At 41.3% G+C, this 126211-nt stretch overlaps 1 protein-coding gene across 9 annotated transcripts; it reads left to right on the top strand.

Annotated features, from left to right (window-relative positions):
* The first annotated feature begins 11268 nt into the window (after positions 1–11268).
* Positions 11269–118112, top strand: BIN1 (bridging integrator 1). Of its 9 annotated transcripts, none has more exons than XM_075829067.1 (19): positions 11270–11448; positions 67091–67171; positions 74368–74422; positions 78249–78343; positions 81452–81547; positions 82669–82776; positions 84152–84244; positions 88465–88550; positions 90205–90280; positions 94202–94293; positions 98087–98255; positions 102430–102558; positions 105818–105925; positions 107163–107186; positions 111347–111445; positions 113583–113660; positions 114377–114487; positions 114693–114794; positions 116664–118112. In XM_075829067.1, exons 1-19 carry the CDS (start codon positions 11368–11370, stop codon positions 116769–116771), a joined length of 1791 nt encoding a protein of 596 aa, XP_075685182.1. In that variant the 5' UTR covers positions 11270–11367; the 3' UTR covers positions 116772–118112. The 9 variants fall into 9 exon arrangements, with proteins under 9 accessions (XP_075685183.1, XP_075685182.1, XP_075685181.1 ...); XM_075829066.1 differs by having other exon boundaries at positions 114693–114803; XM_075829068.1 differs by lacking the exon at positions 84152–84244 and having other exon boundaries at positions 11269–11448; positions 114693–114803.
* Positions 118113–126211: the final 8099 nt, after the last annotated feature.

Here is a 126211-nt window from a genome sequence, read left to right as displayed (position 1 = left end):
AGCTGTCCCTAGTGCCAGTGCCCACATATATAGTGCCAGTGCCCACGTAGATAGTGCCACAGTGCCCATGTAGATAGTGCCCACAGTGTCCCCTGTAGATACTGCCCCTATAGTACCACAGTGCCCTTATAGATAGTGCCACACCCCCCTTGAAGATAGGGCCACCCCCATGTAGATAGTGCTACCCCGGAATCCCCAGCCAGAGCATAGGCAGGGGATTGCGCTCCTAGAGGGAACTCCTGATGTCACTGTCCATATATAGACAGTGACGGCATGGGCTACTCCTGGTGCGGAATGCCCTGCCAGAGCATTGCCGACTCTCTGGTTGGGGATTCCGCTCTAGGAGGAGCCCCTGACATCACTGTCCTAATATATGGACAGTGACGTCAAGGGCTCCCCTAGGAACAGCGCTTAAAGTAGTGCTGTACCCGGGAAGTCCTCAGCGAGCGGAGGAGCTCCCTCTGCTCCTCCACTCTGAACTAATGCTGAAGCAGGGGGCTGAGGTTAACCTGCTTCAGCACTGGATTCAGCTGTATCTGCGTCCTGAGGACGCAGATACAGTTGACAGCGGGACATGCCACCAGCCGCCTGGGAAAGCAGGACACCACCCGAAATCCGGGATTGTCCCACCGAATCCGGGACGGTTGAGAGGTATCTAGGGCTGCAATGTGACTTTTGCCGCGACACATGATGCGAGACCAAAGATTGCTGTGTCCCTCAGCCTGCATCGCAGGTAACAGAAGGCAACTTACCGCGACTTCACGGTCGCAAGAATTCCTAACTCAATGGATTTTTTGCAATTGTGGTGTCACGGTCGCGGCAATTGTAGGTCGTAAAGTGACCACATTAACTTCTACCTGCGATGTAGGCAGGATGACACAACGATTTTAGGCCGCACGACTGTGTAAATTTGCTTTAACAAACACGTGTAAGAACCGGGGTGCAGTCTTCTACAAAAGTAGTTACTGGAACATTTCCCAAAACTCAATCGAGGCCACTGACTGTGGAAAAAAAGGATTTAAAATATTTATATGTGAAAAACCTTTTATTTAACCTTTAAAAGGGTTCTCTGCTTTTGTCCCCCAAAAAGAAGTGATGACATGACATCCTGCTGTAATCTGTGAACCTGACAAGTGACAATTCCACTGCAGCGCCACCACAGGAGAAATGAAGTATTACACATTTCCCATTAAAATCAATGGGATGTTTGATTTGTAGCAGTTTTCATAAACTAGTAACCCCCCCCTCAGTTTTAACTTATAATACCCTAAAGCTGGGATTACACAAGGTGTTTCGATCGTGTTCTTACCGCAGTTTTTTTTGCTTCTTAATTTCTATGAAACATGCCTTGTAAAACCCACATGTTCCATTTTGTGATACAGTTTTCCCCCGCGCGGCTATTATAGGTGAAGCATATGTTTTCAATGTGCCTCATATGTCATACCCGCACAGCCAAACACCCTATCGCTAAACCGCAGTAAAAACAAGATCACAATGCCATGCGGAATCGTAGCCTTATAGGATCTTTGAAAATGGATTTATTGATTCACTGCCCGGTGTCAGAACGCAGTACACAGTGGCGCACGCAATGTCTTGATGCTATCATTGTAAACACTTTGCAAGTGCAAATATCTTCGTCTGTATAATGGGAGTCCAGGCATCTAATAAAAGAAAATATTTAAAAATGTGTCCCTTTTAATGACCTAGTTGTGTTTGATCCTCGATGGGTGCTTATCCCTGTACCCCTACACCCCCAGTACATCATTGAGTACCACATGACACACTTTAGAATGACTACAGTGATGTCACAGTGCAGGGATAATAAACACAGTAATATCACATTATACACAGTGATGTCACAGTACAGAGATAATTTACACAGTGATGTCACAATGCAGGGATTATATACACAGTGATGTCACAATCCAGAGATTATAAACACAGTGATGTCACAGTACAGGGATAATGAACAGGGTATATTACAGTACAGAGATAATAAACCCAGTGATGTCACAATACAGAGATAAGAAACCCAGTGATGTCACAGTATAGAAATGATGATCACAGTGATGTCACAGTACAGGGATAATAAGTACATTGATGTCACGGTATAGGGATAGTAAAACACAGTGATATCACAGTGCAGAGATAATAAAAAACACAATGATGTCACAGAACAGAGATAATGAACACAGTGGTGTCACCGAACAGAGATAATAAACACAGTAATGTCACAGTACAGGGATAATAAACACAGTGATGTCACAGTACAGAGTTAATAAGTACATTGATGTCATGGTATAGGGGTAGAAAAATACAGTGATATCAAAGTGAAGATAATGAACACAGTGATGTCATAGTAAATGGATAATAAACACAGTGATGTCACAGTACAGGGATAATATACATAGTGATGTCACAGCACAAAGAGAATAAACATAGTGATGTAACAATACAGAGATAATAAATACTGTAATGTCACAAAACAGGCATAAGATACTCAAGGATGTCACAGTGCAGGGGTAATAAACACAGTGAGGTCACAGTACAGAGATAATAAACAGTGATGTCACAGTACAGAAATAATAAACACAGTGATGTCACAGTACAGAGATAATACACATAGTGATGTCACAGTACAGGAATAATACATACAGTAATGTCACGGTACAGGGAAAATAAACACAGTGATGTCACAGTACAGAGATAATGAACACAGTGATGTCACAGTACAGGGAAAATAAACAAAGCTATTACAGTACAGAGATAATGAACACAGTGATGTCACAGTACAGGGATAATATACATAGTGATGTCACAGCACAGAGAATAAACATAGTGATGTAACAATACAGAGATAATAAATGCTGTGATGTCACAAAACAGGCATAAGATACTCAAGGATGTCACAGTGCAGGGGTAATAAACACAGTGAGGTCACAGTACAGAAATAATAAACATAGTGATGTCACAGTACAGAGGTTATAAATACAGTCACGGTACAGGGATAATAAAACACAGTGCTATTACAGTACAGAGATAATGAACACAGTGATGTCACAGTACAGTGATAATATTATATACAGCGATATCACGGTGCAGACATAATAAACAGTGATATTACAGTACAGAGATAATATACATAGTGATGTCACAGTACAGAGATAATATACATAGTGATGTCACAGTACAGAGATAATATACATAGTGATGTCACAGTACATAGATAATATACACAGTGATGTCAGAATGCAGGGCTAATAAACACAGTGATGTCACAGTACAGAGATAATACACACAGTGATGTCACAGTACAGAGATAATATACACAGTATGGGCACCAAAGGAAAATATTGCAAAATACAGCGGTGTACTGTTCTATGTTGGTTTCCTGTAAATCATGAATGTCATCAGAATCTCTGAGGTTAAAAATGAGAATCCAAACTAAACTTTTAAGACTTCAAATGTTTGTGCAGTCGTGTAATAGAAAATGACTTGTGAATCTTTGTTGTGTATTGCACAATTGTGAGTTCCACATTTCTTTTTCTCTATGCTGATATATATATAAAAAAAATTTTTATCTAAAAAAAACATTAAAAGCACTTCTAGGAAGACATAAAATTATTACAACATTTCAGTTACAAGTTCATGTCCTTAGTATTATAGTAGTTATATTCTTGTATATAGGAGCAGTATTATAGTAGTTATATTCTTGTATATAGGAGCAGTATTATAGTAGTTATATTCTTGTATATAGGAACAGTATTATAGTAGATATATTCTTGTATATAGGAGTCAGTATTAGAGTAGTTATATTCTTGTATATAGGGAGCAGTATTATAGTAGTTATATTCTTGTATATAGGGGCAGTATTATAGTAGTTATATTCTTGTATATAGGAGCAGTATTATAGTAGTTATATTCTTGTATATAGGAGCAGTATTATAGTAGCTATATTCTTGTATATAGGGGGCAGTATTATAGTAGCTATATTCTTGTATATAGGGGGCAGTATTATAGTAGTTATATTCTTGTATATAGGAGCAGTATTATAGTAGTTATATTCTTGTATATAGGGGCAGTATTATAGTAGTTATATTCTTGTATATAGGAGCAGTATTATAGTAGTTATATTCTTGTATATAGGAGCAGTATTATAGTAGTTATATTCTTGTATATAGCGAGCAGTATTATAGTAGTTATATTCTTGTATATAGGGGGCAGTATTATAGTAGTTATATTCTTGTATATAGGGGCAGTATTATAGTAGTTATATTCTTGTATATAGGAGCAGTATTATAGTAGTTATATTCTTGTACATAGGAGCAGTATTATAGTAGTTATATTCTTGTATATAGGAGCAGTATTATAGTAGTTATATTCTTGTATATAGGGGGCAGTATTATAGTAGTTATATTCTTGTATATAGGGGCAGTATTATAGTAATTATATTCTTGTATATAGGGGGCAGTATTATAGTAGTTATATTCTTGTATATAGGGGCAGTATTATAGTAGTTATATTCTTGTATATAGGGGGCAGTATTATAGTAGTTATATTCTTGTATATAGGGGCAGTATTATAGTAGTTATATTCTTGTATATAGGAGCAGTATTATAGTAGCTATATTCTTGTATATAGGGGGCAGTATTATAGTAGCTATATTCTTGTATATAGGGGCAGTATTATAGTAGTTATATTCTTGTATATAGGAGCAGTATTATAGTAGTTATATTCTTGTATATAGGAGCAGTATTATAGTAGTTATATTCTTGTATATAGCGAGCAGTATTATAGTAGTTATATTCTTGTATATAGGGGGCAGTATTATAGTAGTTATATTCTTGTATATAGGGGCAGTATTATAGTAGTTATATTCTTGTATATAGGAGCCAGTATTATAGTAGTTATATTCTTGTATATAGGGGGCAGTATTATAGTAGTTATATTCTTGTATATAGGAGCAGTATTATAGTAGTTATATTCTTGTATATAGGGGGCAGTATTATAGTAGTTATATTCTTGTATATAGGGGCAGTATTATAGTAATTATATTCTTGTATATAGGGGGCAGTATTATAGTAGTTATATTCTTGTATATAGGGGCAGTATTATAGTAGTTATATTCTTGTATATAGGGGGCAGTATTATAGTAGTTATATTCTTGTATATAGGGGCAGTATTATAGTAGTTATATTCTTGTATATAGGAGCAGTATTATAGTAGCTATATTCTTGTATATAGGGGGCAGTATTATAGTAGTTATATTCTTGTATATAGGAGCAGTATTATAGTAGTTATATTCTTGTATATAGGGGCAGTATTATAGTAGTTATATTCTTGTATATAGGAGCAGTATTATAGTAGTTATATTCTTGTATATAGGAGCAGTATTATAGTAGTTATATTCTTGTATATAGCGAGCAGTATTATAGTAGTTATATTCTTGTATATAGGGGGCAGTATTATAGTAGTTATATTCTTGTATATAGGGGCAGTATTATAGTAGTTATATTCTTGTATATAGGAGCCAGTATTATAGTAGTTATATTCTTGTATATAGGGGGCAGTATTATAGTAGTTATATTCTTGTATATAGGAGCAGTATTATAGTAGTTATATTCTTGTATATAGGGGGCAGTATTATAGTAGTTATATTCTTGTATATAGGGGCAGTATTATAGTAATTATATTCTTGTATATAGGGGGCAGTATTATAGTAGTTATATTCTTGTATATAGGGGCAGTATTATAGTAGTTATATTCTTGTATATAGGGGGCAGTATTATAGTAGTTATATTCTTGTATATAGGGGCAGTATTATAGTAGTTATATTCTTGTATATAGGGGGCAGTATTATAGTAGTTATATTCTTGTATATAGGGGGCGGTATTATAGTAGTTATATTCTTGTATATAGGAGGCCGTATTATAGTAGTTATATTCTTGTATATAGGAGGCAGTATTATAGTAGTTATATTCTTGTATATAGGAGGCAGTATTATAGTAGTTATATTCTTGTATATAAGAGCAGTATTATTGTAGTTATAGTCTTGTATATAGGAGGCCGTATTATAGTAGTTATATTCTTGTATATAGGGGGCGGTATTATAGTAGTTATATTCTTGTATATAGGAGCAGTTTTATAGTAGTTATATTCTTGTATATAGGGGGCAGTATTATAGTAGTTATATTCTTGTATATAGGAGGCCGTATTATAGTAGTTATATTCTTGTATATAGGAAGCAGTATTATAGTAGTTATATTCTTGTATATAAGAGCAGTATTATTGTAGTTATAGTCTTGTATATAGGAGCAGTATTATAGTAGTTATATTCTTGTATATAGGAGGCCGTATTATAGTAGTTATATTCTTGTATATAGGGGGCAGTATTATAGTAGTTATATTCTTGTATATAGGAGGCCGTATTATAGTAGTTATATTCTTGTATATAGGAGGCCGTATTATAGTAGTTATATTCTTGTATATAGGGGCAGTATTATAGTAGTTATATTGTTGTATATAGGAGGCAGTATTATAGTAGTTATATTCTTATATATAGGGGTAGTATTATAGTAGTTATATTCTTGTATATAGGAGCAGTATTATAGTAGTTATATTCTTGTATATAGGAGCAGTATTATAGTAGTTATATTCTTATATATAGGGGGCAGTATTATAGTAGTTATATTCTTGTATATAGGGGGCGGTATTATAGTAGTTATATTCTTGTATATAGGAGCAGTATTATAGTAGTTATATTCTTGTATATAGTGGCAGTATTATAGTAGTTATATTCTTGTATATAGGAGCAGTATTATAGTAGTTATATTCTTGTATATAGGAGCAGTATTATAGTAGTTATATTCTTGTATATAGAGGCAGTATTATAGTAGTTAGATTCTTGTTTATAAGAGCAGTATTATAGTAGTTCTATTCTTGTATATAGGAGCAGTATTATAGTAGTTCTATTCTTGTATATAGGAGCAGTATTATAGTAGTTATATTCTTGTATATAGTGGCAGTAATATAGTAGTTCTATTCTTGTATATAGGAGCAGTATTATAGTAGTTATATTCTTGTATATAGGAGCAGTATTATAGTTGTTATATTCTTGTATATAGTGGCAGTATTATAGTAGTTATATTCTTGTATATAGAGGGCAGTATTATAGTAGTTATATTCTTGTATAAAGGGAGCAGTATTATAGTAGTTTTATTATTGTATATAGGAGCAGTATTATAGTAGTTGTATTCTTGTATATAGGGGCAGTATTATAGTAGTTATATTCTTGTATATAGGGGCAGTATTATAGCAGTTATATTCTTGTATAAAGGGAGCAGTATTATAGTAGTTATATTATTGTATATAGGGGCAGTATTATAGTAGTTGTATTCTTGTATATAGGGGCAGTATTATAGTAGTTATATTCTTGTATAAAGGGAGCAGTATTATAGTAGTTATATTCTTGTATATAGGGGCAGTATTATAGTAGTTATACTCTTGCATATAGGGGGCAGTATTATAGTAGTTATATTCTTGTATATAGGAGGCAGTATTATAGTAGTTATATTCTTGTATATAGGGGCAGTATTTTAGTAGTTATATTCTTGTATATAGGAGGCAGTATTATAGTAGTTATATTCTTGTATATAGGGGCAGTATTATAGTAGTTATATTCTTGTATATAGGAGGCAGTATTATAGTAGTTATATTCTTGTATATAGGGAGCAGTATTATAGTAGTTATATTCTTGTATATAGGGGGCAGTATTATAGTAGTTCTATTCTTGTATATAAGAGGCAGTATTATAGTAGTTATATTCTTGTATATAGGGGCAGTATTATAGTAGTTATATTCTTGTATATAGGGGGCAGTATTATAGTAGTTATATTCTTGCATATAGGAGCAGTATTATAGTAGTTATATTCTTGTATATAGAGGGAAGTATTATAGTAGTTATATTCTTGTATATAGAGGGAAGTATTATAGTAGTTATATTCTTGTATATAGGGGGCGGTATTATAGTAGTTATATTCTTGTATATAGGAGCAGTATTATAGTAGTTATATTCTTGTATATAGTGGCAGTATTATAGTAGTTATATTCTTGTATATAGGAGCAGTATTATAGTAGTTATATTCTTGTATATAGGAGCAGTATTATAGTAGTTATATTCTTGTATATAGAGGCAGTATTATAGTAGTTAGATTCTTGTTTATAAGAGCAGTATTATAGTAGTTCTATTCTTGTATATAGGAGCAGTATTATAGTAGTTCTATTCTTGTATATAGGAGCAGTATTATAGTAGTTATATTCTTGTATATAGTGGCAGTAATATAGTAGTTCTATTCTTGTATATAGGAGCAGTATTATAGTAGTTATATTCTTGTATATAGGAGCAGTATTATAGTTGTTATATTCTTGTATATAGTGGCAGTATTATAGTAGTTATATTCTTGTATATAGAGGGCAGTATTATAGTAGTTATATTCTTGTATAAAGGGAGCAGTATTATAGTAGTTTTATTATTGTATATAGGAGCAGTATTATAGTAGTTGTATTCTTGTATATAGGGGCAGTATTATAGTAGTTATATTCTTGTATATAGGGGCAGTATTATAGCAGTTATATTCTTGTATAAAGGGAGCAGTATTATAGTAGTTCTATTCTTGTATATAGGAGCAGTATTATAGTAGTTATATTCTTGTATATAGTGGCAGTAATATAGTAGTTCTATTCTTGTATATAGGAGCAGTATTATAGTAGTTATATTCTTGTATATAGGAGCAGTATTATAGTTGTTATATTCTTGTATATAGTGGCAGTATTATAGTAGTTATATTCTTGTATATAGAGGGCAGTATTATAGTAGTTATATTCTTGTATAAAGGGAGCAGTATTATAGTAGTTTTATTATTGTATATAGGAGCAGTATTATAGTAGTTGTATTCTTGTATATAGGGGCAGTATTATAGTAGTTATATTCTTGTATATAGGGGCAGTATTATAGCAGTTATATTCTTGTATAAAGGGAGCAGTATTATAGTAGTTATATTATTGTATATAGGGGCAGTATTATAGTAGTTGTATTCTTGTATATAGGGGCAGTATTATAGTAGTTATATTCTTGTATAAAGGGAGCAGTATTATAGTAGTTATATTCTTGTATATAGGGGCAGTATTATAGTAGTTATACTCTTGTATATAGGGGGCAGTATTATAGTAGTTATATTCTTGTATATAGGAGGCAGTATTATAGTAGTTATATTCTTGTATATAGGGGCAGTATTATAGTAGTTATATTCTTGTATATAGGAGCAGTATTATAGTAGTTATATTCTTGTATATAGAGGCAGTATTATAGTAGTTATATTCTTGTTTATAAGAGCAGTATTATAGTAGTTCTATTCTTGTATATAGGAGCAGTATTATAGTAGTTCTATTCTTGTATATAGGAGCAGTATTATAGTAGTTATATTCTTGTATATAGTGGCAGTAATATAGTAGTTCTATTCTTGTATATAGGAGCAGTATTATAGTAGTTATATTCTTGTATATAGGAGCAGTATTATAGTTGTTATATTCTTGTATATAGTGGCAGTATTATAGTAGTTATATTCTTGTATATAGAGGGCAGTATTATAGTAGTTATATTCTTGTATAAAGGGAGCAGTATTATAGTAGTTTTATTATTGTATATAGGAGCAGTATTATAGTAGTTATATTCTTGTATATAGGGGCAGTATTATAGCAGTTATATTCTTGTATAAAGGGAGCAGTATTATAGTAGTTATATTCTTGTATATAGGGGCAGTATTATAGTAGTTATACTCTTGTATATAGGGGGCAGTATTATAGTAGTTATATTCTTGTATAAAGGGAGCAGTATTATAGTAGTTATATTCTTGTATATAGGGGCAGTATTATAGTAGTTATACTCTTGTATATAGGGGGCAGTATTATAGTAGTTATATTCTTGTATATAGGAGGCAGTATTATAGTAGTTATATTCTTGTATATAGGGGCAGTATTATAGTAGTTATATTCTTGTATATAGGGGCAGTATTATAGTAGTTATATTCTTGTATATAGGAGCAGTATTATAGTAGTTATATTCTTGTATATAGAGGGAAGTATTATAGTAGTTATATTCTTGTATATAGAGGGAAGTATTATAGTAGTTATATTCTTGTATATAGGGGGCAGTATAAGGGCAGGTTTAGACGTGGCGGAATTGGTGTTGAATTCCACTGCGGACAGTTTGCAATGGAAATCTGCAGCAGCCGTTTTTTCCATTGTTTTCGATACCTTTTTAGGTAACTTAGTTCAGATGATGCGGTAAATAACAGTCTGGCATTTAGGCTATGGTGTAGAATTTTCATTCCGCAGCATGCATGGCCACCAGCGGTGAAGCAGCAGATTTTCACTGCAGGCTGAAATTTGCCCTTATAGTAGTTATATTCTTGTCTACAGAGGACAGTGTTATAATAGTTTTCATTTTCCCATTTGTATTGTCCTGTCTGATTTTACCCTAATGTAATCATTTAGGAAGAAATTCACAGGAATGCCAGGAATATAGCACGCAGCATCATGTCCTACAAACCGCAAGGCGCTTTGATGCAAAGTGTGAATATTTTTTTTTTACATTCGTTAACTACCCCACTTTGGTAAAAAAACAAAACAACACATGCGATCAAATTATCGTCCATTACTACGTGTTTTTCATTGTTATTCGAATTTCGGGGGAAATTGTGAACAATTTTAAATAATATAATAATAACAATGATAATAATAATAATAATAATAATAATAATAATAATAATAATAATAATAATAATGCAATATTAGCTGTCTTGCCACTTTTGAACTACAGGTACCAGCATGTCCAAAAAATTGACTGGTAGGCAGTTTTTTCTCTGTTCTGCAATTTAAACATATAATTGTCCATGTCTTTTTAGGTTATTGGTGAAGAATAATTGAAGAATTGCTCAGGTTAGGACATTGACAGAACTGCAATGAGTTATTATCAATCCTCCTAGATCTGCTGTATTATAAATCTGTAAGGACATCACCCTCTGCCTTCTAGTTACAGGATAAAGATTGTTTATATAGGCCCCTCCACCCCTCCTGATCCCTGGCACAGCAGATGGCCGGATGTGTCACTGTGACACTGCAGAGCCTGCATACACCTCTACCTTCCTCCAGCACGGCCCCTTTAAGGAGTTGCTGGCTGCTGTGTGCGCTGTCTCTTTAAAAGGCTGTTCCAGCAGCCAGGAGGGGGGGTTATATCCATTGTTTCTGCCAAAGGTTTTTTTTTCCTCTCTCTGATCTGATTATTTTAACTCCAGTTAAAGGAAAGGCAAGATGGCTGAGATGGGGAAGGGAGTCTCTGCAGGGAAAATAGCCAGCAATGTGCAGAAGAAGCTCACCAGGGCACAGGAGAAGGTAAGGCTGCCATGGGGTAGTGGGTATGGAGACCAGGCTGCTGTGACAGTGGCAGGGGACAGACTGGAGCTTCATTGACAGCTTTTAGAGTGTCAGCTCATGCGTTATAATCTACTGGACTATAATCTGCAGCTCTGCACTGCTAGAAGAATTATTATAATCCACAGTCAGAGCGATCATTGCTGATCAGGCTGCTGTGATAGGGGCAGGGTAGAGCCTGCATGTATGTGCTGGAGCAGGAGCCACTGACAGCTTCTCCTTGTGAGCTCTGCATAGCAATATAATGACATGTAACCTGCAGATCTGAATGGCACCATCATGGAGCCAGCAGCAGTATGGTCACTGGAGTGCACTGAGAGCAAGCTCCTGGGGGCAGGGTACAGGCTGCATGTGTGCTGGGGGCAGTGCCTGGAGCCTCTTCATACAATGTCAGCTGTGCATTGCAATATCATGTAGTACAATGTCCAGCTCTGCATTGAAGCCATTCACTATGATGTTATGTAAGGAAGCAGCTCACTGCCTCTGATCTCCAGGTATTAGCTGTAATCCCCCTTCCTTTCTGCAGCAGCCTTGGAAGACAATTGTAGGGAAGGATGTTGCTGTGACACTATGTAACATTTACTGACACTGAATGGCTGGGAATGATTGTGACAGCAGAAGGTTTCCTGCAGAGGAGCAGCAGCCTCCATAGATCTCGTGTGTTCTGGATCCAATGTAACATTGTTTCAATGAAGCTTCCTTGTTGTGTAAATATAGATACAATAATCTCATTTCCTGCAGGGGGTGTGGATTTAGTAGATTCTATTGATGCCATTTGTTACATCAGTGTTACATTAGAGTAATTATCAGTAATGATATGGTGGGGTCTGGTGGTAATAATATGGTGCTCAGATCCTGCAGATCTAGTCTGTGTATCTACCTGTGGATAGTATATAGTATATAGGGTGATATAATTACATGTGCCCATCGTATCAGGGGCGTCACATAATATGGTTATTATTATTTGGATTGTATTTTATTGTAGTTCTTATAATATAGGTCATGATAATATTTCTTCTATAATTTCTTCTCTACCTTCCTATATGTAACTTGCTCCCCATCTAACCTTCTCTATAGGCCTCTTCTATGGCACCCTGTATACAGCCCCTGCAGAATATGTTGCCGCTATAGTATGTAACCTCAGGCCCCTGTGTGCTAGAAGCAGATTAGAGGTCACAATGTTTTTCTTTTTTAAATTAATTATATTGAATTTTATTTTCCTGATGATAATATATCTGTAATGATAAAAGTCTTGGCAGTAGGAAACGATCATTCCAGAAAAACCTGTAGCCCTTCTCTTTTGCTCTCCTATACGCTACGTATGCTTGTTTGGCCGACAGCTTTTCCTCCTGACTCCCCCATAGATATGCACACTTGGCCCATTCCTTCTTTTTTCCAGCATCTGCCTTTGATGAAGGGTCGAGGACACCCCCATGCAGATTAGCTAGTCGGCCGGTCCTACTAAAATCGTTGGGTTCGGCCAACTTTCATTGAATGTATATGGGCACCATTAGGGTCCATACACACGGCGTTGTCTCGTACAGAGATGGTTCTGTATTATGGACCTGCAGGCACTCCATGTACCTCCTTGAAGTGCCATCTTTTCCCCTAGAAGAGAATGCATTGCCACAGTTTATTTTCCCCATATAAATTCATGAGAAGAAATCTTCTGTATTAGGGCATGTTCACACATGGCAGAATTTTTCCGCTGCAAATGTTGGTGCAGATTTGGAGCAATTACGTAACAAATCTGCAGCAACATTTGCATATTTGACAGGTAATTCAGACGTTGCAGATATCACAGCGGACTTGCCACAGATTTCAGTTTTTGCATTGCAAAGGCTGAAATCCGCAGTGAAATTCCGCTTCTTCTCCGCAACGTCATGAGCTGCTGCGGAGGGAAAATTCTGCGCCACCGCCTAAATTCCGCACAGTTAGGGCATGCCCACACGTGGCGGATTTCCTCCGCAGCTGTCCGCATCAATGCCGCACAGAATCTGCGTTGCAGATTCTGTGGCGGATCTGCCCAAAATGTGAAGTAAATTGATGCGGACTAGCTGCTGCGGACTGCGGTAAAAGTGCTTCCCTTCTCTCTATCAGTGCAGGATAGAGAGAAGGGCCAGCACTTTCCCTAGTGAAAGTAAACGAATTTCATACTTACCGGCCGTTGTCTTGGTGACGCGTCCCTCTTTCGGCATCCAGCCCGACCTCCCTGGATGACGCGGCAGTCCATGTGACCGCTGCAGCCTGTGATTGGCCTGTGATTGGCTGCAGCCTGTGATTGGCCTGTGATTGGCTGCAGCCGTCACTTAGACTGAAACGTCATCCTGGGAAGCCGGACTGGAGACAGAAGCAGGGAGTTCTCGGTAAGTATGAACTTCTATTTTTTTTACAGGTTGCTGTATATTGGGATCGGTAGTCACTGTCCAGGGTGCAGAAACAGTTACTGCCGATCGCTTAACTCTTTCAGCACCCTGGACAGTGACTATTTACTGACGTCTCCTAGCAACGCTCCCGTAATTACGGGAGCCCCATTGACTTCCTCAGTCTGGCTGTAGACCTAGAAATACATAGGTCCAGCCAGAATGAAGAAATGTCATGTCAAAAAAGCAAGACGCATCCGCAGCACACATAACATGTGCATGACAGCTGCGGACTTCATTGCGGAAATTAGAATCTCCATTGAAGTCAATGGAGAACTTCCGCCATGAGTCCGCCACTGCTCCGCAACAGACAGAGCATGCTGCGGACACCAAATTCCGCACCGCAGCCTATGCTCCGCAGCGGAATTTTCAGCCTCGTCTAAACGAAGCCTTCTAAAAAGAAATGGAAGTCAATGGAGAAACGGCTCCGCTGCGGATTAACGCTGCGGAGTGTCCGCAGCGGAATTCAAGAGCAATTCTGCCACGTGTGGCTTTGCCCTTATTTTCTGCAACGTCTGAGCTAAGTTTCCTAAAAATGTATAGAAACAAATGTAAAAAAACAGTTGCTGCAGAAAACCACTGTGGACTGTCCACAGCGCAATTCAACAACAATTCCGCCACGTGTGAACGTGGCCTAATAACAGAGACACACAGAGCTACAATATGGGCCAATAGCAATCTATGGGTGCCCTATTATGAACATGTGCCCTAACACTGTCACTTACTCCATATCTATCTAATATCACATAGCCCCCCTTATAATATTCCTGTCTTTATGCAGAATACGTTCAGATATTAAATATACTCGTACATACTTGACTGTTATATGGAAGTCTCAGACATGTACTGGAGGTCAGAGGTTACTGCCGGTACTTGGAGAAGTCCATTCAGATTATTCTACTGTTATTAATGACACTGCCGGTTATTATAGTCATGATAATATATCTGCTGTGATAATATAGCAGGAAGCAGGTGTGACATTATAAAGAAGGTGTAACCCTTACCCCTCTGGTCATCACATAGGCCCCCTTTATAGCACCCCTGTCTGTATACAGCCCCTATAGTGTGAGGCTATAGTATGGGATCTCAGTCCCCTGATTGATATATGGCAGGAGGAGACGTGTGCTGCAAGTAGATCAGGGGTCACAACCCGTTTTGGAGATGTAGATCATTCTGGACACTTGATACACGATCTATATTTAACCCATGAGTTGCGATATTACATTGGTTTTTATGTTGGGGGTGCAGAGGAAAGCAGGTCTGAAGGAGACAAATGTTTCCTGTTCTAAGCTCTAAATTTGAAGCTTCACACAAAGGCATGGAGCTTCCCTGTTACATTGTACCAACACTGGAGACAAGTGAAGATAAGGCCTGAATATGGTACAATGGAAAAATAATAATACTTTGTCTTTTTATATAATCTTCCATTATGCATAATTTTCAACGGCTATTTCCTAAATCTGTCCCTCTCTGGGCATAGTTTACTTGTCGCATGACTGAGTGCACCTGACAATTGATAGGCCAAGGGAAAATAAGGAGGTGGAGTCTGACAACTATTTGCTTGCATGGGAAAAAAGTTGTCGTGGAGATTAAAGCCACAAGTTTCTACACTGTAGAGACCATACTGTTACACTCATCACAAGCAACACAAAACCTTTACTATGTGCAGTTAAAGAGCTGTTCTTCTTATTGGCATTGGGAACTATATCCCCCCAGGAGGCATAGGTCTTCACCCCCTATAGGTGCCCCACTTATGCACGCTTATCTATTGCCGCTTGTCTGCAGTGGGGACAGTGGCACTTTAATGAAATATTGCAGTTGATTTTATTTTTCTTGACCCCTGCAGTCGTCTTCTTGCAGTTTTCCAGCTATTTGATCTTTAAACTTGTTACTTTCCCAAGATTCCCAGAGGAAACGAGTTATTGGCAAGTCGCATTCGCAATAAAATTCACAGAGCTCTACAAATACTGATATCAAAGAGTGCGTCTAGTGCGGAGCCCTTCATAGGCCACATACGTCACCGCTATATTGGATGTCGCTCACTTGTGGCCGCCCTCGCTGCTTTTCCTACTGATGAGAAAATAACAGTTTGGGTAGAATGGAAAAATGAAGTATGATCTGTGAGACGTCGCATTGAGATCTGTAGCCCGGGTAGTGTGGGAACAGGTCACGAGACCAGGAACCGAGGGGCCGGTTTCCGAAAAAAACAACCTCACTCTTATCATATGTACAGGCTATTAATCAGCGCATGATGTCACTGCGAGCCCCCTCCTGCCTGTCGTCCGATGCCAGGTTCCCAGAATTACTGATAAGTCTACCTCTGTGCCAGGTGCTGCTACCTGGGCAGAATGCCATCCTCATGGAACTTACGTTTTTAGCCAAGTCATTAAATCGTCCTCTTGCCAAATTGTTAAAAATTCTTGTACCTCATACAGGTTTATTTGGTTCTGGAAAAGTTGGGTGACAACTAATATGGCCACCAATAGAATATTAATGGGGTTGTCACCCAGTTCTTGAATGGAAAATCTGCAACAATACACCTGCGGCCGCCGTATTGCTGCATAATAAGGCAGATTTGCCAATAGGAGTGGAAACGCTGGGTATGAACAACTGTGGAGTCCAGTCTAGAGTCCAGTCTAGAGTCCAGTCTAGAGTCCAGTCTAGAGTCCAGTCTAGAGTCCAGTCTAGAGTCCAGTCTAGAGTCCAGTCTAGAGTCCAGTCTAGAGTCCAGTCTAGAGTCCAGTCTAGAGTCCAGTCTAGAGTCCCGAAAAGTAAATCTGCAGAGGTTTACAGTAATACAGGAATGGGATATAAATAAGCAGACTTGCTATGCAGGAGTCTGGGGAAGACGGGCGACGTCACATGGGGGCTGTAATGGCGGCCATTTTTGGTTGTTACTCAGCTGCCTCAGATTAAGATGTAAGAGGATGACTCGGGGACTTGTCCTTAGTGCAGTTCCCCCATACTGCGTCGCTGCTGCACCCGTATCTGTTGCCGTGGTGCCCGTGGCACGCTAATAATAATGCAGGTATTGATTTTAGGCGGACATTCTCGAATGATAAGGATTTCAGATCTAACACACGTGACCTCTGACATGTTACATACGCCAGGAGGTGCCGCGTAGGATTCATACCATTCACATCCAGGAAAGTTTACGACAAATGACACGTTCCTGGCTCAGTCCGGAAGAATCGCTTCTTGTAAATGAATTAAACCATTTATCCTCCGCGGACCAGATGGACACGTATACTGACTGTATATACCCCTGTCTTACATTATATGATTATATCATACTCAACATTTATGTACAAAACACATTCAGGAGACTGGAAAAGTTGGGTGACAACCAGTGTCGGACTGCGGCTACTTGAAGCTACGGAAGGAGACGATTCTGAGGTCCACCCTCCATCTTTACAGGATATGTGCATGGCCGCTATTAGTTACATTGTAATCTTTGTTGTTATCATTGTACACCGGACACATCGTCAATAAGATCTAATAGATTATTTGTGATCATCCCATAAGAAAAACACCCTAAAGTGATTGGCTCCAAAGTCACCTCCACATTAGGTTTTCTGCTGGATCTTTGGGATCCAATATTGTGTCAGAGCATGGACTTGATCCCCTGGTACACTGGTGGGCCAGTCTGACCCTGGTAATATCTTCACATTACTTGGCATATTTACCATGCAGGAGTGTGGGAAAGCTGGGTGCCAAACCCCTGATAGCTGTAATGTAATATTGTTAATCACCCAGCTGTCCCTGAAACAGATATCAATAAGAAAAAATTGTATAGAATTTAAAAGGGAAACACACTAAATAAAGGTGACTTTCCCTTTAAGTAATTGTCGGCGTCTGATGATATTATGTTATGCGATCACTTTTCATTTTTAGCAATTTGTATCTTTTTATAATTTACACCAGGAAAAAAATGTGATGACGTTCTGAGCGGCGCTGGCAGCTGCGGGGATGTGACCGGGCCAGTTTTATTTAGAGGGATGATCACAACTGCTTTAGCGGATCAAACAGGCGTCTGAATACGTGACGCGGCCTTCTGGGGCCTCTTCTCGCTCTCTTGTGACTTCTTCTCAGTGCTGGGAGGCTAGACGTCTCAGGGTTTGCACCTGTTCGCAGGTATGGCATCCGCGTGAACAGCTGAACACCCTCAATAGAGGCAAAAACTAAGCAGAATCACAAGTCTCTGTCAGGCCCCGTTCACACACGGTTTTGCCACAATTGCATTATTTTTTGCTGTGTTTTGCGGCACCAATGTCGCCCAGTGTGAGCCTGACCTCAACGTTGTGATGAATTAATGGGAATCCACTAAAGTAGAACGGGGGCCACTTTTGAAAAAAGTGATTCAATGATGGTGCAGCATAGAGGATAAAGTAGGCTCCTGCCCGGGCTAGGAGAGCTCCATAACCCTCCAGTTATGTGCAGGGCAGTTTTATGAACGATGGGGCCCCTGGACAACCAGCAAAATAAGGCCAACTGCTTACATCTTTAGATAGTTTCTCATTATTTTCAGCCCACATAATACCAAAACACTGACATATCGTGCCAAGATAATACTGCCATATACAGCCCACATAATACCGCCATATAGAGCTAAGATAATACTGCCATGTACAGCCCACATAATACCGCCATATAGAGCTAAGATAATACTGCCATGTACAGCCCACATAATACCGCCATATAGAGCTAAGATAATACTGCCAAATACAGCCCACATAATACCGCCATATAGAGCTAAGATAATACTGCCATATACAGCCCACATAATACCGCCATATAGAGCTAAGATAATACTGCCATATACAGCCCACATAATACCGCCATATAGAGCTAAGATAATACTGCCATATACAGCCCACATAATACCGCCATATAGAGCTAAGATAATACTGCCATGTACAGCCCACATAATACCGCCATATAGAGCTAAGATAATACTGCCATATACAGCCCACATAATACCGCCATATAGAGCTAAGATAATACTGCCATATACAGCCCACATAATACCGCCATATAGAGCTAAGATAATACTGCCATATACAGCCCACATAATACCGCCATATAGAGCTAAGATAATACTGCCATGTACAGCCCACATAATACCGCCATATAGAGCTAAGATAATACTGCCAAATACAGCCCACATAATACCGCCATATAGAGCTAAGATAATACTGCCATATACAGCCCACATAATACCGCCATATAGAGCTAAGATAATACTGCCATGTACAGCCCACATAATACCGTCATATAGAGCTAAGATAATACTGCCATATACAGCCCACATAATACCGCCATAAAGAGCTAAGATAATACTGCCATATACAGCCCACATAATACCGCCATATAGAGCTAAGATACTGCCATATACAGCCCACATAATACCGCCATATAGAGCTAAGATAATACTGCCAAATACAGCCCACATAATACCGCCATATAGAGCTAAGATAATACTGCCAAATACAGCCCACATAATACCGCCATATAGAGCTAAGATAATACTGCCAAATACAGCCCACATAATACCGCCATATAGAGCTAAGATAATACTGCCATATACAGCCCACATAATACCGCCATATAGAGCTAAGATAATACTGCCATATACAGCCCACATAATACCGCCATATAGAGCTAAGATAATACTGCCATATACAGCCCACATAATACCGCCATATAGAGCTAAGATAATGCTGCCCACATAATACTGCCACATAGTGCCAAAATAATACTGACATATAGTGCCAAGACAATACTGCCATATAATGCCAAGATAATACAGCCATGTACAGCCAACATAATACTGCCATATAATGCCAAGATAATACTGCCCACATAATACTGCCATGTAGTGCCAAAATAATACTGACATATAGGGCCAAGATAATCCTGCCATGTACAGCCCACATATTACCACCATATAGTGTCAAGATCATATTGGCATTTACAACTCATATAATACCACCAAATAGAGCTAAGATAATACTGCCATATACAGCCCACATAATACTGCCATATAGTGCCAAGATAATACTGCCATGTACAGTTCACATAATACCACCATATGGTGCCAAGATAATACTGCCATGTACAACTCATATAATACCGCCATATAGAGCTAAGATAATACTGCCAAATACAGCCCACATAATACCGCCATATAGTGCCAAGATAATACTGTCCACATAATACTGCCACATAGTGCCGAAATAATACTGCCATATAATGCCAAGATAATACTGCCATGTACAGCCCACATAATACCACCATATTGTGCCAAGATAATATTGGCATATACAATCCATATAATACCCCAATCTAGTGCGAAGATAATACTGCCATGTATGGCCCACATAATACCACCATATGGTGCCAAGATACAACTGCCATATACAGCCCACATAATACCACCAAATAATGCCCAAATAGTAGGCCGTATCTAAAAATACTCCCTTAAAGGGTCCACATAATATTGCCATATAGTTCCTACATAATACTACAATGTGATTCACAAATAATACCACCATACACTACAAAATAATACTGTGCAATCGCCCAGTTTACCACCCCTAAAACCAGCTCTTGCTATGTGTGTGGGGGGTGGGGGGCACCACCCCTGATGCTGCACTTGTCAGATTCCTGTCTTGCTCCCCAAGTGGATGGACCTGCGCTGTTCACAAGGGGCTTGTAAACACTTCCATAAATAAGGCTAAATCATTGTCTATGGAAAAGTCCTGAAACTTTCTAATATACATTATGTTTAGATATCTCACCATCTTTAAAATGTCTGCTTGCTGTCATTGAATAGGAATATTATTGTTGACATCCATAGGCTAAAAAGCCTTCTTGTTACAATGTAGATAAGAGCTATCAGTCTGGAATCGAGTACAAGAAAGATATTTGTGCTGCTGCTCGGTTTAGCTCAGATAGTTCTCTGCTTGCTGTCAGAGAATGGGAACATTCTTTGTTTACATGTAGAGGATAAAGACACATCTGGACCTACTCTGGTTTACACAGCTAATACGTTTGTTACTGTGTATTAGTGTAAGTTGGAGCTACAGATATATAATACTCCAGGTCAGCTGCGAGGAATTGAAATGAGCTATTCTGGTTATTAGAATGTTTGGGGAATTATTATTTAGGCAATTCCAATGTTGGTGCAATTGCTGGAGTTGCTCTAGGCTAGAAACCCCTATTCCTGGACGTACTGTAAATTGGCAGGGGAGGGGGCTTCCTAATACTTGGAGGAGCAGGAATGCTGACTGTCACTTCTCAGTGTGAATCTTGATGAGACGGGTCGCCATATGATGTCACACCAATGATACATAATGTCAGATGGTGACTGGGGGTGGGAAGCACCTGCTCTCTGCTGTAGTCACCCAAGCTTACAGGGGGTCACCTTTGAACCCAGCGAACAATCCCTGCTATTTATGGACATGGAATCCCTTGGACTCCTGGATCCAGTTGCTCCACCATCAGTTGACAATTTTAAAGCCCAGAGGCCCCTTTAAATATGGAGACATAATGAATGGCGATCACTTAGTGGTTCTGTGTAATCCTCCATCACGTGTATTTCCTGCATCAGGGCTCATTGCTCCAGATCCCAAAGGTGCAAGTCCAATGGTCGTGGCAATATGCAGAAAAACGCAATAAATGAGACCCAATAATGCAAAATGAATTGGCTGCTGCTAGAAATCTAATGACCCCTGAAAAAATGTGATCAGTTAAGGTCATTTTACCCCGGCCAATGTGAGCCGTGAACATGAGCGTCGATCAACAAGACACGGAGCGATGATCAGTGATGTGCGGGGACATATAGTTACTACAATCGCTCGTCCCCGCACATTTCCGTCATGTCGGCAGCGCGTCCCCCTCTTTACACAGGGCAATGATCGGGGACGAGTGTTTATATGAAGGCTCATTACCCCATCATTGGCCCGTGGAAAAGGGATTTTATATTCCCAACGAATGTTTCCTGCAGTGGATTCTGTGGCCGTTACATATTGAGCAAATTTATATTAAAAATTACCAAAAAATATTGCTCCTTGATTCGTCTTCCGGTAAATTGTTAAATTATCTATTCAGCTTAGTTATATTTGTTTCAGGAAAAGCTGGGTTATAACCAATACGCCAAAATCTCACTCAACCTCTCTTACTCTTTCTCTTTCTCACTCTCTCTGTCTCTGTCTCACTGTCTCTCTCTTTCTCTCTCTCTCTCTGTCTCACTCTTTCTCTTTCTCACGCTCTCTCTCTCTCTGTCTCACTTTCTCTCTCTTTCTCTCTCTGTCTCTCTATCTCTCTCTCTTTCTCTCTCTCTCTGTCTCACTCTTTTTCTGTCTCTGTCTCTGTCTCTCTCTCTTTCTTTCTCTCTCTCTGTCTCTCTCTCTTTCTCTCTCTCTTACTCTTTCTCTCACTATTTCTCTCTCTCTCTCTGTCTCTCTCTCTTTCTCTCTCTCTCTGTCTCACTCTTTTTCTCTCTCTCTGTCTCTCTCTCTCTCTCTTTCTCTCTCTCTGTCTCTCTCTGTCTCTCTCTTTCTCTCTCACTCTCTCTCTCTCACTCTTTTTCTCTCTCTCTGTCTCAATCTCTCTCTCTCTCTCTCTCTCTCTATTACGCCTACAAACATCTGCCCATTGCTTTCAATGGGTTTTACAATGTTCTGTTCCCACAAGGTGTTATTTTACGCATCGCTGTAAAAATACGGCGCGTATAAAGAAGTGTAGATCACTTCTTGGGACGTTTTTGGAGGCGTTTTTCATTGACTCCATTGAAAAACAGCTCCAATAACGTCCGTAAAATACGCCGCGAAAAACGCGAGTTGTTAAAAAACGTCTGAAAATCAGGAGCTGTTTTCACCTGAAAACAGCTCTGTATTTTCAGACGTGTTTGCTCACTGCGTGTGAACATACCCTTACTGTGTAGCATCTTACTTCATTCTATTATGTTTAAGTTTGAATAGGGATAATGATCCTGAATTACACTACCGTTCAAAAGTTTGGGGTCATCCAGACAATTTTGTGTTTTCCATGAAAACTCACACTTATATTTATCAAATGAGTTGCAAAATGACTAGAAAATATAGTCAAGACATTGACAAGGTTAGAAATAATGATTTTTATTTGAAATAATAATTTTCTCCTTCAGACTTTGCTTTGGTCTTGGAATGCTCCATTTGCAGCAATTCCAGCATTGCAGACCTTTGGCATTCTAGCGGTTAATTTGCTGAGGTAATCGGGAGAAATTTCCCCCCATGCTTCCAGAAGCCCCTCCCACAAGTTGGATTGGCTTGATGGGCACTTCTTGCGTACCATACGGTCAAGCTGCTCCCACAACAGCTCTATGGGGTTGAGATCTGGTGACTGCGCTGGCCACTCCATTACAGATAGAATACCGGCTGCCGGCTTCTTCCCTAAATAGTTCTTGCATCATTTGGAGGTGCTTTGGGTCATTGTCCTGTTGTAGGATGAAATTGGCTCCAATCAAGCGCTGTCCACAGGGTATGGTATGGCGTTGCGGAGTGATCGCCTTCCTTATTCAAAATCCCTTTTACCTTGTACAAATCTCCCACTTTACCCCAGACCATCACATGACCTCCACCATGCTTGACAGATGGCGTCAGGCACTCTTCCAGCATCTTTTCAGTTGTTCTGCGTCTCACAAATGTTCTTCTGTGTGATCCAAACACCTCAAACTTGGATTCGTCTGTCCATAACACTTTTTTCCAATCTTCCCCTGTCCAATGTCTGTGTGCTTTTGCCCATATTAATCTTTTCCCTTTATTAGCCAGCCTCAGATATGGCTTTTTCTTTGCCACTCTGCCCTGAAGGCCAGCATCCCGGAGTCGCCTCTTCACTGTAGATGTTGACACTGTCGTTTTGCGGGTACTATTTAATGAAGCTGCCAGTTGAGGACCCGTGAGGCGTCTATTTCTCAAACTAGAGACTCTAATGTACTTGTCTTGTTGCTCAGTTGTGCAGCGGGGCCTCCCACTTCTCTTTCTACTCTGGTTAGAGCCTGTTTGTGCTGTCCTCTGAAGGGAGTAGTACACACCGTTGTAGGAAATCTTAAGTTTCTTGGCAATTTCTCGCATGGAATAGCCTTCATTTCTAAGAACAAGAATAGACTGTCGAGTTTCACATGAAAGCTCTCTTTTTCTAGCCATTTTGAGAGTTTAATCGAACCCACAAATGTAATGCTCCAGATTCTCAACTAGCTCAAAGGAAGGTCAGTTTTATAGCTCCTCTAAACAGCAAAACTGTTTACAGCGGTGCTAACATAATTGCACAAGTGTTTTCTAATCATCCATTAGCCTTCTAACACAGTTAGCAAACACAATGTACCATTAGGACACTGGAGTGATGGTTGCTGGAAATGGGCCTCTATACACCTATGTAGATATTGCATTAAAAACCAGACGTTTGCAGCTAGAATAGTCCTTTAGCACATTAACAATGTATAGAGTGTATTTCTGATTCATTTAATGTTATCTTCATTGAAAAAACTGTGCTTTTCTTGCAAAAATAAGGACATTTCTAAGTGACCCTAAACTTCTGAACGATAGTGTATATAATAGAAAGATAGATATATACAGTAGATAGACAGACATAGATAATGCCTGGGTTCTGCGGTTCCCATAGTTCAGTCTTTATGGTTCTAGTTGGAGAATGATAGAACAATTACATCCGATGGAGTCATCATGGTGTATATAGATCGTGTGTTTATGGTGCAGTTATAGGCAGTAGGTTGGGGCTCAGGTTTAGCTTTTGCATTGGGCCCCAGGATTTTCAGGCTGCACCACTGACATGTAGATATGGGGTACAGAGGGTCCGGATGCTGGTTCAGCGCTGAGGTCTACGGATTTTCCAGAACAGCAGATTTCACACCAGACATAACATTTCTAATGCTACAAATATCCCTCAGTGACCTGAACCCGGGAAACCACAGAATATTGCCTGGGCTGGAGCGCCGCACGTGAGGCTCAGATTCCACTCACATACACGGCGCTCTCATTACTCAGCGTTTCGTGCACCTCAGACTGTTTGCTTTAGTGTGACGGAAGGACGTTATCGACCCTCCATGAGACAGAAGTAAATCCATATTTAGAAATGTTCATCTGCGGCTTTGTATTTTCTTTTCGTAATTTACTTGGAAAAATATGCTATCTGTCGCTGATCTATGGTAAACCGCAGTGTTCAGCATTAAAAGGGCAATGGCTGGGGCATTAAAATATTACTTATCAACTGATCAGTCAAGGCGAAAGAAATTAGGGCCAAATGAGGGGTTAACCCGACGGAAACCTCAGACGGAACCCCTCAACGGAAGGGCAACGGTGATGTGAACAGGCCCTTACACGAGCAAATATTCATATTAGGGATCTTCGATAGGACTGCTGTATATGATCGAAGAGCGATTACAGCAACAATGACAGATACAGAGGGGGGGGTCATCTACTGGATCCTATAGAAAGCCAGGCACATAAGTAGGGCCTGTGGGTACCCCCCGTTGCCAGGCCCTTGGGCACTACTAAGCCCTGTTATATTTGCCTAACTAAGAAATGGGGCTTGCAACCTCTTGAATATAGAACCTAGCTGTACAGACTATAGCACTGTACATGAGAAAAGCTATAAGTATAAAAATTCTGTTAATCTGGCATCAACAGGTCCCAATGGATGCCGAATTATCAAACATACTGGTTGATGAGATGAACATAAAATGTTGTATCACATTGGGTGAACCTTCACTTATATATTAGGGTATTACTGCCTTTACCATTTCGGGGTTTTCAGGAAATGAAATGATCCCCTCTTGTCTATCAGCAGAGTATCGACTGCCACTATTGATGCTTTGTCCTCCTGGCACAGTTATTTGTGCTACTTTGAGCAGATCATTGCCAGAATATGAGGTAAAACGGGTCAGGATTAGAAATAATCACCTAGTGACATAATGAGATGATAAGAGCGTAGACAGGATACAATCACTCCACAATGATACTTTGTTGCAAATCAAGATTCCAATCTACTCGACAATAGAAAGCAACAGATGACAATATTAGATCTCCAGCAAAGCCCCTGTATGCAGACGTCCTACTTTCTGTCTCATTCTCCAACCTGCTGGAATACTACGTCTATTGTTGTGTAGATCATTACTTAAGGGTCACGGTCTGTTATTGGGGCAGAAGAAAGATTACATATGTATGATATACTTACATACAATGCACACATATGTACACAGACATATAAACTGAAACGTGCATACACACTCGCACAGGGCTACACACACATGGTCCGTCACATATATATGTAAGGGGGTACAGCACTGAAAGAGCTCTGTCCAGGACTAAAAGTATGTTCAAGTGTTTGTTTCTTGTGTGGGCAACTTAAAAGAAGTGTCATACCGTACAGGAAAGTGGTGAAAGTAAGGACAAAAGTTGTAGGTTGCCGAAATCCAGTGGGCATGGATGGTTGCGTTGTTAATTCCGGGGGCTCGTCCGGGATGACAGTGACAGCTGTGCTCAGAGGGACAATTCTAGGCATAAGATTTGGGTAATCTCTCCAAGATGCATTCTCTATGTCTCGCAGCTCACAAGCCAAACGCTAAATAAGGGTGTTACGATTTGAATGAAGTAATTTATTGTTGTATAAAAGCAAGAAGAAGGTCGGAAAGGCCGGGGACACCAGCTAAAATGATATGAATGTATATCTATACACACACAACACACAAATATCTGAGGATGCATCAACTTCTTATAGCTTTTTCTGGGAGACTTACAAAAGGATGATGTTTAGAGAATCCCACAAAATCACCTCATTCCTAAACATTTGCTGGTCAATCTTTATTTTGGGTTTGGGGTTCACTTGCTGGCTGAATTAATTGGGTCATGGTACATCTGTTAGACGTCTGTGGCAAGACAAGGCGTTCTGTTCACTTCTTATATGGGATGATACTGTTGACCTTTGCTGTTGATGTGGATAGTGAGTTCTTGTAATAAAACTGTGACACCTAATATGTTGTTAATGTGAAGCGGCCAGCACAATGACGAAGCCAAAGAGTCTAAAACTGATGGAAAGCACCTACGATTTTCCCATAATGCCCTGCTTAAATTAAGTCTCTCGCACATTGTTTTCCTGGATGTCTCTGAGGTGAAAGCCACAAAAATGACATTATTTAGCTGCGATCCGCAATAGATTACGCCTGTGATATTTATAGATTTCAGCGACGCAATTCGTGACAATAGGGGGACTGGGCTCAAATTCAATGATGTACCTATTGTGCGATTCTATAAAATATCTATCAAGACTAGAAATCATTACAAAAAAATGACATCCCTTCCTAGGCAGATGTACGTATATATTAAATATAGTGCAACCAGAAATAATGTGTCTTACCTACATTTTTATTTTTTCTGTTCTATTAATGACTTAGGCCCCATGCACACGAATGTAAAAATGCCCGTATTACGGGCCCATAGACTTCTATTGGCCACGGGTACCTTCCCGTTTGCTTACGGGAAGGTGCCCGGGCCGTTAAAAAATATAGAACATGTCCTATTTCAGGCTGTAATTACGGCACGGGCAGGCCCATAGAAGTCTATGGGGCTCCCGTAATTACGGGTGGCTACGTGTGTGCACCCGCAATTACGGGAGCGTTGCTACGCATGGTACTCACCGTCCAGCGCTAGTCACTGTCCAGGGTGCTGAAAGAGTTAAACGATCAGTGCTGGATAGAGCATAGGGGCTGCACTGATCGGCAGTAACTCTTTCAGCACCCTGGACAATGACTACCGCTGGACAGTGGGTACCATGCGCGGCGCTCACAATATAGATTTGCAATGTTTCCTCCTAAAACCCGCAACAACTAAAAAGTTCATACTTACCCAGAACTCCCTGCTTCTTCCTCCAGTCCGGCCTCCCGGGATAACGTTTCATCCCATGTGACCGCTGCAGCCAATCACAGGCCAATCACAGGCTGCAGCGGTCACATGGACTGCCGCGTCATCCAGGGAGGTCTGTCTGGATGTCAAAAGAGGGACGTGCCACCAAGACAACGGCCGGGGTACGTATGAACTTCTTTTTCTTTCTATCCCTGCGTTCCGCTGCGGAAACTCTGCCCGAAAGGGCTGCCCCTTCTCCCTATCCAGCACCGATAGAGATAAGGGGCTGCCGATTAGTGCAATGCAATATCTCTCTCTACGTGTAAAGAGAAGCAGAGAAAATGGGTCCGTAAATACGGGTGACAAAGGACCCGTATTTACGCCAGTATTTACGGCTGGGAAAAAATACGGTTGTGTGCATGGGGCCTCACAGGCACTACCTAGTTGGTGGGTTTGCCCTCACTTTAGTTTACTTTTCCGCTTCTCTACATCCCATGTGCAGCTCTGAGACAATCAGATGTTCCCAAATTCTGCTCCCCCTCCCCTCTCAGAGAAGGCAATTTCACACATAAAAAGAGAGAGAACCTGCAGCTGCATCCCCCTCCTATCCTCTTCTCACTGTCTACTATTTATTGTATTACTGCAGATGGATATTTTTGGTGACTGAGAAGGTTTCTGACTATTCACAGAAAGGGAAACTACAAGTCGCTGGATGTTTCATATATTCACATGTACTATTGAACTGTAGTCCTAGGAAGGCTTTAAGCCATAAGGGTATGTTCACACGACTTATTTTTGGCTGTTTTTTGTGACGTAAACGGCCGAGAAACACCTGAAGAATCGGAAGCAGAACGCCTCCAAACATCTGCCCATTGATTTCAATGGGAAAGACGTTGATCCGTTCCCACAGGACGTTTTTTTACGTGGCCGTTTTTCATTGACTATAGAAAAACAGCTCCAAAAACGGCCGTAAAATACGCCGCAAAAAAGCAGAGTGGCTTAAAAAACGACTGAAAATCCGGAGCTGTTCTACCTTGAAAACAGCTCCGGATTTTCAGACGTGTTTTGTTAAGCGTGTGAACATGCCCTAAGGGCAGATGTTTGGAGGTGTTCTGCTTCCGTTTTTTCGGACGTTTTTCGGCCGAAAATAAGCCGTGTAAACATAGCCTTAGAGTTAACCAACACAATTTTGTAAGCAGAATATTAAAAGCTTAATGCATCTCAGTGGCCAACAAGCAAAAACTCATTTAACGATTTCTCCTCATGTGGCATTATTTTGTTTTTCTGCCATAACTAATCAGCTGACCAGCAGCGTTGTCCGTGTGCCGCTCGTCACGCCAAGAGCACGGGCTGCCTGCAGCATTACTCAGCGCTGCTTCTCTTAGAGGCCAATTGCAGCTGCACCGTATAACCAGGGACTACATTTGTTTCTATTAGTGTTCCTGCCTTGTTCCTGCACGGCTGATGTCTCCTGCAGACGGGAAAAACGCTTGTCGCTCCTCACTTTAGGAAGTCACAGATCAGCTGTGATGGTTTTTGTTCATTCTTTGGATAATTTGACAAACAGATTTAGGTCTCCTCGCTCTGCTTTTCTCACTCTAAGGGCTCATTCAGACGAGCGTGTATCTCGTCCGTGTGACGGCCGTTAAAACAACAGCCGTCACACGGAGTCATGTATATCAACAGGGTCGTTCACACTGCCGTTGTTTCAACGGAGCGCGTGAAGGGTCCGTGATAAAATAGGACGTCCTATTTTACCGCATGTCACATCCCTCCATAGACTCTGGTCTATGGAGGATCCATGACAACGCGTCCCTCACCGGTGCACCTCGGACGGGAAAAACGTCTGTTTTTCATGTCCGATGTTGCTGACGCTCATCTGAATATCGCCTTAGAAAGAGGCATGACTGTAAGATTGTTCTAGATATTTTCGCCTTCCTCTTTGCAGGGTTGGTTGTGGTTAGTGGAGCAGCAGTAGGGGGCAATAGACCAAGTCAACCATAGGACCAGCTAATCTTCTGGTCAGTCTAAGTTGTGGGACTATAACAGGACCCCGCCCATGAGGTCCAGATAAGAGTGATGTATAATTGGTGGCGTTCAACATCATTTCCACTGGTGTCCCCAAGGTTTGACACCAACAGTAGAAGCTGAATCCCTATACCAGTGGTGGTGGCGTGGTATTCACTGGCTATTCCACCACTTAAAAGAGCATCGACTCTTATCATGGCTGGTGCAGAGGCATGGGAACTTTCCATGCACAATGATGGGTAAAGCTAGCCCACTAAAATAATGTTTTTTTTCTTCTGGGCATGTAGTTCCTATATGGCATGGCATCATTCGAGATCATGGCACACGCCATCTCCAAGCTTCACACCACATCTGGGTGTATTACTAGGAGTATAGTGAGGGCCCCGCAGCAAAACAAAAAATGTCTCATGCCTTTCCGGACCCCCCATCCCTATATGCATCCTCAGCTATTGGGGAGTGAGGCAAGAGGGGAAGTCAGAAGTCAAGACGCCCATCTCTAAGCACCAGTCTGGTGAAATAGACCTCTACTCTACCCAACTTGTTCCGTAACAGGGGCATGGCCGGTCTCTATGGCTGGTGAGCTATTTCTGGGTAGAATGGTTTCTCTTCTCACTGCTAGAATTGGTGATCATTTTGGGGAACCAGCGTTTAGATATTTCGATCTTTTTTGCCGCTATTTCACCAGCCAGTTCCATGTTTGGTTCCTCATTTTATTCCTCATTTTAATCACATAACATAAATTCAGTCCAACAACATCTACTGAATCCACTTCACATGCGGCTCTCCAAGATTTAGTCAGCAGATTTCATAAAGGGGAACGTCCATTAAAGGGTATGTAGACTTTTGCAATCCGATTTCTTGTAACGTACTTTCTATAGGTTAGCAAGAAGAAGGGGTCAAATGGAAGGGAGGTTGACTGCAGGATTAGACTACGCAGGGTCAGTTTGTAGCCTGTAACCATGAAAACACATAGGTCTGCATAGGAGCTGTATACACAAAACGATAGGAGATTTTACATCAAGATTTTTTGCAAAATGACATTATTTTCTATGCACTGGAGCTATAATAACAAATACAGATTATTTTTTGAGTGTCCTTCTAAGACCAGAATACCTTTTTGCCCGGGATTACACAGAATGGTTACTACAAGTGACTATTTATAGGCAAAACTGAAACTGGATAAACTATAGAGGAGAGATTTAAAGCTTTCCTTCATATTTTCTCTCTCTTTTTGCTTCAATCCTGGATTAGTCTAAAAAGAAGCTGCCACATTGTGTGAAGCCGGACCCACGAGTGAGAAAGCCGTGCGTACGAAGGAGAACTATCTGCCACAAATATCTATTTGATGCGTAAAATACAAAAAAAATTCTACATCAGTGACTTAAACTTGAGGCATATGAAGTCCACGTTCCCTGGCGGCTGTGCTCACATACCTACCCACGCCTGTCGCCCTGACCGCTTCTTACCGTATGGTGCCAGCCGTCTTCACACTTTTGTCACAAATGCTGCAAAGGGAGCTCCACCCAATACATAATGGCTCAATTACTTATGTTATTTGTATTTTCTTTTTTACATACAGCCAGGCTTTACTGATATCCACACATCGAAAAAAAATAAAGATCATGGTCCCCTTAAAGGGATTTTACATCAACTTAAAGAACTGCTCAATCATTTCGGCACATGAAGTCCTCACCCTGTTCATCTCTATGACACGCCAGAAGATAACAAAGGGTGACCACCAATAAACAAAAGTGATATTACATAGTACTGTTCAGTAATGTTTGCAACAGGGGCGGGGCTGTGACACCCTGGAAATATTTATCATTAAAGGGGTTTTACAGAAATTGAAAGAACTGTTCCATGGTGTGAACACATTGGGGGAGATTTACATAGCTAAATGCGCCAAAAAACTTGCAAACATGTCTTACTCCAGAATTATTATTTGGTTTACAAACATTTTGCGCCTCACAGGATCGTTTTGGAAAGTGTTTCAAAAGGGGCGTGGCCTGTCAAAAGGAGGGAGTGGCTTAAAAGGTGCCAGACTGCAAAAATGTTGCTGCATACTGTTGGTCTAAATTAAGCCAAAGGAAGAGATAATTCTACCCATTAAAAAATCATTATTATTTGACTTTTAATTATTATTATTTTGAGTTCCCCCACACATACACATCCTTAGCTAGCTCCCATATTGTATATCCTCCACCAGCTGCACATTGGGGTGATCTTCTGGAAGTGATCACCCCCCCCTCCAATCGGATTTCAGACCCAATTCAATGCCTAATCCTTCAAAGCCAGAAATGGCCGCCATATTGAAATTGATGTCTTATTTTACATTTACGCCGCATGACCTCATCTCAGCCTCCACTGTACAGAAAAATGTTGAGTCCTTTGTGCGGAGACTGAGGACATGAGGATCCCATTCACATCTCTGGATAATCTCTCGTCTACTTTTTCTGTCCTTTGCCATCACATGAGAATGTAGAGCAGCTGCTGGTAATTAAGCCCAACGTCACCGTGTCACCCACCCGTGCAGCTGTCACATGGCAGCCCTCCTCTGAGAGTCATCTCTCCAAGGCAGGAGATATTACTGTACCGTGCTACATGGCAGCCGCCAGGCCCATGGCTTATAATGGGGATTGGCTGCACCCTGTTTTTGGGAATCTGCAGATACTGGTTCCTATGAGTCATTTGTTGCTGTGATTGTCCAATTCCTATTCAGTGCTATTTAGGTTAGAAGTGGTCAGAATCACCCCCAACCCAACATAGACCCCGATATACAGCTGTTATCTACTCATAATATTCATCGAAATAGTGACAGGGTCCGAGCAGGTGCGGAGCTTAACCTTTTAATGTAACATGGTCTCATTCCACAAATCCTAACGAGCTAAAGAACAGCTGAGTATAATGAGTTCTGTGCAACTCCACTGAGCTTTATTGTCGCACTGAGAATGGGGGTATTATTCACTAACAAGGAGGGGCTGTAAGTGATAAAGGACATTTCCAGCCAATCTCTATATTAACACCAATGATGTAAGAAATAAGTTTTGCTAGATTCCTTGTTTTCATTTCATAACACCTCGATATACAAGATAGCTACTAGAATACTGCCCCCTATGTACAATAATATAACTACTAGAATACTGCCCCCTATATATAAGAATGTAACTACTAGAATACTGCCCCCTATATACAAGAATATAACTACTAGAATACTGCTCCTATATACAAGGATATAACTACTATAATACTGCCCCTATATACAAGAATATAACTACTATAATACTGCCCCTATGTACAGGAATATAACTACTATAATACTGCTCCTAGATACAAGAATATAACTACTATAATACTGCTCCTATATACAAGAATCTAACTGCTATAATACTGCCCCCTATATACAAGAATATAACTACTATAATACTGCCTCCTATATACAAGAATATAACTACTATAATACTGCTCCTATATACAAGAATATAACTAATATAATACTGCCCCTATATACAAGAATATAACTACTATAATACTGCCCCCTATATACAAGAATATAACTACTATAATACTGCCTCCTATATACAAGAATATAACTACTATAATACTGCTCCCTATATACAAGAATATAACTACTATAATACTGCTCCCTATATACAAGAATATAACTACTGTAATACTGCCCCTATATACAAGAATATAACTACTATAATACTCCCCCTATATACAAGAATATAACTACTATAATACTGCTCCTATATACAAGAATATAACTACTATAATACTGCTCCCTATATACAAGAATATAACTACTACAATACTGCCACTATATACAAGAATATAACTACTATAATACTGCCCCTATATACAAGAATGTAACTACTATAATACTGATCCTATATACAAGAATGTAACTACTAGAATACTGCCCCCTATATACAAGAATGTAACTACTAGAATACTGCCCCCTATACCAAAAAATGAATATAACCACTATAATACTGCCCCTATATACAAGAATATAACTACTATAATACTGGTCCTATATACAAGAATATAACTACTATAATACTGGTCCTATATACAAGAATGTAACTACTATAATACTGCCCCTATATACAAGAATATAACTACTATAATACTGGTCCTATATACAAGAATATAACTACTATAATACTGGTCCTATATACAAGAATATAACTACTATAATACTGGTCCTATATACAAGAATGTAACTACTAGAATACTGCCCCCTATATACAAGAATGTAACTACTATAATACTGCCTCCTATATACAAGAATATAACCACTATAATACTGTCCTTTATATACAAGAATATAATAACCATAATACTGCCCCTATATACAGGAATATAACTACTATAATACTGCCCCTATATACAAGAATATAACTACTATAATACTGCTCCTATATACAAGAATGTAACTACTAGAATACTGCCCCCTATATACAAGAATGTAACTACTAGAATACTGCCCCCTATACAAAAAAAAGAATATAACCACTATAATACTGCCCCTATATACAAGAATATAACTACTATAATACTGCCCCCTATATACAAGAATATAACTACTATAATTCTGCCCCTATATACAAGAATATAACTACTATAATACTGCTCCTTATATACAAGAATATAACTACTATAATACTGCTCCTATATACAAGAATATAACTACTATAATACTGCTCCTATATACAAGAATATAACTACTATAATACTGCCCCCTATATACAAGAATACAACGACTATAATACTGCCCCCATATACAAGAATATAACTACTATAATACTGCCCCCTATATACAAGAATATAACTACTATAATACTGTCCCTATATACAAGAATATAACTACTATAATACTGCCCCTATATACAAGAATATAACTATTCTAATACTGCCCCCTATATACAAGAATATAACTACTATAATACTGCCCCTATATACTAGAATATAACTACTATAATACTGCCCCCTATATACAAGAATATAACTACTATAATACTGCCCCTATATACAAGAATATAACTACTATAATACTGCCCCCTATATACAAGAATATAACTACTATAATACTGCCCCTATATACAAGAATATAACTACTATAATACTGCCCCTATATACAAGAATATAACTACTATAATACTGCCCCTATATACAAGAATATAACTACTATAATACTGCCCCTATATACAAGAATATAACTACTATAATACTGCCTCCTATATACAAGAATATAACTACTATAATACTGCCCCCTATATACAAGAATATAACTACTATAATACTGCCCCCTATATACAAGATTATAACTACTATAATACTGCCCCTATATACAAGAATATAACTACTATAATACTGCTCCTTATATACAAGAATATAACTACTATAATACTGCTCCTATATACAAGAATATAACTACTATAATACTGCCCCTATATACAAGAATATAACTACTATAATACTGACCCTATATACAAGAATATAACTACTATAATACTGCCCCCTATATACAAGAATATAACTACTATAATACTGCCCCCTATATACAAGAATATAACTACTATAAGGGCGGGTTCACACATGGCGGATTTTCACTTAAATTCCGCTGCGGACACTCCGCAGCGTTAATCCGCAGCGGAGCCGTTTCTCCATTGACTTTCACTTTAATTTAGCAGTGTTCGTTTACACGATGCGTACAATTCCGCTGCGGAGCATAGGCTGCGGAGCGGAATGTGGTGTCCGCAGCATGCTCTGTCTGTTGCGGAGCAGTGGCGGACTGGTTGCGGACTCATGGCGGAATTTCTCCATTGACTTCAATGGAGATTCTAAGTTCCGCAATGAAGTCCGCAGCTGTCATGCACATGTTATGTGTGGTGCGGAGCGTATTGGTTTTTTAACATGACATTTCTTCATTCTGGCTGGACCTATGTATTTCTAGGTCTACAGCCAGACTGAGGAAGTCAATGGGGCTCCCGTAATGACGGGAGCGTTGCTAGGAGACGTCAGTAAATAGTCACTGTCCAGGGTGCTGAAAGAGTTAAGCGATCGGCAGTAACTGTTTCTGCACCCGGGACAGTGACTACCGATCCCAATATACATGTATCTGTAAAAAAACATGTAAGTTCATACTTACCGAGAACTCCCTGCGTCTGTCTACAGTCCGGCCTCCCAGGATGACGTTTCAGTGTAAGTGACGGCTGCAGCCAATCACAGGCCAAGCACAGGCTGCAGCGGTCACATGGACTGGCGCGTCATCCAGGGAGGTCGGGCTGGATGCCGAAGGAGGGACGCGTCATCAAGACAACGGGCGGTAAGTATGAATTTCTTTTACTTTCACTAGGGAAAGTGCTGTCCCTTCTCTCTATCCTGCACTGATAGGGAGAAGGGAAGTACTTTTACCGCAGTCCGCAGCAGCTAGTCCGCATCAATTTTCTGCACATTTTGTGCAGATCCGCAGCCGTAATCCGCAACCCGGATTAGGTGCGGCATTGATGCGGACAGTTGCGGAGGAATTCCGCCATGTGTGGTCATGCCCTAATACTGCCCCTATATACAAGAATATAACTACTATAATACTGCTCCTTATATACAAGAATATAACTACTATAATACTGCTCCTATATACAAGAATATAACTACTATAATACTGCTCCTTATATACAAGAATATAACTACTATAATACTGCTCCTATATACAAGAATATAACTACTATAATACTGCTCCTATATACAAGAATATAACTACTATAATACTGCCCCCTATATACAAGAATACAACGACTATAATACTGCCCCCATATACAAGAATATAACTACTATAATACTGCCCCCTATATACAAGAATATAACTACTATAATACTGTCCCTATATACAAGAATATAACTACTATAATACTGCCCCTATATACAAGAATATAACTATTATAATACTGCCCCCTATATACAAGAATATAACTACTATAATACTGCCCCTATATACTAGAATATAACTACTATAATACTGCCCCCTATATACAAGAATATAACTACTATAATACTGCCCCTATATACAAGAATATAACTACTATAATACTGCCCCCTATATACAAGAATATAACTACTATAATACTGCCCCTATATACAAGAATATAACTACTATAATACTGCCCCTATATACAAGAATATAACTACTATAATACTGCCTCCTATATACAAGAATATAACTACCCTAATACTGCCCCCTATATACAAGAATATAACTACTATAATACTGCCCCCTATATACAAGAATATAACTACTATAATACTGCCCCTATATACAAGAATATAACAACTATAATACTGCTCCTTATATACAAGAATATAACTACTATAATACTGCTCCTTATATACAAGAATATAACTACTATAATACTGCTCCTATATACAAGAATATAACTACTATAATACTGCCCCTATATACAAGAATATAACTACTATAATACTGACCCTATATACAAGAATATAACTACTATAATACTGCCCCCTATATACAAGAATATAACTACTATAATACTGCCCCCTATATACAAGAATATAACTACTATAAGGGCGGGTTCACACATGGCGGATTTTCACTTAAATTCCGCTGCGGACACTCCGCAGCGTTAATCCGCAGCGGAGCCGTTTCTCCATTGACTTTCACTTTAATTTAGCAGTGTTCGTTTACACGATGCGTACAATTCCGCTGCGGAGCATAGGCTGCGGAGCGGAATGTGGTGTCCGCAGCATGCTCTGTCTGTTGCGGAGCAGTGGCGGACTGGTTGCGGACTCATGGCGGAATTTCTCCATTGACTTCAATGGAGATTCTAAGTTCCGCAATGAAGTCCGCAGCTGTCATGCACATGTTATGTGTGGTGCGGAGCGTATTGGTTTTTTAACATGACATTTCTTCATTCTGGCTGGACCTATGTATTTCTAGGTCTACAGCCAGACTGAGGAAGTCAATGGGGCTCCCGTAATGACGGGAGCGTTGCTAGGAGACGTCAGTAAATAGTCACTGTCCAGGGTGCTGAAAGAGTTAAGCGATCGGCAGTAACTGTTTCTGCACCCGGGACAGTGACTACCGATCCCAATATACATGTATCTGTAAAAAAACATATAAGTTCATACTTACCGAGAACTCCCTGTTTCTGTCTCCAGTCCGGCCTCCCAGGATGACGTTTCAGTGTAAGTGACGGCTGCAGCCAAGCACAGGCTGCAGCGGTCACATGGACTGGCGCGTCATCCAGGGAGGTCGGGCTGGATGCCGAAGGAGGGACGCGTCATCAAGACAACGGGCGGTAAGTATGAATTTCTTTTACTTTCACTAGGGAAAGTGCTGTCCCTTCTCTCTATCCTGCACTGATAGGGAGAAGGGAAGCACTTTTCCCGCAGTCCGCAGCAGCTAGTCCGCATCAATTTTCTGCACATTTTGTGCAGATCCGCAGCCGTAATCCGCAACCCGGATTAGGTGCGGCATTGATGCGGACAGTTGCGGAGGAATTCCGCCATGTGTGGTCATGCCCTAATACTGCCCCTATATACAAGAATATAACTACTATAATACTGCTCCTTATATACAAGAATATAACTACTATAATACTGCTCCTATATACAAGAATATAACTACTATAATACTGCTCCTTATATACAAGAATATAACTACTATAATACTGCTCCTATATACAAGAATATAACTACTATAATACTGCTCCTATATACAAGAATATAACTACTATAATACTGCCCCCTATATACAAGAATACAACGACTATAATACTGCCCCCATATACAAGAATATAACTACTATAATACTGCCCCCTATATACAAGAATATAACTACTATAATACTGTCCCTATATACAAGAATATAACTACTATAATACTGCCCCTATATACAAGAATATAACTATTATAATACTGCCCCCTATATACAAGAATATAACTACTATAATACTGCCCCTATATACTAGAATATAACTACTATAATACTGCCCCCTATATACAAGAATATAACTACTATAATACTGCCCCTATATACAAGAATATAACTACTATAATACTGCCCCCTATATACAAGAATATAACTACTATAATACTGCCCCTATATACAAGAATATAACTACTATAATACTGCCCCTATATACAAGAATATAACTACTATAATACTGCCTCCTATATACAAGAATATAACTACCCTAATACTGCCCCCTATATACAAGAATATAACTACTATAATACTGCCCCCTATATACAAGAATATAACTACTATAATACTGCCCCTATATACAAGAATATAACTACTATAATACTGCTCCTTATATACAAGAATATAACTACTATAATACTGCTCCTATATACAAGAATATAACTACTATAATACTGCCCCCTATATACAAGAATATAACTACTATAATACTGCCCCCTATATACAAGAATATAACTACTATAATACTGCCCCTATATACAAGAATATAACTACTATAATACTGCTCCTTATATACAAGAATATAACTACTATAATACTGCTCCTATATACAAGAATATAACTACTATAATACTGCCCCTATATACAAGAATATAACTACTGTAATACTGCCCCTATATACAAGAATATAACTACTATAATACTGCCTCCTATATACAAGAATATAACTACTATAATACTGCCCCCTATATACAAGTATATAACTACTATAATACTGCCCCCTATATACAAGAATATAACTACTATAATACTGCCCCTATATACAAGAATATAACTACTATAATACTGCTCCTTATATACAAGAATATAACTACTATAATACTGCTCCTATATACAAGAATATAACTACTATAATACTGCTCCTTATATACAAGAATATAACTACTATAATACTGCTCCTATATACAAGAATATAACTACTATAATACTGCTCCTATATACAAGAATATAACTACTATAATACTGCCCCTATATACAAGAATATAACTACTATAATACTGTTCCTATATACAAGAATATAACTACTATAATATTGCCCCCTATATACAAGAATATAACTACTATAATACTGCTCCCTATATACAAGAATATAACTACTATAGTACTGCCTCCTATATACAAGAATATAACTACTATTATACTGCCCTCTATATACAAGAATATAACTACTATAATACTGCCCCTATATACAAGAATATAACTACTATAATACTGCCTCCTATATACAAGAATATAACTACTATAATACTGCCCCCTATATACAAGAATATAACTACTATAATACTGCCCCCTATATACAAGAATATAACTACTATAATACTGCCCCTATATACAAGAATATAACTACTATAATACTGCTCCTTATATACAAGAATATAACTACTATAATACTGCTCCTATATACAAGAATATAACTACTATAATACTGCCCCTATATACAAGAATATAACTACTATAATACTGCTCCTTATATACAAGAATATAACTACTATAATACTGCTCCTATATACAAGAATATAACTACTATAATACTGCTCCTATATACAAGAATATAACTACTATAATACTGCCACTATATACAAGAATATAACTACTATAATACTGTTCCTATATACAAGAATATAACTACTATAATATTGCCCCCTATATACAAGAATATAACTACTATAATACTGCTCCCTATATACAAGAATATAACTACTATAGTACTGCCTCCTATATACAAGAATATAACTACTATTATGCTGCCCTTTATATACAAGAATATAACTACTATAATACTGCCCCTATATACAAGAATATAACTACTATAATACTGCCGCTATATACAAGAATATAACTACTATAATACTGACCCTATATACAAGAATATAACTACTATAATACTGCCCCTATGGACAGGAATATAACTACTATAATACTGCCCCTATATACAAGAATATAACTACTATTATACTACTCCTATATACAAGAATATAACTACTATAATACTGCTCCTATATACAAGAATATAACTACTATAATACTGCCCTCTATATACAAGAATATAACTACTATAATACTGCCCCTATGTACAAGAATATAACTACTATAATACTGCCCCTATATACAAGAATATAACTACTATAATACTGCTCCTATATACAAGAATATAACTACTATAATACTGCCCTCTATATACAAGAATATAACTACTATAATACTGCCCCCTATATACAAGAATATAACTACTATAATACTGCCCCTATATACAAGAATATAACTACTATAATACTGCCCCCTATATACAAGAATATAACTACTATAATACTGCCCCTATATACAAGAATATAACTACTATAATACTGCCCCTATATAGAAGAATATAACTACTATAATACTGCCCCCTATATACAAGAATATAACTACTATAATACTGCCCCTATATACAAGAATATAACTACTATAATACTGCCCCTATATACAAGAATATAACTACTATAATACTGCCCCTATATACAAGAATATAACTACTATAATACTGCTCCTATATACAAGAATATAACTACTATAATACTGCCACCTATATACAAGAATATAACTACTATAATACTGCCCCTATATACAAGAATATAACTACTATAATACTGCCCCTATATAGAAGAATATCAGTGAATTCTTGGTATCACATACTTAGAATCTTTATTCAGGCAACCAAGTACTAATAATGTTTGGCTGCAGCGCTGTACTGAGAAATATATTGCACACTATTGTATTTGATGTCATCGTCCGTACATTGCCGGGTTTGCTGTTCTGCAGAGTGACATCGACCATGGAACTGATGACTATAGAGCGCCAGGTCTGAGAATAACTTGCACATTTGCTGGATGAGACAGCTGGAAATGCCGGGTGATACAGTAATATGTCTTGGGCCTGACATTTCCCTGGCAGGGGCACCACCGTCCGCCCACACTCAGACTCCATTTTGGGGATTTAGTCTTGGTGACATTTTGAGAATGGCTGCTCTAGGGCTGTCTAATTATAGACTGCCATAGTTCTCAATGGAAAAGAGAGAGACTGTTAATCTGTCGTTTTCGCACTGAAGCCGCGGCTATAATGACTTATTCCCTTTGAGCCGCTCAGCAGTATTTATCAGGTAATTGTATAGACACAATAAATGCAAAAACAGCAACATTGTATCTAAGTGTCGGGTAATGGAGAAGAGCGTCAGCGTCTGGGCGCGGGGTGACTAGGGAGATGCTAAAGGCCAATTCCTTCTCTGCGGCTTTAAGATACAGTCAGAATATAAAGAAATAGGTTTTATTGATTTCCCTTACTCTAAAGATACAAATACAGGCAGGGCCCAATTATAGCACGGGCAAAAGGGGCAATGACCCTGGGGCCTCCACCACTAGACTTGGCTTGCTTTAAACTTTATTCCAGGCATTTGTCACAAACTTTCATCTTCGCGCTGGCTGTGGTATTATTGTGCCACTTTATAGCGGCAGAGAATTATCTCAGTCATTTATATATATATATTGCAGCATTTTGTATGTGCTGTTTCAGGACATCGATGTAGCAAAACGGAAAGCTGCTTTGTAAGAGCATCTCCGGGTTTGGCTGATCTGATGCATCTTTGCATTACAATGACACATCTAATGCTACACTGCAGAAATGTGTGGCCGGCCGCAGCTTCCCCCGGCGATCAGCCGATCACTCTCCGACTTTTTTAAAAATAAATAAAGAGCCTGTCTTCATGAGAAAACCCCCTTAATTAGGCAATGTGTGGTGATATTATGCAGGTAGTGTAGGGCGTATCACGTTGGCACTGTATGGTACTATTATTTAGGCACTGTGTTGATATTATGCAGGTAGTGTAGGGTGTATTATGTTGGCACTGTGTGGTACTATTATTTAGGCACTGTATGGTGATATTATGCAGGTAGTGTAGGGCGTATCACGTTGGCACTGTATGGTACTATTATTTAGACACTATATGGTGATATGCAGGTAGTGTAGGGCGTATTATGTTGCCACTGTATGGTACTATTATTTAGGCACTGTGTGTTGATATTATGCAGGTAGTGTAGGGCGTATTATGTTGCCACTGTATGGTACTATTATTTAGGCACTGTGTGTTGATATTATGCAGGTAGTGTAGGGCGTATTATGTTGGCACTGTATGGTGATATTATGCAGGTAGTGTAAGGTGTATTATGTTGACACTGTATAGTGATATCATGTAGGCACCATATGGTGTTATTTTGTAGCCACTGTATTGTGTTGTTATGTAGGCACTGTGTGGTGATATTATGCAGGTAGTGTATGGTGTTATTATGTAGGCACTGTATGGTGGTATAATACAGCCACTGTTTGCTGGAATTGTGTAGGTACTGTATGGTGGTATTGTACAGGTACTGCATAGTATTATTATGTACGTACTGTATGGTGGTATTATATTGGCACTGTATGGTCTGAATTATATTGGCGCTGTATGTTGGAATTATGTAGGCACTCTATGGTGGTATTATATTGGCACTGTATGGTGGAATTATGTAGGCACTATATGGTGGTATTATATTGGCGCTGTATGATGGAATTATGTAGGCACTATATGGTGGTATTGTACAGGTACTGTATAGTATTATTATTATGTAGGAACTGTATGGTAATGTTATGTAGACACTGTATGGTTTTATGTAGGCACTATATTGCAGTATTATATAAGCACCGTATGGTGTTATGTTGGCATTGTATGGTGGTATTATTCAGGCAGTGTATGGCACTATTATTTAGGAACCTATGGGCCCACTCAAGTTGTTTTTGTTTTCTTTGTAAGGGCATGTTCACACGTGGCGGATTTCCTCCGCAACTGTCCGCATCAATGCCGCACAGAATCTGCGTTGCAGATTCTGCTGCGGATCTGCACAAAATGTGCAGTAAATTGATGCGGACTAGCTGCTGCGGACTGCGGTAAAAGTACTTCCCTTCTCCCTATCAGTGCAGGATAGAGAGAAGGGACAGCACTTTCCCTTGTGAAAGTCAAAGAAGTTCATACTTACCGGCCGTTGTCTTGGTGACGCGTCCCTCCTTCGGCATCCAGCCCGACCTCCCTGGATGACGCGGCAGTCCATGTGACCGCTGCAGCCTGTTATTGGCCTGTGATTGGCTGCAGCCGTCACTTAGACTGAAACGTCATCCTGGGAGGCCGGACTGGAGACAGAAGCAGGGAGTTCTCGGTAAGTATGAACTTATATTTTTTTACAGGTTGCTGTATATTGGGATCGGTAGTCACTGTCCAGGGGGCAGAAACAGTTACTGCCGATCGCTTAACTCTTTCAGCACCCTGGACAGTGACTATTTACAGACGTCTCCTAGCAACGCTCCCGTCATTACGGGAGCCCCATTGACTTCCTCAGTCTGGCTGTAGACCTAGAAATACATAGTTCCAGCCAGAATGAAGAAATGTCATGTCAAAAAAGCAAGACGCATCCGCAGCACACATAACATGTGCATGACAGCTGCGGACTTCATTGCGGAATTTAGAATCTCCATTGAAGTCAATGGAGAAATTCCGCCATGAGTCCGCAACTGCTCCGCAACAGACAGAGCATGCTGCGGACTCCAAATTCCGCACCGCAGCCTATGCTCCGCAGCGGAATGTTACTCAACGTCTAAACGAACACTTCTGAATTAAAGTGGAAGTCAATGGAGAAACGGCTCCGCTGCGGATTAACGCTGCGGAGTGTCCGCAGCGGAATTCAAGTGCAATTCCACCACGTGTGAACCCAGCCTAATGCTTCCAAATAATATTCTTATACAGTGCCTAGGTATTACTGTCATATATTTAGTTGGCCCTGCCGACCAATGGAATAATTACAACAGTTGAACATTGTTTTATGTTTTACTTCTTATCTCGGCAAATGGTTGTTATTTATTGCTAATTGGAATGGAGTAAAATATGTTAATCTGTAGCCCGTTGTAGGGAGCGTTCACACGTTCTTACCCATTGAGGAATCCGTGGTAGGAAATGCTTCTAGATCTGCTCTCAAGGAAAGTCTCTGACACCGGCTACACGGGAAATATCAATGTTTCCCCCACTGGAAGTACAGATTGTGCAGCCTCAGAGAGTCCGTCCTGTGCGCGCTGCATGTAACCTGTGCAGCGTTCTCATCCAGGAATTGCTCAATGAATGGAACATTCTTACAGGATTTATTGAGCTTTGCAGCCAGCGAACGTTTCAATGGAAAAAAGTCTGAGCCAATAAAACGTGTTCTGCTTCTCTGACCCCAAGAACAATCCTGTGGATAACAAAACAAGTATATTCTTCTTCTTATTAACACGGAGCTTTACATTGAGCGCAGCCCTTGTGTCGTATATGCAGAACATTATGGGATGTGGTCTGCACTAGGACAGTTTTTCCCTAATTAGTAGATAGAAATCTATTATAAAGGAGCAGCCAAGACTGAAGAAATGCCCCATAATAATATCTCCCATTGTCGGAGCACATTCTACATATATGCCTATAGTTTGTATCGTGTACACCAGGGTACAGCTCTGTTTTTAAGGTTCCCCTTTTAACCCTGAATGCACCACTTTGGTGAAGTGTATTTCCTTCTGAAAAGTGCTTGGAAGTAGAAATCCCTGAACTGTTTTGGCTTTTTAATATTTTTTTGGGGCCATTTCTGAGTTATCTTGGTATCATAGGATGAATCCGCTTTCCATAGATCCTGAATGGCATATATTGTGAATCTACATTGATATGCAGAGTTATATATTACAATCCTGCTCACTGTCTTCTAGTGTTTTGCCTGTGTGTCAGTCTTTACTGTGGTCCTGGCATTCTATTTAGGAACCAGTAAGCTCAGTATGAACTTTTATATGATCACTTCCATTCTCACATTTAGGGCAGTGCTGTGGCACATTTTTTTTCTTCTCCACTTTTGTCCTTTAAATATAGGTGTGGGGCACATTCTGAGTTTTGCTCTGGAGCTCTAGGATTCCTGTGTATTCTCCTGCCCCTACCAAAGTACAATAATAGGGATTTCAGGCATTCCCTATCAGCTCTGCTGTGTTCTGAATGAACTGCACTCTGCGAAATGTCGTTCTTGCCTGTCTCGGACTAGTGCATTACCAACAATTCACTGGAAATGGACTAGAACAGACTCTGAACCAGCAGAGGGAATGGTTAGCAGTGGGGTCTGGCAGCCTGGGGCTCTGTCCACATTGCCAAAGGGTCTCTATCGTGGGTCCCACCACTTCTGACAGCAAGATAGCGTAGCAACCTGATGTTACTGGAGTCCATTGGATCAGTCATCTGCTATAAACGAATCAATGTACATGTGAACATAGCCTGACAGAGAATAGGAAACAAACAAAATATGGATTACAGCTTTGGTTATGACTAGAGTAAAAGATATGATGTGACTTGGGATCAGTACACCTGGATGTGAACTAATAAATGGTGTTATAGGATAGATAATAACCAGAGATTCAAACAATAAACTTGTGAGGAGTTTCATTCATTCATTGACCCTTCCTGACTACAAACTCCATGTAACTTCTTCACTTTACTCAACTTCAGATCCACAGACCTTGTAACCAAATCCAGATGTTAAAAATAAAACTGCTGAGGCTCAACCTGATCCTGTTATCTGAGAGCTAGGAATCTATAAGCGCCAAGATGAAGACGGACATTTGGCAGGGAAAGTGAGGGTGGAATTTAATGCTGCGCCTTATATCAAGAGAAAGGATGAAGGAAATGAAAATAAAATATGAGTTGTGAGTGTTATAAGGAATGAGATAGGAACTGGCATCAGTCCAGCACCAACTCGTCATATCACACGTCATTGATCATTGTGGGAGCAAAGTAAAGCTCAGGTTCACCCAACAACTCTATTTTGCAGTAGATATATATTCAAATCTAAATGACATCCTGTATTATACGCCAGAGCTGCACTCACTATTCTGCTGGTGGAGTCACTGTGTACATACATTACATTACTAATCTGTACTGATCCTGAGTTACATCCTGTATTATACTCCAGAGCTGCACTCACTATTCTGCTGGTGGAGTCACTGTGTACATACATTACATTACTTATCCTGTACTGATACTGAGTTACATCCTGTATTATACTCCAGAGCTGCACTCACGATTCTGCTGGTGGAGTCACTGTGTACATTACATTACTTGTCCTGCACTGATCCTGAGTTACACCTGTATTATACTCCAGAGCTGCACTCACTATTCTGCTGGTGGAGTCACTGTGTACATACATTACATTACTTATCCTGTACTGATACTGAGTTACATCCTGTATTATACTCCAGAGCTGCACTCACTATTCTGCTGGTGGAGTCACTGTGTACATACATTACATTACTTATCCTGTACTGATCCTGATTTACATCCTGTATTATACTCCAGAGCTGCACTCACTATTCTGCTGGTGGAGTCACTGTGTACATACATTACATTACTTATCATGTACTGATCCTGAGTTACATCCTGTATTATACTCCAGAGCTGCACTCACTATTCTGCTGGTGGAGTCACTGTGTACATACATTACATTACTTATCTTGTACTAATCCTGAGTTATATCCTGTATTATACTCCAGAGCTGCACTCACTATTCTGCTGGTGGAGTCACTGTGTACATACATGACATTACTTATCCTGTACTGATACTGAGTTACGTCCTGTATTATACTCCAGAGCTGCGCTCACTATTCTGCTGGTGGAGTCACTGTGTACATATATTACTTATCCTGTACTGATCCTGAGTTTCATCTTGTATTATACTCCAGAGCTGCGCTCACTATTCTGCTTGTGGTGTCACTGTGTACATACATTACTTATCCTGTACTGATCCTGAGTTACATCTTGTATTATACTCCAGAGCTGCGCTCACTATTCTGCTGGTGGAGTCACTGTGTACATACATTACTTATCCTGTAGTGATCTGAGTTACATCCTGTATTATACTCCAGAGCTGCGCTCACTATTCTGCTGGTGGAGTCACTGTGTACATACATTACTTATCCTGTACTGATCCTGAGTTACATCTTGTATTATACTCCAGAGCTGCGCTCATTATTCTGCTGGTGGAGTCTCTGTGTACATACATTACTTATCCTGTAGTGATCTGAGTTACATCCTGTATTATACTCCAGAGCTGCGCTCACTATTCTGCTGGTGGAGTCACTGTGTACATACATTACATGACTTATCCTGTACTGATCCTGAGTTACATCCTGTATTATACTCCAGAGCTGCACTCACTATTCTGCTGGTGGAGTCACTGTGTACATACATTACATTACTTATCCTGTACTGATACTGAGTTACATCCTGTATTATACTCCAGAGCTGCACTCACGATTCTGCTGGTGGAGTCACTGTGTACATACATTACATGACTTATCCTGTACTGATGCTGAATATAACACAGGATGTAACGTAGGATCCGTACAGGAGAAGTAGTGTCATGTTTTTATAATGTGACTCCAGTTTTTATGTAGATTAGTTATATATGTGAACTATATGAAATGTTAAATACTTTTGTGTCAAAAAAGACAAAAGTATAATAGGTATGATACCTTTATTGGCTAACCATAAAAGTTCTATATGCAAGCTTTCAGAGCACAGAGGCCCCTTCTTCAGGCAGTTTACAAATGAATGACGAGGTAGACTCGCACTTTAAAGTGTTTCCATGTTATTCCAGGCAGTGCGGCTCTCCTGTGCAGGGGACCTGGTAATACTGCTGAGCAGTGGAGGTTTTTTTTCTAGCTACTGTGAGAATATACACAGAGGACCTATATGCGCCGGCTTTGCGCTTAACGTTGGTGAATTTAGGACAGGGCTCAACCTCTCCCACTAGGTATTTGTTCGACCTTCATCTTTACTATCCATACTGCAGTGTTTCTTGTTAACAGCTTTGTAAATCACCTTTAAAAGATTTTATGTGGGTGAGAAAATAGCAACAGGTGGTTGGGACAGATGTCTGCTGTTAAGATTGTGAGGCTGGGATCAGCCCTACTGCACCCAAAAATATCATTACACCCACAGTAGATAGAACAGGCAGTTTTTGCAGTCAGGACATTATTTAAAGGAACAGTGGTAGCAAATATTCCTCAAACAGGTCCATTAAGCGCACCGCCAGCCAAAAATTAGAACATTCCTGTGCTCCTGATTCCTTATGTGCAGTCTCTTTAAATTGCTTCTGCTCCAGACTTGTCTAGACGTAATTTTTTGGGGACAGGAAGTAGCTGTCTGATACACAGTCATATTAGGTATCATGGGTTTGCTTTTTCTGTCACCTGGTCAACCAGAATTTCCTCCCCTACCTCTCTAAGTTCTCCCTGGCAGCCAAGTACAGTGACAGAACCTCCCCATTCCTCTGTGTCTGATTGAATCTCTGCCGGTAGAGTGTGGAACATGATCTGATATCAGTGACCAAATGACCATCTGTACATTACGACCGTTAGATAGACCAAAGCATTCACCCAAACCTAAAACCTATATAGTTGGCAGTCAATGCTTTTAGTCATCACGTCTAAACAAGGAATGCTGGGAAGTGTAGTTTATTGTGAGCCAGGAAGTAGCTAGCTTCTTCTCTTTCTATTTAGTTGTCAATAAAATATAAAGCTGGTGACTGGGACAAACCATGAAGAGATGTAGCAGTGTTATTGTTCACCCTGAGGACAGTTTTGGGGAAAAAAATCTAGATGTAAGAAATATCGGACATTTGTCTGCCCAGGAGAATGGGGACCCGTTTTTTTTTTTTACTTATAGCGCTGGTGGCCAGTCTTCATTGTGGCTTGGAGAAGACTTCAAATATGTAATTTCATCTTCACGAGCCTCAAGTGGATTTGCTTTTTATACGGCTGCATAGAATTGTTGATGTTGGGGCTGAATGAAGTTGATGTCTCTAATAATAGAAGGTTTTAATTTGACGCTTTGTGTGAGGCGGAAGATGTTGCCGGATGTGACACTTTTCTCTTGACGTGACGTCTCTTGTAGACAGTGTTTATATCAACGCATCTTATCTGCTGTCTAATGTCTCTGTTATTCATGAATTCACTGCTCAGAATCTTGAACTTGTTACACGATGATGGAGTTTACTGAGGGACCGTTTTCTGACACATACAGGGTTGTATTATAGGGTGGTATAAAGAGGCAAATTCCCTGGGGCTTTCACCATCTAAAGGCATTTACCCCCCCTCTTCTGCAGGGTCTAACTAAATCTGATGCTCGGCTTGAAGACCCAGGACCTGATCACTGTTTTGGGCATTGCCTAGGACTGTGTCGGCAGAGGTTACCCGTTTTCCTACTGCACTATATGGCAATATTGTTTTGGCCTTATATATGTTTTTTAATATGGCCATTGTGAGAGCAAAATTTGTGCATTGTATGTTAGTTTTTGGACACTGTATTGTGGTATTACTTAGGCACTGTATGGTTGCAGTATTATATGAGTGCTGTATGGTAGTGTTATCTGTGCGCTGTTGAACAATGAATGGGGGTTTTGTTTGTTTACTACCTTGTGGTTTTATTTAGGCACTGTACTGTGATACTATTTGGCTACTGTATGGTGGTATTACTTTGCCACTTTATTGTGGTATTATTTGGGCTCTGTTTTGGGATACTATTTGGCTACCTATATGGCGCTATTATTTGGCCACTGTATTGTAGTATTATTTGTGCACTGTATTGTGGTATTATTTGTGCACTGTATTGTGGTATTATTTGGTCACTGTATTGTGGTATTATTTGTGCACTGTATTGTGGTATTAGTTGGTCACTGTATTGTGGTATTATTTGGTCACTGTATTGTGGTATTATTTGGTCACTGTATTGTGGTATTATTTGTGCACTGTATTGTGGTATTATTTGTGCACTGTATTGTGGTATTATTTGGTCACTGTATTGTGGTATTATTTGTGCACTGTATTGTAGTATTATTTGTGCACTGTATTGTGGTATTATTTGTGCACTGTATTGTGGTATTATTTGGTCACTGTATTGTGGTATTATTTGTGCACTGTATTGTAGTATTATTTGTGCACTGTATTGTGGTATTATTTGTGCACTGTATTATGATACTATTTGGCTACTATATGGCGCTATTATTTGGCCACTGTATGGTAGTATTATTTGGCCACTGTATTGTGGTATTACTTTGTCACTGTATTGTGGTACTATTTGGGCACATTATTGTGGTATTATTACATGGCATTGGTACAAAGTTACCCTAGGAAATATATATTTGTTTATATATATGGTGGGGGGGGGCACAAAGGATATAATGTATTCCTTTTATTAAACTTATTTCCCCCCCTATCGATATGCAACCAATGTTCTTATATAATATACGAAGATCCCCCCTTGAATCATCTTTTTTTCCTTTCGCCATGGAAACAATCTATTTATAGGTAAAAGAATGGCGTCTAATACTGAGCGGGATGAGGGTAGGTGGAGAAGGACAGGGGTGCTCACCGCAGATGGGATGTAACTCAGCAGCTGCAATCACAGACCGTTCACTTGTCCCAACAGACGGATTAAAGAACGGCCATTATCCAAGAACGGAGGACGAGATTATTTATCCTGGTTGAATAAAACCAGTAACACTTGTATCAATGTGTGAGCTAGAGGCCATTTAAAGGGGACAAGCTGATTATAAACAATGGAGGCTGAACCCCTCGGCCGCAACATTTTTTTATTCATGAAATTCTGGGTTAAAATAACACGAGGCTTTGGGTAAAGACATCGCATTCAAATTCCTCCTATCTAAAAGTGCACCTATCATTAAAAAGCAGCATGAAGGAGGATGAGGTTCCAATGCTTTGTTGTCCCCTGGCCCCCTATTTACTTGTAAAAATTTCAGTTGCCAATCGCCAATCCTAGGGGGCGATCTGTTTCCAGCGTTATATGATTTCTATAGACCTGAATAGGAGCCGTATACAGATTGCCCCCTAGTGGTGGCAAGAACCAGGTGAGGATTTAATGTTTTCGGTATGGGGGACGGACGGACAGGGTAATGGTGCTCTGTACAGAAGGAATGGACCACTGGACTCCTATCAAGTATATTAGAAAAATGCTACAAATCATTTATGCTCCTGGTTGGGGGGGAAACAAAAATTTAAACTGTAGTTTCTCTTTAAATCTGTCTATTATTGTGTAATTTTCCACTATTCTTCGAATTCTTCCCATATTTGCTTTATCTTCTCTCTCATCACCCAATGCCATACATAGGGATGTGGCCAGTGTGACATCTTCATGATTGAGTCAGTGATCGCCCAGGGACTTCAAATTGTTCTTGTTCATGTCAAGGCCCCTTTAAATCCAACATGTGCCTTTAAAACTTGTTAGTTCACTATACTGATCCTCCCTGAAAAGCTGGTACATTTTGGAAAAGATGACTCATCGGCAGCTACACAGGAGAGGTTAATAGCAGAACGCTGCGGACGTTCTGAGGGTCTGCGGTTAAACATCTGTTTTTAAAATTTTTGGGGAATCCGGGCTTTCAGGGACAGCTCAGAATCAGTAAATGCTCGTGTTTGGCTTGTAATTCGTGCCCATCATGTGAGAAAATCACATGCGGAAAATCGCCTGCGGATAATCACCTTATTATCATACTAAGGGCTTATTCAGACGAACGGGATATACGTCCGTGCATTTTCACGCACGTCGCACGGACCTATATTAGTCTATGGGGCAGTGCACACAGTTGCGTGATTTTTAAGTCCGCTGCGAAAAAGTCATGACATGTCCGTTCTTTGGGCGTATTTCGCGCATCACTCACCCATTGAAATCAATGGGTGCGTGAAAATCACGCATGTCACACGGAAGCACTTCCGGGGGACAAGCGTGATTCGCGCAACAGCTGTGAAAAGGATGAATGAAAACATCCAAACGGAGTGTCATAATGATGGCGGCTGCGCGAAAAGCACGCAGCCGCGCATCATATGCTGATGCCACACGGAGCTGTTAAGTGCCTTTTGCGCACGCAAAACGCACGCGCTCGTGTGAATGCGGCCTAAGGAAATGTATTATGAGCAATGCCTAGAGAGTAAACAACAAATTCAGCTCTGCTACATATGTATATGAAATCAATAAAGGGTTATTCAAATTTCCCCCTTTTTTAAAGTAAGCCGACCCTGTGATCATCTCATCACTATATATCAAGTGAAACCCCCTGAGATCAGCGTGTCCAGCGGGCATGTAGCGTTACTTGATGCTCATTCCAATGTACGTACGCCCATATAACACACGCTCGCTCAGTCCTATAGAGCAGGATCTGTACTTTGCAGCAGCTCTCCATCTGGTTATTAGGCCCACAGGAGTGAGATGCGACTAATTCTGGTTGGGCCGCATTGATAACACCTCAGCAGTGCCACAGGCTGATCGCCTCCATGCCACGCCACATTAACAACACATCAGCAGTGCCACAGGCTGATCGCCTCAATGCCACGCCGCATTGATAACACCTCAGCAGTGCCACAGGCTGATCGCCTCCATGCCACGCCGCATTGATAACACCTCAGCAGTGCCACAGGCTGATCGCCCCATGCCACGCCGCATTGATAACACCTCAGCAGTGCCACAGGCTGATCGCCTCCATGCCACGCCGCATTGATAACACCTCAGCAGTGCCACAGGCTGATCACCTCTGTGCCATGCCACATTAATAACACCTCAGCAGTGCCACAGGCTGATCGCCTCCATGCCACGCCACATTAACAACACATCAGCAGTGCCACAGGCTGATCACCTCTGTGCCACGCCGCATTGATAACACCTCAGCAGTGCCACAGGCTGATCACCTCTGTGCCATGCCACATTAATAACACCTCAGCAGTGCCACAGGCTGATCGCCTCCATGCCATGCCACATTAATAACACCTCAGCAGTGCCACAGGCTGATCGCCTCAATGCCACGCCGCATTGATAACACCTCAGCAGTGCCACAGGCTGATCGCCTCCATGCCACGCCGCATTGATAACACCTCAGCAGTGCCACAGGCTGATCGCCCCATGCCACGCCGCATTGATAACACCTCAGCAGTGCCACAGGCTGATCGCCTCCATGCCACGCCGCATTGATAACACCTCAGCAGTGCCACAGGCTGATCACCTCTGTGCCATGCCACATTAATAACACCTCAGCAGTGCCACAGGCTGATCGCCTCCATGCCACGCCACATTAACAACACATCAGCAGTGCCACAGGCTGATCACCTCTGTGCCACGCCGCATTGATAACACCTCAGCAGTGCCACAGGCTGATCACCTCTGTGCCATGCCACATTAATAACACCTCAGCAGTGCCACAGGCTGATCGCCTCCATGCCATGCCACATTAATAACACCTCAGCAGTGCCACAGGCTGATCACCTCTGTGCCATGCCACATTAATAACACCTCAGCAGTGCCACAGGCTGATCGCCTCCATGCCACGCCACATTGATAACACCTCAGCAGTGCCATAGGCTGATCGCCCCCATGCCACGCCACATTAACAACACATCAGCAGTGCCATAGGCTGATCAACTCCATGCCACGCCGCATTGATAACACCTCAGCAGTGCCATAGGCTGATCGCCCCCATGCCACGCCGCATTGATAACACCTCAGCAGTGCCACAGGCTGATCGCCTCCATGCCACGCCACATTGATGCAGTAATTCATGCAGAGTCAGAGCCCCTGCCAAGTATTGAGGGCAGATACTGGATAGACTTCTCAGTAGGACGACATTTCGGTATTAAAAATCATTTTTGAAATTGGGCTTATATAATAATCTGATTTTCTGAGACACTAAATTTTGGGTTTTCAGTAACTGTTCCCATAATCATCAACATTAAAAGAAAAAAATGCTGGAAATAGACCACTCTGTGTGTGACGAATCTATAGAATATACGAGACACTTTTTGAATTGAATTACTGAAATAAATTGACATTTTGGTGATCTTCTAATTCACTGAGAAGGACCTGTGTGTGTATATATATATATATCTTGTATAACCCTTCACACTGAATTCTATTTTCCATTGAGCAGATCTTGTGTTTGCTGATAGGAACCAGCAGGTTGTGTTATTCTTGTGGGTTGGTTGGAGATAAGTAAAACTTCAAGTAAATCTTATCTCGGAAGAAGAAAGTCCGCCCAGTCCTATCGCTCCTCGTCTATACGATTCACGTGGAGCGTTGTTCAATGAACGGCCGGACCGCTTCGCATTGAAGACTTTTATTACAATAGAATTCCTAGATATCCTATAGATACATTGTCCTATACAATAATCCAGCTTTCTCAGGCCGCGCCGGTAATAATGTAACCATGGTAACTAAGACGTAATGCCTTGGTGACGTTGATGGTGGTTAATTCTTAAGTAATAATGTTGCAGAACTACAACTTCCAGCATGCCATAAGTAAGGCCCCATGCACAGGACCGTAAAATCGCCCGTAATTATGGACCCATTCATTTCTATGGCCGACGTACACCTTCCCGTATGTCTACTGGAGGCTGTCCATGCCGTAGAAACCTGTAGTTGTAGTTTTGCAAAAGACTGCAGTATAATCTGATGTTCTGAATCCTAATTTGACAGCGGGTGACTCATTCATACAAGTGGGAGCAGATATCACTGCGGAGAATTCTCTCCTTGAGGTGTGTCCAGTATGATATCATCTCCCGTCACCCGGGCGTTCCAGATCTGCTACAACATTACTACACAGCTTTCCATCGAATGTTCCCGGGAACTTCTAATACTCATTCTATCCCCAGGTATCACTTGCGTTGCGGCATGTTACGTTTTCCCACCTCAATTCATTCACCTTACAACAGTATTGATAAATCTCCCCCAATATGTCACATCTGGTAGCGGATACAATGCAATGTTACTATCATAGGGGGGACTGAGACATGCAACATTGTGGACGACATGCAGCTTTAAGTGAATCTCCGCCTTTTAACATCATGTTGCTTTTAGGATCAAAATTCTGTGCTAATTAATATCATAATCTTATCTTTATAGGAATCTGAGCTTCGTTGTTCTGACACAGAGCTCCAAATCCCCTGCATAGACAGAGTTACATGATAGTATTCTGTCTGCCTGCAGCCACCACTAGGGGGAGCACTTGAGCTTTCTGTAGACTGTGTTGATATTGAGTGCAATCTACAATATAACCTGTATACAGTGATTTCCCTATGGCTTTAAAGATTGTTTTTGTGTAGAAAAACTGGATTGCAAGGGTGTATTAAGACGTTGCGGTCGAGGTGCAGTTAAAACTGCATTAAAAAATGCATCCGAATATCGCATTAGTTTTTACCGCCATTGGATGCGTTTTTTCTTCGGGTTGTATTTTGTACCACAGGCAGCAAGAAAAATGCATCAAATTGCTGTAAAAACACATGCGGTTTTCTGATGCATTTTTAATGTGGTTTTAACTGCAACGTCTGAACACACCCTAAGCGTCATTGGTGACTTTATACTTCTCTGTTAGGGTATGTGCACACACACTAATTACGTCCGTAATTGACGGACGTATTTCGGCCGCAAGTACCGGACCGAACACACTGCAGGGAGCCGGGCTCCTAGCATCATACTTATGTACGATGCTAGGAGTCCCTGCCTCGCTGCAGGACAACTGTCCCGTACTGTAATCATGTTTTCAGTACGAGACAGTTGTCCTGCAGAGAGGCAGGGACTCCTAGCATTGTACATAAGTATGATGCTAGGAACCCGGCTCCCTGCACTGTGTTCGGTCCGGTACTTGCGGCCGAAATACGTCCGTCAATTACGGACGTAATTAGTGTGTGTGCACATACCCCAAGGCCTCATGCCCACTTCAGTTATTTTCTTCAGGGTGCTCTGTTTATCAACGGATAGCGCACTGACACATTAATTTCTATGGGGCCATGCACACTTCTGTTGTTTTAACGGAACCGTGTGGCCGTTCCGTCAAAAATAGGACAGGTCCTACTCCTGTCCATTCCATTCATTTGGTCCATTGAAACAACGGACTGCACACGGAAGCCACTCGTGTGCAGTCCATGTTTCACGGATTCATCATTAGCGGCCGTACGACTGGCATGAAGCCTTAGGATATGTTCACACAGAGTAATTTGCATTCAGAAAAATCTGCCTCAAAATTCCTTCAGGACACTTGCCGTGTTTTTCGCCATTGAGCGCCGCGGGTAAAAACCGCTGCGACAAAACGCAATCTCTGCTTCCAATTGATGTCAATAGAAGGTCAGAGATGGAAACGCTCGAAGAAAGGGCATGTCGCTTATTTTTTCCCACTAGCGTTTTTTTACTGCTCGCTGGAAAAACGGCTCCACCCCCATTGAAATCAAAGGGAGGCGATTTCTGAATTTTTTGGTGCGGTTTACGACGCGGTTTCCACGTCAAATTCAGCGCCAAAACACTCTGTGTGAACTAGCCCTTATATAGTTATAAAGTGGCAGACATGCCAAGGGCTGTAACGCTGAACAGTTCTGCCCTTCTCAGGGGCAAATTTTTGATTCCAGGACTTTTTATGATTAGTACCTGACCCTCAGTCTGAAGATCATCAACATTGCGGGCGCTGTCATACTGCACAACCCCTGCAGTGCTACGGCCTCATTTTGTTTTGTGCCCCTCCCACATTACTTTAGAGGAGGGGCTTGGATGACCCCTTTTAACATTGCAAGTTTCCCTCTACCCCCTTATCGTTCCCTAGTAGGGAAGTTGATGGAGGTTGTCTATAGTAGAGGACAAGGTCATTTTTCTGGCAGGGTTCTGTTTGAATGAAGATGCGGTGGTGTTTGATCATGCGTGGCTCTTTAAATAATTTAACGATATCAGTAAAATTTAGGAGCACTGAAGGATTCTGGGAACGTCGACAGATGTTCCTGTCAAGCGAGGTCAAGAGCTGCAAAGCTGAACCATGTAAAACACAAAACCAGAACTAAACCTCGACTCTTAGATATTCAGCGACAATTCCTGCTCATAAGCATTGAATAATAATTTACGTATTCCCATTGTATTCCATTTGAAGCAAATACAGAACAATATTCAGATCCCAATAAATAGAAAGTGAAGAAATGTTACATTGTCCTCTGGATCACACTAAGAACACGGGACATATATTGTTCTATTTATGTATGTAACCCCCATCATCCCACCCTAATAAATGCATCACATAGAACATTAAGAGACCGTATTATAGTAGTTATATTATATATAGGAGCAGTATTATAGTTGTTATATTCTTGTATATAGGAGCAGTATTATAGTGGTTATATTCTTGTATATAGGGAGCAGTATTATAGTAGTTATATTCTTGTATATAGGGGGCAGTATTATAGTAGTTATATTCTTGTATATAGGGGGGCAGTATTATAGTAGTTATATTCTTGTATATAGGGGCAGTATTATAGTAGTTATATTCTTGTATATAGGGGGCAGTATTATAGTAGTAATATTCTTGTATATAGGGGCAGTATTATAGTAGTTATATTCTTGTATATAGGGGGCAGTATTATAGTAGTTATATTCTTGTATATAAGGGGCAGTATTATAGTAGTTATATTCTTGTATATAGGAGCAGTATTATAGTAGTTATATTCTTGTATATAGGGGGCAGTATTATAGTAGTTATAGTCTTGTATATAGGGGGCGGTATTATAGTAGTTATATTCTTGTATATAGGGGGCAGTATTATAGTAGTTATATTCTTGTATATAGGGGCAGTATTATAGTAGTTATATTCTTGTATATAGGGGGCAGTATTATAGTAGTAATATTCTTGTATATAGGGGCAGTATTATAGTAGTTATATTCTTGTATATAGGGGGCAGTATTATAGTAGTTATATTCTTGTATATAGGGGGCAGTATTATAGTAGTTATATTCTTGTATATAGGAGCAGTATTATAGTAGTTATATTCTTGTATATAGGGGGCAGTATTATAGTAGTTATATTGTATATAGGGGCAGTATTATAGTAGTTATATTCTTGTATATAGGAGCAGTATTATAGTAGTTATATTCTTGTACATAGGGGCAGTATTATAGTAGTTATATTCTTGTATATAGGGGCAGTATTATAGTAGTTACATTCTTGTATATAGGGGGCAGTATTATAATAGTTATATTCTTGTATATAGGAGCAGTATTATAGTAGTAATATTCTTGTATATAAGAGGCAGTATTATAGTAGTTATAGTCTTGTATATAGGAGCAGTATTATAGTAGTTATATTCTTGTATATAGGGGCAGTATTATAGTAGTTATATTCTTGTATATAGGAGCAGTATTATAGTAGTTATATTCTTGTATATAGGAGCAGTATTATAGTAGTTATATTCTTGTATATAGGAGCAGTATTATAGTAGTTATATTCTTGTATATAGTGGCAGTATTATAGTAGTTATATTCTTGTATATAGGAGCAGTATTATAGTATTTATATTCTTGTATATAGGGGGCAGTATTATAGTAGTTATATTCTTGTATATAGGGGCAGTATTATAGTAGTTATATTCTTGTATATAGGGGCAGTATTATAGTAGTAATATTCTTGTATATAGGGGCAGTATTATAGTAGTTATATTCTTGTATATAAGAGGCAGTATTATAGTAGTTATAGTCTTGTATATAGGGGGCAGTATTATAGTAGTTATATTCTTGTATATAGGAGCAGTATTATAGTAGTTATATTCTTGTATATAGGGAGCAGTATTATAGTAGTTCTATTCTTGTATATAGGAGGCAGTATTATAGTAGTTATATTCTTGTATATAGGGGCAGTATTATAGTAGTTGTATTCTTGTATATAGGGTGCAGTAGTATAGCAGTTATATTCTTGTATATAGGGGCAGTATTATAGTAGTTGTATTCTTGTATATAGGGGGCAGTATTATAGTAGTTATATTCTTGTATATAGGGGCAGTATTATAGTAGTTATATTCTTGTATATAGGGGCAGTATTATAGTAGTTGTATTCTTGTATATAGGGTGCAGTAGTATAGCAGTTATATTCTTGTATATAGGGGCAGTATTAGGGCGGGTTCACACGTGGCGGAATTTCACTTAAATTCCGCTGCGGACACTCCGCAGCGTTAATCCGCAGCGGTGCCGTTTGTCCATTGACTTACACTTTAATTTAGCAGTGTTCGTTTAGACGAGGCGTAAAATTCCGCTGCGGAGCATAGGCTGCGGAGCGGAATTTGGTGTCCGCAGCATGCTCTGTCTGTTGCGGAGCAGTGGCGGACTCATGGCGGAATTTCTCCATTGACTTCAATGGAGAGTCAAAATTCCGCAATGAAGTCCGCAGATCTTATGTGTGCTGCGGAGCGTATTGGTTTTACTACCATGACATTTCTTCATTCTGGCTGGACCTATGTATTTCTAGGTCTACAGCCAGACTGAGGAAGTCAATGGGGCTCCCGTAATGACGGGAGCGTTGCTAGGAGACGTCTGTAAATAGTCACTGTCCAGGGTGCTGAAAGAGTTAAGCGATCGTCAGTAACTGTTTCTGCACCCGGGACAGTGACTACCGATCTCAATATACATGTATCTGTAAAAAACATATAAGTTCATACTTACCGAGAACTCCCTGCGTCTGTCTCCAGTCCGGCCTCCCAGGATGACGTTTCAGTCTAAGTGACGGCTGCAGCCAATCACAGGCCAAGCACAGGCTGCAGCGGTCACATGGACTGGTGCGTCATCCAGGGAGGTCGGGCTGGATGCCGAAAGAGGGACGCGTCACCAAGACAACGGCCGGTAAGTATGAAATTCTTTTACTTTCCCTAGGGAAAGTGCTGTCCCTTCTCTCTATCCTGCACTGATAGGGAGAAGGGAAGCACTTTTCCCGCAGTCCGCAGCAGCTAGTCCGCATCAATTTTCTGCACATTTTGTGCAGATCCGCAGCAGAATCTGCAACGCAGATTCTGTGCGGCATTGATGCGGACAGTTGCGGAGGAAATCCGCCACGTGTGGTCATGCCCTTATAGTAGTTATATTCTTGTATACAGGGGGCAGTATTATAGTAGTTATAGTCTTGTATATAGGGGGCAGTAGTATAGCAGTTATATTCTTGTATATAGGGGCAGTATTATAGTAGTTGTATTCTTGTATATAGGGTGCAGTATTATAGTAGTTATATTCTTGTATATAGGAGCAGTATTATAGTAGTTATATTCTTGTATATAGGAGCAGTATTATAGTAGTTATATTCTTGTATATAGGAGCAGTATTATAGCAGTTATATTCTTGTATATAGGGGCAGTATTATAATAGTTATATTCTTGTATATAGGCGGCAGTATTATAGTAGTTATATTCTTGTACATAGGGGCAGTATTATAGTAGTTATATTCTTGTATATAGGGGCAGTATTATAGTAGATATATTCTTGGATATAGGAGCAATATTATAGTAGTAATATTCTTGTATATAGGGGGCAGTATTATAGTAGTTATATTCTTGTATATAGGAGCAGTATTATAGTAGTTATATTCCTGTATATAGGAGCAGTATTATAGTAGTTATATTCTTGTATATAGGGGCAGTATTATAGTAGTTATATTCTTGTATATAGGGAGCAGTATTATAGTAGTTATATTCTTGTATATAGGAGCAGTATTATAGTAGTTATATTCTTGTATATAGGGGGCAGTATTATAGTAGTTATATTCTTGTATATAGGGGCAGTATTATAGTAGTTATATTCTTGTATATAGGGGGCAGTATTATAGTAGTTATATTCTTGTATATAGGGGCAGTATTATAGTAGTTATATTCTTGTATATAGGAGCAGTATTATAGTAGTTATATTCCTGTATATAGGAGCAGTATTATAGTAGTTATATTCTTGTATATAGGGGCAGTATTAGGGCGGGTTCACACATAGCGGAATTTCACTTAAATTCCGCTGCGGACACTCCGCAGCGTTAATCCGCAGCGGAGCCGTTTCTCCATTGACTTTCACTTTAATTTAGCAGTGTTCGTTTACACGATGCGTACAATTCCGCTGCGGAGCATAGGCTGCGGAGCGGAATTTGGTGTCCGCAGCATGCAAGGGATGTTGCGGAGCAGTGGCGGACTGGTTGCGGACTCATGGCGGAATTTCTCCATTGACTTCAATGGAGATTCTAAGTTCCGCAATGAAGTCCGCAGCTGTCATGCACATGTTATGTGTGGTGCGGAGCGTATTGGTTTTTTAACATGACATTTCTTCATTCTGGCTGGACCTATGTATTTCTAGGTCTACAGCCAGACTGAGGAAGTCAATGGGGCTCCCGTAATGACGGGAGCGTTGCTAGGAGACGTCAGTAAATAGTCACTGTCCAGGGTGCTGAAAGAGTTAAGCGATCGGCAGTAACTGTTTCTGCACCCGGGACAGTGACTACCGATCTCAATATACATGTATCTGTAAAAAAACATATAAGTTCATACTTACCGAGAACTCCCTGTTTCTGTCTCCAGTCCGGCCTCCCAGGATGACGTTTCAGTGTAAGTGACGGCTGCAGCCAATCACAGGCCAAGCACAGGCTGCAGCGGTCACATGGACTGGCGCGTCATCCAGGGAGGTCGGGCTGGATGCCGAAGGAGGGACGCGTCATCAAGACAACGGGCGGTAAGTATGAATTTCTTTTACTTTCACTAGGGAAAGTGCTGTCCCTTCTCTCTATCCTGCACTGAATAGGGAGAAGGGAAGCACTTTTCCCGCAGTCCGCAGCAGCTAGTCCGCATCAATTTTCTGCACATTTTGTGCAGATCCGCTGCAGAATCTGCAACGCAGATTCTGTGCGGCATTGATGCGGACAGTTGCGGAGGAATTCCGCCATGTGTGGTCATGCCCTTATAGTAGTTATATTCTTGTATATAGGGAGCAGTATTATAGTAGTTATATTCTTGTATATAGGAGCAGTATTATAGTAGTTATATTCTTGTATATAGGGGGCAGTATTATAGTAGTTATATTCTTGTATATAGGGGCAGTATTATAGTAGTTATATTCTTGTATATAGGGGCAGTATTATAGTAGTTATATTCTTGTATATAGGGGCAGTATTATAGTAGTTATATGCTTGTATATAGGGGGCAGTATTATAGTAGTTATATGCTTGTATATAGGGGCAGTATTATAGTAGTTATATGCTTGTATATAGGAGGCAGTATTATAGTAGTTATATTCTTGTATATAGAGGCAGTATTATAGCAGTTATATTCTTGTATATAGGAGCAGTATTATAGTAGTTATATTCTTGTATATAGGAGCAGTATTATAGTAGTTATATTCTTGTATATAGAGGCAGTATTATAGTAGTTATATTCTTGTATATAGGAGGCAGTATTATAGTAGTTATATTCTTGTATATAGGGGCAGTATTATAGTAGTTATATTCTTGTATATAGGGGCAGTATTATAGTAGTTATATTCTTGTATATAGAAGCAGTATTATAGTAGTTATATGCTTGTATATAGGGGCAGTATTATAGTAGTTATATTCTTGTATATAGGAGCAGTATTATAGTAGTTATATTCTTGTATATAGGAGCAGTATTATAGTAGTTATATTCTTGTATATAGAGGCAGTATTATAGTAGTTATATTCTTGTATATAGGAGCAGTATTATAGTAGTTATATTCTTGTATATAGGAGCAGTATTATAGTAGTTATATTCTTGTATATAGAGGCAGTATTATAGTCGTTATATTCTTGTATATAGGAGCAGTATTATAGTAGTTATATTCTTGTATATAGAGGCAGTATTATAGTAGTTATATTCTTGTATATAGGAGCAGTATTATAGTAGTTATATTCTTGTATATAGGAGCAGTATTATAGTAGTTATATTCTTGTATATAGGGGGCAGTATTATAGTAGTTATATTCTTGTATATAGGTGCAGTATTATAGTAGTTATATTCTTGTATATAGGAGGCAGTATTATAGTAGTTATATTCTTGTATATAGGGGCAGTATTATAGTAGTTATATTCTTGTATACAAACCTATGTTATAAAATATCTGCATCATTATAATAATATGACTGTTATTGTGTTAACAAATAATAATGCACTATGGTTTATGTATATGGGATATGTTTGCACAGTTTGTAGGTTATTGTAGATATGTCCCGTAGTGAAGAGATTATAAGACAACTGAAGTCTAGAATTGAACAGATAAGTGACAAGTAGCTATAAGGGGGCCACTTTGTCACTGTCATCGCTGAGACCTGACTGGCAGCGTTCATGTTTCTTTTCAGACTGTGGAGGATAATTTGCTGCAATGTTTCTATCTGTGTATGAATATGTAACTGGTGTATAGTAATGGTGGGTATATATTTTTATGTAAATTGGGGTAAAATTACTAACCAGCTTTAGGATTTCCTATCAGTAAAGGATAAGTTTACCTTCATTTTACCTACGCACATGAGTTGAGGAATTCCATAAATACTCCCTATTATATTCTTACTATTAGATTTGCTGCCTTCACAAAGTAGCAGATGTGGAGTTAATATTGTCACATACATGCACGTTATCTATATCCATACAGTATCTGGCCGCCATGTTTACATGATATGTATGCCAATGTATAGAACTCATGCCAAATTCATGTAAATTGGCGCACTATTTTTTTATTTAAAGTGGGGCGATTTTCACAGCAGGTCGCAAAATCATGGGTATAGCTATACGGGTGCAGAAGTAGCAGGTGCACCCAGGCCCTGTTACCTGAGGGTCCTACAGGTCCCCCTGCGATGACACTGGTACTATACATGGCACATGGTAGATGGGGGTCCAGTTACAGATTTTGTTTTTGGGTCCAGGAGGTTTCAGTTATGCCGGTGTAAAATGATACGTAATGTAAAGCCAATAAAAAGAGTAGATTAGGGAATTGCTGTTGATGCAATTTTCTAAAATATTAGAACAATTGAATTGATGCGCATCGGTGTGCTGTCCGTGGTTTTCACGCACCTATTGACTTCAATGGGCGATAGGTGAGTAAAAACGCACCAATATAGGACATGCAGTAAGTTTTATGCAACAGACACGCGCTGAGTGAAAACTCCTACATGTGTGAATGGCCCCATTGAAATCAATGGATCCGCGTGCTGCGCGTGATTTTCACGCACAGCACGCGGACGAGTTTTACGCTCGTCTGAATGAGCCTTTAGACCCCTAAAAATGTTCTCTTTCTCCAGAAGTGTAAGACCCCCGATGGCACACCCTGTATCTCTTGAGGAAAAAGTAACATTGACCAGATGACAACGGAATTACGAAAGAATGAAGTTAATGTCGCTGTCGTGACTTTTATCATTATGGTTGCCAGGGCCGGCGTCCGCACCTGGCAAATCTCCGTAGCTGCTGGGGCCCACTGCTCCGGGGCGGGGGCGGAGGACAATGCTCTCCGGGGGCTCCACAATCTCACTTATGTAGTTGCCAACATTTCAGAAACATTTCCGTGGACATTGCAGACACAGAAGCACAGACTACAAATATTCATTTGACTCTAGCCACACCCCATAGCAGGCCACGCCCATGATAGACCACACCTCTTCATCCACACCTGTTCATATTTTAGTAAAATACAGTTAATAAAATCCATAGGGGCAGATTTACTTAGATTGGAAATTCATACGGCAGTCTTAATCCTAATCTTGCTGTAGTGAAATGCCCCAAATTTATTAGGAGGTGCACGCTTTTTAATAAATGTGGTGCATCTTAGGCTGTCTAATCTGACGTAAATGATAGTAAATCTGTCCGTGCTTTGATGCCCCCGCCCCTCCAGGCTAAGTCCGCCTACTTTTTGTGCCACTTTTGAATAGTGGAGAGAGGAGTAAATAGTCAAAAATAGCTTGCAAAAATTTGTGGGGTTTTTTTTACGCCAGAAAACTGGTAAAAGCCGTTCGTAAATTCCCCCTTAAGGTATGTTCACACGCAAGACGGCTGTGAAATATGGAGCTGTTTTCAAGGGAAAATAGAAATAGCCTCTGATTTTCAGCCGTTTTTTTAAGCATCAAACGGTTTTTAATGCGTTTTTGCGGCCATTTTTTTTCAAGCGGCCGTGTAAAAAAATGCCCTGTCAGAACCAAACTCTGTTTTTCTTATTGAAATCAATGGGCAGATGTTTGGAAGCGTTCAGCTTCCGGTTTTTTTCAGCCGCTTTTTGAGGCGTTTACGGCCCGAAAAACATCTGAAAATAAGCCGTGTGGACATGCCCTTAGTGTCCAAATAAGTTCAGCCAAAGTGAAGAAGTAAAAGTCATGGACAATAAAGCAAGCCAGAGATTCTAGCGGTAAAGACTGAAGCAATTTAGTACTTTAACACCACAATCGGTACACCTGGAGGGTCTGCAAGGGGTCCTCAACCTACTTGGTGCCCAAGGCGAGGGTTTTAGAACGTGTACCCTAATGGCTCTCTAAAGTTTAGCATCAAGTAACGCGCACACGGCTCTGCTGAGCAGGCATGTAGTATCTGCACATGTATAGTTGTGTAGCGCGCACATGGCTCTGCTGAGCATGCATGTAGTATCTGCACATGTATAGTTGTGTAGCGTGCACATGGCTCTGCTGAGCCTGCATGTAGTATCTGCACATGTATAGTTGTGTAGCGCGCACATGGCTCTGCTGAGCATGCATGTAGTATCTGCACATGTATAGTTGTGTAGCGCGCACATGGCTCTGCTGAGCAGGCATGTAGTATCTGCACATGTATAGTTGTGTAGCGCGCACATGACGCTGCTGAGCATGCATGTAGTATCTGCACATGTATAGTTGTGTAGCGCGCACATGGCTCTGCTGAGCAGGCATGTAGTATCTGCACATGTATAGTTGTGTAGCGCGCACATGGCTCTGCTGAGCAGGCATGTAGTATCTGCACATGTAGTTGTCATACAGGATTATCGGACCCTCAGACACAGTTGTGGTATATTCTCCAGTGACATTGCATAGAGCTCTATAGGTATTGCTGTGGTGGCACTGGCAGTGAATGGCACCTCCCAAGGGTATATGAACCGGATAAGCCCGCCAGGCAGCAGCAATGGGATCTATTGAAACGGGTAGGGGCAGCTCAGAGAGGCCCAGTTTGAATATAACCTTGTGGTCCCCTTACTGGTATTTATGCCCCAGGGTCTCTTCTCCCCCCACAAATTATTGCACACAGAGCCGCAGGGTGTGTGGGGGGGGGGGGGGGGGGGGGGGGTGAATCGTGCGCTATAGATAAGTGACGGCCACTTGGAGATTTATCTCATTTTTTTGTCTTGTTTGTTTTTCTTCAGGTGCTGCAGAAACTCGGGAAAGCAGATGAGACGAAAGACGAGCAGTTCGAGCAATGCGTGCAAAACTTCAGCAAACAGCTGGTAAGTCTTCAGAAATCTCAGCGCCATTGTTTACTGGACCGAAAGGGGCGACGCGGAGGAGACGATGGCGGCAGCTTTTACCGGTGTGGCATCTGTCGCTCTGCACAGTCCGTAATAATGAAGGGAAATAGAACAGGATTTAATACTTTACCGTTTTTATTTGAAAAGAAGTTCATGTTTAATGGCAATTTTGAATATTTACATATAGAATATATATTTTTTATTGCTTATATAGCAATTCCCCAACATGATGTTATAGAGCAGGACAGCCAGGGGTATCCCACAACCCCACTGGTCCCCCCTGAGTTTCTATTAGCAAAGTATCAAGCAGCCTATATAATATAGACAGGAGGGATTCCATTATTAATGCCATTTCATGTATTTTGCCTAATATATTTCTTAAGGTGCCTAAGTCATATAATAGTAGAAGTTTATACAGAGCAATTGCCAATAAGCATTAACTGAGTAACAATACCGCTCCATTATATCTGATCAGCGAGGGAGTGACTCACGGATCTCAAAAAATGGACATACCCCCAATACCAGCAGAGAGGGGCACACACGCACGGTCACTCTGCTTCTTGGCATCAGTAGGGTCCCAATGGTTGAACCCCTTGGTATAACATATCTAATGGACGCACCATAAACGTCTAGTGGGAATACCTCTAGGCGATGTACACCAATGAAATCATTATTATTATTACACATGAGTGTGTTTTGTGCAACTTTCGAAATAGTTTTTAATAAATATTATTTTAACTTTTTGAGATACAGCTGCTTTGTATCCTGTATATAGAGCAGCTGTAACTTGCACTCAGACCTGAATTTGTCAGATCAGCGGGACTGACGGGTTCAGTGACAGCGGGTCCTGCGTGTCTCTGACAGTTCATAACTTAGATGTGATCGATTACAGGTGGATCACGCAGGATCCACTGTCACTGAACCCGTCAGTCCCAGTGATCTGACGGATTCAGGTCTCAGTGCAAGATACAGCTGCTCTATATACAGGATACAAAGCAGCTGTATCACAAAAAGTAAAAATAATTTTTAATCAAAACTATTTAGAAAGTTGCACCAAACACACTAATACAATGTTTTATATATATATATATATATATATATATATAAAATATTTCAAGCCTGTCTGCAATTTTCAACATTCAGTGCAGTTTCATTGTTTGCCCTCTCTTACCAATTATCCCTATTGATATTTCCTAATCTTGTGAGAATATAATAGGCGGTGGGTCTGATCTAGTCTCAAGGAGTATGTGTGACTCTAATAGTATGGAAACAGGGAGGAAACCTCCAGCTCACCGCTCTGCGTCTCCAGCAGCGTCACTCGGATCCCCGCGACGGCCCGCGGTGTGAAATAGCAAGATAGAGGAAAAAATGATCCAGCGCTGATGGTGATTAAAAGGGAAAAGCAAGTCCCATATTTATTGAAGAAATCCTTCAAATCGAAAGGGAGACGCAGTCCCAAGGCAGGAGTAGTCAGGGTATATACCCGAGCCTACGCGTTTCGAACGCAGTCTGCGTTCTTAATCATGGCAGACTGCGTTCGAAACGCGTAGGCTCGGGTATATACCCTGACTACTCCTGCCTTGGGACTGCGTCTCCCTTTCGATTTGAAGGATTTCTTCAATAAATATGGGACTTGCTTTTCCCTTTTAATCACCATCAGCGCTGGATCATTTTTTCCTCTATCTTGCTATGTGTGACTCTATCAGGGTGCGACTTACGTCATTTAGACAAAAAATGAGATCTGAGAGGAGGCCAAAGTATGACAAAGCAATAAGCAAAGGCTCAACGATAAATCAGCACAATTTAGGTTAGTATCCCTTTAAGTATGATCAGCGCACTTTTTTCGGCATGCCAGAGCTGAGGTGACGGTCGGGGGCTGAGGATTTCTTCATACAGGAAGCCGGTTTGTGTCCTGGAGGATGTTTTCATCCTAGAAGATGCCAGAATCGGAATGACTCAACCTCTGAAAATCAGACGAGATGCTGAGCAAGGACTTCTGGGTCACAACATCTGGAAGCTTTATTCCCATCAAGGGACGCGCCGAGCAAAAACGGAAAATGAAATTTAACTCCGGATGTCAGGAAAACCTAAAGAAACAAGATGGAGATGAGAGTCCAACAGTTAATGCAGCGGATCATGGGCTGTTTTGGGGTATTGCGCGGGCTAGGTGGCGACTAAGATAGACGCGGGCTAGATGGCGACTAAGATAGACACGGGCTAGATGGCGAGTAAGATAGACACGGGCTAGATGGCGAGTAAGATAGACACGGGCTAGATGGCGACTAAGATAGACACGGGCTAGATGGCGAGTAAGATAGACGCAGGCTAGATGGCGACTAAGATAGACACGGGCTAGATGGCGAGTAAGATAGACGCAGGCTAGATGGCGAGTAAGATAGACGCGGGCTAGATGGCGACTAAGATAGACACGGGCTAGATGGCGAGTAAGATAGACGCAGGCTAGATGGCGACTAAGATAGACGCGGGCTAGATGGCGAGTAAGATAGACGCAGGCTAGATGGCGACTAAGATAGACGCGGGCTAGATGGCGAGTAAGATAGACGCAGGCTAGATAGCGACTAAGATAGACGCGGGCTAGATGGCGAGTAAGATAGACGCGGGCTAGATGGCGAGTAAGATAGATGCGGGCTAGATGGCGAGTAAGATAGACGCGGGCTAGATGGCGAGTAAGATAGACGCGGGCCAGATGGCGAGTAAGATAGACGTGGGCTAGATGGCGAGTAAGATAGACGCGGGCTAGATGGCGAGTAAGATAGACGCGGGCCAGATGGCGAGTAAGATAGACGCGGGCCAGATGGCGAGTAAGATAGACGCGGGCTAGATGGCGACTAAGATAGACGCGGGCTAGATGGCGAGAAAGATAGACGCGGGCCAGATGGCGACTAAGATAGACGCGGGCTAGATGGCGACTAAGATAGACGCCGTTGTGCTATTTTTACAACAGTTGCCCCATATTCGTGTTCCAGGGGAAGTAAATGGAGACAATCACGCAGCTGTGATGTGACTTTTCTCATTGACTTCTATTTAAGGCCGGAAAGTTGCATCAAACTATCTGGAAGTTGCACGAGTTTCGGGTCATACGACTGTCCCAAAATAATCCGTAGTAGAGAAGAACTTATTCTGCATGAAGACCGAGCATCAAACACCCCCTACTGCTGGTTCTCCCCCTCTCCCAGTCCTGATAGTAGATAAGAAATCATGGTCTATTGGCCCCCGCTCTCTAGGGCCCCCATTGCATCTCATGTAATATATATATCCTCATAGATGTTGGGTAATTTGGGTCCACCAGACCCAGTGTAGACGCTGCACATACAGAAAAAATCTCCAATAAGGGCTGTTACCCCTTTACTGTAAATCTGTCGATGACCAGGGACTCTTTACAGTTGATACAAATTTAAGGCAGAAAGGCAGAGGTGCTGGTATTGTTACATGGTCATGTGATGGACGCACAGGTGCTGGTATCGTTACAGGGTCATGTGATGGACACACAGGTGCTGGTATCGTTACAGGGTCATGTGATGGACAGACAGGTGCTGGTGTCGTTACAGGGTCATGTGATGGACGCACAGGTGCTGGTATCGTTACAGGGTCATGTCATGGACGCACAGGTGCTGGTATCGTTACAGGGTCATGTGATGGACACACAGGTGCTGGTGTCGTTACAGGGTCATGTGATGGACACACAGGTGCTGGTGTCGTTACAGGGTCATGTGATGGACGCACAGGTGCTGGTATCGTTACAGGGTCATGTGATGGACACACAGGTGCTGGTGTCGTTACAGGGTCATGTGATGGACACACAGGTGCTGGTGTCGTTACAGGGTCATGTGATGGACACACAGGTGCTGGTGTCGTTACAGGGTCATGTGATGGACACACAGGTGCTGGTGTCATTACAGGGTCATGTGATGGATGCACAGGTGCTGGTATCGTTACAGGGTCATGTGATGGACACACAGATGCTGGGATCGTTACAGAGTCATGTGATGGACATACAGGTGCTGGTATTGTTACAGGGTCATGTGATGGACGTACAGGTGCTGGTATCGTTACAGGGTCATGTGATGGACACACAGGTGCTGGGATCGTTACAGAGTCATGTGATGGACACACAGGTGCTGGTATTGTTACAGGGTCATGTGATGGACGTACAGGTGCTGGGATCGTTACAGGGGCACGTGATGGGCACACGGGTGTTGGGATCGTTAGAGGACACAGCTCTGATACACATTCTGTAACGATACCAACACCTGTGTGTCCATCACATGACCCGAATGTTCCCACTGAATAATAACAAGCAGAGATCTTGAAAACCATGAGGAATTCCTACAGGAAGTATATTGGAGAATTGTATAACTTTTATGATACAAAAAATAACAATAACTCGCTGAAGCCGGGCGACCCCTTTAACACATCACATTCTGTTCATTTCAGTGGCATGTGATGCGTTAAATGTCAAGTTATGATTTGCTACATCTGTTTTATACTGATGTCTTATTATATAATAGAGGGACCTCCCGGCCGCCTTCAGACACCAGGAACCTGCAGCTCCCCCTATAACTACACCCCGGGCCGGGACAGCCTGTGCCAACAGTCCAATAAACCAATTATCATTGTATTCAGCAGATGTACGTAGCAAAGGGGGGTATAGACGTTACTATAGGAAATCAACCAAAGGAAACTAGGACGTCCACCGTTTATGATTTTTTTTGTTTACACCCATCCCCCACCTTATTCTATCTCTGAATCCTAATCCTGTTTTCTATGAGGCGTGAGTCATTGTGATTGAAGATGGAGAAAAGATGCTTCTCTGCCCCCTCATAGTGCAATGTCTTCTCTGCCCCCTCATAGTGCAATGTCTTCTCTGCCCCCTCATAGTGCAATGTCTTCTCTGCCCCCTCATAGTGCAATGTCTTCTCTGCCCCCTCATAGTGCGATGTCTTCTCTGCCCCCTCATAGTGCAATGTCTTCTCTGCCCCCTCATAGTGCAATGTCTTCTCTGCCCCCTCATAGTGCAATGTCTTCTCTGCCCCCTCATAGTGCGATGTCTTCTCTGCCCCCTCATAGTGCGATGTCTTCTCTGCCCCCTCATAGTGCGATGTCTTCTCTGCCCCCTCATAGTGCGATGTCTTCTCTGCCCCCTCATAGTGCAATGTCTTCTCTGCCCCCTCATAGTGCGATGTCTTCTCTGCCCCCTCATAGTGCAATGTCTTCTCTGCCCCCGCATAGTGCAATGTCTTCTCTGCCCCCGTATAGTGCAATGTCTTCTCTGCCCCCTCATAGTTCAATGTCTTCTCTGCCCCCTCATAGTTCAATGTCTTCTCTGCCCCCTCATAGTGCAATGTCTTCTCTGCCCCCTCATAGTTCAATGTCTTCTCTGCCCCCTCATAGTTCAATGTCTTCTCTGCCCCCTCATAGTGCAATGTCTTCTCTGCCCCCTCATAGTGCGATGTCTTCTCTGCCCCCTCATAGTGCAATGTCTTCTCTGCCCCCGCATAGTGCAATGTCTTCTCTGCCCCCGTATAGTGCAATGTCTTCTCTGCCCCCTCATAGTTCAATGTCTTCTCTGCCCCCTCATAGTTCAATGTCTTCTCTGCCCCCTCATAGTGCAATGTCTTCTCTGCCCCCTCATAGTTCAATGTCTTCTCTGCCCCCTCATAGTTCAATGTCTTCTCTGCCCCCTCATAGTGCAATGTCTTCTCTGCCCCCTCATAGGGTCCCACCAATGCTGTTAAGACAAAAGAAAAAAACTGTTTCACAACTTTTCCAAGGATGAAACGCAGAAAACATGGGACGTATGACTCCCGGGCGGTGGTGGGACCCTTCCCCCACTCTGTATGCTGCCTAAGGATGACTTAATATTGGAATAGGATGGCCCCTTAAGAGCTGAGCTACAGATAGAAAACACATGCGTCTCCCCCACAGCTGGATCCCATACAGAATTTTCTCCTATATAATCATTATTAACCACTGACTTGCCAAAGTGACGCTTCCTGTTTCCACAGATTCCAAATTACATTGATTGCAAAAGTCAAAACTGCTGAGTATCTGTTCCCAACAATTCACTGCCGCCCGAGGACATATCAAACAACAAATGACATAGAACAATTCAGTCTATGAAGATCATTACCCTCTAAATTTAAGTCCATGCCAACCCTTGAACACCAAAATTCTGTACTGATTAATTTCATAATATATCTTTATAGTGGTCTTAGCTCCGTTTTTGTGATCCAAAGTTCCAACCCCCCTGAAAAGAGTTACAGTATAATCATATAATTCTAGCTACCTGCAGTCACCACTAGAGGGAGCACACTGCATACTGTGTTATTATTTCCATCTGAGCAGTAGGTAGGGAGCTCCCTCTAGTGGCAGCTGCAGGGAGACAGAATCATGTAACTGTAAGTGATCAATATGGCCACCATTACAGCTCATTTAGGGGTTTTCACCCAGAAATTTAGCAATATAGTCTCTGATCCTTTAAGTTATATATTTACATTTTTTTTTTTTGCTGTTCTGGTAGATTTGCAATTTAGCAAGACTTGGCAATACGCCTGGGTGACAAAAACTTTTTCTAAGGCCCCATGCATACGACCATAATTTTGGAAGGTGTCCGGTCCATAGAAAGCATCTGTAAAAATATAGGACATGTCCTATCTTTTGATTTTACAGACCGTGCTCCCATACTTTATAATGGGAGCACGGCCCCCAAATGCAGATGACCACGGCTGTCCGTGCCCGTAACCACGGACTGTAATTACAGGCACGGTCGTGTGCATGGGGCCCAAGTAAGACTTTTGGTACATGGCAATATGTGGTGAAAAACGGGTGTGATTCCATAGTGTGGGGCATGTTCTCATCTGTAACCGATCTGTAAATAGGCGCAATATCACGTGCCCGCCGCACAGGTCGTAGAACTGGCTTTATATCATGGACAGGACAGCATAAAAGATTGGTAGGGTTGTCTCACGTCTGCCATAGAGAACTGAGACAATTTAGAGAACATTGATTGATACATTGTAACAATTTTCATCTGGATTTATTTCTATTTTGAAACATGATTTTGATTAAAGTGATTTTCTATTATAATAATAATAATAATAATAATAATAATAATAATAATAATAACAACCCCCTCCCCCGATCTTATTCCACAGACAGAAGGCAGCAAACTTCAAAAGGACCTCAGGACATATCTGGCTACAGTAAAAGGTGAGTAATTCCTGACAGATGGGCTGGGAATTGGTGAATCCACATTTAGAAGGAAAATAAGAAATAGTTCTGTACAATCTCCAGTCGTGCTCTCAATGGCTGCAAATCCACAGCGCTCAGAACTCCTGCGGGGCTTTCCCAGACTCCTGATGGGTATTTTTGCCTAATTATCCAGGAATAAGGGCATGGGGAATAGGTCCTGGGGAAATGATTCTGGGGCGGCCACCTCTAAGTTGTATAGAACTACTGTAGTGTACACGCATATATAAGACATATCAATAATGGACTGTTGCGTTATTTGTGGAATTACCCCAAATAGGGACAGATCAAGGTCTATGGAGGTCCCTAAACATAACATTGGGTGAGGACTTCCATCACTTTTTTGTTTTTAAGGAAGACTTGCTCTGTATAAACAATTATACAGCTACAATATATGAAACAGTTGCAAACCGTAGGACGACAGTAATCAAACCTACCATTAAATGCTCAAATAACCGTGCCATACAGTGCCCAGATAATGTCACCACTATGCCCAAAAAACAGAGCGAAATTGCACTAAGTAATAATGCCATACAGAGCTCTAATAATACCGCCATGCACTGCCCACATGACAGTGCCATACAGTGCCCAGATAACAGTGCTCACCGGAGACTTGTGCTTAGATCCTGCTGTGAATCATCCAGAGGAGAGTGGTGGTGACCCCTAGATGGTGAAGTCCTTGGGCATTTGCCTTATTTGCCTTTAATTCAACCCAGATCCCCAAAAAAGTAAAAACCCTAGGGGCTTATTTACACGAACGTGATATACGTCCGTGCAACGCGTGTGATTTCCCCGCGCGTCGCACGGACCTATGTTACTCTATGGGGCCGTTCAGACAGTCCGTAAGTTTCACGCAGCGTGTGTCCGTGTGTCCGCTGCGTAAAACTCACGACATGTCCTATATTTGTGCGTTTTTCGCGCATCACGCACCCATTGAAGTCAATGGGTGCGTGAAAATCACGCGCAGCACACGGAAGCACTTCCGTGGGACGTTCGTGATTCGCGCAACAGCAGTAAAAAGTATGAATCAAAACAGAAAAGCACCACGTGCTACAAACATCCAAACGGAGTGTCATAATGATGGCGGCTGCGCGAAAATCACACAGCCACGCATCATACGCTGCTGACACACGGAGCTGTTATGTACCTTTTGTGCGCGCAAAACGCTGCGTTTTTTGCACGCGCAAAATGCACACGCTCATGTAAATCCGCCCTGAGGGCTGATTCAGACGAACGTGACGTTTTTGCGTGCGTAAAAAATGCTGCGTTTTGCGCGCGCAAAACGCACTTGACAGCTCCGTGTGCCCTGTTCATATGGGTGCGCGGCTGCGTGTTTTTCGCGCAGCCGCCATCATTATGACACTCCGTTTGGATGTTTGTAGCACGTGGTGCTTTTCTGAACACATTCATTCTTTTACTGCTGTTGCGCGAATAACGCTTGTCCCACGGAAGTGCTTCCGTGGGACATGCGTGATTTTCACGCACCCATTGACTTCAATGGGTGCGTGATGCGCGAAAAACGCACAAATATAGATCATGTCGCGAGTTTTACGCAGCGGACACACGCTGTGCAAAAATCACTGACAGTCTGCACTGCCCCATAGACTTGCATAGGTCCGTGCGACCCGCGTGAAAACCAAGGGGGCTGCACGGACGCAAATCACGTTCGTGTGAATCCCCCCTAATAGTCAATGATCCACACTTTTGTGGACATGTTTTAGGGTTGTCCTTGCAGGGGCCGTGTATTGTGTAATGTCATTTTCAGGTCCACCGCTGAGTGATGAACGTCATGTGGGACGGGCTGAGTGGTGTATAGTGGAGGGGTATCTTGTATCACAAAGTTTTATTTACTCCTGTGGTTTTGAGGTGAAGATATGAGACGGGATTTATCAGATAATTACCGCTGATCTTATTAATTTAGTATGTGATAATTCAGGCTGCTGAAAAATAGCTCCAGTTCCAAAGCCTCAAGGACCAAACAGTCTGATTACTAAAATAAAGCCGGCGCAGAGAACGGAGGGACTGACTCAGTGTAATGTGATAGATACGTAAGTCTATCATCTGCTCTGAGGCGAGGGGTCACCAATAGGAATGAGGTCAGCGAGATAGCGGCCAGCAAAAAAAGATGCAGGCAGTGTAAACCCAGTGATAAATAATAATAGATCCGTCAACAGCAACATGTTGATGGTTTCCAAGTATCAAAAAGTGAAAGAAGCAAAAGTGTTTAAAAATAAAAACTAAATTCTACTCATTCTGAATGTCGTTCCCATGATGCCTCAGGCTGGAGTCCAGATTCCATACTCTCTTTACAACAGGTGGAGCTTTCTGAGCTCATTGTCGCCCCCTGCTGAGTAAGGCAGTTTAGTATGAACTGCCAAGTGGAGCGGGGGAGGGGAAGTGACTACCGTTCTGTGCCTATTTCTGGATTACAACTTTCACTTTTCAAGCTCATTCTGCCGTTGTCCTGACAAACTATCACTATGTCCTGACCATCGGCCGCGCGGCGTAGACGTTATTTTCTCTCGTTGCTCTGTAACCGGATCCATTCTATTTTCTAACTTACGTAGGTGGCGAAACTGGATATAGGTCTTGTCTCCCAGCACTGGGCTTACAAACCACCGCAGTCATAGACATAAGTTGTCTTTCCTTGTCTAGGGCAAAAGGCTAATTTTGAGGTTCCCAGGACTAGTCACCCCTAAAAATTAGGGATAAAAACATTCATTCACTCACTCACTCACTCACTCACTCACTCACTCACTCACTCACTCACTCACTCACTCACTCACACTCACTCACACTCACTCACTCACACAGTGGAAACCCTTCGATATGTAGCAGTTTATGGGCATCTGAAAGGGGTTGCAAAGCTACAAACGATCCATTTTTGGAGTGGTTTTGGCAGAGATCACCACTGACACTATTGGGGGGGATCCCAGTAATCCGCTACATTGCCGGGGACTTTGCTTCAGGGCCGGTATGATGAGTAGTTTCCCACTTATGGTTCCACTACGAGAGTGCGCGGAGCAAAATGTATGAATTAAATAAAAAAAACAGTGCTCCGCCTTAAATTTCTTTGTCCATCCAATTGGACGCTGTGTCGGAGCTACTGTTGGAGTACCCTTTAGTGCATTGGTGAGTCAGCGCAGCACTAAGAACTGCACATGTGTGGAGCGGATGGAGGTGGGTGGGGGATTTCAATGATCTATGATAAATATGAATGATAGGAATTAGTAAGGGGGGGGGGGTCTAACATAATATCAATGACTGCACATCTGTCAACTTTAGGGACAAGTTTGGGAGATGCATTTTTTAAACACTGACGGAGTTCGTCCCTGCTGCTTTTACAAAGTGAACAATTCCTTTAAGAGGTGCATGTATAGCAGTGGCATGCACAGGATTATTTTGAGGAAGGGGGGGATGGATAGTATTTAGGGCCTGTTTTGTATGTTTTTGGGGCTGGTTATACATACGGAGACCCCAGTAAAGAGAATACCGTGCTGAACTGTGCGGTCCCAGTGACCTGACATGAACTTCAAAGCAAAGTACATGGCACCATAGCAGTCAGGGGAGGGGGGGGGGGGTAGTGACCCCATAATCCGCCCTTGTCATTGGTGTCTGTCCGGATGGCACATGACAGTGATTGCTGCTGCCGGCATCTGGGGCTCATTCTTCTGCGGTTGGTTTTAGACTTTTTATTTCATAATGTTTTCATTTTTGCATTTGAGAACAAACCCGACGGACGAGTCTCAGCAAAACCTTATATTTAATTTTTCTCTCTCTTTTCCAGCAATGCACGAGGCCTCCAAGAAACTGACGGAATGTCTGCAGGAGATCTATGAGCCCGACTGGCCGGGGAGAGAGGAGACGAATAAGATCGCAGAGGTCAGGGGCTCGCACTTATTTTGCTTTTTTTATTTGTTTCTTTTTATTTCTTTTCTCTACATTTTTGGACTTTGCTATAAATATTTGTGCAGAGTTTCACCGGAGTTTGCTCTTCCTCTATGAAAGTTTCTACATTCAGTGACCAAAACCAGTGACATTTATCTCACAATCTTCTCTTTGATGTGCGGCCCCCTCGTCAGCCCCAGGCATTTATTTATTATACACAGAACTAGAAATGATGAAGTCTGTGTATTGCAGTGGTAATAAAATATGAAAGGTAAACCTACAGTAATAGATCATTTCCCGGCACCCAGCATGTGTGATACTGTGTGCTGAACACATGTATCTAAGCCATTTAATGTGTAAGCCGCTGTATCTAAGCCTATCACATGTGATACTGTCTGCTGAGCTGCTGTATCTAATTCTATCATGTGTGATACTGTCTGCTGAGCTGTGTATCTAATCCTATGATGTGTGATACTGTCTGCTGAGCCGCTGTATCTAATCCTATCATGTCTGATACTGTCTGCTGAGCCGCTGTATCTAATCCTATCATGTGTGATACTGTCTGCTGAGCCACTGTATCTAATCCTATCATGTGTGATACTGTCTGCTCAGCTGTGTATCTAATCATATCATGTCTGATACTGTCTGCTGAGCTGTGTATCTAAGCCTATCATGTGTGGTACTGTCTGCAGAGCCCATGTATCTAAGCCTATCATGTGTGATACTGTCTGCTGAGCTGTGTATCTAATCCTATCATGTGTGATACTGTCTGCTGAGCTGCTATATCTAATCCTATCATGTCTGATACTGTCTGCTGAGCTGTGTATCTCATCATGTCTGATACTGTCTGCTGAGCTGTGTATCTAAGCCTATCATGTGTGGTACTGTCTGCTGAGCCCATGTATCTAAGCCTATCATGTGTGATACTGTCTGCTGTGCTGCTGTATCTAATCCTATCATGTGTGATACGGTCTGCTGAGCTGATGTATCTAATCCTATCATGTGTGGTACTGTCTGCTGAGCCGCTGTATCTAATCCTATCATGTGTGGTACTGTCTGCTGAGCTCATGTATCTAAGCCTATCATGTGTGATACTGTCTGCTGAGCCGCTGTATCTAATCCTATCATGTGTGATACTGTCTGCTGAGCTGCTGTATCTAATCCTATCATGTGTGATACGGTCTGCTGAGCTGATGTATCTAAGCCTATCATGTGTGGTACTGTCTGCTGAGCCCATGTATCTAATCCTATCATGTGTGATACTGTTTGCTGAGCTGTGTATCTAATCCTATGATGTGTGATACTGTCTGCTGAGCCGCTGTATCTAATCCTATCATGTCTGATACTGTCTGCTGAGCCGCTGTATCTAATCCTATCATGTGTGATACTGTCTGCTGAGCCACTGTATCTAATCCTATCATGTGTGATACTGTCTGCTCAGCTGTGTATCTAATCATATCATGTCTGATACTGTCTGCTGAGCTGTGTATCTAAGCCTATCATGTGTGGTACTGTCTGCAGAGCCCATGTATCTAAGCCTATCATGTGTGATACTGTCTGCTGAGCTGTGTATCTAATCCTATCATGTGTGATACTGTCTGCTGAGCTGCTATATCTAATCCTATCATGTCTGATACTGTCTGCTGAGCTGTGTATCTCATCATGTCTGATACTGTCTGCTGAGCTGTGTATCTAAGCCTATCATGTGTGGTACTGTCTGCTGAGCCCATGTATCTAAGCCTATCATGTGTGATACTGTCTGCTGTGCTGCTGTATCTAATCCTATCATGTGTGATACGGTCTGCTGAGCTGATGTATCTAATCCTATCATGTGTGGTACTGTCTGCTGAGCCGCTGTATCTAATCCTATCATGTGTGGTACTGTCTGCTGAGCTCATGTATCTAAGCCTATCATGTGTGATACTGTCTGCTGAGCCGCTGTATCTAATCCTATCATGTGTGATACTGTCTGCTGAGCTGCTGTATCTAATCCTATCATGTGTGATACGGTCTGCTGAGCTGATGTATCTAAGCCTATCATGTGTGGTACTGTCTGCTGAGCCCATGTATCTAATCCTATCATGTGTGATACTGTTTGCTGAGCTGCTGTATCTAAGCCTATCATGTGTGATACTGTCTGCTGAGCTGTGTATCTAAGCCTATCATGTGTGGTACTGTCTGCTGAGCCCATGTATCTAATCCTATCATGTGTGATACTGTTTGCTGAGCTGCTGTATCTAAGCCTATCATGTGTGATACTGTCTGCTGAGCTGTGTATCTAAGCCTATCATGTGTGGTACTGTCTGCTGAGCCCATGTATCTAAGCCTATCATGTGTGATACTGTCTGCTGAGCTGATGTATCTAAGCCTCTCATGTAGGATACTGTCTGCTGAGCTGATGTATCTAAGCCTCTCATGTGGGATACTGACTCGGAGAATCACACAGCTCTACATTCCACGCCATGAAAGAATTTCTAGTACAAGTTCATGCCTTTGGTTTCCTCCAGTGATTTTATACAGTTTATATAAGGAAGCTTATGGGCAGCCATAAAAAGTTATTTTTGACGTGTTTATTGCCGCCGCCGCTTCTCTATGTTGTAATCAGGATCGTCCATGTTTTGGTGCAGAATGACAAACGATGTGACTCCCTAATCACCAGATGAAACCAAACACGCGGTCTGGGAAGAATCCAAACATGAGAGAAATCCAAACGTTCCGGCTTCAAGGAATGTGGAGTTAGTAGAACAAATATTCTGTTTTCTCATTAGAGTTTTATTAAATCCAATGTTTGGAGGAGGAATCTTGTGGCGACTGTAAGACGAGGACCCACACGGTAAACACGTCTGCTTGAAGGGCCAGTAGACACAAAGTCATCAGCCCTATGGAAGTGAAGAGACGAGCAACTCCGTTTTGGAGATATGACACATAAAGTAGAGGGGGCCGCACTCATCCCACTAAAGAATGCTAAAGTCAGTCTATCCACAGCCGGAAATGGCTGATAACAGGGAGTAGTAGACTGACTTTAACCTCAACACAAGAAAGTGGAGACACAATGTTTTGGTCAAGGAGATGTAAGACATAAATGTATTTTTTCTTTGCTAGAACAATGACCTGTTATGGACGGATTATCACCAGAAGCTTGTGGACCAGGCGCTCCTAACGATGGACACTTATCTGGGCCAGTTCCCTGATATCAAGGTAAGCGGCCAATGTGCGTGTACGGACAGGACGCACAGACACGCCGTTACTGGAAGACGCAGACATGTATTTCTAATTCCTTTCATGTATTAATTTTTACTTTTTTGGTCTTTTCCAGATAAGATATCAAATTTCAGTTTTGTTTCTACCCTTGAGAATTATTAAAAAATAACATTTAAAATACATTGCTATTTTATTATATCCTACTACAATAATACAAATCAATAAAGATAATTGTTTCCAATCCTTCTTCCTTCTTCCTTTCCATCTATTCTTGTTTCAGCCCTTTCTTCCTAATTCCCTTCCTTTCTTTTCCCCGCCCTCCCTCTCTATCTTACTACAACAATAATACAAATTAATTCATATGCCTTTCTTTCCTTCTTTCTCTCTCTCATTTAATTTTCCTTCCTTCCTTCTATCCTACTGCAATAAAACATCAATAAATATAATTCTTCCTTTCTATTTCCTTCCTCCCTTCCTTCCTTCCTCCCTCCCTCTCTCTCTCTCTTTATCTCCCTCCTTCCTTCCTTGTTTCATTAATTTCTTCTTTCCTTTGGTCTGTTCTTGTTCCCTTCCTTCATTTTTCCCCCTTCTTTCCTTCCATCCTTTCTTTCCTTCTTACAGTGTTTCCTTCCTTCCTTCCATCCCTTCCTTCCTTGCTAACTTCTGTCCTTCATTGCTCCCGTCATTCCTTTCTTCTTTCCTTTTTATCTGTTTTTGTCCCCTTTTTTCCTTCATTACTCCCTTCAATCCATTCATCTGTTTTTGTTCCCTTCTTTCCTTCCTTCCTTCCTTCCTTCCCTCTTCTCTTCATTCCGTTCTTCTTCTTTATTTGTTTTTGTTCCCTTCCTTCCTTCCTCCCTCCCTTCCCTTTCCTCTTCTCTTCATTCCTTTCTTCTTTCCTTTCATGTGTTTTTGTTCCCTTCCTCCCCCTCTTACACTGTTTCCTTCCTTCCTTCCTTCCTTCCTTCCTTCCTTCCTTCCTTCCTTCCTTCCTTCCCTCTTCTCTTCATTCCTTTCATGTGTTTTTGTTCCCTTCCCCTCTTACACTGTTTCCTTCCTTCCTTTCTTCCTCTTTAAATATGTTATTTCTCATCAGAATACTTTTTCTCTTATTTCAGTCCCGCATTGCAAAACGAGGAAGAAAACTGGTAGATTACGACAGTGCGAGACATCACTTTGAATCCCTGCAAAATGCGAAAAAGAAGGATGATACAAAAATTGCCAAGGTACCGCCCTGATCGTGAATAGTTTATAATTTCTATAATATTCTCATATGTGAGTTCAGTATAAACCCAGTCCTTACATGATGCAGCTATTACTAATGTGCTGGAACCCGCAGCAACCAATCAGATCTTCTACTTGTGCGGATCAATCAGCTGATTGGCTAATTTGTGTCATAAACTTCTCCGCTCATTGCACCAGATTATATTGTAGCAAAATATAGACTATAATGTGATGTGATTCTGATGAATATGATCTGCTGCTGCTTCCCACAATACGTTAGTCACTCTATAGGCGGAGTAATGCTACAAATATAGGTTCCTTCTTAAACACCATGTTCCAGTTTCATGAGTATAATATTGGGAAAATTTGTCAAACAAAGAAAAAAATGCTTTATCTTTTATTGATCCTCAATTTTATTATGTCTTATACTCTAGTCACCTCCAGAGCTGCATTCACAATTCTGCTCCTTTTCTTCAGCTCGCTGTGTTTTCTCTGCTGCTTCAGTATCTGCGCAGAGCATGCTCTGTTGTGTTGCATTATTGAATATGTAGTGGGCACTGTACAGTGCGTAGATATAGAAAATACTTAATTTATGATTGGGTTATGTTTGTCAGAGTAGCTCTAACAGAATCAAAATAGCATCCAGCAGAATTGTGAATGCAGCTTTAGTTGTAACTGGAGTATGAGTAAGGCTACGATTACATGTGGAATTTTTCTGCTGCAAATGTTGGTGCAGATTTGGGGCAATTACGTAACGAATCTGCAGCAACATTTGCATATTTGACAGGTAATTCAGACGTTGCAGATATCACAGCGGACTTGCCACAGATTTCAGTTTTTGCATTGCAAAGGCTGAAATCCGCAGTGAAATTCCGCTTCTTCTCCGCAACGTCATGAGCTGCTGCGGAGGGAAAAATCCGCACCGCAGCCTGATTTCTGCAGTTCTTTTCTGCAACGTCTGAACGAAGTTTCCTAGAAATGTATAGAAAGAAATGCAAAAAGCGTCCACAGCGCAATTCAACAGCAATTCCGCCACGTGTGAACGTGCCCAATTATGGAGCTTATGTTGTTCCAGCCTCTGAGTCTTGTGCATGGTAATTAACACTGATTTGGCGTTAAAAATATATAAACTGAAAATGTCCAAATGTTGTGAAGTTTTGATTTGTGACTAATCGTCCTTGTTGTTCTCCGCAGTTATGATTTTGCCTGCGCCAATGGCTCTTTCTGTGTGGAAATCTAATTCCTTCTCTCTTGGCATGCCGCACAGGATGGCATAACCCTTCTCTTTCCTCCTGGTTGCATCACTGAATGTCAAATATTGAAGTCTCTTCTTCTGTCCCTTTTCTCTGTCTTTCCCTCCATGTGACACGCTTGCAGCCTGTGTCGTTGCTTGAAAAGGCCGCCCCTCAGTGGTGCCAGGGGAAAATACAGGCACATCTTGTTGCCCAGACTAACCTTCTCCGAAACCAGGTGATTCCCTGGATTAGTCCTAACCCTGCATGTGCGGAGGTCACTGTGGGGCAGATTTACTGATCCTGTCGACAATTCAGACATCTTAGAATTAGAATAAATGGCCCAATTTATCACAGAGGCTCCTGATGGATGATACATGTGACGCACCTTTAGACACTTCTGTCTAACTTTATATATCATCTCTTGGTTGGTTTAAAGTGCAGCTAAACGTTTAAAAAACTTCTGACATATCATAGTGACATGTCAGAAGTTTTGGTTGGTGGGGGTCCGAGCACTGAGACCCCCACTAATCGCTATAATGAAGGAGCAGAAGCGCTCTTGTGAGCGCTCAGCCGCTTCGTGTCTGTTCGGCTTTTTTCGGAACTCAATGTATCGGAGTATGGACTCAATAGAAAGTCTATGAGCTCGTACTCCGCTACATCGGATTTCCGGAAAAAGTCGATCAGAAACTAAGTGGCTGAGCGATCACATGAGTACTTCAGCTGCTTCGTTTTAGCGATTGGTGGGGGTCTCAGTGCTCGGACCCCCACCAATCCAAACTTCTGACATGTCAGAAGTTTGTGAAACGTTTAGCTACACTTTAATTTGGTCCACTTTTTTGTGCCAAAATTTAGTGCAATTTGGCGCATTGCAAGCCACACCCCTTCTCTGCTAAGCTACACCCCTTGTCGGGCAAGTTGCAAACATTTGTTCTTTATGGCCCATTTTATTGATGAATTTGTCTTAAATGTGTATGAAAAAGAATTCAAGACAAAATTCTGATGCGACACCAATAGTAAATCTGCCCCTGTGTGTCTGCGGAGTGGCGCTCAGTCTCAGTAGCCTTCAACAGTACAGCCGCTAACATTGTAAAATCATCTCCAGGGACAGTGACCTGCTGATCAGATGTATCTAAGCCCATCATGTGTGATACTGTGCTGCGGAGTGTCTGTATCTAATCCTATCATGTGTGAGACTATCTGCAGAGCTAGTGTATCTAAGCCTATCATGTGTGAGACTATCTGCAGAGCTAGTGTATCTAAGCCTATCATGTGTGATACTGTCTGCAGAGCTAGTGTATCTAAGCCTATCATGTGTGATACGGTCTTCTGAGCTGCTTTATCTAATCCTATCAAGTGATGCTGTCTGATGAGCCGCTGTATCTAATCCTTCATGTGTGATATTGTCTGATGAGCCGCTGTATCTAAGCTTATCATGGCTGATACTCTGCTGCGGAGTGGCTGTATCTAATCCTATCATGTGTGATACGGTCTTCTGAGCTGCTTTATTTAATCCTACCAAGTGATGCTGTCTGATCTAAGCTTATCATGGGTGATACTGTGCTGCGGAGTGGCTGTATCTAATCCTATCATGTCATACTGTCTGCTAAACCGGGATATCTAAGCCTATTATCTTTGAAACGGTTCTACGAGCTGCTGTATCTAATCCTTCATGTGTGATACTGTCTGATGAGCCGCTGTATCTAAGCTTATCATGGGTGATACTGTGCTGCGGAGTGGCTGTATCTAAGCCTATTATGAGTGATACTATCTGCAGAGCCGGTGTATCTAAACCTATCAGAGAACTGGACAGCACTATATTCTCCATGATATCTACTTTATAATCTGGGTCTCCGTTCTTAGATCTTATTTTCTTCTCTTTGCTCCCTCTGTGATTATATCCTGCGGACACTTGTTGTCAGTCTTGTCGTGCACAGATGTCCCGGGGGGATCTTGTCTTTTCCTCCCAGGCTATTCTGCAGCCCAGGGGAAGACACTGCAAATAAAACAAATTCTTTTGCATCCCAAAAAATTTCAAGAAAAACAAAACGTTAACATTTTGATTGTTTAGAATGGTCGCGGCTGCTGTTGACTGAGCTCAGATCTCTGCCGCCCTCTTTACGTTGTACTGTTACAGGAATGTCCCATGATCTCCGTTTACATGTCCCTGACAGGAGTTGTAGTCGTTCCCACAATAGTCTGGCAGGATCAGGATGACCCATCATCACCTTAGCTTGTCCCACTTATGGGGGTCCCTTTGGGGTGCAGCAGATTTCATCCCCCCTCAAAATGCCCCGTAGTGATAAAATCATTACAACATTGAAGGTATCCGTGCAGCAATGTCACCTCTTAATGCGCTTTGTAAACCCACGCAACCCTAAATATGGAATAAATCCTTTACCTCTCCCCAAGGGTCTCAGGACTCTGTCTCTCCATTACAGTTATAATATATAAAGCTTAATTCTTATATAATAAAAGGTTCTCCAATTCTCTAATATACTTTGTGTATAAATTTGTCAATATTGTCAAGATCCCTGCTTGCTGTCATTGAACAGGAGCCTTCATTAAGGCTGAAAATCTGTCCTGGTCATGTGATGAACGCACAGGTGCCTGGCTCGTCACAAGACACAGCTCTGATAAACTGTACGGTAACTGTAACGAGCCAGGCACCTGTGTGTCCATCACATGACCAGGACAGATCCTCATCCCCTGGAAGTACACAATAAAGGCTCCCGGTCAATGACAGCAAGCAGAAATCTTGACAACAGTGACTAATTGATACATTTAAGTATATTGAAGAATAGCAGAACTTTATTTGCTGAAATCTGATAACCAAAGTAATAGCGTTTTCGCTCTTCAGAGTGTCGTCCCAGCAGAGAAGTTCCTGCAGCCGCGGCGATCCTCCTGTCTGGGAATACTGTGATCCTGTGACATTCCTAGTAGTTGTGTGTCCGTGTGTTCTATAGTGTCGTCTAGATTGTGTCTTGTGTATACAATATGAGCATTACATTGTAGAAGTGACGTGGGGGGTAGGGCGCTGCTATCCTCGGCCCACTGGGTCAGGTGGGCCGCTTGACCGGTTGAGTATCAGACGCTGTCTGTGAAGTCGATACTATTCCGACAGCTTCAGGTGGGCACAGCCATGTGCATAGGGTGAAATTAGGACAAGCCTCCGGGCACTGCCCAGGGTCATGTGCAATATCCATTAGCAATAGTTCCCTGTTAGATTCTGTGATAAGAATAATGAATACGTATAATTTATATTTCCATTATTAATTCCCTGTTATTTCTTAGCAGTTTTCTTATTAGTAAAATGGTAAATTCGACAGAAAGCATCTCCGTTGAATAGAAACTAAAGGCTGTGGACATTAGAATAAAATTCCAATAATCCGTCACCTGCAGGAACGCTGCAATACTAGTCCCATATCTCTCCTACGTGAGCCTGTTCTCCGCTGCTTGTGTTCCTGCCATAAAGATCTGTAAGCAGCAGCTGCCCCTCCTCCTCCTCTATGTTATGCATGCCCCCCCCATAGTATGCACATTTATTAATTGGTTCTTCTAATAATTATAATCATCCTTATACATAATACAATTCTAAGAGCATAACTGTCAATTTATTTGTCACATAAGAATAAAGTTCACTTTGTAAGATATCTTATAGGTTGACAGTGGCATCTTCCTCATCCTCCAGTAACCTGTAGTTCCCCTTTCCCTCTGTAAATGGTAAGAATCCTCAGTCACCAAAAAGCTTGTCTTCAGTTACACAGTAACATAAGAGGAGAGGGAGGGGAGAGGAGGGGGAGGCTGCTGCAAACTCTCTGCCTCAGTCTGTTGCATTCTGTGAGAGGGGAGGGGGAAGCTGCTGTCGACTCTCTGCCTCAGTCTGTTGCATACTGTGAGAGGGGAGGGGGAGGCTGCTGCTGACACTCTGCCTCAAGCTGTTGCTTGCTGTGAGAGGGGAGTGGGGGGAGCTGCTTGGTCACAGATTAGCTCTGAAGAGCCCACCCACTCAGCAAGCATTGAGAGATAAAAAGAATATTTACAGAAATGATGGAAATAGAAGGAAAAGACACAAAATCTGCGGGTGTATTTAGAAGTGAATTCTATGTATCGTGTCCATCAGGGCCGGATTAAGGTTGGTAGGTATAATATTTAGTGGGGGCCCCAATCCCACATCTGGAACAGAGACCAACTGACCCCTTAAAGCAGCCACAAAAAGGAGGAAAGTTGGGGGTCTGACAAGGTGAACGGTATACACTACCCCTTTAAATGGTAGATAGATAGAACTGGCCCTTGGTGGAGGCCCCAAGGTGGTGGAGGGCCCCCGGGGGGGAAATGCCTCTTGTGCCCTCCCTATTATCCGGCTCTGGGGTCCATAATCCCTTGTCACTTTTGATGTAAGAAATAAAATCCTCATGTTACTGCTTAGTCTCATGTTATTCCATTTGTGTTGAGTAGGCCGAAGACGAGCTGCTAAAATCCCAGAAAGTGTTTGAGGAGATGAATCTCGACTTACAGGAGGAGCTGCCGTCATTATGGAACAGGTATGTATGATACCCGGGAGAAGCAACGCTCAAACCCAAACATTCAGGAATGACCGCAGTTACAAGGGTTTCCGGTTTTATGTAAATGAAGTTTAATCACTGAATAAATTAAAAATTCTACAACTTCCTAATATCCTTTTTGGTACAATTTCTTGCAATTTTCAAGATCCCTACTTGCTGTCAGTGAAGTAGATATCTTGAACATTCAGAGACAGCTAACCCGTACATAGCTAGTCCTGCGTTCAACTAAGAAGTGGATACAATTGTATCCAGTCTAGACAATGCTCTGTGAGCTAAACCACCTGGACGCCAGACTGATACACTGTAACAAACTACCGGAACGATTGGTGCAGCTGCTGCTGATGTGTTTAGCTCACAGAGCATTGTCTAGACTGGAGACAACTGTAACCACTGCTCAGCTGAGATCAGGACGAGGTATCTACAGGTTTGCTGCTTTTGAATGTAAGAAAGAAAGTTAATTTACTGACAGTGAAAAAGATTCTTAAAAATGGTGAGGAATTAAAAAAAAAAAAGTATATTAGAAAGTTGTAGATTTTACATTTATACAGTTTTTTTTTAGCTTTATTTACATAAATATCCCTTTAACCCCAATACCCTGCCCCTCCCCCATGCAACTTTGTAATTTACTTTGTGTATCAATTTCTCACCATTTACATTTGCAAAACTTCTGCTTGCTGTCAGTAAAAGGAAACCGTCCTTCCTGACCTACTGTAGTCACAACTGATGTTCTCGTTACAATGTATCAGTGTAGCGTAGACAATCCTCTGTGAACTCCGCAGCAGCAGCACAAATCTCTTTCCTATCCTGACTTCAGGCTGATCGCTCTTATCTACACTGATACATTGTAAGAAGCTCATCAGCTGTGTGAGCAGGATTAGGTCAGGAAGGGGTTTCTGCCTTTGAAAGTAAACACTAATGTCCCCATTCAGACAGGAAGCAGAGATCTTAAAAATTGTGAGGAACAGAAACACAAAATACACGGCAAAATGACTTCATTCCTTATATAGTTATTATGTATCAATTCTGTAATTTTTGGAAAACCTCCTATACAATTTTTTTTTTAACCTGCAGATATGAATATGTGGAGGTGGCCTTTAGGGGAGGTTCACACGCAGAGTTAAAAACGTCTCAAAATACGGAGTTGTTTTCAAGAGAAAACAGCTCCTAATTTTCAGACGTATTTTGTGCCACTCGCGATTTTCGCAGGGTTTTTGGCTGCATTTTTTTACGGACGTTTTTAGAGCTTTTTTCAATAGAGTCTATGGAAAACGGCTCCAAAAACGTCCCAACAAGTGTCCTGCAGTTCTTTTACGCGGCCATTTTTTTACGCGGAAAAAAACGCAGTGAAAAACGCTCCGTTGGAAATTCTGCTTTCGATTTTTCTGCCGTTTACGGCCCGAAAAACGGCTGAAAATAGGCCGTGTGAACGTACCCTTGAACTGTGGAAAATAACATTATAAATAGAACCCAGATTAAAAGGATTATTAGTCATTTTTTGTATATCAGGAACTATAGAAGAATAACGGCGGGTGGTCTGGATGTGATATCAGACGTGGAGCCTTCATAGTCATAAAATCTCAAATTCTGCCATTTGAGGAGAAATTACAATTAATGTTTTTGTTTCATTTGGCAGCCGTGTTGGTTTCTATGTCAACACATTCCAGAGTATTGCTGGGCTGGAGGAAAACTTCCATAAAGAGATGAGTAAGGTGAGACCCAGACCCCAGAGGTGAAGCCGACCCCACAAATTCCAAATCAAAAGATCACTAAACACTAAATAATAAAGCGCCTTATAAACCGAGATAAAATACATTTCCAGATCTAAAATTTAGAGCAGGAATTAGGGCACGTTCAGAGTTTTTCCGCTGCAAATGTTGGTGCAGATTTGGGGCAATTACGCAACGAATCTGCACCAACATTTGCATATTTGACAGGTAATTCAGACGTTGCAGATATCACAGCCGACTTGCCACAGATATCAGTTTTTGCATTGCAAAGGCTGAAATCCGCAGTGAAATTCCGCTTCTTCTCCGCAACAGCCAGTGCATGCTGGGAGGGAAAATTCTGCACCGCAGCCTATGGTCCGCAGCGGAGTTTTCCGCCACATCTGAACTAACTTGCCGAGAAATGGATTGAAACAAATGTAAAAAATGAACGCTGGAGAATTCCACAGCAATTCTGCCATGTCTGGCCGTGCCCTAAGGGCGGATTTGCACGAACGTGATTTTCACGCACCTCGCACGGACCTATATTAGTCTATGGGGCCGTGCAGACAGTCCGTGATTTTTACGCAGCGGGTGTCCGCTGCTAAACACTCACGACATGTCCTATATTTTTGCGTTTTTCGCACATCACGCACCCATCGAAGTCAATGGGTGCGTGAAAATCACGTGCACCACATGGAAGCACCTCCGTGAGACGCGCATGATTCGCGCAACAGCAGTCAAAAGTATGATTAAAAACAGAAAAGCACCACGTGCTTTTCTGTTTACAAACATACAAACAGAGTGTCATAATGATGCCGGCTGCGCGAAAATCACGCATCCGCGCATCTTATGGTGATGACACACGGAGCTGTTAAGTGCCTTTTGCGCGCGCAAAATGCGCACGCTTGTGTAAATCCTCCCTAATACTGCTCCCTATATACAAGAATATAACTACTATAATACTGCTCCCCATATACAAGAATATAAATACTATAATACTGCCCCCTATATACAAGAATATAACTACTATAATACTGCTCCTATATACAAGAATATAGCTACTATAATACTGCCCCCTATATACAAGAATATAACTACTATAATACTGCCTCCTATATATAAGAATATAACTACTATAATACTGCCTCCTATATATAAGAATATAACTACTATAATACTGCCCCCTATATACAAGAATATAACTACTATAATACTGCCCCCTATATACAAGAATATAACTACTATAATACTGCCCCTATATACAAGAATATAACTACTATAATACTGCCCCTATATACAAGAATATAACTACTATAATACTGCCCCTATATACAAGAATATAACTACTATAATACTGCTCCTATATACAAGAATATAACTACTATAATACTGCTCCTATATACAAGAATATAACTACTATAATACTGCTCCTATATACAAGAATATAGCTACTATAATACTGCTCCTATATACAAGAATATAACTACTATAATACTGCTCCCTATATACAAGAATATAACTACTATAATACTGCCCCTATATACAAGAATATAACTACTATAATACTGCTCCTATATACAAGAATATAACTACTATAATACTGCTCCTATATACAAGAATATAACTACTATAATACTGCTCCCTATATACAAGAATATAACTACTATAATACTGCCCCTATATACAAGAATATAACTACTATAATACTGCTCCTATATACAAGAATATAACTACTATAATACTGCTCCTATATACAAGAATATAACTACTATAATACTGCTCCCTATATACAAGAATATAACTACTATAGTACTGCCCCTATATACAAGAATATAACTACTATAATACTGCTCCTATATACAAGAATATAACTACTATAATACTGCTCCTATATACAAGAATATAACTACTATAATACTGCTCCTATATACAAGAATATAGCTACTATAATACTGCCCCCTATATACAAGAATATAACTGCTATAATACTGCTCCTATATACAAGAATATAACTACTATAATACGACCCCCTATATATTAGAATATAACTACTATAATACTGCCCCCTATATACAAGAATATAACTACTATAATACTGCCCCCTATATACAAGAATATAACTACTATAAGGGCGGGTTCACACATAGCGGAATTTCACTTAAATTCCGCTGCGGACACTCCGCAGCGTTAATCCGCAGCGGAGCCGTTTCTCCATTGACTTTCACTTTAATTTAGCAGTGTTCGTTTACACGATGCGTACAATTCCGCTGCGGAGCATAGGCTGCGGAGCGGAATTTGGTGTCCGCAGCATGCTCTGTCTGTTGCGGAGCAATGGCGGACTGGTTGCGGACTCATGGCGGAATTTCTCCATTGACTTCAATGGAGAGTCAAAATTCCGCAATGAAGTCCGCAGATCTTATGTGTGCTGCGGAGCGTATTGTTTTTACTACCATGACATTTCTTCATTCTGGCTGGACCTATGTATTTCTAGGTCTACAGCCAGACTGAGGAAGTCAATGGGGCTCCCGTAATGACGGGAGCGTTGCTAGGAGACGTCTGTAAATAGTCACTGTCCAGGGTGCTGAAAGAGTTACGCGATCGGCAGTAACTGTTTCTGCACCCGGGACAGTGACTACCGATCTCAATATACATGTATCTGTAAAAAAAAATATAAGTTCATACTTACCGAGAACTCCCTGCGTCTGTCTACAGTCCGGCCTCCCAGGATGACGTTTCAGTGTAAGTGACGGCTGCAGCCAATCACAGGCCAAGCACAGGCTGCAGCGGTCACATGGACTAGAGCGTCATCCAGGGAGGTCGGGCCGGATGCCGAAAGAGGGACGCGTCACCAAGACAACGGGCGGTAAGTATGAATTTCTTTGACTTTCACTAGGGAAAGTGCTGTCCCTTCTCTCTATCCTGCACTGAATAGGGAGAAGAGAAGCACTTTTCCTGCAGTCCGCAGCGGCCAGTCCGCATCAATTTACTGCACATTTTGTGCAGATCCGCTGCAGAATCTGCAACGCAGATTCTGTGCGGCATTGATGCGGACAGTTGCGGAGGAATTCCGCCATGTGTGGTCATGCCCTAATACTGCCCCCTATATACAAGAATATAACGTCTATATTACTGCTCCTATATACAAGAATATAACTTCTATAATACTGCTCCTATATACAAGAATATAACTACTATAATACTGCTCCTATATACAAGAATACAACTACTATAATACTGCTCCTATATACAAGAATATAACTACTATAATACTGCCCCCTATATACAAGAATATAACTACTATAATACTGCTCCCCATGTACAAGAATATAACTACTATAATACTGCCCCTATATACAAGAATATAACTGCTATAATACTGCTCCTATATACAAGAATATAACTACTATAATACTGCCCCTATATACAAGAATATAACTACTATAATACTGCCTCTATATACAAGAATATAACTACTATAATACTTCCCTCTATGTACAAGAATATAACTACTATAATACTGCCCCTATATACAAGAATATAACTACTATAATACTGTCCCCTATATACAAGAATATAACTACTATAATACTGCTCCTATATACAAGAATATAACTACTATAATACTGCCCCCTATATACAAGAATATAACTACTATAATACTGCCCCCTATATATAAGAATAGAACTACTATAATACTGCCCCCTATATATAATAATATAACTACTATAATACTGCTCCTATATACAAGAATATAACTACTATAATACGGCCCCCTATATATTAGAATATAACTAGTATAATACTGCCTCCTATGGACATAAATATATGGTCTTTAACAGGAAGGAGATTCTCCACCGGCCTTTGGCTATGGTATATATATATATATATACACACCCAGTGATATGTTTCCTTGTTATTTTGCAGCTACATCAAAACCTCAATGATGTGATGAAGACCCTGGAGACTCAGGAGGGAAAACCTTCCACTAATGCATTAACTGTGAAAGCTCAGCCTAGGTTAGTGTTGGCTCTGTTTTGAATTTACAATACAAGTTTCCTGTAGGGCTTCTCTACCTGTGTCCCTACGACAACACTTCCCGCCACTCCTCTCTGACAGTCCGGTGTTATTATGTGGACATCGGGCTTCAATCTGAATGAAGTCTTATTTTTCTAGCACTAATAAGAAAATGACAGAAGAATCCGGCTTTGTTTCTAAGTTTCCCTATGATCACAATGAGCTACCTGAGAAAAGAGGCAGGATGTGTTGTCAGAGGGTAAAAACCAGAAAATCTCTTCTGGCAGATCATAACTTGGTACAAAAAAATATATATTTATATATATATATATGTAAAGGCTATGTGCACATTATACTTCTTCAGATGGGTCTAGGGGAGGAGGGGATTCCGTGATTTGACCACCCTACCGATTTCTAGCACAAGACAGCCCCATCAGTAATAGACTCTATTTTAGATATTGATGGGGGGGTTTGGGTAATGACCCCTCAGTAATGATGTCTTCTACATCAGAAGACTTCATTACGATTCTTAAAGGTGTACACGCCCTTTAAATCCATCAGCTCTACTCAGTTATTAGGGTTGTCATGATGAAGAATGGTTGCGGACATATAATCTGCCGCTTTGTATCAGGTCTTATCTGCCCGGCTCTGCATTTTCTAAATAATTCCACAAGTTTATATTTTGCTTTTCACTTTCTTACATAGTACAGATATGGGGGCGGCATTGGTGACTGTCATATAATCTATGAATCGGACCTCATGACATTTAAATCTCGTATTAATGTATGTCACCCCGGGGAGCAGAGAGCAAGAAGCAGCACCGAATCCAGTATATAGGGGGCAGTAATACAAGAAACGTTCCAGAGAAGTCTCTCCTTTCACGTTGATAAAATTCTATTTGGTCGTCACCCAGCTTTCCCTGAAATGGATAAAACCAATATGGCCACCATTATAGCTCCCACTTGCTTTGTCACCCAGCTTTCCCAGTTTTTTGAATGACAAGCCCGACCTCTGTATTTCTATAAAATTCGGAATATTGGATGGTGGCTTTATCTCCGCTATAATGGTGGCCATATTGCTTGTCATGCAGCTTTCTCTTAAAGGGGTATTGCAGCCGTCCACATTTACCACCTATCTACAAGATCAGTGATATATGTAAGATTGACAGGGGACCCCCAACGATTGCAAAAATAGGCAACCCCATTCCCTGTTCCTGCCTTCAACTATATATGTATTAGGGAGGAGTTGTATAGAGTGGTGGGCAGACAGGCACGCTGCTGCTCCATACAACTGCATAGGAGGTACGGGAAAATACGTGCACGCTGTTTCCATACCTCCTGAACAATTATATGGAGCGGCAGCGGGCATGCTGAACAGCGCTCAATGCGACTTCTCCTCGCTGTGGCCTGCCTGGTGGAGAGGGGCCAGGACCCCTGTTGTAGTTATCAGTGGGGGTTTTTATGGTCAGACCCCCACCAATCCAACAGTTATCACCTATCTTGTGAAAGGTACTGATGTCAATTGATTGCAGTGGGTGCCATGTAATGCTTTACTGTGGTGCTGCAGGCTGGGCATTTAGTGAGCAGTTCCCCTGCTTATGTTAAGAGGTCCTAGTGGCAGGAGACCCCAGAATCAACTTGTCGCTGTGGGATATGCAACATGGACAAGAAAGTCGCCAAGACAGACAACCCCTTTAAGTTAGGGAGTCACTAGTAGGTGCTGTGGAACTTGTCAGGTGATCTCTCGTGACCAGTCAGATTGTCGTGGACTTGCCCATGGCCCCTGATTGGGCTGTGGGGGGCAGATTTGTCGGTGCACCCACAGTCATTGGACTCTAATTTACAGAGGTCTCTCATTGGTTGCTCTCGTGATCCGTGCAGTCATTTCAAGATGATTTCTTCATTTCCGTACAATAATTTGTTGATTTATTTTAAGCATTTACCAATAATTTCATTTTTAAAGTAATTGCCCCCCTGACCCTTCCAACAGAAAGAAAGCAAACCTTTTCTCCCGACTGAAACTAAAGAGGAACAGGTAGTGGTAGCCGCGGCATGACGCATTAACGAGGAGTGCGTATAACGTGTGTGATACGGGACCGGCTGCGTATGAATTAATACCCACTAATAATAACTTGTTTCCCCTCCCCCCCTGGTGCATGACTGTGTGGTAGCGTCGTACCCGCACGGAGCGCTGCTATGACAATGCAGCTGCTCTGTTCACTTGTTTGATGTGCGAGGTACAGAATGCCTCAGGGACAGGACCTTGTGACCTGGGATACCGGGTCCACATGATGGTGACATTGGCTTTGTGCTGGGAACTGACAGGTTTCAGAGCGGCTGGTCTCCCAGTGGCATATAGGGTGAAAAGAAGGACCCACAGCTAAATAAAAATGGGGTCTTCTCCCCAGGTGCAAACATTCAATGACCCCGAAAATATACCCTCAAAATTCTGCTTCCCCAAAATTGGCCTCTGGGCTGAGTTGAATCTTCTAGTGCGGTGACCACCTCAGTCCAGGGGGAAGGGCAATGGTGGAACGTTCTTCATGGGGTTCAGCTCATTTAAATATTCTTCATTCTCTGAGGGCGGAGCTTAAAGTGCCCGGTCTCCAATCACAGACTGCTCAGTGGAGGAAAGCTGAGAGATTGGTCTGTTCCGAGATCTAAGAAAAAGAGGAAAACCAAAATAGATGTCCCCTGGTAGATGACTTTTTTTTTTTTTTTTAGTTTTTACCCTTTGAAATCCTATAAAAAAAAAAAGGATCAATGAAGAGAAGGAGATCACGATTAGTGATACAAGTGTCCCTTTAAATCTACCTTTAGAGCATTTATAACCAAAGCCATAGCTTAAAGAGGTTGTAAAAAATTTAGAAAAACACGGCTGCTTTCTTCCAAAAACAGCGCCACACCTATTCACAGGTTGTATATGGTATTGCAGCTCAGCTCCATTGAAGAGAAGGGAGCTGAGCTGCAATATCACATACCATCTGTGGACAGGTGTGGCGCTGTTTTTGGAAATAACTTAAATATTTTGATTCCTATATAACTCCTTTAAGCCTCCTGGACCCCTATGCAACATTTATACCAGGGGCCCAAATCCTCATATCATTTGTAAAACTGTTGTTCAAACTTTTGCTCATCATATGTGTATATATGTATGTATATATATATATATATATATATATATATATATATATATATATGCGCCGTGTTTTCAATTGTATACCTATTAGTTGTGTGTCTTTTTCTGGGAATGCGCTCGGAGATCATGTTTGGACTAAAAGTCATAACCCTGTTTTATGTCTGATTTGAGTGTTTTCTTATATTTCTGCATGTGTCTATAATCATATAAGGTTACCTGATGCAAATGATGACAAAAGAGGGTGTGGTTAATGCAAATTATGGTAAAATGGGCGTGGCTTTCCGATTTGCAAATATTTTCCGGCACTTTGGTGTGAGCAACCCCTGGGTACAACTTGGCTTTGTTCTTTGGTGTGCGCCATATTACCCAACAGGAGTGTAGCTTGCTGGGGGTATGACGTGCACTATATGGCCGGTACATCAGGTTTATAATGCTCCCCCACTGTAACTCTGGTCTTTAAAGGGATCACAGTATTAATAATCAGCTCGTGGCTGAGACGTTCCTTACCAGAACATTTATACTTGATGATATTTTAAAGACCTAAGAACAGAGAGTTGAAAAAGAAAGTGGATCCTGGAACAGCGCGGCCCCTGCAGCCCGGGCAGCGGTCCATAGACGTGTAAGCTTGTGGTTTACTTAGCTATGTTCTTTCCTTAGTGACTCCAGTCCTGCAAAAGTGAACAAGACTCCATCCTCCCCTCCTGATGGACCTCCTGCCGAAAGTACAGAGCAGAAGACCACCAACCATGACTCTGAGGAACCAGCTGCTGCTGCCACGTTCTTCGTGGACACCCCATCTGTGGTTGTGTCCAAATCACCTTCTCAGGTATCCCAAGACCAAAAGGGTCCATTATTAGAGTCAGTAGAAACCTTCTAAACCTTCATTGTCTTGAAGACCTATTTGGTTATAGAGCCGGCCATGGACGCCAAAGATTTTTGGCTGGAGAACCAATCGAAATTTGTTCCATTGGTTGGACAGGGGTCCTGGTTACTAATGGGGCAATGCAAACAATTATGACGATAAAACTGATTTTCCATGGGAAGTCGCTCGGGTCGCGGATATTGATGCAGGACTGACCTTCCTAAAATAGACATCTTGGAAAATTTGTTTTATAGGGGCTACATTTTGATGTCCATGGCCAGCTTACAAGGTGTTCCCCCGAAATGTATCCTCTGATTAGACAGATCAGGTGATAACATTGGAGGAGTCTATGAGTTTGGTTCCCACTGATTCGCACAATAGAGTAGCCATGATGTTCTGTAGAGGGTCCATTGACTCGTAAGAATCATTGGTGCTCCACTGTGATTGTAGAGGTGGTCTACAAAGCACCGGGGCCTCTTCATGGTGGGAATCATTGGAGTCCAATCTCATGGACCACCTACCACCAAGACAGAAGGAGATGTAGCTGTTCCCATTCCATCCTTATGATGGCACCTTCTTCTGTCCTCCTAGTAATTGTCCACCATGAACTTGTACGTGGATCATTCCTGGTGCCATCATGTTGTGTTGTGAAGTCTTCATTATCTCAAGTGTCAGCGTTACATGTCGTCTTATGTTCCTGGTTGTAGACCTTCAGGATTTCACTTGATTACCGCCAGTGATCAAGTCATGACTCTGACTTCACCTTCTCTTGACTTCTCTTGTGTTGGTTACTGACGGGTGTCTCTTCTTTTCCTCCTAATCTCCCGCTGCATCTGAAATCGTTTTTTCCCTGCAGAGATTGCTGGTTTTGTAGACAAGGCTGTTTGAGGACGCCTGTAGTGGATTAGTGATCTCCTTCACAGGCTGTGATCTGCTGATAGATCTACACGGCACCTCTGGCTTTTACTATTGGATCGCCGCTGAGGCTACATATTATATACAGTATATTTTTTCATCTAGCCCCAAGATGTACGCAAAAGTGTATAAATTGACGGCCAAGAAGCTAGACTAGATACATTGTTACCAAACTAGTAGTTATCTATCTATCTATCTATCTATCTATCTATCTATCTATCTATCTATCTATCTATCTATCTATCTATCTATCTATCTATCTATCTATCTATCTATCTATCTATCTATCCTCATATCTATCTATCTATCCTCATATCTATCTATCTATCCTCATATCTATCTATCTATCCTCCTATCTATCTATCTATCTATCTATCTATCTATCTATCTATCTATCTATCTATCTATCTATCTATCTATCTATCTATCTATCTATCTATCTATCTATCTATCTATCTATCTATCTATCTATCCTCATATCTATCTATCTATCTATCTATCTATCTATCTATCTATCTATCTATCTATCTATCTATCTATCTATCTATCTATCTCATATCTATCTATCTATCTATCTATCTATCTATCTATCTATCTATCTATCTATCTATCTATCTATCTATCTATCTATCTATCTATCTATCTATCCTCATATCTATCTATCTATCTATCTATCTATCTATCTATCTATCTATCTATCTATCTATCTATCTCATATCTATCTATCTATCTATCTATCTATCTATCTATCTATCTATCTATCTATCTATCTATCTATCTATCTATCTATCTATCTATCTATCTATCTATCTATCTATCTATCTATCTATCTATCTCATATCTATCTATCTATCTATCTATCTATCTCATATCTATCTATCTATCTCATATCTATCTATCTATCTATCTATCTATCTATCTATCTATCTATCTATCTATCTATCTATCTATCTATCTATCTATCTATCTATCTATCTATCTATCTATCTATCTATCTCATATCTATCTATCTATCTATCTATCTATCTATCTATCTATCTATCTATCTATCTATCTATCTATCTATCTATCTATCTATCTATCTATCTCATATCTATCTATCTATCTATCTCATATCTATCTATCTCATATCTATCTATCTATCTATCTATCTATCTATCTATCTATCTATCTATCTATCTATCTATCTATCTATCTATCTATCTATCTATCTATCTATCTATCTATCTATCTATCTATCTATCTATCTATGATCTCCGTTTTTGCCTATAGATGGGGTTCCGAGCGGCGGACTCCTCTTTATTGCATGTATAGAGCATATAGACAGGAGTTCTCTTCATGAAACATCTTATATGAGGATGACTCAGGAATATATAATTACAGGCATTAATTACTAACATTATTCTCTGTGCAGCTTTCTCGTCTGTGAGCACTAACATTAAGCCTGGCATGCGTCCTGGCAGGATAGTGAGGGGGCCGCCTGCCATGACTTGTATGAGAGGGCACGGAGCTTGTGGCATTGACTAACCTGCTGATCACATTATATGCTGCTGAATTCTCTTCTGCATCCTAATATCTCCAGAAATCCTACTATTTACAACATTGCGCAGCAGTAATAAGTCACTTCCCAGGTCATCCTGATAGTTGTACGATGTAATACTGCACAGCAGCCAAGAGTTACCCAATAAGGAAGCCTGATACAAGCAAGCGAAATAAGGAATCACTTACTGTCAGGTCCCACGAGTGATCATACAGGGTATAAGGCTCTGTTCACACTGGCGTCATGCTTTGTGTTTTTACAGCATCCACGACAGATATGATGGATCCTTTATGATTCCTCATTATTAGTTATGATCCTTTTTACTCCCATTGACTTGTCAGTTTTCCGGCAGCTATCCGTTTTTTTTGAGGCTCTGTTCATACTTGCATTTTTATTATTGCATTATTATTTGCACAACACCGATGCCTGATGGACCCCATTGACTTGCAACGAAGCCCGTCAGGTTCTGCTGGGGTGTCCATCATTTTGACTGGAAAAATAGGGCCTGTCAAATATGTCAGAATCTGAAAACTAATCCTCTGACGTAAATGTGAACATAGCCTTACTAAAAAGAATATTGCTGCGTGCTACACTATTACAAACTGCAAAATCCAATGGAAACCTGACGTAAAAGAACTAACGCAAGTGTGAACAGAGGCTTCCATAGATAAACGTGAATCTTTCTGGAACAGCAGCAGCGCCACCTGCTGGTAAATTGTGGAATGACCTATAATTGTGTATATAGGAACACAAAATATATACTGTTTCTCATTAATCAATGAATATTATACCTGTCATCCAAGCTAAGATATCCTAGCTCTGATAAAAGGCCACATGAAGCACCTACTTTGTAGTCAATGGCATTTAAAGGGCACTTCTGTTCACAATTAATAATAATATTTCCCGATACAGTATTCATTCCTACACGGTAATAATTATTTTTTTTTTAAATAAAATTAGTTATTGTACATTTCCCTCCCATAATGCCTCAGGATGGAGCACAAGTTTTATATTCAGTGGTAGGAGCTTTCTCCTGCAATTATTGTCAGCCCCCTACTTTGTATGTCCCCCCCAAGAGGAGTGGGGGAAGGGAAGTGACAACTCACCGAGCACATTTCTGCCTCACAAAAGTAAGGTAGTCACTTGTTAAGTCATTACCTGCAGTGTTGATTCTGCCTGCACTGCTATAATACTGCCCCCTATGCACAAGAAAACAAGTTGAAACATTTTATATTTGTATAAACTAATTTGTAAACAATTGCAACATAATATATTATAGTTACAGATCTTATAATAGTGCGATTATAATACAGTTCAGTCCGTAGTGATAAATCCACATATTACTCAGTATAATATTGTACGTGACATGAACCGTCCAGCACATAGACACCGTTACGAGTCCCCGGTCCGTGGCTTTTTATTGAGCTGAAGTTTCCATTTGCTTTGACTTCTTGTAACTTTTTGTGTCTTTATTGTGTAATAATATTTGATATTTTTTGTGAAAGGTTCATCCATTGCTGCGGTGAATGTCACCTGACATGTGATGGACCAGGAGGTTCTTTGTCTGTGTTTGTTTGTTTTTTTGCTAATTATTTTTTTGTATGTTTGTGTTTTTTCCCCCCTTTTTTCTTTTTGGGTGGGGGTCGTGTGGATTGTCTTTGCTGTTATTTTACTTGCATGTAGCTGAGGAAAGGCCCTCCGGTTCCACCGCCACCAAAACATACGCCCTCCAAGGACATCAAGCAGGAGAATATCATCGGTCTGTTTGATGACAATTTTGTGCCCGAGATAAGTGTGACCACTCCCTCACAGGTTAGCGGCTGCCGCTCATCTCCCCTTCACTTACTAACACTTGCATGAGAACCGCAGGAGGTGTCACTTGTGGAAAAGACCAGAGGGGATAGAGAACCATTCCCATCCAATGTCCTTAAATGTTTTATTAGTCCATGTGTCCCTGCTGAACGTCGTTTTACAGGTTAAATCTACGCATATTGTTGAGCAACTTTTTAAATCCTATGATATTATATGTTATACTCCAGTCGCATTCAGAGCAGCATTCACTATTCCACTGTTACATTGTGTTATACTCCAGTGACATCCAGAGCTGCATGCACAATTCCACTATGTGATATTCTTCAGTTACATCCAGAGCTGCATTCACTATTCCACTGTTACATTGTGTTATACTCCAGTGACATCCAGAGCTGCATGCACAATTCCACTATGTGATATTCTTCAGTTACATCCAGAGCTGCATTCACTATTCCACTGTTACATTGTGTTATACTCCAGTCACATCCAGAGCTGCATTCACTATTTCACTCTTTCATTATGTGTTATAGTCCAGTGACATCCAGACCGACATTCACTATTCCACAGATATATTGTCTCATACTCTAGTCACATCCAGAGCTGCATCCACTGTTCCACGGTTATATTATGTTTTATACTCTAGTCACATCTAGAGCTGCATTTACAATTTTTCTGGCTTCTGCTAGGAATCCATCCACACTCTGCTCAGCGGAGCTACTGTAAGTGATCTATAATAATGCGCTGCACTCTAATGTGTTGCATTGAGGGAGATTTGTTCCCCCACATCAAATCGTGTTAAACTAACATTTAAACAGAACAGAGCAGGCCCTGGACCAGCAGGAGGCAAATGTGAAGTTTTGTAACCCGAGACTATGCTGAACGCAGCTCTGGATGTGACTGGAGTATTGGATGTGACTCAAGATCAGGATTTGTAAAGTTACTCAACATTAGATTTAAACTGAATTTACGGTGGTGTCCAGTTTTGCTTTTTGGAGTTACATTGCATATCACTGATCAAAGTGCAAAAACATTTCTTGCAAATGACGAACAGCCATTTCTGTACCGAGCCGGGGGATGGGTCCAAATATCTCCGTCATTGATTAGTGTAAGGACGCTGGTCTCTGCATTCTATAAGGAGTGACACCTCTGTTGAATTGATTAAAACTTTTTTTTTTTACCCTCTGAAACAATGGTCTACAACCTGTACTACAACTTCCAGCATGCCCTGCCAGCCTCCTAGCGAGCCTCAGGTTGCAGACCACTGCTGTAAACTTTCTCTTACCAGCGGACACTGGCCAGAATTGGAAACACGACGACCCCTGACCATGAATGTACATGAGGCCGGGTTCATATGTTACGTTGTATTGTTTCTCTTCTAGTTGTGTTGGACTCTATTCACATCTACGTCTTGGATCCATTTACGTGGTAAACCAGGACGCAGTGCTAGATCCATCGTATGTGGTGACCGTCGTTCTGATGGGATCTGCGTAAATCTCTGAGATCGTTCCTTTTTTCTAGAAAAATAAAAATGCAAGAGAAAACAAACGTTCTAGCGAGACAGGGGACCGCGGCCTCGCACGTATGTTGTTAGTAGTCATTTAGCAGGTAATCAATTGGCTGGAAACTATTGATGTCTCTGAGGTCCGAGGCGTTTCCTCCTGGGGGACCGTAAATTTAATGGCTGCGTGGTCACGAATAGCATTTTTGACTGTGTACAGAAGGAGACAGAATATCTATGGAGTTCATAGAGTTGGGTTCCTACATGCCGGACCCCACTTTTTTACCACTCAAATCTCTTTAAAGGGGTTTTCCACTTTGAACAATTCCTACTTGTTAGAAGGGTCCCTTGATAATAAGCAGATCACTGGGACCCTAGCGATCAGCTGTGATCTGTGGGAAACCTGGCAATAAGTGTTCAGTTTCCCTGCAGCGACACCACAGGAGAAATGAAGCATTACACAGTGTCTATTCATATCAATGTGTAGTCTGTGTAATACAGGACAGGACAGGTCCTCCAGAGACGTTCTATGTAACCACTCTCCACTCTGACCGAGAGATGAGGATCCTGAACAGAGGACCCCCCATTATTACCCAGAATTCCCTAATAGGGTGTAGGAAATGGGTTTTCTAAACTGGACAATTCCTTTAATATCACAGAATTTAGTTAAATGGAAACAAAGTAACGCTATGGACCCTTAATTTTAATCATAATATGACAAGATAGTCAAAATTGGACGTGGTTCATATAGATTCCTGTCCGAAGACACTACATAAAGTATTTATATAACGCTCCAATATCCTAAGTGACTTGTCCTGATATATTCATCGTCCGGCTCCTCGTCATGTCAGACAATCAGATTTTCAGGAGTATCAGCAGCTCCCCCAATGTTGATCTGGGAAGATAAAGGGGAACCTCGGGTGAAGATGCAGTATTTCCATAGTCCAGTACCCTATAGTCCGTCCCTGCTGGATTTCTGGACTATAATGTACTGGATAAATGGATTTATGGGGGGCCACTGTCCGCTGGAGCCCGCTATCTGTGCATGTCTGCTGTTTGCTGTTTGCATGCTCGCGCTGTAGTGATTTGCTTGTTGTATATTTCGCATGTGTTTCTTTTATGCGGTTTACAGAGGCTTCCGTAGAATTGTTATGAATGCGCTCCGGTTCACGTTGGTTAAGTGTCATGAATGACGTCACATGGGATTCTTCACTTACAGGTAGAGCAGACCTTGTAGTGCAGTATATTAACCTCACATCTGCTGTATCTATGCACTGAGGCACCGCATATCACAAGGTAAAGACGCTCTAGTGCGCGACTCCATTGGTCTTTAGGGCTGTCTTGAAAAATCCCAAGACTTTTTTTCTCTGTCCATGCGCTGACACCGTTACATGCGGCCTATGCCAAAAACCAGGAACATGGACGATCCAGAAGACTTAATGAGACACCTTGTAACCGATGGATGATGGTCTACATACATTGCTCAATCTCTTCACTGACTGTTGTGTATGAAATCCGAAGGCTCAACATATTATGTAGAGACGTTGTATCGGTGTCACAATGTCTCGGGTAATCTCTTTGCATGCTCTTAGTTAATGGTCTTCTGTTGTAGCATGGCGAGGGGTGGACTGGTTGGATTTTGTCATAGACGGGTCTATAGTTCCGGAGACCTGAGCACCCCAGGGTCTTTATCTTCTTTCTGGGTTTCCCTATTAACTTCTGTCTAACTTTCCTACTAACCTTTGTATTTGTGCTGCAAAGTTTGAGGCGGTGTGGCCCCAAGCAGAAGAACCCAGTTTGTTGGATCTGGATTTTGATCCCCTCAAACCTGACTCCAGTTCAAGTACAGTCCCTGCAGGTTCTTCCCAGGTTTGTGGTGTCTTTGCTAACCAGGACATATAGGAAGCCTGGATGACTGGCTTGATGAATGGATGGGTAGAGGAATGGATAGATGATGAATGGATAGGTGGGAGGATGTGTGGATGGATGGAAGAATGCATGTGTGGATGGGTAGATAGAAGGATGGTGGGTAGACGGAAAGGTATATAGGTGGATGGATTTGTGGGTGAATGGATGGACATGTGGACAGAAGGGTGGATTTTAAATAGATGGATTTATGGATGGATAGGTGGGTGGATGGATGGATAAGTGAGTGAGTCAATGGATAGGTGGGTAGATGGGTTGTTGGGTGTAAGCATAGGTGGCTGACTGAATGGATAGGTGGGTAGATGGGTCGTTGGGTGTAAGGATAGGTGGATGAATGAATGGATAGGAGGGTAGATGGGTCGTTGTGTGTATGTATAGGTGGCTGAATGAATGGATAGGTGGGTAGATGGGTCGTTGGGTGTATGGATAGGTGGATGAATGGATGGGTGGGGGGACGGATAGATGGATGGTGAGTGGATGGATAGGTGGATGGGTGAATTTATAGATGGTATGAGACACATAAGGTGGGTGATATAGATAAATGAATATATTACATATAGATATATATTGGATAGATGGTAATGAATATGTATAAGACACTGCATATAGAGTTGGACATTGAGGTAGAGATGTGGTGAATGGACGATCGGATATTGGGTGTTTGGATTGAATGTAGGGATGATGATGGTGAGTGTGAGATAAGAGAAGAATAAATTAGGGATAGACGTTGTGTAGATGGATTAGTTATTGGCGGGTTGTACATGAGATACATATGTGACGGGTATTGGGTGAATGGAAGGATTGATGACTGAATATCAGATACACATGTAGGGATCCACGCAAGACTGATGGTAGAAATTACACGGGAAGAAGACGTTGGATGGATGGATATAGTCAGGTGGACAGACTAATATAAGACAATAAGGTCATAGTCTATGAGATGAGATGTTGTACAAGGGATACCGGCCGGTGGTCATTGGATAGGTGGATGGATATTAGACTGATGGACACAAGACGTGTCCTATGGGAATGATGAATGAATGGATATTGAGTAGATGGATGGACAATGGCCAGGATGATAGAAGACACGTCGTATGAGATGGGCCGGTAACTATCATGGATATGAGATTTGGTAGAGGTATAAATATGTGTTTGTTCTTTCCATTTTGCTGCATCTCAGCCTCTGCCGTGGGATCTGTGGGAGGTAAGAGACAAAACTAACCAACTAACCCGCCCATTACATGTCCTCACATCTTCAACCTCTTCCATTCCCACTACAGGCAGTGAGATCTCATCAGAATGGTCTACAGCAGTGCTCAGCATATAGACTCCATGCAACAGTGTGACCAGCCCTGTTATTATAAAAAATGGATGAAAAAAAGGGAAAAATGTGGCGCAGATCTATGCCTGCTCGTAACAAACTTTCCTGTCAAAATGCGCCAAATTTATTAGTTGGCGTTCGTCTTGAAACAGGAACTGAGAATTGAAGGGGTTAAATAGATAAATCTTGTTTTTTTTTATTAACTGTCCACTGCTTTTAGGTTTTCTTTAGAATTTCTCCCAAAGATGGTGGGGAAAAGTTTGAAGAATTCACTCCTTGGCTGCACAAAACGTTGTGTCCCCTCTCAATACCATGGCGGGTGTCAATCCTGTGTCTGAACAGCGGCTAGTTGGGAGCGGACTGACTCTGACCTTACCTCCGTGATCTCAGTCTATTCACATGATGCGCTCAAATCGCTGTTTAGTATTGAAAAATCATGGCAAAATGTTGCGGTTTTGTTGTGATATTTTGCTGCGATTTGGTGGTAATTTTGGCAATAAACTGCAATATGAATGCGCCGTGTGAATATACCTTTAATCCAATACTCCGTATCTGCTAGACTTCAGCCACACATCGCGGTCGCTGCGTGGTTTCTAGTTGCGGTTTTGTGTTTTCCAGACCACGGCAAGTAATGTGTTAGTAAAAGTGAATGGTGAAATTGAAACGCAGCGCAGACGGCGCCTTTTTCATGATCGTATTTGGCCGTCCCCACAATTGCGGCCCGTGATTACGGGCACGACCGAGGCCTTAGGGTATGTTTACACCTACAAAAAGAAGTGGCTGGAAATGACAGATCTGAGATTTCAAGGTGTTTTTTAAAGCTGAAAGTGAAGCTTTTTTTTTTTAGGGCTTTTTCATTGTGTCAATGGAAAATCCGCTCCAAAAACGCTTCAAGTACGGACACGCTCCTTCTTTTTACTGGGCGTTTTTTTTTATTCAGCAGCGTAAAAATACACCTCATGTGAACAGCGCCGTGTATTTCCCATTGAATTAAACGGGAAGCCGTTTGTAGGCGTTTTGCTAGTGTTTTTTTTAGACGTATTTTCTAAGCGTTTACGCTCAAAAATACGCCTGAAAAAAATTACGTGAACATACCCTTAGGCCGGGTTTCCACGAAGCGTAAGCGCTGTGGAATTTCCAGAACGGAATTGTGTGCGGAAATTCCACAGCATTTACAGTAGCAGCAAAGTGGATGAGATTCAGAAAATGCGATGCCCGCGCTGCGGAAAAAAAAAACGCAGCGTAAACGGTAATAAATTTACCTGCGGTGCGGAATTTAATTCTGCAGCGTGTAAATTTATGCTGCGTTTTAGTTGATTTTCCGGTGCGGTTTTTCCACATTGAATTCAGTGGGGATGCAAAAACCTGCAACAGAAAGTCAAGTGTTGCGACTTTTGCGGCGTATTCACAGCGATTACGGCACAAAAACCGCAACTGTAGAAAAAAAACAAAAAACATACCTACCCAGAAAGCCCTCCTCCTTCCTGCAGTGCGGCATCCTGGGATGACGTTGCATCCCATGAGACGCTGCAGCCAATCACCGACCAAATCGTCACATTGCCTGCAACATCATCCAGGGAGACCCGGACCGGACTGCGATGGAGGGGCCCGTCGCCATAACGACGTCTTACCTAGATTTGAGTGTTTTGTACTGCTGCCTTCCGCAGCGGAAATTCCATCCGAAAAAACCCGGTTTTCGGACAGAATGTACTGCGGGTTCCAGTTTGGATACGCTGCATGGTATTTACGTCAACCCGGAAACTGCGGCAAAAAACGGCTGAAATGAACTCCCATTGATTTCAGTGGGAGGTGGAGGCGTTTTTTTATCGTGAGCAAAAAAAAAACGCTTGCGGGAAAAAGAAGCGACATGCCCGATCTGGAGGCGTTTTCCGCCTCAAAAACCCCATTTAAATCAATGGGAGACGGAAATAAACGCGTTTTTTGATGCGTTTTTTTGACGCGTTTTTCTGCGAATTTCACTGTCTCAAAGAAATAGGAAAAAAAAAACGTGATAAAATCGCGGCAAAAAAGGCGTGTGGTGCAAAACCACTTAAAAAAATCCGGAGCTGATTTTTCCAGGAAGAATTTTCTGCCTGCAAAAAAACTCTGTGTGAACAGGCCCTTATAGTTCTACTGTGGCTTATGTGGCAGAGGGATTTTTGGCCCCCCCAGACACCAGAACCTCTGCACCCCCTATAGCGGCACCGCTGTCAGCAGAATTCACTTCTGCACCTTCGTCACATTGAATTATGTCTCTTGCATCTGTTTTTCTAAGAGATTTGCCTGGAATGACAGGAATGGGACTTGATGAATTCCTCCGGATACATTTGATACTCACCGGCCCGTGTTCAGGTCTCATGTACAGCCGGGATCGTCTAGAAAATTCCCAGAATCAACAAGAATAATAAATGATATTTCTTTGCAGAAAATAAATCTGTGGACACAAATTCAATGTGTAATTACCCCGTATCTGTCCATTAATCGCAGCTCCCAGGAATCAGGGGTGAGAGTTGCGAACCTTTGCTCGCCGCTCCCTGTATAATTATCTTTTCACACGACTAAATAAAGAGATTTGCTCGGCCAAATGGATATAAGTTGAGGTTTGGCTGGTGTCCCAGGCAGAGGAACCGCGGATGGTGGAGTCGGGGGACCTTAGATGGTGTCTAATTAGACATGATTGAACGAGTCTCGTCAGCCGCGCACCTGTACGGCTGAGATCGAGACGAGATTTACACCAAAAACAATATAATAATAATAATATATAATAAAGAGAATTTCCCCTCCCCCTAAAATATAGAAATCTCGAGTAAATATCTGCCTTCGAATCCTTCTCTATTCTATTCCGCTTAGTTATATCTGTACCTGGGTGACAGCTGTACAATTCAGCGTTACGATTCCCATGACGTTCATATCCAGATTTCCGAGGACCCTGAATGGTAACTTTGCCTAGATATGGGACAGGTATAACTAGGCAGATGTGTAATGCAGGACTCTAGGAAAGCTAGGTGACAACCCAGTAGAAACTAAAGTGATGGCCATTGGTTGTCACCCAGTTTAATGGGGTTATCCGGTTGTTTAAAATTGGCCTATCCTTAGGATCGGCCATCAATGTTAGATCGGTGATGTCTGACTCCTGGTACTCCGCCGATCAGCTGTTAGAAGAAGCCGTGGCGCCCCGGGGAGCGTCGCGCACCATTCATTGTTTGCCAGGCACAGCGCCGTACTTCTAGTAGCGGTCACTTTACTGTTGGGTGGTGAAATTCTGTCCAGGACTCCCCTCTACATAATTAGCAAAAAAAGAGGCGGGACTAACTTCTTTACCCCCTTTAGACTTAGTTGACATCTGTGTCAGGACTCTGTTCAGGGGTTCTGTCGGACCTTTCCCTTAGGGGAACCCATGAACTGAATCCAAACTGAAACCTTAGGTTTCCGTTTGCATCACCATTGATTTCAATGGTGACAGATCGGATGCAAATCGTTTCCGTTGGTCCCCGTTGTGTAAGGGTTCCAACGTTTTAATGGAATCAATACCGTACTCGACTGCGCTATTCATTCCGTCAAACGATGGAACCCTTACACAATGGAGACAAACGGAAACCGTGTGCACCGGATCTGTCACAATTTCAATCAATGGTGATGCAAACGGAAACCTTTGGTTTGGATTCAGTTCATGGGTTCCCCTGACGGAAAGCTCCAACGGAACCCATGAATGGAGTCCCGACGCAGATGTCAACGAAGCCTTAGATACACTCTGGACATTCTGCTTTGGACTCTGTTGTCTTTTCTTCCAATGCGTTCTTTGTTCTCTAGATCTTAAGACTTTAATGAACTTTGAGCCCAGACAATAGATAAAGTAGGCAATATAAAAACAGGGAGGATAATTTTGTGAAGGTCCTGTCATGGGAATGAGAGTAGTCAACATATATCTATGAGTAGACCCTTCACCATGGTCGTCCTGTTGACCTCTGTCTATTCTTATCTCCTTCTCTGGTGCTTCCTCCTCCATCCATCATCTTCTATTTCTCTATCTCATTGGCTGCTAGCCTGAACAGAACCCGCCTGGCAGCTCGGACCAGGCCGATAACAATGCTGATGCCACTTTTGTAGTAGACTGGTCCAGTCAGCCTAGTGAGTTTGACCAAGTAAGTAGACCTTAATATTTTACATAGATTTTTTTTTAGGCATGGTGTCCAGCTGACCACCAGGAATATTCAGGCAACTAGGATAGTAAAAATATTGCCCAACAATCTGGAATCTAACAGAAAAATAGAAGACTGACCATTGTTATCCATGTGGACTCCTCTGACCAGAATTTCCCATAGACCTCAGATAACTGGAGGCCAATATCATACGTGTCCTATTTTTCATACCTGCATATTTGTCCTGGGCCAAATTTGAGGATTATTCCAGTAACTAAATATGGGGTTAGTGTCTGCAGGACCCACAGATTGTCTTCTCCAGGGAGAGCAACAGAGGATCGTCCAAAAAATCCAACATGGCCAATCATCATTTGTCATGAAAACATTCCTAGTAGAGTCCACCAGTGGGGTCTGCCGTACGCATTGGAAATGATGAAATCTGTCTACAAATTATGGTTGTGTCCAGGCCTGGACTAGACATGGACTCCTACCCTGTTGTCCAATGTTGTGACCCATGTCCCGTGTAACTCGCCCACCATATTGTGGCCAAGTTTCCTGGTGACCGGGTGAGATCAGCTGGCATCTATATATTCAGTTTGACAACATAAAAGTTTGAGCTTTTTCTCCCTATTCATAGTAATAGAAGACGGCAGCCTGGACCAGTGTTGTCATTAATGTTGCAACAATGTTGTTACGCGCAATATAATCCACTTATAGTTTTGTATCCAATGAGAAATAGGTTATTATTGAATACACTTACTGCACTCCCCATGTAGAGAAATCAGGATAGACAGCAAAATTCTATTATTTATGGTATATAATAATATAACGCAGTGTGTGGGAACGTTGGTTCATAGTCCTGCCAAAATCCTGCACTACTCTCATCATCCCTGATCTATTTAACCCAATGTGTGCTACCAGTCAAATATTTTTCCCCTTCTGTTGACCAAGTTTGTTAGGGTAACATGGCTATATGGAAGCTAATATTGGGCAAGTGGCTCATTATTATCCAGTATTGGCTTATTTGTGGGTCCCAATGATCCTCCCAAAAAGAATGGTTATTTTTTGTTATTTTTAGTCAATGAGGTTGGATGATGATACAGTAGTCCGTATCTCTTATCAGACTGGGTATGTGGTCATATCGGATTGCCCTAAAGGCTGGACGCCATAGCCTATCCTAATGCTTGAATGGATCATTTAGCAGGATCTGGTTTTCTGTGGTCTAAAGTCAAAGATTTGCTCCCAAATGGACCAGCTTTCTGTTATTTTTTACTATTGGGATTACAGATAAAGTAAAATATACCCAATTACTGATGAATAAAACATCATGGGTAAGAACTGATTGCTTTAGTACCGGAGACATAATAAAATTTGTTAATGGTCATGGTTTATGGCTGGATCTTGAGTCGTTCCATGTCACTACGTCTATGGCCAGCTACGATATGGGATCTGATAAGATAAGATCTCTAAAGTCCACACAACAGCTAATGTATTGTACAGCACTGATTACTAATATTGATTGAGGAGTTGTGAGCTAAAATTAGGGTTCATGGGAGGGGTTATGGTATGTAGAGGAGGAGTTATGTTTGTGGGAGGAGTTAGGTTTATGGGAGGAGTTAGGGTCTTTAAATGGGTATTATATGGAGGAATCTTAGGTGTATTGGAGAGGGTTATATGTCTTGTAGGAGGAGTTCTGGTATTTGTGTGATGCATTAAATATTTGTGGGAGGAGTTGTGGATTTAAGGGAGGGGTTATGGTGTGTAGGAGGAGTTATGATATATGTCACATTTATTAAGTGTGTGAGAATTAATCTCATATTACAATTTTTTTTTTTATATTCTAAGATGCCAACAAATGACAAACAATTTTAGGGTTTGCAACGTCTTTCCTCGTGATTATCTCCTTAAGAGCGTTTTAAAGCGTCTGTCGAATATAATGACTGTGAAAGTAAATACCCACTCGAAAAAAAAATGTCAACTTAATTTAGTGCACATACAATTTGCCCTGTTACCCCATTATAGGTTGAGCACCCAGTATTTCTTCAGTGACGATGCCCCCCCATTATTTGACTCTTTCCGGACTCTCGGCTAAAGAATATTCTGGTAGATAAAGAATTAATTATTGAATGTTCTATTTCAGCCTTCAGAACCGGCTCCGGACATTACCCCTAAAAAAGAAGCAGAGGTCAAACCGGCCGCTGCTGAGAAAGACTCTAATGTAAGTCCTATAGGATCAATATGGAGCCCATTATAACCGAGTCCATTCCCTTACCAGTATTTAGCATATCCAGGTTCCGATACTCCGGTGACCACAGGTTCAAAGATGAGGTCTCCGGATTATCGAATGTTCCCAAAATCTGATTGTCTAGAAAAATTAAGCCGACTCATGGCTGTAGATTGAAGATTCCAGTTGCCCTGTAGCTTTCTGGTCCATCACATCCACTATATCCAGTTTATGCATATGCCAGACTAATGGGAGTTCTAGACTATTGGATGAACAGCATTTGGAATTGTAGCATTTATCTTCCTTTGTTCCTATGACAACACATCTTGTCCAATGCCCGGCAGCTCAGTTTTATCATAGGAGCACAGGACTTCCTAGCAATCAATCCGATTTCCTTCCATTTTCTAAACTGCGCTAGAAAAATGAAATCTTGATTCTGGTTGCTTAAGGTGAGCCCTAGTGTCCCTATGATAACACTGCCATAATACAGGACCAGGAAGTATTGTCATGGGGAAAAGGGCAGAAAAGCTCTGACAAGAAGCTTTTGCCAATGCCTCTGATAATTTGGAGCAGGAATAAGATATTTCAATCATTTTTCACATTGTAGATCTTCCGGTACTAGTGTAGTGGATCTCTGGATCTCAGTTTTGCAGAACACATTGAGACGGTCTATTACTATATTATTGAGTGTACTTGTCGTTGATCTGCAGCAGTCCAGCTCCCTACCAGCTGTCGTTGTTGAGACGTTTCCTGCTACCGTGAATGGTACGGTAGAGAGCGCAGCTCCGAAGGTGAACATGCCGCCAGGATTCCTGTATAAGGTGAGAATGACATCAGCTCGAAAACTGGAATTATCATTCATCATTAATACTTAAATATTTTTTATAACTCGTTGGATAAAGTCATTATTTTCCAGACTATAAATGCAGAATTCTCAGCTACCGTAGTCACAGCTGTATTTGCATTGATCATTGAAAATATTGTGACGGTTCCTGGTTAATTTTTTTTATTTTTTATTTTTCTCAGGTTCGGGCCCAACATGATTATGGTGCAACTGACAGCGATGAGCTAAACTTGAAATCTGGAGATATTGTTCTAGTTACTCACTTTGACAACCCAGATGAGCAGGTGGGCGCAGTGAGTGTGGCTCTTAAAATTTAATTCCGGATATGGGAATGGTCAGATTAGACAGGGTTTTTAAAGGGGGGGTTGGTGCCTTTTTTTTAATTTTTTTATTTTTTTATTATACAAAGCTTCATATCCTCTCCACACAGTCATAGAGTTACATGATAATATTCTGCTGCCTGCAGCCACCACTAGGGGGAGCTCACTACATACAGATATATACAGCTCCCATAGAGTTACATGAAAACATTCTGCTGCCTACAGTCACCACTAGGGGGAGCTCACTACATACAGATATATACAGCTCCCATAGAGTTACATGAAAACATTCTGCTGCCTACAGTCACCACTAGGGAGGGCTCACTGCATACAGATATATACAGCTCCCATAGGGTTACATAAGATTCTGCTGCCTGCAGCCACCACTAGAGGGAGAAAAATATATACAGATATATGCAGCTCCCATAGAGTTACATAAGATTCTGCTGCCTGCAGCCACCACTAGAGGGAGCACAATATATACAGATATATGCAGCTCCCATAGAGTTACATGATAACATTCTGCTGCCTGCAGTCACCACTAGAGGGAGCAGACTACATAGAGCTATACTAGTCCTTCTCAATGAATTAGAATAGCATCAAAAAGTTAATTTATTTCAGTAATTCAATTCAAAAAGTGAATCTCATATATTCTATAGATTCATTAATCACAGAGTGATCTATTTCCAGCATTTTTTTAATGTTGATGATTATGGCTAACAGTTAATGATAACCCGAAATTTAGTGTCTCAGAAATATATAATATTAAATAAGCCCAATTTAAAAAATGATAACATTCTGCTGCCTGCAGCCACCACTAGGGGGAGCTCACTACACACAAATATATACACCTCCCATAGAGTTACATGATAAGATTCTGCGACCCCTACAAAGTTATCTCTGCACAGCAAAGTGTAAAGAAAAACAGTAATGGGGCACTGCACCCCCACTGATCAGAAAGTGATCAGATATCTTGGCGATGTACCATAACCTTCTGTGATGGGAATAACCCTTCAACAAGAGCTGATTTCAGTTTCAGCATGAAGAGTAATGTATAGCCGGTAGTCCCCAAGCCAAGATTTCCAGGACGTGTGTATTTGTGTAAACAGTAATCCTATGCATGCAGTCCATAGTCACATGCCACATGTCACATGTCCACACAGAGCGGTCACCGAGATACACGCAGAGAAGTCCCTAAGATCCCGGCCTCAGAAATGCTTTAAAGCTTGGTATACCTTACATTGTTGCATAACTTTACGCATTGAAACTAATATAAACGGTTGTTAACACCTGGACAATTTCTTCAAATTTCAGTCTCTCATGACCACACGTATGGATGTTATACAAAATTCTAAGTAACCAAAAACCTAAAGGTTTCTCAAAAACTGGTTTGAGAAACACTGTTTTAGAGGAAACATAATATAACAAGTTGATACATATGTTGCAATATTTTTACTGACAAGCCACGCCCATTTTTAAAGGGGAAAATGTGGTTCAATTGGTGGTTAATTATGGCGTCATATATCATTAATATAATTGTGCCATTTTTCTGCCGTAGTCAGACTGATACATATATCCTATTATGTACATATTTCAGCATACCTGACAGCGGATGTTGGTCCTTATTGGGGTAAAATGTGTGGGATATGACAATTTAGGGTAGAGCAGTTTGATTTAGGCTGAAATCATTGTCAGAAGAAGGGGATTGACTATTACTATGTCTTAGATTCCACTTGAAGATGATGCTTGGGAGAACAAAAAGTAGAAAAAAATATTACAAAAATATTGCTGCTTTTTCTATGAAGTCACCTCCCGTGTCATCGTCTCTTCCAGGATGAAGGTTGGCTGATGGGGATTAGGGAGACCGATTGGCTTCAGAATAAGGAATTTGATGAACACAAAGGAGTCTTCCCAGAAAACTTTACAGAGAAATACCAGTGAGGAAGACCGGCCCTTTACCTCGGGGATATAATGCAAATTTTCTGTGAAAATTATCAAACCACGTCGACCCTATGAACAATTTACCCTACAAGTGTCAACTTAAAGGTTCAGTTCAATAATAGGCGCAAGTAAAGTCAATAGATACAGTTTCTGGAATGCTAAAAAATTTATGTTTGTGCCCCATTTCCACAAGTGGACGGGATTAGGTCGATCACTAGTCTGTTACAGGTTGCTTCCGGAGGGTGTCCAAATTTTTGAATGTTATGTAAGAGTGCCAAATAGGCACGGTGTGTAGCTATTACAGTGGAGTTGGCCATTGTGTGTCCAACTATTTATCAGCCTATCCGTTTACTAGCACCTAGTGATGTCACTGACACTGATGACATCACTAGTGAATTTATAGGCATATTCTCATCCAATATGGCGACCTCCATTGTGCATAGCCACGTTCATGGTATTGTGGAATGGGCATTTATGCTGGATATAGCGTGCCATGTTATGCTCGAAGAACAAGTATGAACCTTGTATTTACAAACCATTATCAAGTCCGTGTCACCATAGCAGCGATGGAGTTCACTGGTCTCTGGGCAAGAGTTAAGATATAATGGTGGTTCCCCTTGTGTGGTATGACGGTTGCCTCCACCTATGTCTGCTCAAACACCCTCCACTGCTCTACTAAACCCATAAAATATTTGGACAGCTCTGCGACAAATTATAGGGTGTGATCATAAATGTGGGTGTTTTTTTATTTTAGATTTTGAATACTGTGATGTCCGCAGCTCAGGGCAGGGAATTCCACATTTAAGGATGGTTTAGTCATACATATCCTTGTTTTTGGGACGCTGGTGCTCCTCTTCCTCTCCCGAAATAGGACCATATTTGACGTTAGTGCCTTTTTTATATGTTAAAGCCGAACCCCAGTGCAGTAACCGCATACACATAATAACATTTTGTATCACATGCCAGTACTTATGTTTTTTTTGTAGTATTAGTTCAGATTGTCTGGCAACCACTTGCCGTCCTGTCTGGGTGACCACCCTATAAGTGCATGAACTGTAGCTAAAGGTAATGAACTGCTCACAGGAAGTTCTATTTACTGTACAGTAGACTGCCTTTCCATGTGCACAGACTTGTTTTAGGTCCCTCCAAAAAAGGCAACTGGAAGCATAAGAAACGTGAAAGGGAGAAGGAGGGAATGGCTCTGGAGCAAAAAGAGGTATATGTTATGTTTAAGCTTGGGGAGACATTACATAATGGGGTTAGGCTTTAATGAATGAATTGACGCTCAATAACACAGGCTCCAACTTACAACATTTCAAATTTTAAAAAGTCACTAAAAAAATTGGGGCAAACATTTTGGATATGGACCTAGTTGACCAATATGGTTCACAATGCTCTAAATTATCAACTACACAAGAGTCGTATTCCCTGTTGGCTGGGACCCAACGTTGCGTCTTTCATTCTGGTTGGGTCGTGCCATTGCTATAAGACGAGGAAGTCCATGCTATTAGAAACTGTATATTTCGGCATCTCCCTTTGCTTAGGAAAATGTTTATCCTTAGGGTCGTTACCAAGGAAATGCTGAGCGCCAGTGATGGACTCAACTACGAGGTTGACGTTCATTCCTTGGGATCACATAATCAAAACCAATCATAGCGACCACCTATTCTCCTTATCCAACGACTTCTGTTTGGCAAAACTTAGGACCCTGACAATTTTGGCAATTTTCATGGTGTTCAATATTTTTCTAAATTGGCAGAAACATTTTTGAAAAGATTTTTTGTTAAAAAAATAAAAGCATCCGTCCAGTCATTCTCTTTGATTTTTATTTTTGGAACCCCTAGTTAGTAGATTTCAGAGTGCGATATTGTTCTGTATAATACGATGGAGATTGGAACTCTCTTGTCTTGTGATGTTTGTAATTAAAATATATCCAATTGTGTTTTCACCATGAAGATTGGCTTTTCTTTTTGAATTATTAATCAAAAATTTGCACACAGGAACCCGAGCTGTCCAAATGTTTCATGGAAAGTGCCACGGACTGTATACGCTAAATATTTGCTTCAGTGGGCTGGATCCCAATAAAGAGATATAACGGCGGCTGGGAAGGTTCTGTTCAGGACTTGAGACCTCACAGATATCTTGCGCCTTGGTCCAGGTGGTCAAACAAAGGACCCCACAAAAATCCTATCACGAGAACCCTGGGGTCAAAAAACAAGAAAACAAAACGGAGATATTACCTCAGTGGCCTGAGCGATCAGCTCGGTGCTCTGTGTCTCACAGCTCTGAGATCCTACGTCAGTACGCACATAACTGTAAGATAATAATTAGTCAGCGACTAAGATGATGAGTTGACTTTGGGATAATAAGTCAGTGCTCTCAAATAATAAATCCCTGACTGGGAAATAATAAGTCAATGCTCTGAAACATTGAGGCTTCGTTCACATCTGCGTCAGGGCTCCGTTCTAACGTTCCGTTTGAGCTTTGCGTCTGAACGGAGCCCTGACTGAAACAAACGGAAACCATAGGTTTCCATTTGCATCACCATTGATTTCAATGGTGAGGGATCCGGTGCACATGGTTTCAGTTTGTCACCGTGGTGTAAGGCTTCCGTCATTTTTACAAAATGAATAGCGCACTGCGATATTGATTCCGTCAAAACGACGGAACCCTTACACCACGGTGACAAACGGAAACCACGTACACCGGATCCCTCACCATTGAAATCAATGGTGATGCAAATGGAAACCTAAGGTTTCCGCTTGTTTCAGTTTGGATTCAGTTCATGGGTTCTCCTGACGGAAAGCTGCGACGGAACCCATGAACGGAGCCCTGACGCAAATGTGAACGAAGCCTTAGTAGTTTCAGACGACTCATAATGAGTTTGTACTTTGAGAAAGTCAATGAATGACATAACATCGCTGGTGCCGGAGATAATACGTCAGTCTTGTCTCTCTGCCGTATTATCACTGGAGTCTCGGATATTAATTAATTGCCCGCGTATATATAACAGGACACTGATAATATCTCAGAGAACAAGTCAGTGACGGAGACCGTGCATTAGGTGTATAAGTCAGTATTATATATCCCTCAATATTCTCACATAGTAGCTCAGGTTTCGCTCAGAGATACGCGGTCTCAGATTTGACATATTATGTCCTAGCTCAATATCTCAGGGCTCTGAGGAGATGACGGAGACGATATCGGACGTCATGACAGAATCTCCTCTTTCCGAGATAAGATGCTCATTTAGTTACGGAGATAATATCTTAGTCCAAGATGATCATCCAAACTATGCGATAATAAATCAGTGCTCTCAGATAAAGGGGGTTTTACACGGGGCGATTATCGGGCAGACAATGTTCATAGAACGCTCGTTGCCGATAATTGCCCAGAGTAAACAAGGGAACGATCAGCAGATGAACGAGCAAACGCTCGCTCATCTGCCGGTCGTATCGTTTTAAAAAAGTAAAATGTTCTGGTTGTCGGCAGCGCATCTTGGTGTGTAAACAGGGAGACGCGCTGCCGACATGACAATAATGTATGGGGACGAGCGATCAGAGTAACGACCGCTCGTCCCCATCCATAGCCCCGTGTGACCGGAGCAAACGAGCGTCGATCAACGATGTCGATTTGGCGCTCGTTACATCGGCCTTAAGGGGCTCTGAGATAATAATTCCGTGACTGAGAGAATATCTCCGATTTTATTTATTCAGTTATTTTATATAGGCCCCGGGTTTTTTTCCATCACAGATTCCAGAGTTATTTCGGAGGTGGCTCTATATGACCGCTTTAAGAAATGTTGATCATTTCAGCTTGACCCTACGATCGCATTGTAAGCACCGCCCACAGAGCTTCCCATGGCTCCTCCTTCTATAAGATTTTTTTTCCGTCATTGAAGAGGCCCGAGACGTGAGCAGAACCCCATTAACCCTTTGTGTTTTTATAAGGACTGTTTGTGTGTGTGTGTGGATTCATAGCTAACAGAACTGTGATGATTTTATACTGTAATACGTGACCTGTGAGGGACGTTGTGAGCGTGTTATGTACGTAGGACGAACCCAGGAACAAGTTATCCAAAGTTTAGTCGCCTCTCTGCCGCTGCTGTGACTTTATTACACACTTGCATTACTTGACCGGTCAGCAACATATATATATATTTTTTGTCTATTATTATTTTGTAACAAACACTATGAAGTTTGAACATGGAAGTTAAAGGGGTGCACAGAATTTATTTATGGCATGTAGTATATATTAGATAATGGGAATTTAAAGTGTACGGTCGGTAAGATACAGGGGAGGCCGCCATTTTCTGTCTAAGTGAATATATTCCGTTCATTATTTCAGTAAAAAAATAGCAGGAGGCACCAAGGGGCTCATGTATCAAACGACGAAAAATGCTTCAATCGCATCAATAAATACGACATATTATTTATGACTTGCGCCATTTTTTTCCAATAAGTCAATATTTGTATCTTGTAACTACAGCGGTGCCATCAATGATACATCTGTGGCAAATTTAGAGAATACAATGCAACATTGTAACATCTTGTGGTCCGTGCCGCCATGTCTGGTGACATTCCAACAAACGTTCATATTTTTGTAGTTGACGCTGTTGATCCATGACGCGGCCCCCCAACGTGCTTCAGGTCTCATCCAGTCAGGCGTAATGCGGCTGCATTTTAGAGTCCGTATTACGGTCGCAAGTCCTGGCGCGACTGTAGGTCTAATGACCCGAACTAACCACATGATAGACGCCGGACGTCTGAATGAGGCCTTATTGCCGTTTTTGGGTAAAATGATATAATGGAATATTGTTCAGGTCCGCAAAATGGCAGCTTCCGCCGTGTCCCGGCTCACGGTACATTTTAATCGTAAAGAGAGACAAGGGTTAAGTTTACAGGTTCCTCAGATTACTGGTCGTATATAACTGTCAGCCGCCAATCACCGACGTCGCTATGATTCATGAGGTGACGCGGGTTACGGATATTGCTGATACTATTTTACCGTTTTGCGGTTTCAATGTTGGGAGGTTTGTCATACATATTGAAGTTGGAGAAAAAAATGGGTGAAGAAGAAGAATCAAAAGGGGATTTTGTCCTTTTTGGCTCAGGTATAGGCTTGTCCTGAATACATTGTTACACCTGTTATGTTACACCCAATAAAGAGTTATCCCCAGCTGCTGGAGTCTGTCTGTTACATTGTGCAATAAGAAACGTAAACCTCATGCAATAACATTCTACGGAGAATTTGTTGTGAAATCCGCCAAGTCTGAACATCCCCTAATAGGGAATTGCTCTGGAATTCCGCTGCGGACCCGTTTCTCCATTGCTTTCCACAGCTTTTTAATAGGGTTCGTTTACACGTTGCGGACAATTCCGCTGCGGAGCATAGGCTGCGGTGCGGAATTTGGTGTCCGCAGCATACAATGCTTGTTGCGGACGTGTAGCGGACTGGTTGCGGACTCATGGCGGAATTTCTCCATTGACTTCAATGGAGATTCTAAATTCCGCAATGAAGTCCGCAGCTGTCATGCACATGTTATGTGTGCTGCGGATGCGTCTTGCTTTTTTGACATGACATTTCTTCATTCTGGCTGGACCTATGTATTTCTAGGTCTACAGCCAGACTAGGGAAGTCAATGGGGCTCCCGTAATTACGGGAGCGTTGCTAGGAGACGTCAGTAAATAGTCACTGTCCAGGGTGCTGAAAGAGTTAAGCGATCGGCAGTAACTGTTTCTGCACCCGGGACAGTGACTACCGATCCCAATATACAGCTACCTGTCAAAAAAATAGAAGTTCATACTTACCGAGAACTCTCTGCTTCTGTCTCCAGTCCGGCTTCCCAGGATGACGTTTCAGTCCAAGTGACGGCTGCAGCCAATCACAGGCCAATCACAGGCTGCAGCCAATCACAGGCCAATCACAGGCTGCAGCCAATCACAGGCTGCAGCCAATCACAGGCCAATCACAGGCTGCAGCCAATCACAGGCCAATCACAGGCTGCAGCCAATCACAGGCCAATCACAGGCTGCAGCGGTCACATGGACTGCCGCGTCATCCAGGGAGGTCGGGCTGGATGTCAGGAGAGGGATGCGTCACCAAGGCAACGGCCGGTAAGTATGAAATTCTTTTACTTTCGCTAGGGAAAGTGCTGTCCCTTCTCTCTATCCTGCACTGATATCCTGCACTGATAGAGAGAAGGGAAGTACTTTCACCTCAATACACAACGACCAGTCCGCATCAATTTAATGCCCATTTTGGGCGGAGCCGCAACAGAATCTGCAACGCAGATTATGTGGGGCATTGATGCGGACAGTGGCGGAAGTGGAGAAAGTAGGTGTCAAGAAGATAACAGTGAGGCCAAGTCCACATGGGACGGATTTGCTGCGGCCAAAAATCCACAAGACAAATCTGCAACGAATGGTGTGGATTTTGTGCCAGATTTGCAGCTGCGGATTTTGCTGCTGAATTCCTGAGAAACCCACTAAAAAAAAAGCCATTTATATAAAATTCGCACATGTGGAATAACTTTGGGGAAAATCTACAACGAATCTGTGCTCATTTCTCAACAAATATTGACATACTGCGGATTTTAAAAATATCCGTATTATCTGGATCAGATTTGTTGGAATCTCATCCACTTGCCTGATACTGATTTTTGCTGCAGATTTTCTGTGCACAAATCCGGATGGGAAAAAACAAAAAAAAACGCATAATTTTGATCCCATGTGGATTTATGCTAAGGCCTTGTTCACACAGTGAAGATTTGATGCAGACTTTGCATGTATTTTTTGAGCCAAAACCAGGAACGGAAACTGAAACACAAGAAATATATAAGGGAAGGCCTTATAGGTCTGCTCTCCTGGATCCAATTCTGGTTTTGGCTTAAAAAAATGCAAGCAAAATCTGCAGCAAATCTGCACTGTGTGAACAATACGGCTATTTTAAGAAATAATCACTGCAAAACCGATTTCACAAAGCCAAGTATTAGAAAGTTGCTGAACTTTTCCCTATACAAAGTTTACGCTTTATTTGCATGAGACTGGAAAACCGAACAAAGTCTCAGTCTCCCCTTGTGCTGGACTTTTATTACGTGCACCCCCCCCACAATTACGTGTAATTACATGAAAAATGCAACCTACGGCCATTTCACGTTCAGAGTAGTTACATTTATCTATTGCGCTGCCTCATCAGGGAGAAGTAGAGACGCAGTTATACATTTTCTTTAAATATCTGTTTTATTTGCTTTTTGGGAGTTTGTTAATCTTCACTTAATTTTTCGCAAGGCGGCTAAAAATGCAAATGCAGCAATCATTACCTGGAAATATGTGCAACGAGCAGCTAAAATGTCGAGTTATGGACCCCACATCGATCACATCGAGTCCATTAACCAAGTCACCGGCACATAAAAGCAGAGTTCATGGAGCAGATGGTTGTCGCTTAATATCAGTAGTTTACCCTGCGCTATTAAATGATGAAATCGGAATTTATAATGAAGCTTCTGCTTTAGGGGATCTGTAAACCAAACCAAGTTCTAAGCATAAAAATATATATCAATTATCAGTTTAAAGTTTGTAAATACATAGATTTATTATACTTAGAAACGGTGACATCACTGAGAATGCAGCCTATCCATTCACTAGAGAGCAGCGGTGACATCACTGAGAATGCAGCCTATCCATTCACTAGAGAGCAGCGGTGACATCACTGAGAATACAGCCTATCCATTCACTAGAGAGCAGCGGTGACATCACTGAGAATGCAGCCTATCCATTCACTAGAGAGCAGCGGTGACATCACTGAGAATGCAGCCTATCCATTCACTAGAGAGCAGCGGTGACATCACTGAGAATGCAGCCTATCCATTCACTAGAGAGCAGCGGTGACATCACTGAGAATGCAGCCTATCCATTCACAAGAGAGCATCGGTGACATCACTGAGAATGCAGCCTATCCATTCACTAGAGAGCAGCGGTGACATCACTGAGAATGCAGCCTATCCATTCACTAGAGAGCAGCGGTGACATCACTGAGAATGCAGCCTATCCATTCACTAGAGAGCAGCGGTGACATCACTGAGAATGCATAGTTACATAGTTACATAGTTAGTACGGCTGAAAAAAGACACATGCCCATCAAGTTCAACCAAGGGAAGGGAAAAGGGAAAGAAAAATTTCTACACATAGGAGCTAATACTTTTTTGTTCTAGGAAATTATCTAACCCTTTTTTAAAGCCATCTCCTGTCCCTGCTGTGACGGCTCCTGCGGTGTCTCCTGTCCCTGCTGTGACCAGCTCCTGCGGTGTCTACTGTCCCTGCTGTGACGGCTCCTGCGGTGTCTACTGTCCCTGCTGTGACGGCTCCTGCGGTGACTATTCCATAGATTCAGTTCTCACTGTAAGGAAGCCTTGTCGCCTCTGCAGCTTGAACCTTTTTTTCTCCAGACGGAGGGAGTGCCCCCTTGTTTTTTGAGGGGGTTCTACATGGAACAGGATTTCACCATATTTTTTGTATGTGCCATTAATATATTTATATAAGTTAATCATGTCCCCCCTTAGTCGTCTTTTCTCAAGGCTAAATAGGTTTAATTCTTTCAATCTTTCCTCATAACTTAAATTCTCCATGCCCCTAATTAGCTTCGTTGCTCTTCTTTGTATTTTTTCCAACTCCAGGGCATCCTTTCTATGAACTGGAGCCCAGAACTGAACTGCATATTCTAGATGAGGCCTCACTAATGCTTTGTAAAGTGGTAATATTACATCCCTGTCCCGTGAGTCCAGGCCTCTTTTAATACACGACAATATCCTGCTGGCCTTTGAAGCAGCTGATTGACACTGCATGCTGTTATTGAGTTTATGATTTACAAATACACCCAGATCCTTCTCAACAAGTGAATCCGCCAGTGTAGCGCCCCCTAGGACATATGATGCATGCAGGTTGTTGGTACCCAGATGCATAACTTTACATTTATCTACATTAAACTTAATCTGCCAACTGGACGCCCAAACACTTAGTTTGTTTAAATCTGCCTGCAATTCATGAACATCTTCCATAGACTGAACTATATTACATAGCTTGGTGTCATCTGAAAAAATAGAAATAGTGCTATTAATCCCATCCTCTATATCATTAATAAATAAGTTGAATAATAGGGGTCCCAGCACTGAACCCTGGGGTACACCACTTATAACCGGTGACCATTCAGAGTAGGAATCATTGACCACAACTCTCTGGATACGGTCCTTGAGCCAATTCTCAATCCAATTACAAACTATATTATCTAAACCTATAGTCCTTAATTTACCCATTAGGCGTCTATGGGGGACAGTGTCAAATGCAGCCTATCCATTCACTAGAGAGCAGCGGTGACATCACTGAGAATGCAGCCTATCCATTCACTAGAGAGTAGCGGTGACATCACTGAGAATGCAGCCTATC

This window comes from Rhinoderma darwinii, chromosome 6 (assembly GCF_050947455.1).
Source record: "Rhinoderma darwinii isolate aRhiDar2 chromosome 6, aRhiDar2.hap1, whole genome shotgun sequence".
Classification (NCBI taxonomy): domain Eukaryota; kingdom Metazoa; phylum Chordata; class Amphibia; order Anura; family Rhinodermatidae; genus Rhinoderma; species Rhinoderma darwinii.
This window is presented reverse-complemented; position numbering and strand designations above follow the sequence as displayed.

What these genes read in the sequence shown, in the direction of transcription:
- BIN1 (XM_075829066.1), top strand. Translation starts at nt 11,368, where the DNA reads ATGGCTGAGATGGGGAAGGGAGTCTCTGCAGGGAAAATAGCCAGCAAT. An exon ending in CTAACCTTCTCCGAAACCAG is followed by an intron (nt 84,245 to 88,464) that starts GTGATTCCCTGG and finishes TGTGTTGAGTAG; the next exon opens with GCCGAAGACGAGCTGCTAAA. An exon ending in GTGTGACCACTCCCTCACAG is followed by an intron (nt 102,559 to 105,817) that starts GTTAGCGGCTGC and finishes TGTGCTGCAAAG; the next exon opens with TTTGAGGCGGTGTGGCCCCA.